Genomic DNA, 144,179 nt, shown 5'->3' with positions numbered 1-144,179 from the left:
AACAGATAGAGAAATCTAATAGCTTTGTTTCAAAGTTTGTTTCAGCGTCACACGATATTCCGTTCTTGAGATATTTCAATTTTGACATTCACCGTGCAAGTCAATGCATGAGCTTAATAGACACCGGGTACCAAAATCGAGCAAATTACGGCATGTCTTGCGACATTTTCTTTCTTTAAAAAATCACGGTTAAATTCGTGTTTTTACTATCTTCTGTATTTTAAATTAAATTGATATGGTGTAATTTTGGTCTCCGATTGTGCTATCTGCTGGAGATCATGTAAACATTCAAGCAGTTAGGCTTGCGGAGTGTTTTGACATTATTTTGAAAAAGATGTAGGCCTAGTCCGTACGTCATATAAAGCGTAAAACGGATGCGCGCATAATGCGTGGCCCCAAAGTCGCGCATTTTTTACGCAATCGCTCTCGCCATTCGATCAATCTGCAGTAAATAGCAAAACCAGCATGAGAAACAAAACAGCAGCATTGACTAAATAAAATGACAATACTGAAAAACTTTTGTTCACAATCCTAAGTCAGAATATTATTAAATTAAAAATTGTGTACGACAACATTTTGTTTATTTCAATCAATATATTTCTGCTTCATGCGCTAAAGATAGCTCAAATTTTAATGCATTTTGTTATTTCATATAACGAAATAAATCGATGTTTTTACTGTTGTAATAGTGGCATGGTGCTATCCACTAAATATAGAGAAACAGGCAGATGCGAATTAAAAAATCGGCATTTGGCCTATATGCCAAGCCATAAGAAAAAGGGGGGAAAAGAGGTAGAAATAGAGAAACAGTCAGATGCGGAAAGTGATGAGTCTAGTCTGTAATATTGCTTTAAACTTTCAGATCGGAACTAATGTATTAGAAAGAAAAAATTCGCCGCTACATGATGAAGTAAAATGTAGAGAAAATAATGTAAAACATTACTTCTAGAGTAGAAAGATACAATGAATCGGGATGAGATTCTAAATGCCAACTTCAGTATAGAGATAGCGAAAAATCCTAAAACGCGCACGGTTACTCTGGGCGAATTTTAAAAAAATCGGCATTCGCCCTATATGCCGCGCTATTTCTAAACAAAAGGGAAAAAAGAGGTAAAAATAGAGAAATAGGCAGATGCGGAAAGTGATGAGTCTGTAATATCGCTTTAAACTTTCTAATCGGGACTGATGTATTAGAAAGAAAAAAATTCGCCGCTACATGATGAAGTAATAATTTAGAGAAAATAATGTAAAACATTACTTCTAGAGTAGAAAGATGCAATGAATCGGGATGAGATTCTAAATACTATCTTCAGTAGATATAGCGAAAAAAAATCCTGAAACGACTGCGCGAATTAAACTATTATTTTTTATGTTTTTTGCTTGCTATCTTCTGAAGATAGCAATTTTTGTCAGCTTCGTCATTTTAACATTTCTTTATAGCTTTGCATTCGGCCTAATGCCGATTTTTCTCTAAGCGAGCAGCCCCGGTCAATGCAGTTTTGCCATTTCGTGCCGTACTGAATCATCATCTACAACGCGTGTTAGGCAATTTTTTTTTTTTTTTTTTTTAATATTATTATTTTTTATGTTTTTTGCTTGCTATCTTCTGAAGATAACAATTTTTGTCAGCTTCTTCATTTTAACATTTTTTTATAGCTTTGCATTCGGCCTAATGCAGATTTTTCTCTAAGCGAGCAGCCCCCGTCAATGCAGTTTTGCCATTTCGTGCCGTACTGAATCATCATCTACAACGCGTGTTAGGCAATGTTTTTTTGTTTTGTTTTGTTTTTTAAATATTATTATTTTTCATGTTTTTTTTCTTGCTATCTTCTGAAAATAGCAATTTTGGTCAGCTTCGTCATTTTAACATTTCTTTATAGCTTTGCATTCGGCCTAATGCCGATTTTTTTCGGCCTAATTGCCGAATAAACCATAGAATTTTTGTTTTAACTTTCCTCTATTGTCAAACTTTCTTACCTTTTTGTATTTAAAAAAAAAAAACTAACAAAAGAAAAAAACGAAAAAAAACAAACAAACAAATAAACAAAACAAATCAAAGACAAACTTTCCTAACAGATGTTTTCTAAATTTGTGAAATATTTTCTGATGTTTTATTAGGCCCGCAATGCTATCTTCAGAAGATAGCCGTTTGCGGGCACGTTCCGAGAAAATGATGCAGATCGTAAATGATGCATGCCGTAAGTGGGCGCGCGCGTGTTCACAGAAGATGATGCATGTCGCAACGGGTGATTTGCAAAATCGCACCGTAAATGGTATCTTGGGTAGATAAATCAAACAAACAGACAGACAAACAAACATGAAATATGAAAAAAATATACCAAATGACCTTTCTGACTCGTCTCATGCTATAAAAGTCTTACGATTTCCTTCTTTTTTGTATTATTTCATTAGGTTTAAAAATGCTATCATCAGTAGATAGGCCTAACAAAATATACTCAACCTCTCTCAATTTCTAAAATGACAATACTGAAAAACTTTTGTTCACAATCCTAAGTCAGAATATTATTAAATTATAAATTGTGTACGACAGCATTTCGTTTATTTCAATCAATATTTTGCTCTTTTGCTATCTACTAAAGATAGCTCAAATTTAATGCATTTTGTTATTTCCTATAACGAAATAAATCGATGTTTTTACTGTTGTAATAGCGGTGCTATCTGCTAAAGATCGAATTAAAATTTCTTTAGCGTTATGATATTTTCTCTCGATAGGCCTATAATTTTGCTACATCCACGTGTTTTTGCTATCTATTGATGAGATGCCTAATTCAGATTAAATGGATGTTGTCATTTTGTTAGTGGTGCTGTCTACTGAAGACAAAGAAATTTCCAATAATTATGACGGTCAAAAATAAACGTTTTTTAAGCAAGCAGGAAATAAACAGGTTTAAAAGAAATCTTCACTGCTTGAAATTTCAATTAGAACTTCAGTAGATATAGCACCGGTAGGCCTAATTCTATTGTATAATATCAATATATCTCGATCAGGAGCACACAGTTCTATGGAATTCTGTGCTCAGCAGACAAAAATGAAAACATCATTTTATTTGATGCAATCTTCAATTTGACATTTTACCGCATCCCGTGATTTCTAAGCTGTTGAAAACTTGAGATTTTACATCGATACATGATTTGCGCGATTAGTCCGCCAGAACAGCCTGGATTGTTTTTCTGCACATAATTTCATAAAACCATCTCAGGTTTAATATAGCATCAAAGAAACGTGTCTCAGACACACATTGGCTGAAAAAATGAAACAAATAATCTCAATTTCGACGTATTACGGGGACTATTTTGCGGGTTGCACTTTTTGATTGCGAAATCTTTTAACGTCAGTGGTGTGCTTCCTTATCTCGTTCAGCAGATAAAGACGACAGCCAACTGCGCATTTAAATTTGAGCTATCGGCAGTTGATAGCAAAAACACACGAATTCAACACGCAAAATTAAAAACAACAGATAGAGAAATCTAATAGCTTTGTTTCAAAGTTTGTTTCAGCGTCACACGATATTCCGTTCTTGAGATATTTCAATTTTGACATTCACCGTGCAAGTCAATGCATGAGCTTAATAGACACCGGGTACCAAAATCGAGCAAATTACGGCATGTCTTGCGACATTTTCTTTCTTTAAAAAATCACGGTTAAATTCGTGTTTTTACTATCTTCTGTATTTTAAATTAAATTGATATGGTGTAATTTTGGTCTCCGATTGTGCTATCTGCTGGAGATCATGTAAACATTCAAGCAGTTAGGCTTGCGGAGTGTTTTGACATTATTTTGAAAAAGATGTAGGCCTAGTCCGTACGTCATATAAAGCGTAAAACGGATGCGCGCATAATGCGTGGCCCCAAAGTCGCGCATTTTTACGCAATCGCTCTCGCCATTCGATCAATCTGCAGTAAATAGCAAAACCAGCATGAGAAACAAAACAGCAGCATTGACTAAATAAAATGACAATACTGAAAAACTTTTGTTCACAATCCTAAGTCAGAATATTATTAAATTAAAAATTGTGTACGACAACATTTTGTTTATTTCAATCAATATATTTCTGCTTCATGCGCTAAAGATAGCTCAAATTTTAATGCATTTTGTTATTTCATATAACGAAATAAATCGATGTTTTTACTGTTGTAATAGTGGCATGGTGCTATCCACTAAATATAGAGAAACAGGCAGATGCGAATTAAAAAATCGGCATTTGGCCTATATGCCAAGCCATAAGAAAAAAGGGGAAAAAGAGGTAGAAATAGAGAAACAGTCAGATGCGGAAAGTGATGAGTCTAGTCTGTAATATTGCTTTAAACTTTCAGATCGGAACTAATGTATTAGAAAGAAAAATTCGCCGCTACATGATGAAGTAAAATGTAGAGAAAATAATGTAAAACATTACTTCTAGAGTAGAAAGATACAATGAATCGGGATGAGATTCTAAATGCCAACTTCAGTATAGATATAGCGAAAAATCCTAAAACGCGCACGGTTACTCTGGGCGAATTTAAAAAATCGGCATTCGCCCTATATGCCGCGCTATTTCTAAACAAAAGGGAAAAAAGAGGTAAAAATAGAGAAATAGGCAGATGCGGAAAGTGATGAGTCTGTAATATCGCTTTAAACTTTCTAATCGGGACTGATGTATTAGAAAGAAAAAATTCGCCGCTACATGATGAAGTAATAATTTAGAGAAAATAATGTAAAACATTACTTCTAGAGTAGAAAGATGCAATGAATCGGGATGAGATTCTAAATACTATCTTCAGTAGATATAGCGAAAAAAAATCCTGAAACGACTGCGCGAATTAAACTATTATTTTTTATGTTTTTTGCTTGCTATCTTCTGAAGATAGCAATTTTTGTCAGCTTCGTCATTTTAACATTTCTTTATAGCTTTGCATTCGGCCTAATGCCGATTTTTCTCTAAGCGAGCAGCCCCGGTCAATGCAGTTTTGCCATTTCGTGCCGTACTGAATCATCATCTACAACGCGTGTTAGGCAATGTTTTTTTTTTTTTTTTTTTAATATTATTATTTTTTATGTTTTTTGCTTGCTATCTTCTGAAGATAACAATTTTTGTCAGCTTCTTCATTTTAACATTTTTTTATAGCTTTGCATTCGGCCTAATGCAGATTTTTCTCTAAGCGAGCAGCCCCGTCAATGCAGTTTTGCCATTTCGTGCCGTACTGAATCATCATCTACAACGCGTGTTAGGCAATGTTTTTTTTGTTTTGTTTTGTTTTTTGAATATTATTATTTTTCATGTTTTTTTCTTGCTATCTTCTGAAAATAGCAATTTTGGTCAGCTTCGTCATTTTAACATTTCTTTATAGCTTTGCATTCGGCCTAATGCCGATTTTTTTCGGCCTAATTGCCGAATAAACCATAAGAATTTTTGTTTTAACTTTCCTCTATTGTCAAACTTTCTTACCTTTTTGTATTTAAAAAAAAAAAAAAATTAAATCTTGAGTAGATAGCGGAAAAACAAACAAACAAATAAACAAAACAAATCAAAGACAAACTTTCCTAACAGATGTTTTCTAAATTTGTGAAATATTTTCTGATGTTTATTAGGTCCGCAATGCTATCTTCAGAAGATAGCCGTTTGCGGGCACGTTCCGAGAAAATGATGCAGATCGTAAATGATGCATGCCGTAAGTGGGCGCGCGCGTGTTCACAGAAGATGATGCATGTCGCAACGGGTGATTTGCAAAATCGCACCGTAAATGGTATCTTGGGTAGATAAATCAAACAAACAGACAGACAAACAAACATGAAATATGAAAAAATATACCAAATGACCTTTCTGACTCGTCTCATGCTATAAAGTCTTACGATTTCCTTCTTTTTTTGTATTATTTCATTAGGTTTAAAAATGCTATCATCAGTAGATAGGCCTAACAAAATATACTCAACCTCTCTCAATTTCTAAAATGACAATACTGAAAAACTTTTGTTCACAATCCTAAGTCAGAATATTATTAAATTATAAATTGTGTACGACAGCATTTCGTTTATTTCAATCAATATTTTGCTCTTTGCTATCTACTAAAGATAGCTCAAATTTAATGCATTTTGTTATTTCCTATAACGAAATAAATCGATGTTTTTACTGTTGTAATAGCGGTGCTATCTGCTAAAGATCGAATTAAAATTTCTTTAGCGTTATGATATTTTCTCTCGATAGGCCTATAATTTTGCTACATCCACGTGTTTTTGCTATCTATTGATGAGATGCCTAATTCAGATTAAATGGATGTTGTCATTTTGTTAGTGGTGCTGTCTACTGAAGACAAAGAAATTTCCAATAATTATGACGGTCAAAAATAAACGATTTTTAAGCAAGCAGGAAATAAACAGGTTTAAAAGAAATCTTCACTGCTTGAAATTTCAATTAGAACTTCAGTAGATATAGCACCGGTAGGCCTAATTCTATTGTATAATATCAATATATCTCGATCAGGAGCACACAGTTCTATGGAATTCTGTGCTCAGCAGACAAAAATGAAAACATCATTTTATTTGATGCAATCTTCAATTTGACATTTTACCGCATCCCGTGATTTCTAAGCTGTTGAAAACTTGAGATTTTACATCGATACATGATTTGCGCGATTAGTCCGCCAGAACAGCCTGGATTGTTTTTCTGCACATAATTTCATAAAACCATCTCAGGTTTAATATAGCATCAAAGAAACGTGTCTCAGACACACATTGGCTGAAAAAATGAAACAAATAATCTCAATTTCGACGTATTACGGGGACTATTTTGCGGGTTGCACTTTTTGATTGCGAAATCTTTTAACGTCAGTGGTGTGCTTCCTTATCTCGTTCAGCAGATAAAGACGACAGCCAACTGCGCATTTAAATTTGAGCTATCGGCAGTTGATAGCAAAAACACACGAATTCAACACGCAAAATTAAAAACAACAGATAGAGAAATCTAATAGCTTTGTTTCAAAGTTTGTTTCAGCGTCACACGATATTCCGTTCTTGAGATATTTCAATTTTGACATTCACCGTGCAAGTCAATGCATGAGCTTAATAGACACCGGGTACCAAAATCGAGCAAATTACGGCATGTCTTGCGACATTTTCTTTCTTTAAAAATCACGGTTAAATTCGTGTTTTTACTATCTTCTGTATTTTAAATTAAATTGATATGGTGTAATTTTGGTCTCCGATTGTGCTATCTGCTGGAGATCATGTAAACATTCAAGCAGTTAGGCTTGCGGAGTGTTTTGACATTATTTTGAAAAAGATGTAGGCCTAGTCCGTACGTCATATAAAGCGTAAAACGGATGCGCGCATAATGCGTGGCCCCAAAGTCGCGCATTTTTACGCAATCGCTCTCGCCATTCGATCAATCTGCAGTAAATAGCAAAACCAGCATGAGAAACAAAACAGCAGCATTGACTAAATAAAATGACAATACTGAAAAACTTTTGTTCACAATCCTAAGTCAGAATATTATTAAATTAAAAATTGTGTACGACAACATTACCCTCAGACCGAGAAAGCCAAAAAGGACAAGGACACAAAGATTTTGCTAATCATGGATGGCACTCCATCAAGTTGCCTTTTATTGAGCGTTTGAATTTGTTTCAGAATTCACACCAATTACCTTTGATCTCAGCCGAAATAAAATTAACAAAATATATAATATTCTCATAGAGAAAACGTTATTGGACACATTTGGAACACGACAGCCGCCATCGAATTCCCCTTACCCCAGTGACCGCGACTGGAGTAAAGTGTTACACTTTGTACTATTGAAATCAGATCAAAACCTATCCTAGGGTAGACCTACCCCCCTAGAATTAAATTCCCGAGTGTACAACTCTGAAACCGTTGATTAACATAACATATCATGGCTGAGACCCACACAAGGTATATATACTACTGGTGCATACAATACAAGATCTCCGAGGGTGGCTGTTCCCTGGGATTCCACCAACAGGTGTGTAATTGACCTGAAGGTTACAATGGATAAAAGGATTATTGTGACTTACTCGTCTACCTGTGCATGTGTATCATTATAATTTACAAAAGAATATCTAAAAATCCCAATCTTCAACAATTACTAATGTACTATACTCGAGCAACAACCAAATTTTTGCACATATAACTCTTTTAACATGTACTGATTAATGACAGCTCTCCATTTTCTAGAACTGATATATATATAATTTATAGAAGGGGAACAATATTATATTGTGACCCTTATCTTTGAAGATCTTGTGCTTATTTGAAGATCTCTGAAAGCCTTTCTCTCTGTTACCTATGGCATCTGTGATAAACACATTTGGAACTTACAGGCTGGTTAATTTAAAATAACATTCTGAAAATTTGTACCATTTTGCTTGTACTCCTGATCTATTGAGACTTTCTGCTTATCCAGTATTTCTCTATATTGCAATAACATAATTTATATAACATTTAACGATAATGTCCTCACTACTTTACTTGCAGCTATTTCTGTAAAGGATTCCCTCTTCGCATGTGCTGATTTAAGCCCTTATATCACCTAAGGACAATTATAAATAATCATACTAATGCAACATAATTGACATATCATAATACATTTCCTTTGTTTGTTATTGAGCTGTTACCTTCTCTCTATTCCCTTTACTTCATGAGAGTGAATTATCACTCTTAATTATGTGTTCACTAATATATACTTTTCATTGCCCCCATACCCTTATTGGGAGTGGTGGGTGGGGAAATTTCTTTCCGATGTTTACTTGATGGAGAGACATTCATAAATGACTCACAAACTCGATCGCGCACTACATGTAGATGTTTACAAAATCGATGTCACCTATTGATCCCCATGCCAACACCACAACACACAGCATGGAGCTAGCATGACCATACCCGGATCGACAAACACAATAGGGATCGTCCATTTCTCGCCATGGGTAAATTTGTTTTCCTTTCGCTTTGCTCGTAAAACATTATTACCCTCAGACCGAGAAAGAAAAAAAGGACAAGGACACAAAGATTTTGCTAATCATGGATGGCACTCCATCAAGTTGCCTTTTATTGAGCGTTTGAATTTGTTTCAGAATTCACACCAATTACCTTTGATCTCAGCCGAAATAAAATTAACAAAATATATAATATTCTCATAGAGAAAACGTTATTGGACACATTTGGAACACGACAGCCGCCATCGAATTCCCCTTACCCCAGTGACCGCGACTGGAGTAAAGTGTTACACTTTGTACTATTGAAATCAGATCAAAACCTATCCTAGGGTAGACCTACCCCCCTAGAATTAAATTCCCGAGTGTACAACTCTGAAACCGTTGATTAACATAACATATCATGGCTGAGACCCACACAAGGTATATATACTACTGGTGCATACAATACAAGATCTCCGAGGGTGGCTGTTCCCTGGGATTCCACCAACAGGTGTGTAATTGACCTGAAGGTTACAATGGATAAAAGGATTATTGTGACTTACTCGTCTACCTGTGCATGTGTATCATTATAATTTACAAAAAGAATATCTAAAAATCCCACACAAGTTTCTATCTGGATTAGAAACTTGCGAACCACCCCCCTCCCTTTTTTTTGTAATTTTGAGTAAAAGTTTTTTATTCACCATTATTGGATGGGGCAATCATGCATGAATAGCGCTCTCCCATCTTCCATGAATTTCTTAATACACGATAATGTGAGCACTCCCCCATTTCTTTCCACTTTTAATCCTGCATTTTTATACAAAAGGAAAAAGGGGTTAATTGACCATAAGTAATTGCACGTAAACATATCTTCATGTTTGATAACGCTACTGATATCTAAATGGGGGCTCATGAAGGATATTGTCTAAATGTTATTGTTGACCCATTGAAATATATATCACAGTTTGCCCATAATTGGCTCAGTGCCACTAATCGCTCATTAGCATAAAATAACACTAACATTCTTACTGGATTTTGACTGAAATACATGTAATTCTCTACAATAACAATACTAATTGTGCTGGCCCTATATGTTACGGGATACATTGATCTCTATATTGTATATTCACAATTGGACATTGGCCGAAATCAACGCGATAACTAGCCGACTGCGCAACCTCACAAAAATCTTGAAAAATTGAGGGCATAGTACTTGGCCCCAAAGTCTAGCTATCCCATGCCAACCTGGAGTTGATTCCTACTTCCCGTTAAAACAGACTTAATCGCCCCAATACCAGCACAATTGACTATTTGTTATTAATGCCTCTGATATATTCATTCTTCTGAACACTCTTTAATAATAATAATAATAATAATATTTATTTCTCATATAGCGCAATTACATCAAAAGAACTCAAGGCGCTTTAAAAAACATGACATTAAAAGCACATACATATGTAAAATATGAGAACAATGTTTGAATTTACAATTTTAAAACACACAAATAGTTTGAGGAAACCAAATATTAAAAACCAGTTTGAAAAAGACAGGTAAGATATTGCACAGCATGAGCCTAAAAAGGCAAGATCGAACAAAATGCAATTGACTGTGAAATATACATTATAAAACGACAAATAGCAAACAATGCACACAATACATACTGCCCAACATAAATGCAACAGCAATTTTAACATGAGAATACACTACGCCACAGAATAACGTGTTGCTGAGATAGAACCCGCACGTGATGTGATCTACTCAAATACCTCCACCCCCGAATAGTCATACTATTACGTAACGCAAAGCACGTCAATATATCTAACTCAGGGTGCTCACCACCGTATAGATTATTACATCTTGTAACATTTTACTCAGAACGCATATATGCAATTCAATTTTTAGAAACATAGGTATTAATGATATTCCGAGTCCCATATTCATTAGTCCAATGAAACTTTCCCATGTGGTCCCCTAAAGTTTTCGTCCAACTCTTATCAAATTTTTATACCTGATGTCTTTTCACTCCACTTCAAAAGTCCATTATCCATGCAAAGTTGGATGCTCTCTAAGTTAATTCTTCTTTCTTCAGTTATCCGAAGAAGTTGATTTGTGCTTAAGCTATTTCATAATCAACATCGCACTGGTTACTTGCTTTAGTACTTTTCGTCAACAATTGGAAAATCGCAATCATAAGAAAACTTTTCGCATATCTCAGGCAGATAATCAGGTTATTCTGAAGTTGATTTGTGCTTAAGCTATTTCATGATCAACATCGCACTGGTTACTTGCTTTAGTACTTTTAGTCAACAATTGGAGAATCGCAATCATCAGAAAACTTTTCAGGCAGATAATCAGGTTATTCGTGCGAGTAGTGGATAGAGACCTTGTAATCTGAGTAGGTACACACATTGCACTGGACAGTACACTGAAGCACAACCGCACATACGGAACCCAGTGATTGGGTTAATTCCATTCATTTGCGTCGGAAACATTGGACAAATGTGGATAACAGCATTCTGCCTGATGTCTTGCTTTATTTTCAGCATTCTCGAAGTTTATTTTCAGCATTATTTTCAGCTTTCAGCATTCGCGAAGTTCATGCGACCTTTAGTTCATATGTTGTGCCTTACAACAGGGCCGGTCATTGCAAAATCATGCCCAACACATCTTGCACTGGACAGTACACTGTAGCACAACCGCACATACGGAACAGTGATTGGGTTATTTAATTCCATTTGCCTCGGAGACATTGGACAAATGTGGATAACGGCATTCTACCTGATGTCTTGATTTATTTTCAGCATTCTCGAAGTTTATTTTTAGCATTAATTTTCAGCTTTATTTTCAGCACTCTCGAAGTTCATGCGACCTTTAGTTCATATGTAGTGCCTTACAAAAGCACCGGTCTTGGTAAAATCATTCCCAACACATCTTTCCAATTTCCAATACTTGAAGGAATGCACAAATTAATATTTTCCGTGCCATGTTCAACTGTGGTTGATCAATTGATGCGATTTTATACAACAAGAGAAGCCCTAAAGTATAATTTCCATTGGCTGGACTCCGACTTCGTAACTTATTTGGTTCAATAGTTCTGACTTCTGACAGTCTCTTTGTGAAATGCATGCTCTCCCATGTATAAGTGCTCGTGCGTAAGTTCAGTTTCGCAGATAACACCAATTTTCAATATGCTTCGCTTTGCATCTGACAGTCTACTTTCGGCTCACACAAAGTCTAGTAGTCACTAGCAATTATGGGTGTCCAGGTGTACATGTACATAAAGGTCAGGCTTCCTTATTGCCACCAGCATCAAAGTGTCATTGGTATTGTCTGCAATAAATAAAAGACAGAAAAATGGGAAACAACCTGCCAGCACATCTAATTACCATGTAACTTGAGATTATATTTGCGATCCCAACCAAGTACTTGGTCTCATATCAATCAAGACATGTGATTTTTGATTTTTTATCAATTTCTTTCCCTGATTCGCCAACACTTTCCTGTTCCCTCTTGTTATGCAGATAATTATTTGTGCGAACTTCTTCCTGATGCAATTTTAACCATTTCAAATTATGAACTTAAAGGACTTACATGTTTATGCTTGCATCATTCTTTCTGCTTCCACCCGACAACTAAGTTGCAACTATCAATTATTGCTCCTCACTAAATGACCAAGACCTGACTGTCACAATCTTTGCCTTAATAACCCTTATCCCACAGTAAAATGCTTAGACACAATAATACTTGATATTTGTATCGCAAACGGCCGCGCTGAAGGGACACATTTTCTCCCATTTTCACAAAATCTTATTGACTTGAGCAATTTTTATCCCCATATTCCATGAAATTCAGACCTCTTTTTATTGAATTTCCTGATTCGATTCACTTATGACTAGTGGTTACACTTCCACGAGGAGGTCTACGGGGAGAATTTCTACAAGGTACCGGGTCAAAGGGGAGTATAAATGTATTTGGGCACTCATAAATTACTCCTTTAAAAAATACAGACCAATTCGATGTCATTTGATGCCCTAAGAATGATCACAAAATTATCAAACTATCTGTAGACCCTTCTTCACCCAGTTATCGTGAAATAATCTTCCGTTGAAATTCTGAACCTCACATTACGTATACCATCGAGTTCTATAAATACTTTAAGTTTATACATATTATTCCTGTCGAGCACCTGATCAAAGCCTAACAAGGGCATGTACGTTCACATCACTTCCTCCCTACTTAAAAGGTATGCCGTATGATCAAGCTCCACTCACCTAACCGAAAGCACAAACCTCATAAACCCTGGCCTTTTATATAATTTTTTCAATCCAATCAAATCCAAATATCGATTTTTTCCGTGTATTTTGACATGAAAGTGACAAAAAATAGATCTCCCTCTTGATGAACAATCCAAAGAGCATTGCATGAGTCAGTCTTCTTCTCAATTTTTTTTTTTTTTTTTTTTTTTTTTTCGATGTATTTTGTTCTTTTTTTTGACTAAAATTAGATCGCCATTTTTTTTTTTTCAAAAGAGCATTGCATTTTGTTTTTTTTTTTTTTTTTTTTTTTTTTTTCCCAATCCAAATATCCATTTTTTTTTTTTTTTTTTTCGATGTATTTTGTCACGAAAATTGACTAAAATTAGATCGCCATTTAGACAACCAATCCAAAGAGCATAGCAGGGGTCCAATGTTTTTTTTTTTTTTTTCAAATAACAATTCTAGTCGACTATATTGGCCCGTGCCAGTTTATCGATGCATTCTGACTGACATTAGCCCTACACTACCGACCACTTTTAGATGAAATCGACTAGGTTACCTTATAAATATGGCATTATGCCCCAAGTAACCATTAATCCACACAAGCAGTAATGCATAGTAATAACCCATGTGACCTGCATGCATTGAATAGGCCCTATACATTTTATGCAAAACAAGCTTAGACATAATCGTCAATTATGACGGTAAATCATGGTAAGGTAAAAAAAAAAGTAAATCACACAACCAGACATGTATTAATTAAATACACCTTTTATGCAGAGTAAGTAAGTCTTAGACATTTTGAAGAAATTATGAAGGTAAAATAAACCCATGAGTCACGGTAAGTCCATGTTATGCTAACTCCCACAATTTGCTTGCATTAACTTTAAAAAGCAAGCCTGGAAAATGTCCAAAATATGACCAAAACAAGTTGAAATTCGCCAAGTTTCTAAGGGAGACGGGCTGTCCCTAGTACCGCCACCTTGATGCATGAAATGGGAAAATGGACCCGGAAATTTTAGAAAATCATGGCATTTTCAGATTTTCTACAGATAATTTTAAATTTGTCACAATGACTTGCCTTTGCGAAATATTTTGCCAATCAGTGGCGATATATATTATGATCTGCACTTCATATTAAAGCTAATTATCTTCTTATCATGCATATTATTTGTTAGGGATTCCCCCGATCACGTGACCGTTGGCCGACCGCATTTTCACCCATGTGTAATTAATCTCGCCACGCACACAGCGAAATTGGTCAATGACTTTTTAATACTCATTTTCCCAAACTCGAACATAATTTTTATTAATGAACAAAATAATTCAATCGTTCTACAATCTAAATAAGTACATATTCAGTGTTATTTTTGTGACTTTCGAATATTATTTTGATGTATATGAAGCGGGAAATCGCGAACTAAATGCCCCGGGAGAGATCGAATTGTGCGTAAACTTGTGTAAATAATTGTTATTCAAAATAATGATGCTTTCATACTACCAGACAACGGACGCAACCAACTTGTTTGATAGGCCTACGTCATGCAGGGGCATAACTTGTTCATGATGCTTGAATGCCCCTATTGTTATTATTATTAATTTTGTTATTTATTACAACTCTGAACATAATTTGACATCAATCCTCTATTTGACTTTCCAACTTTTAATACGTAAACCTAGGCTACATGATCCCCACATGTTTGTGATTTAAACTAAACGGGTCCTTCGAACCTCCAATTTCATGAAAACCGACAATGTTTCCTTTGCACACAATTATCCTTTTTACCAATATCTTTTTCCGGCCCCTCGCTAAAAGCTTCTAAAAGTAAAATACGACCCGAGAATACGACTCTCAACCTTGCCCTAAAAACATACCAGATTGCTGAAAACCTAACTAAATGAATACGAAGCAATCAAATGCGACAGTTTAATTTGCTTAAATTTTGCAAACCCCAATTCCGCACTGCAAAACTTGACTCGCCGGGGAATAAACATTATCTCAATCAAACCATCGTTGATCGTCATTGGTTTTCAATGGGAAGTCAATGTTTGCTTTATCGTGATATCGATTGATTCGCCCAGAGCTCAGATTTCCTGAACTGAACCGTCTCATGAACCCTGACCTATGCCCTGACGTCATGAGCGCGCCGTTTAATTACGTCTTGCCTTATTTGGATCTTGAGCTACCATATTTGGGTGCGACTGATAATTTACGTTGTTGACAATCCATCCCCAGTTTTGTATGTGGGGCCATAATTGGGTCATAACCGCACCTCATATGAATTATTCATAGGATCACGCTCGATAAACAAACGATATTAATGCGCAAAAGCCACAGGAAATAATGCCACGTTTTGGAGCGTTTTTCGTGTGCCAGAACCTAATAAATATAATTGTTATTTTGACGCCTTCAAATGCAGAATCAAGTCCACAATTATACATAAAATCATTCTCACCCGATTATGTTATCCGTCTACATGTCCACGGAACAAAAATACTCGATCCAGAATCTGATGGCTGCTTGCTTGAATAGTGTTGACAATTAGATTCGACCCGGTCCATGAGACCGTGAAACTACCAGCAGATACAAATCATACCTGAGACCATTATGGTCTCAGAATCATACAATCAATTTCCACGATTGTATACGGATATTATAGCTACCGAGACGTCCTCAGAAATATTGATATTATTATCCATATTTTTTACATCAAAGTTTTAGCATTGCGTTGATGCCTGGCCTCTGCGTATTTGTGCTTGAAATCGACATTTTGTATAAACAGCAACCGATCCAATGCAATTGTACATATCTTAGCGTGTGATTTCGGAAAATTAAATTTGATTTTCCGGTACTTCAATTCGAGTTTTGAGATGAACATGAACCAGCCAGGCATCCTTTTTAGACGTAATACAAACACAATATTGTTGTGCAGTAAGCAGAGAAATTTCTTTCCGATGTTTACTTGATGGAGAGACATTCATAAATGACTCACAAACTCGATCGCGCACTACATGTAGATGTTTACAAAATCGATGTCACCTATTGATCCCCATGCCAACACCACAACACACAGCATGGAGCTAGCATGACCATACCCGGATCGACAAACACAATAGGGATCGTCCATTTCTCGCCATGGGTAAATTTGTTTTCCTTTCGCTTTGCTCGTAAAACATTATTTTGTTTATTTCAATCAATATATTTCTGCTTCATGCGCTAAAGATAGCTCAAATTTTAATGCATTTTGTTATTTCATATAACGAAATAAATCGATGTTTTTACTGTTGTAATAGTGGCATGGTGCTATCCATTAAATATAGAGAAACAGGCAGATGCGAATTAAAAAATCGGCATTTGGCCTATATGCCAAGCCATAAGAAAAAAGGGGGGAAAAAGAGGTAGAAATAGAGAAACAGTCAGATGCGGAAAGTGATGAGTCTAGTCTGTAATATTGCTTTAAACTTTCAGATCGGAACTAATGTATTAGAAAGAAAAAATTCGCCACTACATGATGAAGTAAAAAGTAGAAAGATACAATGAATCGGGATGAGATTCTAAATGCCAACTTCAGTATAGATATAGCGAAAAATCCTAAAACGCGCACGGTTACTCTGGGCGAATTTAAAAAAATCGGCATTCGCCCTATATGCCGCGCTATTTCTAAACAAAAGGGAAAAAGAGGTAAAAATAGAGAAATAGGCAGATGCGGAAAGTGATGAGTCTGTAATATCGCTTTAAACTTTCTAATCGGGACTGATGTATTAGAAAGAAAAAATTCGCCGCTACATGATGAAGTAATAATTTAGAGAAAATAATGTAAAACATTACTTCTAGAGTAGAAAGATGCAATGAATCGGGATGAGATTCTAAATACTATCTTCAGTAGATATAGCGAAAAAAATCCTGAAACGACTGCGCGAATTAAACTATTATTTTTTATGTTTTTGCTTGCTATCTTCTGAAGATAGCAATTTTTGTCAGCTTCGTCATTTTAACATTTCTTTATAGCTTTGCATTCGGCCTAATGCCGATTTTTCTCTAAGCGAGCAGCCCCGGTCAATGCAGTTTTGCCATTTCGTGCCGTACTGAATCATCATCTACAACGCGTGTTAGGCAATGTTTTTTTTTTTTTTTTTTTTTTTAATATTATTATTTTTTATGTTTTTTGCTTGCTATCTTCTGAAGATAACAATTTTTGTCAGCTTCTTCATTTTAACATTTTTTTATAGCTTTGCATTCGGCCTAATGCAGATTTTTCTCTAAGCGAGCAGCCCCCGTCAATGCAGTTTTGCCATTTCGTGCCGTACTGAATCATCATCTACAACGCGTGTTAGGCAATGTTTTTTTTTTTTGTTTTTTTGTTTTTTGAATATTATTATTTTTCATGTTTTTTTCTTGCTATCTTCTGAAGATAGCAATTTTGGTCAGCTTCGTCATTTTAACATTTCTTTATAGCTTTGCATTCGGCCTAATGCCGATTTTTTTTTTTTTTTTTGCCGAATAAACCATAAGAATTTTTGTTTTAACTTTCCTCTATTGTCAAACTTTCTTACTTTTTTGTATTTAAAAAAAAAAAAAAAAATTAAATCTTGAGTAGAAAAAAAAAAAAAAAACAAACAAATAAACAAAACAAATCAAAGACAAACTTTCCTAACAGATGTTTTCTAAATTTGTGAAATATTTTCTGATGTTTTATTAGGCCCGCAATGCTATCTTCAGAAGATAGCCGTTTGCGGGCACGTTCGAGAAAATGATGCAGATCGTAAATGATGCATGCCGTAAGTGGGCGCGCGCGTGTTCACAGAAGATGATGCATGTCGCAACGGGTGATTTGCAAAATCGCACCGTAAATGGTATCTTGGGTAGATAAATCAAACAAACAGACAGACAAACAAACATGAAATATGAAAAAATATACCAAATGACCTTTCTGACTCGTCTCATGCTATAAAGTCTTACGATTTCCTTCTTTTTTGTATTATTTCATTAGGTTTAAAAATGCTATCATCAGTAGATAGGCCTAACAAAATATACTCAACCTCTCTCAATTTCTAAAATGACAATACTGAAAAACTTTTGTTCACAATCCTAAGTCAGAATATTATTAAATTATAAATTGTGTACGACAGCATTTCGTTTATTTCAATCAATATTTTGCTCTTTGCTATCTACTAAAGATAGCTCAAATTTAATGCATTTTGTTATTTCCTATAACGAAATAAATCGATGTTTTTACTGTTGTAATAGCGGTGCTATCTGCTAAAGATCGAATTAAAATTTCTTTAGCGTTATGATATTTTCTCTCGATAGGCCTATAATTTTGCTACATCCACGTGTTTTTGCTATCTATTGATGAGATGCCTAATTCAGATTAAATGGATGTTGTCATTTTGTTAGTGGTGCTGTCTACTGAAGACAAAGAAATTTCCAATAATTATGACGGTCAAAAATAAACGTTTTTTAAGCAAGCAGGAAATAAACAGGTTTAAAAGAAATCTTCACTGCTTGAAATTTCAATTAGAACTTCAGTAGATATAGCACCGGTAGGCCTAATTCTATTGTATAATATCAATATATCTCGATCAGGAGCACACAGTTCTATGGAATTCTGTGCTCAGCAGACAAAAATGAAAACATCATTTTATTTGATGCAATCTTCAATTTGACATTTTTACAGCATCCCGTGATTTCTAAGCTGTTGAAAACTTGAGATTTTACATCGATACATGATTTGCGCGATTAGTCCGCCAGAACAGCCTGGATTGTTTTTCTGCACATAATTTCATAAAACCATCTCAGGTTTAATATAGCATCAAAGAAACGTGTCTCAGACACACATTGGCTGAAAAAATGAAACAAATAATCTCAATTTCGACGTATTACGGGGACTATTTTGCGGGTTGCACTTTTTGATTGCGAAATCTTTTAACGTCAGTGGTGTGCTTCCTTATCTCGTTCAGCAGATAAAGACGACAGCCAACTGCGCATTTAAATTTGAGCTATCGGCAGTTGATAGCAAAACACACGAATTCAACACGCAAAATTAAAAACAACAGATAGAGAAATCTAATAGCTTTGTTTCAAAGTTTGTTTCAGCGTCACACGATATTCCGTTCTTGAGATATTTCAATTTTGACATTCACCGTGCAAGTCAATGCATGAGCTTAATAGACACCGGGTACCAAAATCGAGCAAATTACGGCATGTCTTGCGACATTTTCTTTCTTTAAAAATCACGGTTAAATTCGTGTTTTTACTATCTTCTGTATTTTAAATTAAATTGATATGGTGTAATTTTGGTCTCCGATTGTGCTATCTGCTGGAGATCATGTAAACATTCAAGCAGTTAGGCTTGCGGAGTGTTTTGACATTATTTTGAAAAAGATGTAGGCCTAGTCCGTACGTCATATAAAGCGTAAAACGGATGCGCGCATAATGCGTGGCCCCAAAGTCGCGCATTTTTACGCAATCGCTCTCGCCATTCGATCAATCTGCAGTAAATAGCAAAACCAGCATGAGAAACAAAACAGCAGCATTGACTAAATAAAATGACAATACTGAAAAACTTTTGTTCACAATCCTAAGTCAGAATATTATTAAATTAAAAATTGTGTACGACAACATTTTGTTTATTTCAATCAATATATTTCTGCTTCATGCGCTAAAGATAGCTCAAATTTTAATGCATTTTGTTATTTCATATAACGAAATAAATCGATGTTTATACTGTTGTAATAGTGGCATGGTGCTATCCACTAAATATAGAGAAACAGGCAGATGCAAATTAAAAAATCGGCATTTGGCCTATATGCCAAGCCATAAGAAAAAAGGGGGGAAAAAGAGGTAGAAATAGAGAAACAGTCAGATGCGGAAAGTGATGAGTCTAGTCTGTAATATTGCTTTAAACTTTCAGATCGGAACTAATGTATTAGAAAAAAAAAAATTCGCCGCTACATGATGAAGTAAAAATTTCGAGAAAATAATGTAAAACATTACTTCTAGAGTAGAAAGATACAATGAATCGGGATGAGATTCTAAATGCCAACTTCAGTATAGATATAGCGAAAAATCCTAAAACGCGCACGGTTACTCTGGGCGAATTTAAAAAAATCGGCATTCGCCCTATATGCCGCGCTATTTCTAAACAAAAGGGAAAAAGAGGTAAAAATAGAGAAATAGGCAGATGCGGAAAGTGATGAGTCTGTAATAGCGCTTTAAACTTTCTAATCGGGACTGATGTATTAGAAAGAAAAAATTCGCCGCTACATGATGAAGTAATAATTTAGAGAAAATAATGTAAAACATTACTTCTAGAGTAGAAAGATGCAATGAATCGGGATGAGATTCTAAATACTATCTTCAGTAGATATAGCGAAAAAAATCCTGAAACGACTGCGCGAATTAAATTATTATTTTTTATGTTTTTTGCTTGCTATCTTCTGAAGATAGCAATTTTGTCAGCTTCGTCATTTTAACATTTCTTTATAGCTTTGCATTCGGCCTAATGCCGATTTTTCTCTAAGCGAGCAGCCCCGGTCAATGCAGTTTTGCCATTTCGTGCCGTACTGAATCATCATCTACAACGCGTGTTAGGCAATGTTTTTTTTTTAATTTTTTTTTTAATATTATTATTTTTATGTTTTTTGCTTGCTATCTTCTGAAGATAACAATTTTTGTCAGCTTCTTCATTTTAACATTTTTTTATAGCTTTGCATTCGGCCTAATGCAGATTTTTCTCTAAGCGAGCAGCCCCCGTCAATGCAGTTTTGCCATTTCGTGCCGTACTGAATCATCATCTACAACGCGTGTTAGGCAATGTTTTTTTTTTTTTTGTTTTGTTTTTTGAATATTATTATTTTTCATGTTTTTTCTTGCTATCTTCTGAAGATAGCAATTTTGGTCAGCTTCGTCATTTTAACATTTCTTTATAGCTTTGCATTCGGCCTAATGCCGATTTTTTTCGGCCTAATTGCCGAATAAACCATAAGAATTTTTGTTTTAACTTTCCTCTATTGTCAAACTTTCTTACCTTTTTGTATTTAAAAAAAAAAAAAAAAAATTAAATCTTGAGTAGATAGCGGAAAACAAACAAACAAATAAACAAAACAAATCAAAGACAAACTTTCCTAACAGATGTTTTCTAAATTTGTGAAATATTTTCTGATGTTTTATTAGGCCCGCAATGCTATCTTCAGAAGATAGCCGTTTGCGGGCACGTTCCGAGAAAATGATGCAGATCGTAAATGATGCATGCCGTAAGTGGGCGCGCGCGTGTTCACAGAAGATGATGCATGTCGCAACGGGTGATTTGCAAAATCGCACCGTAAATGGTATCTTGGGTAGATAAATCAAACAAACAGACAGACAAACAAACATGAAATATGAAAAAATATACCAAATGACCTTTCTGACTCGTCTCATGCTATAAAGTCTTACGATTTCCTTCTTTTTTTTGTATTATTTCATTAGGTTTAAAAATGCTATCATCAGTAGATAGGCCTAACAAAATATACTCAACCTCTCTCAATTTCTAAAATGACAATACTGAAAAACTTTTGTTCACAATCCTAAGTCAGAATATTATTAAATTATAAATTGTGTACGACAGCATTTCGTTTATTTCAATCAATATTTTGCTCTTTGCTATCTACTAAAGATAGCTCAAATTTAATGCATTTTGTTATTTCCTATAACGAAATAAATCGATGTTTTTACTGTTGTAATAGCGGTGCTATCTGCTAAAGATCGAATTAAAATTTCTTTAGCGTTATGATATTTTCTCTCGATAGGCCTATAATTTTGCTACATCCACGTGTTTTTGCTATCTATTGATGAGATGCCTAATTCAGATTAAATGGATGTTGTCATTTTGTTAGTGGTGCTGTCTACTGAAGACAAAGAAATTTCCAATAATTATGACGGTCAAAAATAAACGTTTTTTAAGCAAGCAGGAAATAAACAGGTTTAAAAGAAATCTTCACTGCTTGAAATTTCAATTAGAACTTCAGTAGATATAGCACCGGTAGGCCTAATTCTATTGTATAATATCAATATATCTCGATCAGGAGCACACAGTTCTATGGAATTCTGTGCTCAGCAGACAAAAATGAAAACATCATTTTATTTGATGCAATCTTCAATTTGACATTTTTACCGCATCCCGTGATTTCTAAGCTGTTGAAAACTTAATTTGAGATTTTACATCGATACATGATTTGCGCGATTAGTCCGCCAGAACAGCCTGGATTGTTTTTCTGCACATAATTTCATAAAACCATCTCAGGTTTAATATAGCATCAAAGAAACGTATCTCAGACACACATTGGCTGAAAAAATGAAACAAATAATCTCAATTTCGACGTATTACGGGGACTATTTTGCGGGTTGCACTTTTTGATTGCGAAATCTTTTAACGTCAGTGGTGTGCTTCCTTATCTCGTTCAGCAGATAAAGACGACAGCCAACTGCGCATTTAAATTTGAGCTATCGGCAGTTGATAGCAAAAACACACGAATTCAACACGCAAAATTAAAAACAACAGATAGAGAAATCTAATAGCTTTGTTTCAAAGTTTGTTTCAGCGTCACACGATATTCCGTTCTTGAGATATTTCAATTTTGACATTCACCGTGCAAGTCAATGCATGAGCTTAATAGACACCGGGTACCAAAATCGAGCAAATTACGGCATGTCTTGCGACATTTTCTTTCTTTAAAAATCACGGTTAAATTCGTGTTTTTACTATCTTCTGTATTTTAAATTAAATTGATATGGTGTAATTTTGGTCTCCGATTGTGCTATCTGCTGGAGATCATGTAAACATTCAAGCAGTTAGGCTTGCGGAGTGTTTTGACATTATTTTGAAAAAGATGTAGGCCTAGTCCGTACGTCATATAAAGCGTAAAACGGATGCGCGCATAATGCGTGGCACCAAAGTCGCGCATTTTTACGCAATCGCTCTCGCCATTCGATCAATCTGCAGTAAATAGCAAAACCAGCATGAGAAACAAAACAGCAGCATTGACTAAATAAAATGACAATACTGAAAAACTTTTGTTCACAATCCTAAGTCAGAATATTATTAAATTAAAAATTGTGTACGACAACATTTTGTTTATTTCAATCAATATATTTCTGCTTCATGCGCTAAAGATAGCTCAAATTTTAATGCATTTTGTTATTTCATATAACGAAATAAATCGATGTTTTTACTGTTGTAATAGTGGCATGGTGCTATCCACTAAATATAGAGAAACAGGCAGATGCGAATTAAAAAATCGGCATTTGGCCTATATGCCAAGCCATAAGAAAAAAGGGGGAAAAAGAGGTAGAAATAGAGAAACAGTCAGATGCGGAAAGTGATGAGTCTAGTCTGTAATATTGCTTTAAACTTTCAGATCGGAACTAATGTATTAGAAAGAAAAAATTCGCCGCTACATGATGAAGTAAAATGTAGAGAAAATAATGTAAAACATTACTTCTAGAGTAGAAAGATACAATGAATCGGGATGAGATTCTAAATGCCAACTTCAGTATAGATATAGCGAAAAATCCTAAAACGCGCACGGTTACTCTGGGCGAATTTAAAAAAAATCGGCATTCGCCCTATATGCCGCGCTATTTCTAAACAAAAGGGAAAAAAGAGGTAAAAATAGAGAAATAGGCAGATGCGGAAAGTGATGAGTCTGTAATATCGCTTTAAACTTTCTAATCGGGACTGATGTATTAGAAAGAAAAATTCGCCGCTACATGATGAAGTAAAATTTAGAGAAAATAATGTAAAACATTACTTCTAGAGTAGAAAGATGCAATGAATCGGGATGAGATTCTAAATACTATCTTCAGTAGATATAGCGAAAAAAAATCCTGAAACGACTGCGCGAATTAAATTATTATTTTTTATGTTTTTTGCTTGCTATCTTCTGAAGATAGCAATTTTTGTCAGCTTCGTCATTTTAACATTTCTTTATAGCTTTGCATTCGGCCTAATGCCGATTTTTCTCTAAGCGAGCAGCCCCGGTCAATGCAGTTTTGCCATTTCGTGCCGTACTGAATCATCATCTACAACGCGTGTTAGGCAATGTTTTTTTTATTTTTTTTTTAATATTATTATTTTTTATGTTTTTTGCTTGCTATCTTCTGAAGATAACAATTTTTGTCAGCTTCTTCATTTTAACATTTTTTTATAGCTTTGCATTCGGCCTAATGCAGATTTTTCTCTAAGCGAGCAGCCCCCGTCAATGCAGTTTTGCCATTTCGTGCCGTACTGAATCATCATCTACAACGCGTGTTAGGCAATGTTTTTTTTTTTTGTTTTGTTTTGTTTTTTGAATATTATTATTTTTCATGTTTTTTTCTTGCTATCTTCTGAAGATAGCAATTTTGGTCAGCTTCGTCATTTTAACATTTCTTTATAGCTTTGCATTCGGCCTAATGCCGATTTTTTTCGGCCTAATTGCCGAATAAACCATAAGAATTTTTGTTTTAACTTTCCTCTATTGTCAAACTTTCTTACCTTTTTGTATTTAAAAAAAAAAAAAAAAAAAAATCTTGAGTAGATAGCGGAAAAACAAACAAACAAATAAACAAAAACAAATCAAAGACAAACTTTCCTAACAGATGTTTTCTAAATTTGTGAAATATTTTCTGATGTTTTATTAGGCCCGCAATGCTATCTTCAGAAGATAGCCGTTTGCGGGCACGTTCCGAGAAAATGATGCAGATCGTAAATGATGCATGCCGTAAGTGGGCGCGCGCGTGTTCACAGAAGATGATGCATGTCGCAACGGGTGATTTGCAAAATCGCACCGTAAATGGTATCTTGGGTAGATAAATCAAACAAACAGACAGACAAACAAACATGAAATATGAAAAATATACCAAATGACCTTTCTGACTCGTCTCATGCTATAAAGTCTTACGATTTCCTTCTTTTTTTGTATTATTTCATTAGGTTTAAAAATGCTATCATCAGTAGATAGGCCTAACAAAATATACTCAACCTCTCTCAATTTCTAAAATGACAATACTGAAAAACTTTTGTTCACAATCCTAAGTCAGAATATTATTAAATTATAAATTGTGTACGACAGCATTTCGTTTATTTCAATCAATATTTTGCTCTTTGCTATCTACTAAAGATAGCTCAAATTTAATGCATTTTGTTATTTCCTATAACGAAATAAATCGATGTTTTTACTGTTGTAATAGCGGTGCTATCTGCTAAAGATCGAATTAAAATTTCTTTAGCGTTATGATATTTTCTCTCGATAGGCCTATAATTTTGCTACATCCACGTGTTTTTGCTATCTATTGATGAGATGCCTAATTCAGATTAAATGGATGTTGTCATTTTGTTAGTGGTGCTGTCTACTGAAGACAAAGAAATTTCCAATAATTATGACGGTCAAAAATAAACGTTTTTAAGCAAGCAGGAAATAAACAGGTTTAAAAGAAATCTTCACTGCTTGAAATTTCAATTAGAACTTCAGTAGATATAGCACCGGTAGGCCTAATTCTATTGTATAATATCAATATATCTCGATCAGGAGCACACAGTTCTATGGAATTCTGTGCTCAGCAGACCAAAATGAAAACATCATTTTATTTGATGCAATCTTCAATTTGACATTTTTACCGCATCCCGTGATTTCTAAGCTGTTGAAAACTTAATTTGAGATTTTACATCGATACATGATTTGCGCGATTAGTCCGCCAGAACAGCCTGGATTGTTTTTCTGCACATAATTTCATAAAACCATCTCAGGTTTAATATAGCATCAAAGAAACGTATCTCAGACACACATTGGCTGAAAAAATGAAACAAATAATCTCAATTTCGACGTATTACGGGGACTATTTTGCGGGTTGCACTTTTTGATTGCGAAATCTTTTAACGTCAGTGGTGTGCTTCCTTATCTCGTTCAGCAGATAAAGACGACAGCCAACTGCGCATTTAAATTTGAGCTATCGGCAGTTGATAGCAAAAACACACGAATTCAACACGCAAAATTAAAAACAACAGATAGAGAAATCTAATAGCTTTGTTTCAAAGTTTGTTTCAGCGTCACACGATATTCCGTTCTTGAGATATTTCAATTTTGACATTCACCGTGCAAGTCAATGCATGAGCTTAATAGACACCGGGTACCAAAATCGAGCAAATTACGGCATGTCTTGCGACATTTTCTTTCTTTAAAAAATCACGGTTAAATTCGTGTTTTTACTATCTTCTGTATTTTAAATTAAATTGATATGGTGTAATTTTGGTCTCCGATTGTGCTATCTGCTGGAGATCATGTAAACATTCAAGCAGTTAGGCTTGCGGAGTGTTTTGACATTATTTTGAAAAAGATGTAGGCCTAGTCCGTACGTCATATAAAGCGTAAAACGGATGCGCGCATAATGCGTGGCACCAAAGTCGCGCATTTTTTACGCAATCGCTCTCGCCATTCGATCAATCTGCAGTAAATAGCAAAACCAGCATGAGAAACAAAACAGCAGCATTGACTAAATAAAATGACAATACTGAAAAACTTTTGTTCACAATCCTAAGTCAGAATATTATTAAATTAAAAATTGTGTACGACAACATTTTGTTTATTTCAATCAATATATTTCTGCTTCATGCGCTAAAGATAGCTCAAATTTTAATGCATTTTGTTATTTCATATAACGAAATAAATCGATGTTTTTACTGTTGTAATAGTGGCATGGTGCTATCCACTAAATATAGAGAAACAGGCAGATGCGAATTAAAAAATCGGCATTTGGCCTATATGCCAAGCCATAAGAAAAAAGGGGAAAAAGAGGTAGAAATAGAGAAACAGTCAGATGCGGAAAGTGATGAGTCTAGTCTGTAATATCGCTTTAAACTTTCAGATCGGAACTAATGTATTAGAAAGAAAAAATTCGCCGCTACATGATGAAGTAAAATGTAGAGAAAATAATGTAAAACATTACTTCTAGAGTAGAAAGATACAATGAATCGGGATGAGATTCTAAATGCCAACTTCAGTATAGATATAGCGAAAAATCCTAAAACGCGCACGGTTACTCTGGGCGAAGTTTAAAAAAATCGGCATTCGCCCTATATGCCGCGCTATTTCTAAACAAAAGGGAAAAAAGAGGTAAAAATAGAGAAATAGGCAGATGCGGAAAGTGATGAGTCTGTAATATCGCTTTAAACTTTCTAATCGGGACTGATGTATTAGAAAGAAAAAATTCGCCGCTACATGATGAAGTAAAATTTAGAGAAAATAATGTAAAACATTACTTCTAGAGTAGAAAGATGCAATGAATCGGGATGAGATTCTAAATACTATCTTCAGTAGATATAGCGAAAAAAATCCTGAAACGACTGCGCGAATTAAATTATTATTTTTATGTTTTTTGCTTGCTATCTTCTGGAGATAGCAATTTTTGTCAGCTTCTTCTTTTTAACATTTCTTTATAGCTTTGCATTCGGCCTAATGCCGATTTTTTTTTTTTTTTTTCCAGTCACGGTCAATCCAGTTTTGCGTTTCGTGCCGTACTGAATCATCATCTACAACGCGTGTTAGGCAATGTTTTTTTTTTTTTTTTTTTAATATTATTATTTTTATGTTTTTTGCTTGCTATCTTCTGAAGATAACAATTTTTGTCAGCTTCTTCATTTTAACATTTCTTTATAGCTTTGCATTCGGCCTAATGCAGATTTTTCTCTAAGCGAGCAGCCCCGTCAATGCAGTTTTGCCATTTCGTGCCGTACTGAATCATCATCTACAACGCGTGTTAGGCAATGTTTTTTTTTTGTTTTGTTTTGTTTTTTTGAATATTATTATTTTTCATGTTTTTTTCTTGCTATCTTCTGAAGATAGCAATTTTGGTCAGCTTCGTCATTTTAACATTTCTTTATAGCTTTGCATTCGGCCTAATGCCGATTTTTTTCGGCCTAATTGCCGAATAAACCATAAGAATTTTTGTTTTAACTTTCCTCTATTGTCAAACTTTCTTACCTTTTTGTATTTAAAAAAAAAAAAAAAAAAATAAAATCTTGAGTAGATAGCGGAAAAACAAACAAACAAATAAACAAAACAAATCAAAGACAAACTTTCCTAACAGATGTTTTCTAAATTTGTGAAATATTTTCTGATGTTTTATTAGGCCCGCAATGCTATCTTCAGAAGATAGCCGTTTGCGGGCACGTTCCGAGAAAATGATGCAGATCGTAAATGATGCATGCCGTAAGTGGGCGCGCGCGTGTTCACAGAAGATGATGCATGTCGCAACGGGTGATTTGCAAAATCGCACCGTAAATGGTATCTTGGGTAGATAAATCAAACAAACAGACAGACAAACAAACATGAAATATGAAAAAATATACCAAATGACCTTTCTGACTCGTCTCATGCTATAAAGTCTTACGATTTCCTTCTTTTTTGTATTATTTCATTAGGTTTAAAAATGCTATCATCAGTAGATAGGCCTAACAAAATATACTCAACCTCTCTCAATTTCTAAAATGACAATACTGAAAAACTTTTGTTCACAATCCTAAGTCAGAATATTATTAAATTATAAATTGTGTACGACAGCATTTCGTTTATTTCAATCAATATTTTGCTCTTTGCTATCTACTAAAGATAGCTCAAATTTAATGCATTTTGTTATTTCCTATAACGAAATAAATCGATGTTTTTACTGTTGTAATAGCGGTGCTATCTGCTAAAGATCGAATTAAAATTTCTTTAGCGTTATGATATTTTCTCTCGATAGGCCTATAATTTTGCTACATCCACGTGTTTTTGCTATCTATTGATGAGATGCCTAATTCAGATTAAATGGATGTTGTCATTTTGTTAGTGGTGCTGTCTACTGAAGACAAAGAAATTTCCAATAATTATGACGGTCAAAAATAAACGTTTTTTTTTTTAGCAGGAAATAAACAGGTTTAAAAGAAATCTTCACTGCTTGAAATTTCAATTAGAACTTCAGTAGATATAGCACCGGTAGGCCTAATTCTATTGTATAATATCAATATATCTCGATCAGGAGCACACAGTTCTATGGAATTCTGTGCTCAGCAGACAAAAAATGAAAACATCATTTTATTTGATGCAATCTTCAATTTGACATTTTTTACCGCATCCCGTGATTTCTAAGCTGTTGAAAACTTAATTTGAGATTTTACATCGATACATGATTTGCGCGATTAGTCCGCCAGAACAGCCTGGATTGTTTTTCTGCACATAATTTCATAAAACCATCTCAGGTTTAATATAGCATCAAAGAAACGTATCTCAGACACACATTGGCTGAAAAAATGAAACAAATAATCTCAATTTCGACGTATTACGGGGACTATTTTGCGGGTTGCACTTTTTGATTGCGAAATCTTTTAACGTCAGTGGTGTGCTTCCTTATCTCGTTCAGCAGATAAAGACGACAGCCAACTGCGCATTTAAATTTGAGCTATCGGCAGTTGATAGCAAAAACACACGAATTCAACACGCAAAATTAAAAACAACAGATAGAGAAATCTAATAGCTTTGTTTCAAAGTTTGTTTCAGCGTCACACGATATTCCGTTCTTGAGATATTTCAATTTTGACATTCACCGTGCAAAGTCAATGCATGAGCTTAATAGACACCGGGTACCAAAATCGAGCAAATTACGGCATGTCTTGCGACATTTTCTTTCTTTAAAAATCACGGTTAAATTCGTGTTTTTACTATCTTCTGTATTTTAAATTAAATTGATATGGTGTAATTTTGGTCTCCGATTGTGCTATCTGCTGGAGATCATGTAAACATTCAAGCAGTTAGGCTTGCGGAGTGTTTTGACATTATTTTGAAAAAGATGTAGGCCTAGTCCGTACGTCATATAAAGCGTAAAACGGATGCGCGCATAATGCGTGGCACCAAAGTCGCGCATTTTTTACGCAATCGCTCTCGCCATTCGATCAATCTGCAGTAAATAGCAAAACCAGCATGAGAAACAAAACAGCAGCATTGACTAAATAAAATGACAATACTGAAAAACTTTTGTTCACAATCCTAAGTCAGAATATTATTAAATTAAAAATTGTGTACGACAACATTTTGTTTTTTTCAATCAATATAATTCTGCTTCATGCGCTAAAGATAGCTCAAATTTTAATGCATTTTGTTATTTCATATAACGAAATAAATCGATGTTTTTACTGTTGTAATAGTGGCATGGTGCTATCCACTAAATATAGAGAAACAGGCAGATGCGAATTAAAAAATCGGCATTTGGCCTATATGCCAAGCCATAAGAAAAAAAGGGGGAAAAAGAGGTAGAAATAGAGAAACAGTCAGATGCGGAAAGTGATGAGTCTAGTCTGTAATATCGCTTTAAACTTTCAGATCGGAACTAATGTATTAGAAAGAAAAAATTCGCCGCTACATGATGAAGTAAAATGTAGAGAAAATAATGTAAAACATTACTTCTAGAGTAGAAAGATACAATGAATCGGGATGAGATTCTAAATGCCAACTTCAGTATAGATATAGCGAAAAATCCTAAAACGCGCACGGTTACTCTGGGCGAATTTAAAAAATCGGCATTCGCCCTATATGCCGCGCTATTTCTAAACAAAAGGGAAAAAAAGAGGTAAAAATAGAGAAATAGGCAGATGCGGAAAGTGATGAGTCTGTAATATCGCTTTAAACTTTCTAATCGGGACTGATGTATTAGAAAGAAAAAATTCGCCGCTACATGATGAAGTAAAATTTAGAGAAAATAATGTAAAACATTACTTCTAGAGTAGAAAGATGCAATGAATCGGGATGAGATTCTAAATACTATCTTCAGTAGATATAGAAAAAAAAAATCCTGAAACGACTGCGCGAATTAAATTATTATTTTTTATGTTTTTTGCTTGCTATCTTCTGAAGATAGCAATTTTTGTTATCTTCGTCATTTTAACATTTCTTTATAGCTTTGCATTCGGCCTAATGCCGATTTTTCTCTAAGCGAGCAGCCCCGGTCAATGCAGTTTTGCCATTTCGTGCCGTACTGAATCATCATCTACAACGCGTGTTAGGCAATGTTTATTTTTATTTTTTTTTTTAATATTATTATTTTTTATGTTTTTTGCTTGCTATCTTCTGAAGATAACAATTTTTGTCAGCTTCTTCATTTTAACATTTTTTTATAGCTTTGCATTCGGCCTAATGCAGATTTTTCTCTAAGCGAGCAGCCCCCGTCAATGCAGTTTTGCCATTTCGTGCCGTACTGAATCATCATCTACAACGCGTGTTAGGCAATGTTTTTTTTTGTTTTGTTTTGTTTTTTTGAATATTATTATTTTTCATGTTTTTTTCTTGCTATCTTCTGAAGATAGCAATTTTGGTCAGCTTCGTCATTTTAACATTTCTTTATAGCTTTGCATTCGGCCTAATGCCGATTTTTTTTCGGCCTAATTGCCGAATAAACCATAAGAATTTTTGTTTTAACTTTCCTCTATTGTCAAACTATAAAACCTTATTGAATATTAAAAAAAAAAAAAAAAATTAAATCTTGAGTAGATAGCGGAAAAACAAACAAACAAATAAACAAAACAAATCAAAGACAAACTTTCCTAACAGATGTTTTCTAAATTTGTGAAATCTGATGTTTTATTAGGCCCGCAATGCTATCTTCAGAAGATAGCCGTTTGCGGGCACGTTCCGAGAAAATGATGCAGATCGTAAATGATGCATGCCGTAAGTTCAGAAGATGATGCATGTCGCAACGGGTGATTTGCAAAATCGCACCGTAAATGGTATCTTGGGTAGATAAATCAAACAAACAGACAGACAAACAAACATGAAATATGAAAAATATACCAAATGACCTTTCTGACTCGTCTCATGCTATAAAGTTTACGATTTTTTTTTTTTGTATTATTTCATTAGGTTTAAAAATGCTATCATCAGTAGATAGGCCTAACAAATTATATTCAACCTCTCTCAATTTCTAAAATGACAATACTGAAAAACTTTTGTTCACAATCCTAAGTCAGAATATTATTAAATTAAAAATTGTGTACGACAACATTTTGTTTATTTCAATCAATATATTTCTGCTTCATGCGCTAAAGATAGCTCAATTTAATGCATTTTGTTATTTCATATAACGAAATAAATCGATGTTTTACTGTTGTAATAGTGGCATGGTGCTATCCACTAAATATAGAGAAACAGGCAGATGCGGATTAAAAAATCGGCGTTTGGCCTATATGCCAAGCAGTATGAAGAAAGGGGGAGAAAAGAGGTAGAGATAGAGAAACAGTCAGATGCGGAAAGTGATGAGTCTAGTCTGTAATATCGCTTTAAACTTTCAGATCGGAACTAATGTTACATGATGAAGTAAAATGTAGAGAAAATAATGTAAAACATTACTTCTAGAGTAGAAAGATACAATGAATCGGGATGAGATTCTAAATGCCAACTTCAGTATAGATATAGCGAAAAATCCTAAAACGCGCACGGTTACTCTGGGCGAATTTTAAAAAAATCGGCATTCGCCCTATATGCCGCGCTATTTCTAAACAAAAGGGAAAAAAGAGGTAAAAATAGAGAAATACAGATGCGGAAAGTGATGAGTCTTTATCGCTTTAAACTTTCTAATCGGGACTGATGTATTAGAAAGAAAAAAATTCGCCGCTACATGATGAAGTAAAATTTAGAGAAAATAATGTAAAACATTACTTCTAGAGTAGAAAGATGCAATGAATCGGGATGATATTTAAATACTATCTTCAGTAGATATAGCGAAAAAAATCCTGAAACGACTGCGCGAATTAAATTATTATTTTTATGTTTTTTTGCTTGCTATCTTCTGAAGATAGCAATTTTGTCAGCTTCGTCATTTTAACATTTCTTTATAGCTTTGCATTCGGCCTAATGCCGATTTTTCTCTAAGCGAGCAGCCCCGGTCAATGCAGTTTTGCCATTTCGTGCCGTACTGAATCATCATCTACAACGCGTGTTAGGCAATGTTTTTTTTTTTTTTTTTTAATATTATTATTTTTTATGTTTTTTTTGCTATCTTCTGAAGATAACAATTTTTGTCAGCTTCTTCATTTTAACATTTTTTTATAGCTTTGCATTCGGCCTAATGCAGATTTTTTTCTAAGCGAGCAGCGCCCGTCAATGCAGTTTTGCCATTTCGTGCCGTACTGAATCATCATCTACAACGCGTGTTAGGCAATGTTTTTTTTTGTTTTGTTTTGTTTTTTTGAATATTATTATTTTTCATGTTTTTTTTTTTCTATTGCTATCTTCTGAAGATAGCAATTTTGGTCAGCTTCGTCATTTTAACATTTCTTTATAGCTTTGCATTCGGCCTAATGCCGATTTTTTTTTCGGCTTAATTGCCGAATAAACCATAAGAATTTTTGTTTTAACTTTCCTCTATTGTCAAACTTTCTTACCTTTTTTTGTATAAAAAAAAAAAAAAAAAAAATTAAATCTTGAGTAGATAGCGGAAAAACAAACAAACAAATAAACAAAACAAATCAAAGACAAACTTTCCTAACAGATGTTTTCTAAATTTGTGAAATATTTTCTGATGTTTTATTAGGCCCGCAATGCTATCTTCAGAAGATAGCCGTTTGCGGGCACGTTCCGAGAAAATGATGCAGATCGTAAATGATGCATGCCGTAAGTGGGCGCGCGCGTGTTCACAGAAGATGATGCATGTCGCAACGGGTGATTTGCAAAATCGCACCGTAAATGGTATCTTGGGTAGATAAATCAAACAAACAGACAGACAAACAAACATGAAATATGAAAAAATATACCAAATGACCTTTCTGACTCGTCTCATGCTATAAAGTCTTACGATTTCCTTCTTTTTTTGTATTATTTCATTAGGTTTAAAAATGCTATCATCAGTAGATAGGCCTAACAAAATATACTCAACCTCTCTCAATTTCTAAAATGACAATACTGAAAAACTTTTGTTCACAATCCTAAGTCAGAATATTATTAAATTATAAATTGTGTACGACAGCATTTCGTTTATTTCAATCAATATTTTGCTCTTTGCTATCTACTAAAGATAGCTCAAATTTAATGCATTTTGTTATTTCCTATAACGAAATAAATCGATGTTTTTACTGTTGTAATAGCGGTGCTATCTGCTAAAGATCGAATTAAAATTTCTTTAGCGTTATGATATTTTCTCTCGATAGGCCTATAATTTTGCTACATCCACGTGTTTTTGCTATCTATTGATGAGATGCCTAATTCAGATTAAATGGATGTTGTCATTTTGTTAGTGGTGCTGTCTACTGAAGACAAAGAAATTTCCAATAATTATGACGGTCAAAATAAACGTTTTTTAAGCAAGCAGGAAATAAACAGGTTTAAAAGAAATCTTCACTGCTTGAAATTTCAATTAGAACTTCAGTAGATATAGCACCGGTAGGCCTAATTCTATTGTATAATATCAATATATCTCGATCAGGAGCACACAGTTCTATGGAATTCTGTGCTCAGCAGACAAAAATGAAAACATCATTTTATTTGATGCAATCTTCAATTTGACATTTTACCGCATCCCGTGATTTCTAAGCTGTTGAAAACTTAATTTGAGATTTTACATCGATACATGATTTGCGCGATTAGTCCGCCAGAACAGCCTGGATTGTTTTTCTGCACATAATTTCATAAAACCATCTCAGGTTTAATATAGCATCAAAGAAACGTATCTCAGACACACATTGGCTGAAAAATGAAACAAATAATCTCAATTTCGACGTATTACGGGGACTATTTTGCGGGTTGCACTTTTTGATTGCGAAATCTTTTAACGTCAGTGGTGTGCTTCCTTATCTCGTTCAGCAGATAAAGACGACAGCCAACTGCGCATTTAAATTTGAGCTATCGGCAGTTGATAGCAAAAACACACGAATTCAACACGCAAAATTAAAAACAACAGATAGAGAAATCTAATAGCTTTGTTTCAAAGTTTGTTTCAGCGTCACACGATATTCCGTTCTTGAGATATTTCAATTTTGACATTCACCGTGCAAGTCAATGCATGAGCTTAATAGACACCGGGTACCAAAATCGAGCAAATTACGGCATGTCTGACATTTTCTTTCTTTAAAAAATCACGGTTAAATTCGTGTTTTTACTATCTTCTGTATTTTAAATTAAATTGATATGGTGTAATTTTGGTCTCCGATTGTGCTATCTGCTGGAGATCATGTAAACATTCAAGCAGTTAGGCTTGCGGAGTGTTTTGACATTATTTTGAAAAAGATGTAGGCCTAGTCCGTACGTCATATAAAGCGTAAAACGGATGCGCGCATAATGCGTGGCACCAAAGTCGCGCATTTTTTTACGCAATCGCTCTCGCCATTCGATCAATCTGCAGTAAATAGCAAAACCAGCATGAGAAACAAAACAGCAGCATTGACTAAATAAAATGACAATACTGAAAAACTTTTGTTCACAATCCTAAGTCAGAATATTATTAAATTAAAAATTGTGTACGACAACATTTTGTTTATTTCAATCAATATATTTCTGCTTCATGCGCTAAAGATAGCTCAAATTTTAATGCATTTTGTTATTTCATATAACGAAATAAATCGATGTTTTTACTGTTGTAATAGTGGCATGGTGCTATCCACTAAATATAGAGAAACAGGCAGATGCGAATTAAAAAATCGGCATTTGGCCTATATGCCAAGCCATAAGAAAAAAGGGGGAAAAAAGAGGTAGAAATAGAGAAACAGTCAGATGCGGAAAGTGATGAGTCTAGTCTGTAATATCGCTTTAAACTTTCAGATCGGAACTAATGTATTAGAAAGAAAAAATTCGCCGCTACATGATGAAGTAAAATGTAGAGAAAATAATGTAAAACATTACTTCTAGAGTAGAAAGATACAATGAATCGGGATGAGATTCTAAATGCCAACTTCAGTATAGATATAGCGAAAAATCCTAAAACGCGCACGGTTACTCTGGGCGAATTTAAAAAAATCGGCATTCGCCCTATATGCCGCGCTATTTCTAAACAAAAGGGAAAAAGAGGTAAAAATAGAGAAATAGGCAGATGCGGAAAGTGATGAGTCTGTAATATCGCTAAACTTTCTAATCGGGACTGATGTATTAGAAAGAAAAAATTCGCCGCTACATGATGAAGTAAAATTTAGAGAAAATAATGTAAAACATTACTTCTAGAGTAGAAAGATGCAATGAATCGGGATGAGATTCTAAATACTATCTTCAGTAGATATAGCGAAAAAAATCCTGAAACGACTGCGCGAATTAAATTATTATTTTTATGTTTTTTGCTTGCTATCTTCTGAAGATAGCAATTTTGTCAGCTTCGTCATTTTAACATTTCTTTATAGCTTTGCATTCGGCCTAATGCCGATTTTTCTCTAAGCGAGCAGCCCCGGTCAATGCAGTTTTGCCATTTCGTGCCGTACTGAATCATCATCTACAACGCGTGTTAGGCAATGTTTTTTTTTTTTTTTTTAATATTATTATTTTTATGTTTTTGCTTGCTATCTTCTGAAGATAACAATTTTGTCAGCTTCTTCATTTTAACATTTTTTATAGCTTTGCATTCGGCCTAATGCAGCATTTTCTCTAAGCGAGCAGCCCCGTCAATGCAGTTTTGCCATTTCGTGCCGTACTGAATCATCATCTACAACGCGTGTTAGGCAATGTTTTTTTTTGTTTTGTTTTGTTTTTTTGAATATTATTATTTTTCATGTTTTTTTCTTGCTATCTTCTGAAGATAGCAATTTTGGTCAGCTTCGTCATTTTAACATTTCTTTATAGCTTTGCATTCGGCCTAATGCCGATTTTTTTTCGGCCTAATTGCCGAATAAACCATAAGAATTTTTGTTTTAACTTTCCTCTATTGTCAAACTTTCTTACCTTTTTGTATTTAAAAAAAAAAAAAAAAAAATTAAATCTTGAGTAGATAGCGGAAAAACAAACAAACAAATAAACAAAACAAATCAAAGACAAACTTTCCTAACAGATGTTTTCTAAATTTGTGAAATATTTTCTGATGTTTTATTAGGCCCGCAATGCTATCTTCAGAAGATAGCCGTTTGCGGGCACGTTCCGAGAAAATGATGCAGATCGTAAATGATGCATGCCGTAAGTGGGCGCGCGCGTGTTCACAGAAGATGATGCATGTCGCAACGGGTGATTTGCAAAATCGCACCGTAAATGGTATCTTGGGTAGATAAATCAAACAAACAGACAGACAAACAAACATGAAATATGAAAAATATACCAAATGACCTTTCTGACTCGTCTCATGCTATAAAGTCTTACGATTTCCTTCTTATTTTGTATTATTTCATTAGGTTTAAAAATGCTATCATCAGTAGATAGGCCTAACAAAATATACTCAACCTCTCTCAATTTCTAAAATGACAATACTGAAAAACTTTTGTTCACAATCCTAAGTCAGAATATTATTAAATTATAAATTGTGTACGACAGCATTTCGTTTATTTCAATCAATATTTTGCTCTTTGCTATCTACTAAAGATAGCTCAAATTTAATGCATTTTGTTATTTCCTATAACGAAATAAATCGATGTTTTTACTGTTGTAATAGCGGTGCTATCTGCTAAAGATCGAATTAAAATTTCTTTAGCGTTATGATATTTTCTCTCGATAGGCCTATAATTTTGCTACATCCACGTGTTTTTGCTATCTATTGATGAGATGCCTAATTCAGATTAAATGGATGTTGTCATTTTGTTAGTGGTGCTGTCTACTGAAGACAAAGAAATTTCCAATAATTATGACGGTCAAAATAAACGTTTTTAAGCAAGCAGGAAATAAACAGGTTTAAAAGAAATCTTCACTGCTTGAAATTTCAATTAGAACTTCAGTAGATATAGCACCGGTAGGCCTAATTCTATTGTATAATATCAATATATCTCGATCAGGAGCACACAGTTCTATGGAATTCTGTGCTCAGCAGACAAAAATGAAAACATCATTTTATTTGATGCAATCTTCAATTTGACATTTTTACCGCATCCCGTGATTTCTAAGCTGTTGAAAACTTAATTTGAGATTTTACATCGATACATGATTTGCGCGATTAGTCCGCCAGAACAGCCTGGATTGTTTTTCTGCACATAATTTCATAAAACCATCTCAGGTTTAATATAGCATCAAAGAAACGTATCTCAGACACACATTGGCTGAAAAAATGAAACAAATAATCTCAATTTCGACGTATTACGGGGACTATTTTGCGGGTTGCACTTTTTGATTGCGAAATCTTTTAACGTCAGTGGTGTGCTTCCTTATCTCGTTCAGCAGATAAAGACGACAGCCAACTGCGCATTTAAATTTGAGCTATCGGCAGTTGATAGCAAAAACACACGAATTCAACACGCAAAATTAAAAACAACAGATAGAGAAATCTAATAGCTTTGTTTCAAAGTTTGTTTCAGCGTCACACGATATTCCGTTCTTGAGATATTTCAATTTTGACATTCACCGTGCAAGTCAATGCATGAGCTTAATAGACACCGGGTACCAAAATCGAGCAAATTACGGCATGTCTTGCGACATTTTCTTTCTTTAAAAAATCACGGTTAAATTCGTGTTTTTACTATCTTCTGTATTTTAAATTAAATTGATATGGTGTAATTTTGGTCTCCGATTGTGCTATCTGCTGGAGATCAAGTAAACATTCAAGCAGTTAGGCTTGCGGAGTGTTTTGACATTATTTTGAAAAAGATGTAGGCCTAGTCCGTACGTCATATAAAGCGTAAAACGGATGCGCGCATAATGCGTGGCACCAAAGTCGCGCATTTTTACGCAATCGCTCTCGCCATTCGATCAATCTGCAGTAAATAGCAAAACCAGCATGAGAAACAAAACAGCAGCATTGACTAAATAAAATGACAATACTGAAAAACTTTTGTTCACAATCCTAAGTCAGAATATTATTAAATTAAAAATTGTGTACGACAACATTTTGTTTATTTCAATCAATATATTTCTGCTTCATGCGCTAAAGATAGCTCAAATTTTAATGCATTTTGTTATTTCATATAACGAAATAAATCGATGTTTTTACTGTTGTAATAGTGGCATGGTGCTATCCACTAAATATAGAGAAACAGGCAGATGCGAATTAAAAAATCGGCATTTGGCCTATATGCCAAGCCATAAGAAAAAAGGGGGAAAAAAGAGGTAGAAATAGAGAAACAGTCAGATGCGGAAAGTGATGAGTCTAGTCTGTAATATCGCTTTAAACTTTCAGATCGGAACTAATGTATTAGAAAGAAAAAATTCGCCACTACATGATGAAGTACAAATGTAGAGAAAATAATGTAAAACATGACTTCTAGAGTAGAAAGATACAATGAATCGGGATGAGATTCTAAATGCCAACTTCAGTATAGATATAGCGAAAAATCCTAAAACGCGCACGGTTACTCTGGGCGAATTAAAAAAAATCGGCATTCGCCCTATATGCCGCGCTATTTCTAAACAAAAGGGAAAAAAGAGGTAAAAATAGAGAAATAGGCAGATGCGGAAAGTGATGAGTCTGTAATATCGCTTTAAACTTTCTAATCGGGACTGATGTATTAGAAAGAAAAAATTCGCCGCTACATGATGAAGTAAAATTTAGAGAAAATAATGTAAAACATTACTTCTAGAGTAGAAAGATGCAATGAATCGGGATGAGATTCTAAATACTATCTTCAGTAGATATAGCGAAAAAAATCCTGAAACGACTGCGCGAATTAAATTATTATTTTTATGTTTTTTGCTTGCTATCTTCTGAAGATAGCAATTTTTGTCAGCTTCGTCATTTTAACATTTCTTTATAGCTTTTTTTTTTTTTGTTTTGTTTTGTTTTTTTGAATATTATTATTTTTCATGTTTTTTTCTTGCTATCTTCTGAAGATAGCAATTTTGGTCAGCTTCGTCATTTTAACATTTCTTTATAGCTTTGCATTCGGCCTAATGCCGATTTTTTTCGGCCTAATTGCCGAATAAACCATAAGAATTTTTGTTTTAACTTTCCTCTATTGTCAAACTTTCTTACCTTTTTGTATTAAAAAAAAAAAAAAAAATTAAATCTTGAGTAGATAGCGGAAAAACAAACAAACAAATAAACAAAACAAATCAAAGACAAACTTTCCTAACAGATGTTTTCTAAATTTGTGAAATATTTTCTGATGTTTTATTAGGCCCGCAATGCTATCTTCAGAAGATAGCCGTTTGCGGGCGCGTTCGAGAAAATGATGCAGATCGTAAATGATGCATGCCGTAAGTGGGCTCGCGCGTGTTCACAGAAGATGATGCATGTCGCAACGGGTGATTTGCAAAATCGCACCGTAAATGGTATCTTGGGTAGATAAATCAAACAAACAGACAGACAAACAAACATGAAAAAAGAAAAAATATACCAAATGACCTTTCTGACTCGTCTCATGCTATAAAGTCTTACGATTTCCTTTTTTTTGTATTATTTCATTAGGTTTAAAAATGCTATCATCAGTAGATAGGCCTAACAAAATATACTCAACCTCTCTCAATTTCTAAAATGACAATACTGAAAAACTTTTGTTCACAATCCTAAGTCAGAATATTATTAAATTATAAATTGTGTACGACAGCATTTCGTTTATTTCAATCAATATTTTGCTCTTTGCTATCTACTAAAGATAGCTCAAATTTAATGCATTTTGTTATTTCCTATAACGAAATAAATCGATGTTTTTACTGTTGTAATAGCGGTGCTATCTGCTAAAGATCGAATTAAAATTTCTTTAGCGTTATGATATTTTCTCTCGATAGGCCTATAATTTTGCTACATCCACGTGTTTTTGCTATCTATTGATGAGATGCCTAATTCAGATTAAATGGATGTTGTCATTTTGTTAGTGGTGCTGTCTACTGAAGACAAAGAAATTTCCAATAATTATGACGGTCAAAAATAAACGTTTTTTAAGCAAGCAGGAAATAAACAGGTTTAAAAGAAATCTTCACTGCTTGAAATTTCAATTAGAACTTCAGTAGATATAGCACCGGTAGGCCTAATTCTATTGTATAATATCAATATATCTCGATCAGGAGCACACAGTTCTATGGAATTCTGTGCTCAGCAGACAAAAATGAAAACATCATTTTATTTGATGCAATCTTCAATTTGACATTTTACCGCATCCCGTGATTTCTAAGCTGTTGAAAACTTAATTTGAGATTTTACATCGATACATGATTTGCGCGATTAGTCCGCCAGAACAGCCTGGATTGTTTTTCTGCACATAATTTCATAAAACCATCTCAGGTTTAATATAGCATCAAAGAAACGTATCTCAGACACACATTGGCTGAAAAATGAAACAAATAATCTCAATTTCGACGTATTACGGGGACTATTTTGCGGGTTGCACTTTTTGATTGCGAAATCTTTTAACGTCAGTGGTGTGCTTCCTTATCTCGTTCAGCAGATAAAGACGACAGCCAACTGCGCATTTAAATTTGAGCTATCGGCAGTTGATAGCAAAAACACACGAATTCAACACGCAAAATTAAAAACAACAGATAGAGAAATCTAATAGCTTGTGTTTCAAAGTTTGTTTCAGCGTCACACGATATTCCGTTCTTGAGATATTTCAAGTTTGACATTCACCGTGCAAGTCAATGCATGAGCTTAATAGACACCGGGTACCAAAATCGAGCAATTACGGCATGTCTTGCGACATTTTCTTTCTTTAAAAATCACGGTTAAATTCGTGTTTTTACTATCTTCTGTATTTTAAATTAAATTGATATGGTGTAATTTTGGTCTCCGATTGTGCTATCTGCTGGAGATCAAGTAAACATTCAAGCAGTTAGGCTTGCGGAGTGTTTTGACATTATTTTGAAAAAGATGTAGGCCTAGTCCGTACGTCATATAAAGCGTAAAACGGATGCGCGCATAATGCGTGGCACCAAAGTCGCGCATTTTTACGCAATCGCTCTCGCCATTCGATCAATCTGCAGTAAATAGCAAAACCAGCATGAGAAAACAAAACAGCAGCATTGACTAAATAAAATGACAATACTGAAAAACTTTTGTTCACAATCCTAAGTCAGAATATTATTAAATTAAAATTGTGTACGACAACATTTTGTTTATTTCAATCAATATATTTCTGCTTCATGCGCTAAAGATAGCTCAAATTTTAATGCATTTTGTTATTTCATATAACGAAATAAATCGATGTTTTTACTGTTGTAATAGTGGCATGGTGCTATCCACTAAATATAGAGAAACAGGCAGATGCGAATTAAAAATCGGCATTTGGCCTATATGCCAAGCCATAAGAAAAAGGGGGAAAAAGAGGTAGAAATAGAGAAACAGTCAGATGCGGAAAGTGATGAGTCTAGTCTGTAATATCGCTTTAAACTTTCAGATCGGAACTAATGTATTAGAAAGAAAAAATTCGCCGCTACATGATGAAGTAAAATGTAGAGAAAATAATGTAAAACATTACTTCTAGAGTAGAAAGATACAATGAATCGGGATGAGATTCTAAATGCCATCTTCAGTATAGATATAGCGAAAAATCCTAAAACGCGTACGGTTACTCTGGGCGAATTAAAAAAATCGGCATTCGCCCTATATGCCGCGCTATTTCTAAAAAAAAGAAAAAAAGAGGTAAAAATAGAGAAATAGGCAGATGCGGAAAGTGATGAGTCTGTAATATCGCTTTAAACTTCTAATCGGGACTGATGTATTAGAAAGAAAAAATTCGCCGCTACATGATGAAGTAAAATTTAGAGAAAATAATGTAAAACATTACTTCTAGAGTAGAAAGATGCAATGAATCGGGATGAGATTCTAAATACTATCTTCAGTAGATATAGCGAAAAAAAATCCTGAAACGACTGCGCGAATTAAATTATTATTTTTTATGTTTTTTTGCTTGCTATCTTCTGAAGATAGCAATTTTTGTCAGCTTCGTCATTTTAACATTTCTTTATAGCTTTGCATTCGGCCTAATGCCGATTTTTCTCTAAGCGAGCAGCCCCGGTCAATGCAGTTTTGCCATTTCGTGCCGTACTGAATCATCATCTACAACGCGTGTTAGGCAATGTTTTTTTTTTTTTTTTTAATATTATTATTTTTTATGTTTTTGCTTGCTATCTTCTGAAGATAACAATTTTTGTCAGCTTCTTCATTTTAACATTTTTTTATAGCTTTGCATTCGGCCTAATGCAGATTTTTCTCTAAGCGAGCAGCCCCTGTCAATGCAGTTTTGCCATTTCGTGCCGTACTGAATCATCATCTACAACGCGTGTTAGGCAATGTTTTTTTTTTTTTTTGTTTGTTTTTTTGAATATTATTATTTTTCATGTTTTTTCTTGCTATCTTCTGAAGATAGCAATTTTGGTCAGCTTCGTCATTTTAACATTTCTTTATAGCTTTGCATTCGGCCTAATGCCGATTTTTTTCGGCCTAATTGCCGAATAAACCATAAGAATTTTTGTTTTAACTTTCCTCTATTGTCAAACTTTCTTACCTTTTTGTATTTAAAAAAAAAAAAAAAAAATTAAATCTTGAGTAGATAGCGGAAAAAACAAACAAACAAATAAACAAAACAAATCAAAGACAAACTTTCCTAACAGATGTTTTCTAAATTTGTGAAATATTTTCTGATGTTTTATTTGGCCTGCAATGCTATCTTCAGAAGATAGCCGTTTGCGGGCGCGTTCCGAGAAAATGATGCAGATCGTAAATGATGCATGCCGTATGTGGGCTCGCGCGTGTTCACAGAAGATGATGCATGTCGCAACGGGTGATTTGCAAAATCGCACCGTAAATGGTATCTTGGGTAGATAAATCAAACAAACAGACAGACAAACAAACATGAAATATGAAAAATATACCAAATGACCTTTCTGACTCGTCTCATGCTATAAAGTCTTACGATTTCCTTCTTTTTTGTATTATTTCATTAGGTTTAAAAATGCTATCATCAGTAGATAGGCCTAACAAAATATACTCAACCTCTCTCAATTTCTAAAATGACAATACTGAAAAACTTTTGTTCACAATCCAAGTCAGAATATTATTAAATTATAAATTGTGTACGACAGCATTTCGTTTATTTCAATCAATATTTTGCTCTTTGCTATCTACTAAAGATAGCTCAAATTTAATGCATTTTGTTATTTCCTATAACGAAATAAATCGATGTTTTTACTGTTGTAATAGCGGTGCTATCTGCTAAAGATCGAATTAAAATTTCTTTAGCGTTATGATATTTTCTCTCGATAGGCTTATAATTTTGCTACATCCACGTGTTTTTGCTATCTATTGATGAGATGCCTAATTCAGATTAAATGGATGTTGTCATTTTGTTAGTGGTGCTGTCTACTGAAGACAAAGAAATTTCCAATAATTATGACGGTCAAAATAAACGTTTTTAAGCAAGCAGGAAATAAACAGGTTTAAAAGAAATCTTCACTGCTTGAAATTTCAATTAGAACTTCAGTAGATATAGCACCGGTAGGCCTAATTCTATTGTATAATATCAATATATCTCGATCAGGAGCACACAGTTCTATGGAATTCTGTGCTCAGCAGACAAAAATGAAAACATCATTTTATTTGATGCAATCTTCAATTTGACATTTTTACCGCATCCCGTGATTTCTAAGCTGTTGAAAACTTAATTTGAGATTTTACATCGATACATGATTTGCGCGATTAGTCCGCCAGAACAGCCTGGATTGTTTTTCTGCACATAATTTCATAAAACCATCTCAGGTTTAATATAGCATCAAAGAAACGTATCTCAGACACACATTGGCTGAAAAAATGAAACAAATAATCTCAATTTCGACGTATTACGGGGACTATTTTGCGGGTTGCACTTTTTGATTGCGAAATCTTTTAACGTCAGTGGTGTGCCTCCTTATCGCGTTCAGCAGATAAAGACGACAGCCAACTACGCATTTAAATTTGAGCTATCGGCAGTTGATAGCAAAAACACACGAATTCAACACGCAAAATTAAAAACAACAGATAGAGAAATCTAATAGCTTTGTTTCAAAGTTTGTTTCAGCGTCACACGATATTCCGTTCTTGAGATATTTCAATTTTGACATTCACCGTGCAAGTCAATGCATGAGCTTAATAGACACCGGGTACCAAAATCGAGCAATTACGGCATGTCTTGCGACATTTTCTTTCTTTAAAAAATCACGGTTAAATTCGTGTTTTTACTATCTTCTGTATTTTAAATTAAATTGATATGGTGTAATTTTGGTCTCCGATTGTGCTATCTGCTGGAGATCAAGTAAACATTCAAGCAGTTAGGCTTGCGGAGTGTTTTGACATTATTTTGAAAAAGATGTAGGCCTAGTCCGTACGTCATATAAAGCGTAAAACGGATGCTCGCATAATGCGTGGCACCAAAGTCGCGCATTTTTTACGCAATCGCTCTCGCCATTCGATCAATCTGCAGTGAATAGCAAAACCAGCATGAGAAACAAAACAGCAGCATTGACTAAATAAAATGACAATACTGAAAAACTTTTGTTCACAATCCTAAGTCAGAATATTATTAAATTAAAATTGTGTACGACAACATTTTGTTTATTTCAATCAATATATTTCTGCTTCATGCGCTAAAGATAGCTCAAATTTTAATGCATTTTGTTATTTCATATAACGAAATAAATCGATGTTTTTACTGTTGTAATAGTGGCATGGTGCTATCCACTAAATATAGAGAAACAGGCAGATGCGAATTAAAAAATCGGCATTTGGCCTATATGCTGTAATATCGCTTTTTAAGCCATAAGAAAAAAGAGGGGAAAAAAAAGAGGTAGAAATAGAGAAACAGTCAGATGCTAAATGCCAACTTCAGAAAGTGATGAGTCTAGTCTGTAATATCGCTTTAAACTTTCAGATCGGAACTAATGTATTAGAAAGAAAAAATTCGCCGCTACATGATGAAGTAAAATTTAGAGAAAATAATGTAAAACATTACTTCTAGAGTAGAAAGATACAATGAATCGGGATGAGATTCTAAATACTATCTTCAGTAGATATAGCGAAAAAAAATCCTGAAACGACTGCGCGAATTAAATTATTATTTTTTATGTTTTTTGCTTGCTATCTTCTGAAGATAGCAATTTTTGTCAGCTTCGTCATTTTAACATTTCTTTATAGCTTTGCATTCGGCCTAATGCCGATTTTTCTCTAAGCGAGCAGCCCCGGTCAATGCAGTTTTGCCATTTCGTGCCGTACTGAATCATCATCTACAACGCGTGTTAGGCAATGTTTTTTTTTGTTTTTGTTTTTTTAATATTATTATTTTTTATGTTTTTTGCTTGCTATCTTCTGAAGATAACAATTTTTGTCAGCTTCTTCATTTTAACATTTTTTTATAGCTTTGCATTCGGCCTAATGCAGATTTTTTCTCTAAGCGAGCAGCCCCGTCAATGCAGTTTTGCCATTTCGTGCCGTACTGAATCATCATCTACAACGCGTGTTAGGCAATGTTTTTTTTTTTTTTTTTTTTTTTTTTGAATATTATTATTTTTCATGTTTTTTTTTTTGCTATCTTCTGAAGATAGCAATTTTGGTCAGCTTCGTCATTTTAACATTTCTTTATAGCTTTGCATTCGGCCTAATGCCGATTTTTTTCGGCTTAATTGCCGAATAAACCATAAGAATTTTTGTTTTAACTTTCCTCTATTGTCAAACTTTCTTACCTTTTTGTATTAAAAAAAAATAAAAAATTAAATCTTGAGTAGATAGCGGAAAAAACAAACAAACAAATAAACAAAACAAATCAAAGACAAACTTTCCTAACAGATGTTTTCTAAATTTGTGAAATATTTTCTGATGTTTTATTTGGCCTGCAATGCTATCTTCAGAAGATAGCCGTTTGCGGGCGCGTTCCGAGAAAATGATGCAGATCGTAAATGATGCATGCCGTATGTGGGCTCGCGCGTGTTCACAGAAGATGATGCATGTCGCAACGGGTGATTTGCAAAATCGCACCGTAAATGGTATCTTGGGTAGATAAATCAAACAAACAGACAGACAAACAAACATGAAATATGAAAAAATATACCAAATGACCTTTCTGACTCGTCTCATGCTATAAAGTCTTACGATTTCCTTCTTTTTTGTATTATTTCATTAGGTTTAAAAATGCTATCATCAGTAGATAGGCCTAACAAAATATACTCAACCTCTCTCAATTTCTAAAATGACAATACTGAAAAACTTTTGTTCACAATCCTAAGTCAGAATATTATTAAATTATAAATTGTGTACGACAGCATTTCGTTTATTTCAATCAATATTTTGCTCTTTGCTATCTACTAAAGATAGCTCAAATTTAATGCATTTTGTTATTTCCTATAACGAAATAAATCGATGTTTTACTGTTGTAATAGCGGTGCTATCTGCTAAAGATCGAATTAAAATTTCTTTAGCGTTATGATATTTTCTCTCGATAGGCTTATAATTTTGCTACATCCACGTGTTTTTGCTATCTATTGATGAGATGCCTAATTCAGATTAAATGGATGTTGTCATTTTGTTAGTGGTGCTGTCTACTGAAGACAAAGAAATTTCCAATAATTATGACGGTCAAAAATAAACGTTTTTTAAGCAAGCAGGAAATAAACAGGTGTAAAAGAAATCTTCACTGCTTGAAATTTCAATTAGAACTTCAGTAGATATAACACCGGTAGGCCTAATTCTATTGTATAATATCAATATATCTCGATCAGGAGCACACAGTTCTATGGAATTCTGTGCTCAGCAGACAAAAATGAAAACATCATTTTATTTGATGCAATCTTCAATTTGACATTTTTACCGCATCCCGTGATTTCTAAGCTGTTGAAAACTTAATTTGAGATTTTACATCGATACATGATTTGTGCGATTAGTCCGCCAGAACAGCCTGGATTGTTTTTCTGCACATAATTTCATAAAACCATCTCAGGTTTAATATAGCATCAAAGAAACGTATCTCAGACACACATTGGCTGAAAAATGAAACAAATAATCTCAATTTCGACGTATTACGGGGACTATTTTGCGGGTTGCACTTTTTGATTGCGAAATCTTTTAACGTCAGTGGTGTGCCTCCTTATCGCGTTCAGCAGATAAAGACGACAGCCAACTACGCATTTAAATTTGAGCTATCGGCAGTTGATAAAAAAACACACGAATTCAACACGCAAAATTAAAAACAACAGATAGAGAAATCTAATAGCTTTGTTTCAAAGTTTGTTTCAGCGTCACACGATATTCCGTTCTTGAGATATTTCAATTTTGACATTCACCGTGCAAGTCAATGCATGAGCTTAATAGACACCGGGTACCAAAATCGAGCAAATTACGGCATGTCTTGCGACATTTTCTATCTTTAAAAAATCACGGTTAAATTCGTGTTTTTACTATCTTCTGTATTTTAAATTAAATTGATATGGTGTAATTTTGGTCTCCGATTGTGCTATCTGCTGGAGATCAAGTAAACATTCAAGCAGTTAGGCTTGCGGAGTGTTTTGACATTATTTTGAAAAAGATGTAGGCCTAGTCCGTACGTCATATAAAGCGTAAAACGGATGCTCGCATAATGCGTGGCACCAAAGTCGCGCATTTTTTACGCAATCGCTCTCGCCATTCGATCAATCTGCAGTGAATAGCAAAACCAGCATGAGAAACAAAACAGCAGCATTGACTAAATAAAATGACAATACTGAAAAACTTTTGTTCACAATCCTAAGTCAGAATATTATTAAATTAAAAATTGTGTACGACAACATTTTGTTTATTTCAATCAATATATTTCTGCTTCATGCGCTAAAGATAGCTCAAATTTTAATGCATTTTGTTATTTCATATAACGAAATAAATCGATGTTTTTACTGTTGTAATAGTGGCATGGTGCTATCCACTAAATATAGAGAAACAGGCAGATGCGAATTAAAAATCGGCATTTGGCCTATATGCCAAGCCATAAGAAAAAGGGGAAAAAAGAGGTAGAAATAGAGAAACAGTCAGATGCGGAAAGTGATGAGTCTAGTCTGTAATATCGCTTTAAACTTTCAGATCGGAACTAATGTATTAGAAAGAAAAAATTCGCCGCTACATGATGAAGTAAAAATTTAGAGAAAATAATGTAAAACATTACTTCTAGAGTAGAAAGATGCAATGAATCGGGATGAGATTCTAAATACTATCTTCAGTAGATATAGCGAAAAAAAATCCTGAAACGACTGCGCGAATTAAATTATTATTTTTTTATGTTTTTTGCTTGCTATCTTCTGAAGATAGCAATTTTGTCAGCTTCTGTCATTTTAACATTTCTTTATAGCTTTGCATTCGGCCTAATGCCGATTTTTCTCTAAGCGAGCAGCCCCGGTCAATGCAGTTTTGCCATTTCGTGCCGTACTGAATCATCATCTACAACGCGTGTTAGGCAATGTTTTTTTTTTTTGTTTTTTAATATTATTATTTTTATGTTTTTTTGCTTGATATCTTCTGAAGATAACAATTTTTGTCAGCTTCTTCATTTTAACATTTTTTATAGCTTTGCATTCGGCCTAATGCAGATTTTTCTCTAAGCGAGCAGCCCCTGTCAATGCAGTTTTGCCATTTCGTGCCGTACTGAATCATCATCTACAACGCGTGTTAGGCAATGTTTTTGTTTTTTTTTTGTTTTTTTTTGAATATTATTATTTTTCATGTTTTTTTTCTTGCTATCTTCTGAAGATAGCAATTTTGGTCAGCTTCGTCATTTTAACATTTCTTTATAGCTTTGCATTCGGCCTAATGCCGATTTTTTTCGGCTTAATTGCCGAATAAACCATAAGAATTTTTGTTTTAACTTTCCTCTATTGTCAAACTTTCTTACCTTTTTGTATTAAAAAAAAAAAAAAAAAAATTAAATCTTGAGTAGATAGCGAGAAAACAAACAAACAAATAAACAAAACAAATCAAAGACAAACTTTCCTAACAGATGTTTTCTAAATTTGTGAAATATTTTCTGATGTTTTATTTGGCCCGCAATGCTATCTTCAGAAGATAGCCGTTTGCGGGCGCGTTCCGAGAAAATGATGCAGATCGTAAATGATGCATGCCGTATGTGGGCTCGCGCGTGTTCACAGAAGATGATGCATGTCGCAACGGGTGATTTGCAAAATCGCACCGTAAATGGTATCTTGGGTAGATAAATCAAACAAACAGACAGACAAACAAACATGAAATATGAAAAAAAATATACCAAATGACCTTTCTGACTCGTCTCATGCTATAAAGTCTTACGATTTCCTTCTTTTTTTGTATTATTTCATTAGGTTTAAAAATGCTATCATCAGTAGATAGGCCTAACAAAATATACTCAACCTCTCTCAATTTCTAAAATGACAATACTGAAAAACTTTTTGTTCACAATCCTAAGTCAGAATATTATTAAATTATAAATTGTGTACGACAGCATTTCGTTTATTTCAATCAATATTTTGCTCTTTGCTATCTACTAAAGATAGCTCAAATTTAATGCATTTTGTTATTTCCTATAACGAAATAAATCGATGTTTTTACTGTTGTAATAGCGGTGCTATCTGCTAAAGATCGAATTAAAATTTCTTTAGCGTTATGATATTTTCTCTCGATAGGCTTATAATTTTGCTACATCCACGTGTTTTTGCTATCTATTGATGAGATGCCTAATTCAGATTAAATGGATGTTGTCATTTTTTTAGTGGTGCTGTCTACTGAAGACAAAGAAATTTCCAATAATTATGACGGTCAAAAATAAACGTTTTTTAAGCAAGCAGGAAATAAACAGGTGTAAAAGAAATCTTCACTGCTTGAAATTTCAATTAGAACTTCAGTAGATATAACACCGGTAGGCCTAATTCTATTGTATAATATCAATATATCTCGATCAGGAGCACACAGTTCTATGGAATTCTGTGCTCAGCAGACAAAAATGAAAACATCATTTTATTTGATGCAATCTTCAATTTGACATTTTTACCGCATCCCGTGATTTCTAAGCTGTTGAAAACTTAATTTGAGATTTTACATCGATACATGATTTGTGCGATTAGTCCGCCAGAACAGCCTGGATTGTTTTTCTGCACATAATTTCATAAAACCATCTCAGGTTTAATATAGCATCAAAGAAACGTATCTCAGACACACATTGGCTGAAAAAATGAAACAAATAATCTCAATTTCGACGTATTACGGGGACTATTTTGCGGGTTGCACTTTTTGATTGCGAAATCTTTTAACGTCAGTGGTGTGCCTCCTTATCGCGTTCAGCAGATAAAGACGACAGCCAACTACGCATTTAAATTTGAGCTATCGGCAGTTGATAGCAAAAACACACGAATTCAACACGCAAAATTAAAAACAACAGATAGAGAAATCTAATAGCTTTGTTTCAAAGTTTGTTTCAGCGTCACACGATATTCCGTTCTTGAGATATTTCAATTTTGACATTCACCGTGCAAGTCAATGCATGAGCTTAATAGACACCGGGTACCAAAATCGAGCAAATTACGGCATGTCTTGCGACATTTTCTTTCTTTAAAAAATCACGGTTAAATTCGTGTTTTTACTATCTTCTGTATTTTAAATTAAATTGATATGGTGTAATTTTGGTCTCCGATTGTGCTATCTGCTGGAGATCAAGTAAACATTCAAGCAGTTAGGCTTGCGGAGTGTTTTGACATTATTTTGAAAAAGATGTAGGCCTAGTCCGTACGTCATATAAAGCGTAAAACGGATGCTCGCATAATGCGTGGCACCAAAGTCGCGCATTTTTTACGCAATCGCTCTCGCCATTCGATCAATCTGCAGTGAATAGCAAAACCAGCATGAGAAACAAAACAGCAGCATTGACTAAATAAAATGACAATACTGAAAAACTTTTGTTCACAATCCTAAGTCAGAATATTATTAAATTAAAATTGTGTACGACAACATTTTGTTTATTTCAATCAATATATTTCTGCTTCATGCGCTAAAGATAGCTCAAATTTTAATGCATTTTGTTATTTCATATAACGAAATAAATCGATGTTTTTACTGTTGTAATAGTGGCATGGTGCTATCCACTAAATATAGAGAAACAGGCAGATGCGAATTAAAAATCGGCATTTGGCCTATATGCCAAGCCATAAGAAAAAGGGGGAAAAAGAGGTAGAAATAGAGAAACAGTCAGATGCGGAAAGTGATGAGTCTAGTCTGTAATATCGCTTTAAACTTTCAGATCGGAACTAATGTATTAGAAAGAAAGAATTCGCCGCTACATGATGAAGTAAAAATGTAGAGAAAATAATGTAAAACATTACTTCTAGAGTAGAAAGATACAATGAATCGGGATGAGATTCTAAATGCCAACTTCAGTATAGATATAGCGAAAATCCTAAAACGCGCACGGTTACTCTGGGCGAATTAAAAAAAATCGGCATTCGCCCTATATGCCGCGCTATTTCTAAACAAAAGGGAAAAAAGAGGTAAAATTAGAGAAATAGGCAGATGCGGAAAGTGATGAGTCTGTAATATCGCTTTAAACTTTCTAATCGGGACTGATGTATTAGAAAGAAAAATTCGCCGCACATGATGAAGTAAAAATTTAGAGAAAATAATGTAAAACATTACTTCTAGAGTAGAAAGATGCAATGAATCGGGATGAGATTCTAAATACTATCTTCAGTAGATATAGCGAAAAAAAATCCTGAAACGACTGCGCGAATTAAATTATTATTTTTTATGTTTTTGCTTGCTATCTTCTGAAGATAGCAATTTTGTCAGCTTCGTCATTTTAACATTTCTTTATAGCTTTGCATTCGGCCTAATGCAGATTTTTCTCTAAGCGAGCAGCCCCGGTCAATGCAGTTTTGCCATTTCGTGCCGTACTGAATCATCATCTACAACGCGTGTTAGGCAATGTTTTTTTTTGTTTTTGTTTTTTAATATTATTATTTTTATGTTTTTGCTTGATATCTTCTGAAGATAACAATTTTGTCAGCTTCTTCATTTTAACATTTTTTATAGCTTTGCATTCGGCCTAATGCAGATTTTTCTCTAAGCGAGCAGCCACCGTCAATGCAGTTTTGCCATTTCGTGCCGTACTGAATCATCATCTACAACGCGTGTTAGGCAATGTTTTTTTTTTTTTTTTTTTGTTTGTTTTTTTGAATATTATTATTTTTCATGTTTTTTTCTTGCTATCTTCTGAAGATAGCAATTTTGGTCAGCTTCGTCATTTTAACATTTCTTTATAGCTGTGCATTCGGCCTAATGCCGATTTTTTTCGGCTTAATTGCCGAATAAACCATAAGAATTTTTGTTTTAACTTTCCTCTATTGTCAAACTTTCTTACCTTTTGTATAAAAAAAAAAAAAAAAAAATTAAATCTTGAGTAGATAGCGGAAAAAACAAACAAACAAATAAACAAAACAAATCAAAGACAAACTTTCCTAACATTTTGTTTATTTCAATCAATATATTTCTGCTTCATGCGCTAAAGATAGCTCAAATTTTAATGCATTTTGTTATTTCATATAACGAAATAAATCGATGTTTTTACTGTTGTAATAGTGGCATGGTGCTATCCACTAAATATAGAGAAACAGGCAGATGCGAATTAAAAAATCGGCATTTGGCCTATATGCCAAGCCATAAGAAAAAAGGGGGAAAAAAGATGTAGAAATAGAGAAACAGTCAGATGCGGAAAGTGATGCGTCTAGTCTGTAATATCGCTTTAAACTTTCAGATCGGAACTAATGTATTAGAAAGAAAAAATTCGCCGCTACATGATGAAGTAAAATGTAGAGAAAATAATGTAAAACATTACTTCTAGAGTAGAAAGATACAATGAATCGGGATGAGATTCGAAATGCCAACTTCAGTATAGATATAGCGAAAAATCCTAAAACGCGCACGGTTACTCTGGGCGAATAAAAAAAAATCGGCATTCGCCCTATATGCCGCGCTATTTCTAAACAAAAGGAAAAAAAGAGGTAAAATTAGAGAAATAGGCAGATGCGGAAAGTGATGAGTCTGTAATATCGCTTTAAACTTTCTAATCGGGACTGATGTATTAGAAAGAAAAAAATTCGCCGCTACATGATGAAGTAAAAATTTAGAGAAAATAATGTAAAACATTACTTCTAGAGTAGAAAGATGCAATGAATCGGGATGAGATTCTAAATACTATCTTCAGTAGATATAAAGAAAAAAAATCCTGAAACGACTGCGCGAATTAAATTATTATTTTTTATGTTTTTTGCTTGCTATCTTCTGAAGATAGCAATTTTGTCAGCTTCGTCATTTTAACATTTCTTTATAGCTTTGCATTCGGCCTAATGCCGATTTTTCTCTAAGCGAGCAGCCCCGGTCAATGCAGTTTTGCCATTTCGTGCCGTACTGAATCATCATCTACAACGCGTGTTAGGCAATGTTTTTGTTTTTTTTTGTTTTTTTAATATTATTATTTTTTATGTTTTTTGCTTGATATCTTCTGAAGATAACAATTTTTGTCAGCTTCTTCATTTTAACATTTTTTATAGCTTTGCATTCGGCCTAATGCAGATTTTTCTCTAAGCGAGCAGCCCCTGTCAATGCAGTTTTGCCATTTCGTGCCGTACTGAATCATCATCTACAACGCGTGTTAGGCAATGTTTTTTTTTTGTTTTTGTTTTGTTTTTTGAATATTATTATTTTTCATGTTTTTTTTCTTGCTATCTTCTGAAGATAGCAATTTTGGTCAGCTTCGTCATTTTAACATTTCTTTATAGCTTTGCATTCGGCCTAATGCCGATTTTTTTTCGGCTTAATTGCCGAATAAACCATAAGAATTTTTGTTTTAACTTTCCTCTATTGTCAAACTTTCTTACCTTTTTGTATTAAAAAAAAAAAAATAAATAAATCTTGAGTAGATAGCGGAAAAAACAAACAAACAAATAAACAAAACAAATCAAAGACAAACTTTCCTAACAGATGTTTTCTAAATTTGTGAAATATTTTCTGATGTTTTATTTGGCCGCAATGCTATCTTCAGAAGATAGCCGTTTGCGGGCGCGTTCCGAGAAAATGATGCAGATCGTAAATGATGCATGCCGTATGTGGGCTCGCGCGTGTTCACAGAAGATGATGCATGTCGCAACGGGTGATTTGCAAAATCGCACCGTAAATGGTATCTTGGGTAGATAAATCAAACAAACAGACAGACAAACAAACATGAAATATGAAAAAATATACCAAATGACCTTTCTGACTCGTCTCATGCTATAAAGTCTTACGATTTCCTTCTTTTTTTTGTATTATTTCATTAGGTTTAAAAATGCTATCATCAGTAGATAGGCCTAACAAAATATACTCAACCTCTCTCAATTTCTAAAATGACAATACTGAAAAACTTTTGTTCACAATCCTAAGTCAGAATATTATTAAATTATAAATTGTGTACGACAGCATTTCGTTTATTTCAATCAATATTTTGCTCTTTGCTATCTACTAAAGATAGCTCAAATTTAATGCATTTTGTTATTTCCTATAACGAAATAAATCGATGTTTTTACTGTTGTAATAGCGGTGCTATCTGCTAAAGATCGAATTAAAATTTCTTTAGCGTTATGATATTTTCTCTCGATAGGCCTATAATTTTGCTACATCCACGTGTTTTTGCTATCTATTGATGAGATGCCTAATTCAGATTAAATGGATGTTGTCATTTTGTTAGTGGTGCTGTCTACTGAAGACAAAGAAATTTCCAATAATTATGACGGTCAAAATAAACGTTTTTAAGCAAGCAGGAAATAAACAGGTTTAAAAGAAATCTTCACTGCTTGAAATTTCAATTAGAACTTCAGTAGATATAGCACCGGTAGGCCTAATTCTATTGTATAATATCAATATATCTCGATCAGGAGCACACAGTTCTATGGAATTCTGTGCTCAGCAGACAAAAATGAAAACATCATTTTATTTGATGCAATCTTCAATTTGACATTTTTACCGCATCCCGTGATTTCTAAGCTGTTGAAAACTTAATTTGAGATTTTACATCGATACATGATTTGCGCGATTAGTCCGCCAGAACAGCCTGGATTGTTTTTCTGCACATAATTTCATAAAACCATCTCAGGTTTAATATAGCATCAAAGAAACGTATCTCAGACACACATTGGCTGAAAAATGAAACAAATAATCTCAATTTCGACGTATTACGGGGACTATTTTGCGGGTTGCACTTTTTGATTGCGAAATCTTTTAACGTCAGTGGTGTGCTTCCTTATCTCGTTCAGCAGATAAAGACGACAGCCAACTGCGCATTTAAATTTGAGCTATCGGCAGTTGATAGCAAACACACACGAATTCAACACGCAAAATTAAAAACAACAGATAGAGAAATCTAATAGCTTTGTTTCAAAGTTTGTTTCAGCGTCACACGATATTCCGTTCTTGAGATATTTCAATTTTGCCATTCACCGTGCAAGTCAATGCATGAGCTTCATAGACACCGGGTACCAAAATCGAGCAATTACGGCATGTCTTGCGACATTTTCTTTCTTTAAAAAATCACGGTTAAATTCGTGTTTTTACTATCTTCTGTATTTTAAATTAAATTGATATGGTGTAATTTTGGTCTCCGATTGTGCTATCTGCTGGAGATCAAGTAAACATTCAAGCAGTTAGGCTTGCGGAGTGTTTTGACATTATTTTGAAAAAGATGTAGGCCTAGTCCGTACGTCATATAAAGCGTAAAACGGATGCGCGCATAATGCGTGGCACCAAAGTCGCGCATTTTTTACGCAATCGCTCTCGCCATTCGATCAATCTGCAGTAAATAGCAAAACCAGCATGAGAAACAAAACAGCAGCATTGACTAAATAAAATGACAATACTGAAAAACTTTTGTTCACAATCCTAAGTCAGAATATTATTAAAATTGTGTACGACAACATTTTGTTTATTTCAATCAATATATTTCTGCTTCATGCGCTAAAGATAGCTCAAATTTTAATGCATTTTGTTATTTCATATAACGAAATAAATCGATGTTTTTACTGTTGTAATAGTGGCATGGTGCTATCCACTAAATATAGAGAAACAGGCAGATGCGAATTAAAATATCGGCATTTGGCCTATATGCCAAGCCATAAGAAAAAGGGGGAAAAAGAGGTAGAAATAGAGAAACAGTCAGATGCGGAAAGTGATGAGTCTAGTCTGTAATATCGCTTTAAACTTTCAGATCGGAACTAATGTATTAGAAAGAAAAAATTCGACGCTAGATGAGGAGGTAAAGATGTAGAGAAAATAATGTAAAACATTACTTCTAGAGTAGAAAGATACAATGAATCGGGATGAGATTCTAAATGCCAACTTCAGTATAGATATAGCGAAAAATCCTAAAACGCGCACGGTTACTCTGGGCGAATTAAAAAAAATCGGCATTCGCCCTATATGCCGCGCTATTTCTAAACAAAAGGGAAAAAAGAGGTAAAATTAGAGAAATAGGCAGATGCGGAAAGTGATGAGTCTGTAATATCGCTTTAAACTTTCTAATCGGGACTGATGTATTAGAAAGAAAAAATTCGCCGCTACATGATGAAGTAAAATTTAGAGAAAATAATGTAAAACATTACTTCTAGAGTAGAAAGATGCAATGAATCGGGATGAGATTCTAAATACTATCTTCAGTAGATATAGCGAAAAAAATCCTGAAACGACTGCGCGAATTAAATTATTATTTTTTATGTTTTTGCTTGCTATCTTCTGAAGATAGCAATTTTTGTCAGCTTCGTCATTTTAACATTTCTTTATAGCTTTGCATTCGGCCTAATGCCGATTTTTCTCTAAGCGAGCAGCCCCGGTCAATGCAGTTTTGCCATTTCGTGCCGTACTGAATCATCATCTACAACGCGTGTTAGGCAATGTTTTTTTTGTTTTTGTTTTTTAATATTATTATTTTTATGTTTTTTGCTTGATATCTTCTGAAGATAACAATTTTTGTCAGCTTCTTCATTTTAACATTTTTTATAGCTTTGCATTCGGCCTAATGCAGATTTTTCTCTAAGCGAGCAGCCCCCGTCAATGCAGTTTTGCCATTTCGTGCCGTACTGAATCATCATCTACAACGCGTGTTAGGCAATGGTTTTTTGTTTTTGTTTTTGTTTTTTTGAATATTATTATTTTTCATGTTTTTTTCTTGCTATCTTCTGAAGATAGCAATTTTGGTCAGCTTCGTCATTTTAACATTTCTTTATAGCTTTGCATTCGGCCTAATGCCGATTTTTTTCGGCTTAATTGCCGAATAAACCATAAGAATTTTGTTTTAACTTTCCTCTATTGTCAAACTATCTTACCTATTTGTATTAAAAAAAAAAAAAAAAAATTAAATCTTGAGTAGATAGCGGAAAAAACAAACAAACAAATAAACAAAACAAATCAAAGACAAACTTTCCTAACAGATGTTTTCTAAATTTGTGAAATATTTTCTGATGTTTTATTTGGCCCGCAATGCTATCTTCAGAAGATAGCCGTTTGCGGGCGCGTTCTGAGAAAATGATGCAGATCGTAAATGATGCATGCCGTATGTGGGCTCGCGCGTGTTCACAGAAGATGATGCATGTCGCAACGGGTGATTTGCAAAATCGCACCGTAAATGGTATCTTGGGTAGATAAATCAAACAAACAGACAGACAAACAAACATGAAATATGAAAAATATACCAAATGACCTTTCTGACTCGTCTCATGCTATAAAGTCTTACGATTTCCTTCTTTTTTTGTATTATTTCATTAGGTTTAAAAATGCTATCATCAGTAGATAGGCCTAACAAAATATACTCAACCTCTCTCAATTTCTAAAATGACAATACTGAAAAACTTTTGTTCACAATCCTAAGTCAGAATATTATTAAATTATAAATTGTGTACGACAGCATTTCGTTTATTTCAATCAATATTTTGCTCTTTGCTATCTACTAAAGATAGCTCAAATTTAATGCATTTTGTTATTTCCTATAACGAAATAAATCGATGTTTTTACTGTTGTAATAGCGGTGCTATCTGCTAAAGATCGAATTAAAATTTCTTTAGCGTTATGATATTTTCTCTCGATAGGCCTATAATTTTGCTACATCCACGTGTTTTTGCTATCTATTGATGAGATGCCTAATTCAGATTAAATGGATGTTGTCATTTTGTTAGTGGTGCTGTCTACTGAAGACAAAGAAATTTCCAATAATTATGACGCCGGTCAAAAATAAACGTTTTTTAAGCAAGCAGGAAATAAACAGGTTTAAAAGAAATCTTCACTGCTTGAAATTTCAATTAGAACTTCAGTAGATATAGCACCGGTAGGCCTAATTCTATTGTATAATATCAATATATCTCGATCAGGAGCACACAGTTCTATGGAATTCTGTGCTCAGCAGACAAAAATGAAAACATCATTTTATTTGATGCAATCTTCAATTTGACATTTTTACCGCATCCTGTGATTTCTAAGCTGTTGAAAACTTAATTTGAGATTTTACATCGATACATGATTTGCGCGATTAGTCCGCCAGAACAGCCTGGATTGTTTTTCTGCACATAATTTCATAAAACCATCTCAGGTTTAATATAGCATCAAAGAAACGTATCTCAGACACACATTGGCTGAAAAAATGAAACAAATAATCTCAATTTCGACGTATTACGGGGACTATTTTGCGGGTTGCACTTTTTGATTGCGAAATCTTTTAACGTCAGTGGTGTGCCTCCTTATCGCGTTCAGCAGATAAAGACGACAGCCAACTACGCATTTAAATTTGAGCTATCGGCAGTTGATAGCAAAAACACACGAATTCAACACGCAAAATTAAAAACAACAGATAGAGAAATCTAATAGCTTTGTTTCAAAGTTTGTTTCAGCGTCACACGATATTCCGTTCTTGAGATATTTCAATTTTGACATTCACCGTGCAAGTCAATGCATGAGCTTAATAGACACCGGGTACCAAAATCGAGCAAATTACGGCATGTCTTGCGACATTTTCTTTCTTTAAAAAATCACGGTTAAATTCGTGTTTTTACTATCTTCTGTATTTTAAATTAAATTGATATGGTGTAATTTTGGTCTCCGATTGTGCTATCTGCTGGAGATCAAGTAAACATTCAAGCAGTTAGGCTTGCGGAGTGTTTTGACATTATTTTGAAAAAGATGTCAAAGTCGCGCATTTTTTACGCAATCGCTCTCGCCATTCGATCAATCTGCAGTGAATAGCAAAACCAGCATGAGAAACAAAACAGCAGCATTGACTAAATAAAATGACAATACTGAAAAACTTTTGTTCACAATCCTAAGTCAGAATATTATTAAATTAAAAATTGTGTACGACAACATTTTGTTTATTTCAATCAATATATTTCTGCTTCATGCGCTAAAGATAGCTCAAATTTTAATGCATTTTGTTATTTCATATAACGAAATAAATCGATGTTTTTACTGTTGTAATAGTGGCATGGTGCTATCCACTAAATATAGAGAAACAGGCAGATGCGAATTAAAAATCGGCATTTGGCCTATATGCCAAGCCATAAGAAAAAGGGGGAAAAAGAGGTAGAAATAGAGAAACAGTCAGATGTGGAAAGTGATGAGTCTAGTCTGTAATATCGCTTTAAACTTTCAGATCGGAACTAATGTATTAGAAAAAAAAAATTCGCCGCTACATGATGAAGTAAAATGTAGAGAAAATAATGTAAAACATTACTTCTAGAGTAGAAAGATACAATGAATCGGGATGAGATTCTAAATGCCAACTTCAGTATAGATATAGCGAAAAATCCTAAAACGCGCACTGTTACTCTGGGCGAATTAAAAAAAAATCGGCATTCGCCCTATATGCCGCGCTATTTCTAAACAAAAGGGAAAAAAGAGGTAAAATTAGAGAAATAGGCAGATGCGGAAAGTGATGAGTCTGTAATATCGCTTTAAACTTTCTAATCGGGACTGATGTATTAGAAAGAAAAATTCGCCGCTACATGATGAAGTAAAATTTAGAGAAAATAATGTAAAACATTACTTCTAGAGTAGAAAGATGCAATGAATCGGGATGAGATTCTAAATACTATCTTTAGTAGATATAGCGAAAAAAATCCTGAAACGACTGCGCGAATTAAATTATTATTTTTTATGTTTTTTGCTTTCTATTTTCTGAAGATAGCAATTTTTGTCAGCTTCGTCATTTTAACATTTCTTTATAGCTTTGCATTCGGCCTAATGCCGATTTTTCTCTAAGCGAGCAGCCCCGGTCAATGCAGTTTTGCCATTTCGTGCCGTACTGAATCATCATCTACAACGCGTGTTAGGCAATGTTTTTTTTGTTTTTGTTTTTTAATATTATTATTTTTGTGTTTTTTGCTTGCTATCTTCTGAAGATAACAATTTTGTCAGCTTCTTCATTTTAACATTTTTTTATAGCTTTGCATTCGGCCTAATGCAGATTTTTCTCTAAGCGAGCAGCCCCGGTCAATGCAGTTTTGCCATTTCGTGCCGTACTGAATCATCATCTACAACGCGTGTTGGGCAATGTTTTTTTTTTTTTTGAATATTATTATTTTTTATGTTTTTTGCTTGCTATCTTCTGGAGATAGCAATTTTTGTCAGCTTCTTCATTTTAACATTTCTTTATAGCTTTGCATTCGGCCTAATGCCGATTTTTCTCTAAGCGAGCAGCCCCTGGTCAATGCAGTTTTGCCATTTCGTGCCGTACTGAATCATCATCTACAACGCGTGTTAGGCAATGTTTTTTGTTTTGTTTTTTGTTTGTTTTTTGGAATATTATTATTTTTCATGTTTTTTTCTTGCTATCTTCTGAAGATAGCAATTTTGGTCAGCTTCGTCATTTTAACATTTCTTTATAGCTTTGCATTCGGCCTAATGCCGATTTTTTCGGCCTAATTGCCGAATAAACCATAGGAATTTTTGTTTTGACTCAATCCTCTATTGTCAAACTTTTTTACCGTTTTGTATTTGAAAAAAATAAAATAAAAAGATAAAATCATGAGTAGATAGCGGAAAAAAGAAACAAACAAATTAACGAAACAAATCAAAGACAAACTTTCCTAACAGATGTTTTCTAAATTTGTGAAATATTTTCTGATGTTTTATTAGGCCCGCAATGCTATCTTCAGAAGATAGCCGTTTGCGGGTGCGTTCCGAGAAAATGATGCAGATCGTAAATGATGCATGACGTAAGTGGGCTAGCGCGTGTTCACAGAAGATGATGCATGTCGCAACGGGTGATTTGCAAAATCGCACCGTAAATGGTATCTTGGGTAGATAAATCAAACAAACAGACAGACAAACAAACATGAAATATAAAAAAAATACCAAATGATCTTTCTGACTCGTCTCATGCTAAGTCTTACGATTTCCTTCTTTTTTTTGTATTATTTCATTAGGTTTAAAAATGCTATCATCAGTAGATAGGCCTATCGGCCTATTCTGTGAGAATCCCCCCAATCAGGCCCAAAGACTTGAAAAAAGTCTAATTTCAAGTTATAGGCCTATGCATTCTATTTTTTGGAAAACACATTTTTCCACATTTTCCAATCTTTTTCATACCAATTAGCAAAAATAACATATAACATTAATTATGAGCTAACTCTTAGCTTATACTCAAGATTGTTGATGAATCCAAAATAAATAGTAGGGCCTATTTTGTTTTTCTGAAATGGGGAGTAGGGGGAAGTGGGGCAAATTGGTCCACCTAATGTCCCATTTTGCCCCACCAGATTTTACTCGGCTATAATACTAATACCCGACAACTTCCGACAAGTGACCACTACAAAACAAAAGGTACATCACCAAGTGTCTAGTAGACTTACGTTTCACAAAAATTGGTGCCGGTCGGCCTCCGGCTTCATTATTTTATTAAGGTGTCTTTAAGGCGTCCCATTTTACCCCACTGCAAGATTTTTCTGTAACAGAGGCTGGGGTAAAATGGGACAGCTGGGGTAAAATGGGACGCCATTGATTTACTATGGGACTTTTTTTGTTGGGGCAAAATGGGACAGTTTGAGTTAGCACACAGTAAATCAATGGCGTCCCATTTTACCCCAATTTGGCATATTTCTAAAAGAAAGCTTTTCTTATAATTTTCGAAGAAAAAAGTTACAATTGTTGTCTTATTTAATTGAAAGGGTAGCTTAGAAGTTATTTGTTAATTTGAGAAACACTAATCCGGACCATTGATTCAGATATTGAGCCACAAGTCGTGACCTCTGCTTAGACATGACAAAAAAATGGAATACTTATTTTGATGTGTTAAGCTTACGGCCCTCAGAAGTTCCTGTTTAATGAAGAATGGTACTTTTAAACGGTTTGAAATATAAATAGACATTATATCAAAGTTATTTTGTTGCAAAATGGGCAAATGTGACTATTTTAAGGTATAAATGTATTTCCGAAATCACTGTCCCAAATTACCCTGTGTCCCAATTTGCCCCAAGTTACCCTAGGCCTAAAGCCTGGCCTAAAGCCAGAGGCGCTGTAGGCCTACATACTGAACCTGCTACTGAAGACTATGCTGAAGACGAAACAAAATATTTGTCTGGCAACACTGTGCTCACGCAATGACCCCTACCGAAATTACCAGGGAAATGCCCCCCCCCCATGCTATAGATCTACTGAAGACGAAACAAAATAGCATGCAAAATAATAGGCTGGCAACACCGTGCTGAAGCAATGACCCCGGAAATGTATGACCTCTCGATTCTTGATTGTAAACAAATGGAAAGTCTTGTATACTGTATGCCACGATTTTTATTTATGCATTTATGCTTAAATATTTGAACTACTAAGATAACTTTGTTTTCAACTGATTCACAGATCTTTTGAGATCTATCAGTCAGTCTGTGTAACCATTGATCATCCATAAGCATTAAATAAGCTTAAAAGATGGGAGCTAGTTCAAGTCAACATGCACCGGGTACACTCCCTGCTCATCAGCAAATTGCCATTCCACAAGACCCTGTACCGTACACAGGTCCTCAAATTCAGTATTGTTTGGTTGATGTACTTGCACAACTTTCAACACAAGGTAAGTTCAGCAGGATAGTACATGTAAACTCCAAGATCATGAAGACAGGGCCGTAGCAAGCGGGTCGGCCGGGGATGCCATGGCCGCCTAGTACGAGGAACCCATACCGTACTTAGCTCTGCTGGTACGGTATGGGTTGATCTGTATGCAGAAAGCGAGTGCAACGTAATTTCAATTAGAGCAATTAATAAACAGTACAAGGCTCCAGAAGCTTAAATATCTGCATGTTTGTCATAATATTAATTACACGGGTTGTTGTACTTCTTACCTAAACGTGCATGGCTGAAATTGTAATTAATACTCCATTATGAATCCAGAAAAAAATAAGTTTTCCAGAGCACACAATCCCAATGTAACTTCAACTTTTAGTGCCGTAAATATGAAATATCACATGATCAGGTGTCACGTGTTACATTCAGGTCTGTGGCAAGGCGATGACGTCACTCTGTTTAGCTGCTTTATGACTTTGATTTTAGTGCCGTAAGCTTGCACGCATCGAATTTTTTCGATGCGTTTTCATCTTTTTTTTTGGGATTGTACATACAATGCAGCATATGGTTCTTTTCATAAGGAACGCAGGATTAGTTTGATGAACAATTTAGAGTGAGTATATGTGCAATTTACTGACAATCGACGCACTCAAACTGAGATGCCTCTTCTGTGCAAACTTAAAATAGGGCAGCGTCAATAACGAAAATGTCATACCGATAAATGACACGTCTGTTTTGCCCGGTTTATTTAAGTTTGCCTTGCGAACTAATGGCCGCCCCATTTTTGTGCAATTTGGTATGTTTTCTTTATTCTCTCGGTTGGGCCACGTCACATCCATTCATGCATTGCGGTGAAAACAACTTATCGCATATTTTTATTTGCAGAGAGTCGAACCTGGCACAATAGTGTTATAGCTTGTGATACACTCCAGAGTTCAGTAAATCATGCGACTGTTGTTTTCACTCCAGTGCTATTGTCAGCCGGTTCGGCCTGGATGTCTGACTGACAGAATATCTTTATTTTAATGTGGGCAATTTGGCCGCCCCACATTTTTCAACCTTGCTACGGCCCTGCATGAAGATGTATTGTAAAGTAAAGCAAAGGATATTAGAAAAGAAGGAGAACAGCAACGTCAATATTTCATATATCATTCAAAGCGCTCTCTTTTAGGCCTAGGGGAAAAGGGGTCCCAAATGTACAAAAAGTCAGCGTCAGTATTGAACATTATCCCCCCCCCCCCAATATTTTGGCAACAAAAATTTTATGACCCCCAACTACTTAAATAGGCTATCAAAATATTAAGTCTTTTTGAATAAAATAAACACACTATCTGTGGTCATCCTACATTGGTAATCAAAAATATACCCCCTATTTTTCTTTCCAAAAATTTATGACCCCCCCATATATTTGGGACCCACCCATTCCGAAGAAAATGCATGAATGCCAGTCCAGCAAACCCTGGAATTTAATGCTATGAGAATACTTTCGCCAAGAAAAAATAATTGTTTGCTTGGCCTCAATTGAATTCTAACAATTGGGTCGGTCGGTCGGGATTTCTTTTTTTTTTTCTCTCTACTTTTTTTAATTACTAGCAAACTCTACTGATGAAAAATCAGACAATTTTGGTGTCAAAATGAATCAACTAACACTACAAAACAACTAAAATGTTGAACACAAGCTCTAAAATACATTTTTTTTACATCTTCAGAATGTAAAAATTTGAAAAAAAAACCTTTTTCAGGAATTTCCAAATATAGGGTCGTTATTCTTTTGTACAGTTGTTATGACCAACGTATACACCAACCTTACTGATGGCCTAGGGACAGAATACCCTTTACTACCAGGTTCACACAAAGTAAACACAGTACACTGTAGTTACTATTTCAGAACAATAAAACACTAGTAACATTTATTTTGGGGTTAATTACATCATCAGGTGGGGCTTTAACCATGTTAACCTGCTTCACAAGTTATAATACACATACACAATCATATAATGTATAGCATACTAGCATAGAGTAAGAATATTAATATGTTATCATTGGCAGTGCCATCACTGTGGCATGAGATGATCTAGAGTCATTTGTTATCCATATCATGTCTTGATCTGTAGTTGGGAGTTTCCATGAAGACTAGTCTGTACTCTGTAGCCAGTTAATGCATGCTCGCAGATCGCATTTTCGTGTACCCTACTCAAAGTCATGTCATGACAGAATCAAATAACACAGCACAGCTAGCTTAAGCTTAACAGTTCCTTGGAATGGTTTCATACCAACGTATAACTTTACCTCCACTAGGTTCTTGAATAACTGCTAAGTCTTTCTGGTGACTCCCTTGCATTTACATTGCAAATGTTAGATATAAAAATCTGCAACTATCTCAGCCCATGTGCCTTCCGTGTTGCTCAGGTAGGCAGCCATTTTGATCTCCCTGTATTTTCAGTCTGTCGGCAATTAAGCCTGTCTCCCAATTACTAGTAGCTGGCAGGGGATGTCTGAAGCTGGATGCTCAATGCCTCAATCAATCCTATGATATACCAGTGGACATCACACCTCCCCCCTTAAAAGAGAAGTTTACATGTAATGAAAACTTCACACTTTCTTTAGTGTTTTACTTCATAACTGATTACTTAGTATATTATCCCTGTAGTTGTTATACCTGAACTTTTTGTCAACAAACACCTTGACTGTATAACACTACATAAAATATATTAACATGTTGACATGGGTTCATGACCATGTCACTGCTTTTCTTTTTAAAAGCAATTTTTGTTTGATAACATAACTCAAAGGTTTATGCACACCACCACATTGGGTTCGTATATTTTAATGCACTCGGTGTTTCTACCGTCCCGACTCAAACGATTCTAGAAGTTTTTCTCACAAGCCCCGCCTACTTTCCCTGCCTTCTCGGCAACCCGGAAGTAACTTTTTCCATTGGTTTGTGTGGTGCAAAATGAGGAAAATACCAATATTTGGCAACGAATTACAGGAATTCCAGTCATAGATCTCGACTGAAAATGGATACATTAGGTAAGTAACACTTTCATTTATGTCATATCAAAAAAATTGTAGGAGATCTATGACCCGGTACTCCCCAGGTCAACATAAAAAGTGGTAACCATGTGTGTTTTTCCTTTTTTCAAAGCCCCCCTTTTCACTGATTTTTCATTGATTTTACCCCCCTTTTTTTGCCAAATCACTGACAAAATCAGGGTAAAAAATACCCCCTTTTTCAAGGTTTTCAATGAGAAGATTTCCAGACACCCCTTTTCAATGACTCCAAATATTTTAATATATTAAGTACAAAATGTGCAAGTATGAACATTACTTTGATGGAGGCTGAAGACTCGGGCTGCAGACATCGATCGAACGAACCTGTGAAATACCCTTTTTAAAAAATTTCATGGAGACAATGCTCAGAATACCCCCTTTTTTCGCGATTTCAAGGGTCCGCGATTTCAGTCAACAAAATACCCCTTTTCTGCGAAATTTAGAACACACATGGTTACCACTTTTTATGTTGACCTGGGGTACCGGGATCTATGACCAGTTTGGTAGATAATCGAGTTGAAATGTGGGCATGTTTTTGGCATGGTCTAGGTGGGAATAACAGGTTCGTACATGTAAACTCAATGGGAATCTCTTACGACTAGGCTAAAATACAACAATATTTTGTAAATTGTCCTCGTAAAGAAAAGATCGGTCAAGGAAACCTATATGAATATGTTGTCAATACTTCACTTGACCCAAATATATGATTTATTTTTGTAATGAGAGAATCGCACATGGAATTTTAGAGGGCTTTTGATAGCAGTTCCCGCACCGTAGAAAAGCTGCTCTGTCATGAGCCGGAAATTCCATCATGAGCCTAGATCCTGATTTGTTTTGCCAATTGAAGCTTCTAATGTTGGCTGAATGTTTTGATGATATCATGAAAGTCAATCTGTGACAAGATGTAATTTTGCTACGGAAAGTGCTATGACAAAACGATTTTCAGTTTTGGCTTTCTTTATAATCAAGGAGTTTAATTTGATATAAAATGATGCAGTGTTTGATGGCAAAATTTGACTGAATTCACCTTTCAGGGGATGTAATTTTCTTCGCAGGGGGTCATGAATATGTCGGTGACTGAAGTCAATTTGTTATGACCCCCCTCCATCGCGGATCAAGGGCTAAAATTTTACGACTTCTATCGTGGGTCAAAAATTTTAGGACCCCTTCTGTCAAAATTTTAGAGCGGAGTACACGTAAACGCGTTAAAATTTTTGACCATAAGCGTAAAGAAGGCGCACGGAGAGCGCAAAAATCTTGCATTGTATAAAGATTGTGTGCACATTTTGTTCAAAAAAGTGTAAGAAAAGTTACACCAGTCGCCAGCCCTTAATAATTCTATAACCCCCTATTTTGATTGCTACAAAATTATAACCCCCTATTTTTGGTCTTAAAATTCTATGACCCCCAGTATATTCATGACCCCCTTCTGAAGAAAATGATAGCCCCTTATACCTATAAGGGGCTCAGCTGTGCAATAATTATGAGCCCTGGAAGGAGGGTAAAATTGGGGGGCAAGCAAGCGATCCGAGGGGGGGGGCAAGCAACTTTTGGCACACATTCATGGGGTGCCTTTTAAATAAAATGCTCTAAAAAGGCTTAGGAAAACAGTATGGAAACGCTGAAATATGCAAATTTTCATGCTCGCTGTGCTCGCAACATATCTAGACCTTTTAAGGTTTGCAAATTGGGATCCCAAAAAATTTGGCATGTGTTGGGGGCAAAGATTTTTGGCAGGCCAAAAGAGGGAGGAAAGCGATTATTTTGCAGGCTGAGAGGGGGGGCAAGCTATTTTTGGTGGGTCGTTCGGACATTTTATTACCCGATAATTATTGCACAGCCCCTAATATGGCACATAAATGAACCCTGTGGTGTGCAACCGATGGTGGAGGGGGGATTGGGGGCACCAGTGGCAAAACTACACATTCATTGCAATCAAGGGAACAGCTAGCTGGGGTAAATCTGCCACCACCGCCAAGGGGGGGGGCTGGGGAATACAGATGCATGTGCTCATTTGGGGGAAGTGGGTGGGCAAGGATTTCAAACCAAGCCGCTGTAACAGCCCCATGGGGGGGGATTGTGCGACTGTCCCAGCTTTACCCTGACAAATTTTCTAAAATCCTCTTTTTTCTTTTTTCAGGCCTACTAAAAGGTCAGAGCTACACTGTACAAGTAACAACCAACTGCCAGACACCATTAACCAATGCCACTGTGAGCCATTTCATGTCACATTTTGCAGCGGAGGCAGATGGAAGTCATGGAACAAATGAAATATTAAAAAGGACTGAAATAATGACCGGATTCAGAAACGCACTTCAATCTCACTAATTGAAGAACAATACTTGTGTTGAAAGTCGGGACTCATAAATTAGGTGTAACAGAATGTGTGAAAATTTATTAAGATCTATTAGAAATATGCAATCCAATAGATTAGAATTTAATCTAATTCAATTTTAATATATGGGATTAAATTGCTTAGATTGATTTTTAACCCCTTAGATTAAAATCAAATTAGATGTATTCAAATTAGATTTTTAAAAATCCATCCAAATGTTTTTTAGATTAAAAATCAAATAAGATTGAATTCTAGATTGAATATTTCTAATAGATTAGATCCAATTTTGGATTTGTCCCAGATCACAATCACTTAGAGGGAATATGCTGAATTGTATTATAAAAATAAAGACTGCACAAAAAGTAACGCAGCTGTTATAAACATGCCTGTAGCATTTGAACTAATAATTGTGTTCACAATATTTCAACATAGAAAGAAGGATGATTTATTTACGCGCATTTTGATACCCCATTAGTCCAATCTCGTTCAATAATAACAACACAGCAGTGTTTTTAAAGAAAAATACCAGAATTGAAAGTTGCGGTTATTTGTATTGATATGAAGTCATTGATTGAAACCATTGATTGCTGTAAATGGCAACTTTTAAATTTGTGGTTTTTCTTTAAAAGCACTATGTACTGTGTTATCAGTATTGAACGACATTTCACAAATGGGGTATCAAAATGAGCGTAAATAAATCATCCTTCTTTCTATGTAGAAATATTGTGGAAACGATTACTAGTTCTGAACTTATAGGCATATTTCAGCTGTGTTACTTTTTGTGCAGACTTTTTATTGGATATCTTCCATCACACAATAGAGGATACATGTAGTAAAAAAATCCCCATCATTTATTATCTATTAAGTAGGTGTGTTCAACTGTTTTGGTTTGTTGGACTTCCTTCTTCATACTTTTTAATGAAAAAAATAGTGCTTTTATTTTTTCACTTCCTTACAGATCTCAAAATAAATTAAAACAATGATCAAAGCTACATATGTCTTTCTAATAATTATGTACCAGAGAAATAGGTGTAAAAATACATTTAGTAATGATGTATGAGATAATGAGTGCAAAAAGACCATTTATTTACAGTCTATTGGCAGCCACTAGTCTTTTGAGAAGGCTTTTGTTCAGACCTTCATTTGGGGGGACCCTTTGTCAAGGCCATTTGGCACCACTTGTCAAGAGGAATGAAGAACACCTTGAAGTTAACAAAGATCAGGGGCACAAAGGCCAAAACTGAAAAACTGCAGGCAATGGCCCTGACTGAAATTGAGTCCAGCTTGTGTGTTAATATGGTGCCTTCACAAAAGACTACATTGTAGCATTGACTGACATCGGCTAGTCTTTCCTGAAGGCTTTGGGTGTGAATGCATTGATGCACAGTCACAGCTTTCATGAAAGAAACAGTGTCTGCCAATAATAAACTATGAACACTATCAACACTTACACTCCTTTAAAAGCATTTATAAGTCAAGGGTTTACATGTAGGACCTTCTTTTATTTTAGTTTTATGTTAAGGGTTTACATGTAGGGTCTTCTTTTATTTATTTAATAAATAACAGACATTAACGAGGTTTTATCTGCAATAGCTGCCAAGTGTCATATTTTAGATAAATTATCAAAATGTCTATGGGGCAGCTATTGCAGTTAGGCCTTCTGGTCCTAAACCCTTGATTAGTGGACTGGATACTCATCATATTTACGGGATGAAGGTAAACCAGTAGCAGCTACTAAAACAATTTGGTCTACAATTACTCTATCCTGCATCCGCTAATCCTAAGGTGCGCTAGGCATAAATGTCACTAGTCCAAGAAAAAAATGGTCGCTAGTCCTAATGGCTGCAGATTTTCCATTGCTAAGGTCTTGTAAACCTTATTTATTTTTGGACTTGTGAACCATTTCCTATTTTTTCGGACTAGCGATCCGTATTTTTGGACTAGGGAACCTTGGCTATACATTGGTTCCCTCAAGTTCAGTAGTGACGAGGTGCATATTTTAGTGGGCTACCGATTGAATCGCAGCGATAGTTAATTGTGTAGCAAAAAGGGTGGTCGTGTGTGGCGCAGCCATGAAAAGACATTGACGTCACTGCTGAATTTGAGGCAAACCAAAGAAAAGTGCCTAGAACATTTCCAATAATTCCATGCAACTTTTACAGCCTGTAAGGAACTATGCATTACGATTACATCACATGATGTCAGAGTCATTTGTTGAGGTCCTTATTATTTTAATAATTGGAGCAAACATTTACTAGTTAGTTTATGCACCACATAAATTACTATGCAAGTATTTAAGTTCTCATCAAATGTTCACCCTCCAGAAAAGAAAAAAAAAAAAAATTTAATTGTTGACATAATGTTGGGAAAGTTTTCAATGCATGCGAAAGTGATAGCCCTACTACGGCCTTTTGACTGTGGTGGTCCAAAACCATGCTATATCAAAACCTGGCTATATCCAGAGAACTGCTAAACCCAGACTGCTAATTCCCCCTTTTGGGTGGAGCGGTTAGTGGGTTTTAGCAGTTCTCGGATATAGTGTGTTTAAAAAGCCCTATAGTACGGCTAGCGAAAGTGATGCGACAGATAACAGATGCCAGCTGTTGACTTCCAAACCATCATCCTCTTTGTCTTTCACTTAAACCAGTATCCTCAGTAGTACTGCTGCACCTGGAAATTGGAATAAAATAAAATAATAGCCAATGATTAATTATTACACATTATTATTATCAGGATTATGGTATCTAGGCTGTTTGTGTGTTTTATAGTACTACACCCTGCCCAATTTTGTGCCTATTTGTGCATTTTTCTCAAAATTATAGGGCATTGGGGACAAGTAAGATATGTATATTATAGGGGCAAGGACTACAACTACTGCACTGGAAATTTTATATCAGCACAGACAACAGTTGTGGAGTTACAGTCAAAAATGAGGGAAAACCAATATTTGATCAAAAAATCAATAACTACTTGCTTTGAGTTGCTGAATTTTCAGTACAGTAGTTGGGAGTCCTTGCCCTATACATATCTTACTTGTCACCAATGTGCTATAATTTTTATGTAAAAAATGCAAAAAATAAGCACAAAATTGGCCAGGGGTGTAGTACTCCTTAAAGCCTTAACCCTAACACCAGTAAAAACCACAAAATACCACGATGAAAAATTCATAACATGCATGCATCCCAGGGTCTGCGATGACACAATCAACCGAAGTGTGATATGCTCACAGAATTGCTGGCCGGGCAGCAATAACCCGAGCAGCTACCGGTCCGCGATCGTTCGCTTGGCATGCGAGGGGTCAAAGGTTCGAATACCGGGGGTGCCAAGTCAAAAATTCTTCTTCTTCTTGAAAAATTCGGATCTTCTCTGACTTCCGATACCAAAAAGCATGGGTCAGTGTTAGGGTTAATGTACTATCTTTTTAAATTTTTAGATTTTCCTTCCAAAATGATAAATTATTGTAGCAGAGTCATGATATGCTATTTCAATAGGTGTGAGGTCAAAGGTCATAAAGTCAAAAGTAGTCACTTGCAATCATTTTGCAATTTTAATTTTTTTTATGAACTGTGAGAGCGGAGACAGATTTAAAGCACTAATCTGTAATTTACTAAGTCTACATAGTTTCATGGGCATAGCCATCTTTTTTAGTAAGGAGGGCAAAATAAAACTTAGGTGGTACACAAAAAAACTCTGCATTGCAAAAAAAGTTGCATCATACAATTATACATAGAGAGGTTGTATGTCTTTGAGCTTCTAAAAAGGCTTTATTGGGACGTAGTACGCACAATTTTCAGTATTTTACACTATTTTCGGTCATGATCAGGTTAATTTCGGTAGAAAAGGGTTCCTTGTCCCTTTTCTTTTCTTTTGCACTTCTGATTTTCTCTTTTATTTTTTGTCAGAGGGCACTTTCATTTCATATATACCTGTCGTGCCTGAGAATTAAATATAGGAACACATAGGAATAAGGTATTGGCATTTTGTGTGGTGTGCTGCACCCCTTGGCTACAACTTTGTAAATGAAATTACTTACATCCTCCTCAATAAGGAAAGCTGTGCTGTTAGGTTGCAGGTGCTTTGCTTCAGCGTGTGTTTATAGTTCAGATTTTTTTTTTTTTTTCCTTGCAGAATGGACCTTTCGTGTGCCAGTTTCTGGAAAGACAATACAGTATGACATTGTAATTAAAGCCATTGTAACATTTGCTAAGGGGAAAGCCCTGAATATTTTTCAAAATTCTGTTTTTACACGATTGCTTTGTAAACATATAGTAGGCCTACATACCGGGCTACATACTCTGCAAAAATCAAGACTTTATGTTTGCTCACTTGCTGTGGGTTGGGATTGAGACTGAAGATGAAGTCAAAATCATATTTTCCTATAGACGAATCAAATTTCACGCATTCCTGCACCTTAATGGCGGCCATAGCCGCTGACGGGGACCAAACTATCTCACCTAAAATGTGAAATGATGCGCTCTTTTTGAAGGATATTTTAAACTGCATTCTACCACCCGTGTTACACGCAGACAAAAGAATGATGACAGTTTACAACACAAAAGAATCTCACATCAAATTTTAAGCGGGTTTAATCCACCCAATTGGGCACTCACAACACCTGTTTGGTGCATGCAGGGACCCTAATAAGGCCAAAAAAAAAAAATAAACATGTTTCACGTCCCCTCCCGCTTCCTTTTTTGAGGTTTCTTCAAATATATTTTTATTTTTTGAAATTCGGTTATAACTTTTCAAAATATATGTCTAGGGAGTTAGGATGCTTTCTATAGCCTTGTTAAGATACAAGAAACACGTTAGGAAGGTTTTGTGATCATTTGAGGGGTGTAACTCTCCTCCTTTTTCCAGGCATTATTGTATACGCTAAAACACTGAGCTCTAAGTATGGCTATTTACACCAATTTTGTGATAAAAAATAGAAAATAAAAAGACCCCTCTTCCTCCTTTTTTTCGAAAACCCGGACGTGAAACATGTTTTTTATTTTACTTGGCCTAATGGCCGACCAAATCCTGACCATGACTTGGCTCGTTGGATTCGTCTATACTATAGCTTAATCCTCACTGCCAGTTAAAATTAATGTTGTGTCGTTTAGTTTTACTTGTGCATTAAAAAAATTAATGAGTTATAAAAAGAAACTCGCCTTGCAGAGTCGAGGTACAAACAACACACCCAACATACTCAGCCAGGAGAACGGTATACACATACACGACATACACTGTATTGCAATGATCATGAATGTACAGTCATGACAGTGCATGAACAACAGATCTGTGTGATGCAGTGGTGAATGGGACAAATCTCGGCATGTTCTCGCGTAGTCCGAGGTGCTCTGACGATAACATTCCGATCGCCAGGCAATCCACGGTAGTAGGCCAGTGGGACAACGAAAACGCTACGTGAATGAGCTAGTTTTCGTGGTATATTCGATGTCCGTGGCCTTAAACTAGGTATCCTAGGTGAATTCAAATTTGCCATCAAATTGCATCGTTTTATATATCAAATTAAAGCCCTTGAGTAAACTAAGCCAAAACTGAAAACCTTTTTTTCATAGCACTTTCCGTAGCAAAGTTACATCTTGTCCAAGATTGACTTTCATCAAAAAGATTCAGCTAGCAAAATTCCCCAAAACGGCATTTCGGGGGTGTTTCTAGATCTTAGTCTCATGGCGATAGCAGCTTTTTTTAATGGAACTGCTATCAAAATCCTCTAAAATTCCATGTGCGACTTGATTATCACCATAAAAATCATATATTTGGGTCAAGTGAAGTATAGAAAACATATTTATGTAGGTTTCCTTCACCCGCCTATTCTCGAAAAAAAATTCAAATTTCTATGTAAATATGCAAATCTGACTAGTAAATGTGTTAACTAAGGTTTGCCTAGGTTACCTACTTAAACTGTCCTTATCCATCATGTCATTTGCTTCTCTAAATATTCAGTGAATTGAATACTAATATTACTATTGCAAACTAGTCCAAGCACGTCGCTAAAATGAGGCAAATAATTCGATTTTCAGAACTGGATACTTCTGTCAGTGTTATGACTGTCGCAAAAACAGCTGATCGAGGTCAGAGGTGAAATCTGTCAATCAAACTACTTTCGCGCATGCGCAAATGGCACACCTGAACTTAGGGAAATATTTTGCCGAAGGCATTGAGGTGGTGTGAGGTTTATGCAGCACAATTAATAGAAAAATTTGAATGCCATGAAAACTTAACTTTGAACATGTTCCATACATGTGATCTACTTGAAAAGTACACTGCTTTCCTTTTTAAAAGGAATTCTTGTTTCACACACTGTTTATGGCATTTGGCAATGTTAATTTAATTGTGTGCTCTTGATAGGGCATCTGCCACCACATTGTCCTTTCCTTTGATGTGCTTAATATCCAAACTGTATCCTTGTAAAGTCAGACTCCACCTCACAAGTCTCTGATTCTTATTTTTCATCCTGTGGATGAAGGTGAGGGGGTTATGATCAGTGAATATCAATACTGGATACACTGTTGTACACAAGTACACCTCAAAATGTTGTAAGGCAAGGAGGAGGGCAAGACATTCCTTTTCTATGGTGGAATAGTTCTTCTGATGTTTATTGAACTTCTTAGAGAAGTAACATAAAGGATGGTCTATGCCCTTTTCATCTTCTTGCATGAGCACTGCCCCACAACCAATATCGCTTGCATCCACCGTCAACTTAAACTGCTTGAGAAAATCTGGAGCGGACAAAATTGGCGCATTTATCAGGATGGCTTTGATTTTGGAAAACGCGCTTTGACACTGATCAGTCCAAATAAACTTCTCATCCTTTCTGAGCAAATTGGTCAAAGGGTAGGCTATTTCTGAGAAGTTGGCGCAGAACTTCCGGTAATATCCGCCATGCCAAGAAATCTCATCAATTCTTTCTTGGACATTGGTGGGGAATTGCTCAATAACTTCTATCTTGGCTTTAATTGGTTTGACCTGTCCCTGTCCCACTACATGACCTAAGTAAGTCACTGTGGTATGACAAAAAAAAAAAAAAAAAAAAAAAAAAAAAAAAAAAAAAGTTCAGGTATAACAACTACAGGGATAATATACTAAGTAATCAGTTATGAAGTAAAACACTAAAGAAAGTGTGAAGTTTTCATTACATGTAAACTTCTCTTTCAAGGGGGGAGGTGTGATGTCCACTGGTATATCATAGGATTGATTGAGGCATTGAGCATCCAGCTTCAGACATCCCCTGCCAGCTACTAGTAATTGGGAGACAGGCTTAATTGCCGACAGACTGAAAATACAGGGAGATCAAAATGGCTGCCTACCTGAGCAACACGGAAGGCACATGGGCTGAGATAGTTGCAGATTTTTATATCTAACATTTGCAATGTAAATGCAAGGGAGTCACCAGAAAGACTTAGCAGTTATTCAAGAACCTAGTGGAGGTAAAGTTATACGTTGGTATGAAACCATTCCAAGGAACTGTTAAGCTTAAGCTAGCTGTGCTGTGTTATTTGATTCTGTCATGACATGACTTTGAGTAGTGTACACGAAAAACGCGAACTGAGCATGCATTAACTGGCTACAGAGTACAGACTAGTCTTCATGGAAACTCCCAACTACAGATCAAGACATGATATGGATAACAAATGACTCTAGATCATCTCATGCCACAGTGATGGCACTGCCAATGATAACATATTAATATTCTTACTCTATGCTAGTATGCTATACATTATATGATTGTGTAGGGGTAATATAATCAGGGAAAGGCGAGTTGCGCGGAAAAAAATAGCAAATTGCGCGGAATTGCGCGGAACTTTTTTTTTCAGTGCAAATCATGTATCCCTAAATTGCGCGGAATTGCGCGGAAAGAAAGTTCCGCGCAAATCGCCTGTCCCTGATTATAACTTGTGAAGCAGGTTAACATGGTTAAAGCCCCACCTGATGATGTAATTAACCCCAAAATAAATGTTACTAGTGTTTTATTGTTCTGAAATAGTAACTACAGTGTACTGTGTTTACTTTGTGTGAACCTGGTAGTAAAGGGTATTCTGTCCCTAGGCCATCCGTGTTGCTCAGGTAGGCAGCCATTTTGATCTCCCTACTATCACCAACCTGTAGGCAATTAAGCCTGTCTCCCAATTACTAGTAGCTGGCAGGGGATGTCTGAAGCTGGATGCTCAATGCCTCAATCAATCCTATGATATACCAGTGGACATCACACAGTAAATTTTAAAAAAGAAGCTTTTTTCTGATTTCCAAAATTAGGGTCGGTCGGTTGAGGGCAAGCAAACATCTTTTTTTTTTGCATAAGCATAAGCATTTTATTAAGCAAACAAATCTTTGGCAAATAATTTACTATTTAAAAATAAAGGGGGCATTGCTTATTATTTTGACGCTAGTACCGTAATTGGTCCGAGTATAGTCCCACCTGTTTTTTAGGTGAAATTTTTTCACAATTGGGGGTGGGATTATACTCAATTAAAAAAAAAAAAAAGGTTTTTTTTTGGAGTGTCCCTGGACCTAGACCTAAATGCTAGGATCATTCATGGTTGAACTAAAAAAAAAGAAAATTTTGCACAATGTTTTGTGTTTTTAATATGAAAATTGATAATTTATTTTCATGTCATACTCTATTAAGGGGGTACTACACCCCTGCCCAATTTTATGCCTATTTTTGCATTTTTCTTAAAAATTATAGCGCATTGGGGAGAAGTAAGATATGTATGTTATGGGACTACAACTACTGCACTGTAAATTTTATTTCAGCACAGACAACAGTTGTGGAGTTAGTCAAAAATGAGGGAAAACCAATATTTGATCAATAAATCAATAACTACTTGCTGAATTTTCAGCACAGTAGTTGTATAGTCCTTGCCCCTATAATATACATATTTTACTTGTCACCAATGTGCTATAATTTTTGAGAAAAATGCAAAAATAGACATAAAATTGGCCAGGGGTGTAGTACCCCCTTAATGATATCAAAATGCATTCAAATTCAATGCATTTTGATATCATTTTTTTTTCAACCATGAATGATCCTAGCATTTAGGTCTAGGTCCAGGGACACTTTTTTTTTTTTTTTTACAATTTCTGATAATTTATTTTCATGTCATACTCTATTAAGGGGTACTACACCCCTGCCCAATTTTATGCCTATTTTTGCATTTTTCTTAAAAATTATAGCGCATTGGGGAGAAGTAAGATATGTATGTTATAGGGGCAAGGACTACAACTACTGCACTGTAAATTTTATTTCAGCACAGACAACAGTTGTGGAGTTAGTCAAAATGAGGGAAAACCAATATTTGATCAATAAATCAATAACTACTTGCTGAATTTTCAGCACAGTAGTTGTAGTCCTTGCCCCTATAATATACATATTTTACTTGTCACCAATGTGCTATAATTTTTGAGAAAATGCAAAAATAGACATAAAATTGGCCAGGGTGTAGTATTTTTAATGATATCAAAATGCATTCAAATTCAATGCATTTTGATATCATTTTTTTTCAACCATGAATGATCCTAGCATTTAGGTCTAGGTCCAGGGACACTTTTTTTTTTTTTTTACAATTTCTGGAATTTTTCAAAAATGGGGGTGGGGGGACTATACTCAGACGTGGGAATATACTCGGACGAATACGGTAGTAGTAGTAGTAGTACATGTATGAGTTTCCCATTAAATGATATTAAATTTGAAAAATGATGTAAGGATCATCTGTCAAATCGACTCCGTCATTTTGGTCAAAAATCGTGCATTGATTAGACCTCTTACGGGATACGTGTGATCCAATCATGTTTTTCTTATTTGTAAAAACGTGAATGCAAATCAAGGTCATTAATATCTCACAATTGACCACAAAATGCGTAATTGTTCCAGCATTTAGTAACCTCCTCGCTTGCCATGTTGTGCGTCGAACAAACTGCGCAAGCACTGGCCACCGTATTTGGATTGCACGCAACCATATTTGCACAGATGGTGGTATGCACTTTTGTTATTGGTCATCCTGTTTTAGCCTGTTCGTATTTTGGAAAACTTTTGACTGAGGAAAATGTTGTGTTATTTTGTAAAGTGAAGAGATCAAAGTGAGGGTTCTGAATAAGGTTAAGGGGGTACTACACCCCTCGATAAATTTGTGTCTATTTTTGCATTTTTCTCATAAACTAATCACACACTGGTAACAAAAGTTAGTATATTATTGGGGTAAGAATCCAATTACTACACTGGAATTTCAGTGACCCAAGGCAAGCTGTTCGTCATTTATGATACGAAATAAGGTACCGCTAGGATGTACCTCATTTCCTATCATATATACGGAACTGCTTGTCTTGAGTCTCTGAAATTTCAGTGTAGTAATTGGATCACTTGCCCCAATAATATACATAGCTTTTGTTACCAATGTGTTATTATTTTTGAGAAAAATGCATAAATAGTCACAAATTTACCACAGGGGTGTAGTACCCCCTTAATAACTTTGCATTGATCAGGTATTGTGAAAAATCTAAACATTTTGCTTTGGACCTCGGAATATCCTTCAGGGCGTACCCCACAACCACTCATAAACTTGCAAACCATAAACCATAGCAAAAATCAAGGACTTGCCTTGGGGCACTTCCACTTTGAAGGTGATGTGTATGAAGGTCTAGCTGTTAAGATCCCCCTTTTCAGCATCGCTGTCACTCAAAGACCCCCATATTTTTTTCGAATAAATTGGTCACAGTCTTTTTTCCTTGCAAAGACCCCTTATTTTTCCATTCAGTCTCACACTTGAAGGCCCTTACTGTTCAATTTGAACCGCACCTTTTATTTATCTCTGACTTTGTTGCAAAATTTTGAAAAAACAAATTTAGCCATTTGAAGACACTAATGTTCAAGGCTTAGGCTAGTCTGACGAGTAGGACCTGTTTTTTTCTCATTAGTTACCAACTATATTCTGACTCTGATCGCTCAAGAAAGATTACAACAAAAATCCACTAACCGCCCCTCCAAAAAAAAAAAAAGCGGGCAGCGCAGTCACTGGACTTTCGCGTTTCGTCTTTCTTGCACCATGTGAGATAGTGATCATAGTGTGAAATATGAGTATAGTCTGGTAACTTAGAAAAAAAGGTCCTACTCGTCAGACTAGCTTAGACCTATGTAATGAAATTATTAGTTTCCCGTCACCCGCCCGCATCAGCTTTTTAATTTGACCAAAAGTTTCATTATTTTCATAATTTAAGTCAATCTGAAAATTGAGATGGAAATAATCAAAATTGAAACTCTAAAAATGTCCGACATCCCCTGCTGATCATAATCAGCAGTTTTTCTTAGTTGTAGGGGTAGAAGATGTAGCAAATAATGGAAATTTAAGGATTACCTCATCATCTTTCTAGTGATTACAGAAATTGCAAATTTCTTTTCATTTTAATAAAAACAAATTCAAATCTTTTCTCAATCTGTTGCAATATGTCTGTAATGATGATCCAAGTATTAATACCTGTTTTTTTGGGTTAACAATAGACTATTTTTAACAATAGACTTTTTTACCCAGAGTGACAGAAAAAAGGGGAGAATACTGCCTATTAATAATAGTATCTACTATATTATCCCTCATGTGGCAGCTTTCTTTTTCTTTTTGAATCAGCCCACCTGCAGTTTATGTGATCGTATCATGTTATAGGCTATTGTGGCAAAATACTGGTAATCATGGTTAACTAAGTACTAATTTTTGATTTTCAACATTCACAGTGAAATTGTTCAGCACAACCCAAATGATTACAACCAATGTTGACCAGTATTACCAGGTGATCAGTCAGCCTTATGAACAGGGTTTTGTGATGCAACAGTTTCAAAAGATACCTGGTGTACAGAGCCAAGCTGGGTTTTCATCAGTTGCTGTGCCTTACCAGGCTATTCTACAAAGACCTGTTAATGTGTAAGTAGGAACTAATGTGTAATGCTACACAGGGGCATAGCCAGCAGTTGGGGGGTGGTAAGATAACTTTCAGGGGTGAAATTGAATGAAAATGGTCAAAAAAAGGCGTACAAATCTTTTAACATTTAAAAATATTACAGGGTGGATAGCATGGGGGCCACAGAAGCTATGGAGATCAGAGTTGTTCAGTTCAGTTCAGTTCAGTTTTATTTCATCAAATTCCATCCATTAAATAATTACAATATAAAAAAGCTTTTACAAACATCGTATAATATGGTGAAATGATGAGGATGCCACTGAACGCAGAGCGTGTTGTTGTGGCACCCTTTACAAAAGTTAGTATTAAATAATTACGATAAACAAAATTTTAAAATAATAATAAATACAATAGCAAGATATATGCCTTGTGGGTTAGGTATATTAAACTTATTATCACAAGAGCTAAGCTTTCAATTATAAATCAATGAGTAATGATGGTGAAAATAACAACCAAACCTACACAGTAGGTGTAAGGCACCAGAAACAAATATGTTCGATCTTTGGATCGACCGTCGATGCTGCTTCGATGCTTGTTATTAATGAACTGTCAACTAATTAATCGGAATTAACGCTAAATTCATATTGGTCAATATCGCTACAGGCACAGATTACTATTTTATTACAATTAGCAATAGTAAATTAATTTATTTCATAAAGAATAAGGATCGACCAAACATCGATGGTCGATCGAAAGACCGAACTAATTTGTTTCTATTGCCTAAAGGGGTTGTAAAATCCTGTTATAATATAAAACAGTTCAGGCATGGCATAAGTATTACGGTACAATAATAACAAAAATGTATTTAGCTCGGGTGAGAGCATAAGCACATGATTGCACGTGCACTTGCAACGAGTCTATATAATGAATAACAATCTACTTTCATATAATTAATTCAGTATAATATGTTCCACATCAAATCGGACCCGTTTGTCTGTCTGTTTGTATTGTTCTGTAGTTGTTATTCATCATGGCAACCATAATTACAGGGAGCTTTGCATAGCCGTGTTTGTAATGCTACATCTGATTGGATCACAGAATTAAAACCAGAGAACCAGGACTCGACCGCCATCTTGATACAGGCATGGAGCAAAAATTGGGGTATTCGGTTTCCCTCGAAGGCGCCGAGGCATTCGTTGTCATGCAAGCGACATGGATGATGAACGATTTGAGAGACGACTTGATGCGACCTGCACGCGAAAGTACCAAGATGCTTCAGATGAGACGCAGAATTGTTTTCGTTCGTCTCCGTGCACCGTCGGCAAGGACCCGAATACCCCCAATTTTCTCCCCATAGCTGACGGCGCGATTGTATGTGCCGGTATAGGGAGTCCCGGTTCTCCTTCTCTAATTCTGTGGATTGGATATTGTTGCTGAAATGTCTGAGTAAAATAGAGTAATAGGCCTAATTATTATAAGTTTGTATTTATATATGAATTTCAGATCAACACATGAAAGATGGCAGCTGAAAATAGAGAAAAGCCACCTGCAAACTCAGGCATTTGTTAATTGGGGACCAACTCAACAAGTAGCGGCAAATACTACAGAAATACAGCAAAAGGTACATGGTTGCCTATAATGAATTAAACACTGGGATCCACAACATGCTCATCTATCAGGGACACAGTTCTTTAACCCCAATACATTTGTACATTCATTGAATGACCTTTGAAATTTGGGTACTAAAACTCATACTCTGCAACTTGAGGTCAAATTTTGCATTGTGATTGTTTAATTGAGGTTATTGAACTATGACATTGGGATGAGGTCATAGTGGTCCATAAGTTAGTGGAGAACACACAGTGCTATCTGTCATTGTTTTACATTAATTAATGTTATGTACTTGATTCAATTGGTAATAGACAAAACTCATATTAAACATGAATTTGATATAATATATAGAATTGCGTACAACAATTGGTTGCAGCACATACTCTTATTTCAAAATTGCATGATTATATTGCATGGCTGGTGTACATGCTTTTGTCATTTATGCAAGAAGTTAGGACTTACAACAAAGTCCAATTCATGACTACTGCCAGTTGTATAGAGAGTAGTGTGTACATTGTTTCAGTGGCGTATCATGGGTCAGATAAAGCAAAAGATAAAAATGTTCCACTTGTGCATCATTTTAATATTATATGTTAGGACCGCCGATGTCAGGATTTAAAAATATTTATATATATTCGCCACTCAATATCGATAAAATCCCAATTTAACTTACATCTTCTACATTTATCCAAACATGATAACTATCTCCTATGAATTCATCCCTCAGTTTTTTTCATTTGTTGCTGGCTTGTAGAGCCTTTCTACTTGGAACCCCAGTATAGTACAATATCATCACATGACCTACATGTATGAAAAATTGCTTTATGAGTGAATGTTCTTAGTCATCCAGTAGTTTCAAACAGAGTTTTGGAATTAAATCTATAATACTGGAACTTACTTTATCACGTGACCAGTCCAATGGGTCAGTTGCCTGATGAAGTCTGGTGGTTCCAGACGCAACATAGCAATAGTTGCAAAAAGTAAGTTCCAGTATTAGATTTAATTCCCCAAAATTGCTTTAATTTCGGTCCTTTTCCCCATATTTTTCGATACTTGTTTTTCATTATTGTCAACTTGTATCAATTTTCTTCGGAAAGAGGTATCAGTGATATCAAAATTATTGGATAGTCAATTTATTGATAATTATTATTGACAGTCCTTATAATTATACAGAGCAAAATATTTAGATGGACTGCTCCAAATATTACATTACTGGGACAATTTCACATTTCTAAATAATGCACTACCTTGGCCCATAATCCAGTTGAAATTTGGTATTACCAATTGCTATGATTAATTTGTATCTTTGTCTGATACACGTACAGATTATGGAGGTTGCTGCCCAAAATGGAAGGCTTATCTGCATAGAAGTTACAGGTTTCCAGCGAAATCAACAAAGACTCTTTAGTGGGGTCAATGGAAGTAAGATTGGTTCATAAATTTACTAATTCTAAAATATTTTTGGCAAAAAAAAATCTCTCTCTCTCTAAGGTCACATTGCATACACGTGTGCAGGTGTGGTTCGTATGAGAGTATGCCATCGAATGCGGTCAGCGGCAGCCCTGGTAGCCTCAGTGATGCTCAGGCCTGTGATAGGCTGAGCAGGTTGTACTGAGCAGGTTGTACTGGATACAGGTTTCCAGACCTGACCTGACAGATGGAGCACCCATTGGGAAAAACACCCATGGAAACCCAGCACCAAAAGGTGCTGGTATAAGGGTAACTTTCAGCTCCTCGGCAGTGCTAGGCACTGCCTCCCCTTGGAGTAATGAATGCACCCCTGAGTGCAATATAATGACTAAAAGTACACACAATATAGAAAAAATAAACACAATATTGTAAAACTGGATTTTACACTAAAAGAGACATATCTCATTAATCAACATTTGACAAAATACTCTTGGGTTATGTTGAGGAGCTTTTCCTCTAAAAACAAGGTCAGTCAATTTACACCAAACAAATTGGTTTTATGAATAAGTAATGAGATTAATTACTAATAAGTAATAGTTACATTAACTAATTGACAACTAGTTCAAATAATTCACTTTACCAATAATCATTTAATTTGACAAAGAGTAATGAGTGCTGTGGTTTCTATGGATACGAACCAATCATGCATGTCAAATTACTCCATCTGTTAATGGTATATTTATAATGTAAAATTTGATGGCAAAAAAAGAATAGCACTTAATATCCTATATTTAAAATGTAAACATTCATTACTCAATACTCATACTACAGTAAATAAAGCAGTTAAAAAAGTGGAAAAAAAGAACAGGCCTTAAACATACCCTTTAAATTTGGCAATCATGGTTATGTGCCGTGCCATATGGAACACAATACGTTAAGGGCCACAATCCCCATGCATGGCTTGCACTGATTGAGATGTCTTGCATATTCTTGAGGGACAATCAAATTAGACACAGCATTTACATGAAAGTTATTAGGCCTCGATCTGCTTAAATTATGCTGTGACCACAAAATTAAAACCAGAGAACCTGGACTCCAACACTAGACCACCATGTGCAATAGCACCGTCAGTTATGGGAAAACATTGGGGGTATTGGGGTCATTGCTGACGGTATGTGGAAAAAAATTATATAATAATTTTGCATGATTGAACAGATTCATCAGGATCAGTATAGTAACCGCAGTAGACATATATATGATCCAGAAATTGCACTTAATTACTTGTGTATGTTTCACAACTGTTGCCTTGCCTACTGAACAAGTATGCATGAATGATGATGATAATCACACTATCACGTGCCTCCTTAGATGTAGTCAGTGCATCGCACCATGAAGCAAAATACATGCAAATACCCACAACTTTTCCCCATGCCTGTATCAAGATGGAAGTTGAGCCCTGGCTCTCTGTGACAGACAAATGTGGAGTGAGCACAGCAATTGTCTCACACATTGAATGATTGGTCCATATTAACAGATGAGTCTAGACTTTGCACATTATTATATGATCTGTTCCTTCTTTATCTTTAATTTGAGCAGATCATTGATATTAGGCCCCCAAAAAACATTTTGCTTGTCCTCATACCCGAGGCTAGTATACCTGGTATATTCGACTCAACCTCATACCTCTCTGCAAGACAGGGTCAGTCTGTCAGAATTTTGTTTAAATTTCTTTCCAAAACATGTATGGTATGGGCCTAATAATAGGACAGCTCACTCATTTGGACATCTTTTGTGTTTACCATGCAGCATTGAACACACACACAATCTCAATGGGGTTATCTCACTGCATTGACCAATGGATCTACAATCAACGAATGCTTGCATGTAAATAACGGAAAACTGTCACCCCCTCTCCCCGTGCAATGTTGAGAAATGCCAATGTCTTCAGCGCTTCCCCAATGTGTTCCAACATTGCTCGATGGGGAGAGGGGAAGGGTAAATTATTGTTGTAGATGTCATGTTTCTTCCCAAACACAATATACGTCATTTCCATGAACATAAGAAATTCTGCACGGAATTTCGACAGAGTCCAATCTTCTCCAAACTCCAAGATATACATTCACAAAATACTCATTAAAAAAAAGCAGCATGAGACTGCAATTCAAAATATTCATCGATTCATTGATGTGCACTTGCCTCTCACCTCTGTCACTGGTTTGATTCCCCACAGTACCATAAGGCCAAGGGAATGAAAGTTTAAGATTTGTGTCTGTCACTTTTTCAAATCACATGCGGCCATTTTTCATCATTCATTATTACTTGTTAAAGTGAATGCATTGAACGGAGGTATTGTTCATGAGTGCACAGATTGAAGCTATTATAGAGGCCATAGGTGCCGATTCTTGCGTAAATGAAGCGTTCACAGGCAGCTTGTTGATTCAAAACCTAAAAACTGTGTTTCATCTGTAGAGCCTTGTTTTGTGGAAACAATGAGTTTTTTTTAATAATGAAAATTTCATGTGGTAGGTTTCGAAGCATGCGGGCGGTGGACGCAAATCTAAAACTTTCATTCTCATGGCCTAATTGAGAGGTGTGTATAAAACTAAGACCTAATAAGACATACAAAACTAAGTCAGGTCTGCAAAACAGACCTACAAAATTAAGACCTACAAAACTTCTTGACTTATGACTGTCCTTGCGTGTTGTTATTTGGATATGGATATGCCAGGTTTACCTCCTGCATTGTAAAATTAAAGCTCTTTTCCTATCCCATGATCTTTACCAGTTCTCCTCATTGTGCTGTAGCTGCACATTAAATTATGCTTCACTAGAGCCCCTTACATTCCTTTTGGAAGAGGATCTTAAATTCTCATATTGCCAGAATCCAAATGGATTCTCGCAATTTGTAACCAGGGATGTATAAATCTTCAGGAAATTTCCTGATTTCAGGAAATTTTGCTTGGATCTTCCCTGTACAAAGTATAGGGAAACATGCATTTTTTGGAAATGATAAAGCAGTTTCAGGAAATAATGTCAGTGCCTGTTTTCATCCCTGGGTGTAACCAAATTCTTCCTCAGGAGTCATCCATGATTTTACTCACACATTTCCAATAATGATTAAGGTGCAACACCACTCACAATATTTTTCCTCATCATTTTCCATGCAGTTTCCGGTGTGGACCTGTTTTTCAACATGCCCCTTCATCCCAACCCTACCAGATATGTGTACCAAGCTGTCAATGTTCCCATATCATTTAAGATGAAGTCGAGTTTCCCCTCACCAGTCATTCAAATGGAAACAGATGTAATAGGACAGTTCTCTGCATTCCTAAACCAAGGTTGGAAACTTGTGGAGATCAACTTTGATATGAGTCAACACATGACACAAAGTAAGTGAGATAGTCAACACATGTACCCCTATTAAATTACACATATTTTTTATGTGCTAAATTAGGCCTATTAAAACAATTCTGCATTGTGCCAATAAGTATAGACAACTTGACATCATTGTTTATCAACAAAGGTGAGGAACTGGTCTATCGATATGCTTGAACGAACCACTACACTGTTCAATGGCTTGCTTGTACTGTATGAAAGGTGGTGGGAGATTTAAAATGCATGTGCCCTGAGTAAACTACTATGCTTCCGCACATCGCAGGGCAAAGAACAATGGAAATTGCCATAATTTGCACGCATACTGCTGGGCAATGACGTCACATGTCAAGTGGTCTATACTGTCATGCCTCATATCCACTTCTACCATCAATTATTGTAGTAATATTTATATATTGGGGTAGTGGAGATGTGCCCTACACTCACAGTTCACATGCCTGTGCAAACCTGGAATACTTACCCCTCCTCAGTTTTGTTCTTTTTCATACCATCCTTTTTCCTTTTCTTCTGTATCTTTTCTCCTTTGTTTCCTAACCAGTACAAACTAAGTCAGTCTGTTTGTGGGTATGTGTACGTGGTGGTGGTGGTGGGGCGGGTTTGGGCGTGGAGATGTCTGTGTGTGTCGGGGGGGGTGTGTGGGGAGTACATGTACATGTAGGGGGTGTGTATGTTAAGGTTCAATTAAGGTTTCTGAAATGGCTCCCACTTCCAAAATATAATGCTCCTGTCAACGTAGCAAACTAATGTCCATGGGTAGTGAGGTATTATGTAAGTTATGTTCTAGGTCAAAGGTCATAGATCAAAGGTCATTTTCCCCCATAATTGTTTGAAATCCTTTGCCCACAAAATTTGATGGATTTTGATACAGCATGAGGGTTGTACAGAGATATTCAGAGAAACTCTCAAATTTTTAGCCTCAGATCATTTAAGGATCATTTGGTGTCATTGTGTACAATCATGAATTGTTTTTGGTTTAAAACACATTAGAAAAATAACATGAATACAAGTATAACAGTCAAAATGATTCAAAAGCAGGGGACACTTGCCTTTTATGTCTTCTTTCTTTCTCTCTTCCCCCAAGTTTTTGATCGACCAGGGTAAAAAAGAATCTACATTCTACCTTTTATTCTCTGTGGGAAGCCCAATATTAATTCTCCAATCGCTGTTTAAAACAAACTTATTTGTTCTATTTTCCCAATGCCTTTCAGCTGGATTTACAACAGTACGTGGTGCACAGAATTCCATCTGGTTCTTTGAGAAAGAAGCTAATAGACTAAATGATATCATACCGGTGTGGCAAGGCTGTGTAGTAGAATATATGCATAAAGTAACAGTAAGTGTAGTAATGCCTAGTGTAGAAGTGATGTGTGGGGGTGGGGGAGGTGCACTCGGTTTCATAGTAGATACCGGGGACAGTGATTTCATTGAAAATAGCAAGATGTACGTTTTGTTATTTTAAATTAGTCTCATACAATTTAAAAAAATTAAGCACCTGCAAGTGCTTGGCTTTTAGTCTGATGGCTTGCAGTAAAGTGTAAAAAGAACATGGATTGCTTTTGAAAAGTCATAACCCCAGGGGCGTAGCAGGCGGGGGGACAGGGTGGACGAAGTCCATGGGCCCCCAAGGGTTCAGGGGCCCCGAGCACTAATGCGAAAATTAAATAAGGGCTGATAATGGAGATGTTAAAAGCAGGGCCGGATTTTCCATTGGGCCAGATGGGCCCGGGTCCAGGGCCCCAAAAATTTGGGGGCCCCAAAATTACCCTATGCATTTTTCTTGACCAAAATAGGGCAAAGTTGTAAATTTTCCCGCGCGTGCTTTGGGCGCAAATGTCTTAACATCGGAACAAAATAGGTTAGTCCCCCTCTGTATTTTAATACATCCGCATTATACGTAAACCAAAACTTGGTCACTTGAGTGCACATGTCTTCCTCAGCACGTGAGTTTGAGGCCTTTAAATTTTGGCCTGTCCCAGGGCCCCAACCCACCCTGGTTAAAAGGGCCTGTACTGCTCCTTGTCCATGGGCCCCTGATGCTCTTGCTATGCCCCTGCATAACCCATTGCTTTTCAAAAGCAAAAAATCTCTTTTGCAAAGCAATCAAGTATTTTGATCTATACTCTGTTAGCAGTATAAGATCTATTTGCAATATGATCTATTTTCATACTCGAAAGACATATGACCCAACATGATTACATAAGGCTCATGTCACTAGAGACAACAATTAAGAGTTTATTATCATCTTATTCTACATGAATCAAGGAATATTTTAACAGCAACAACAAGTTAGTGCAAAAACAATGAAACCCAGGAATTAAATAATGACCAAAGAGTGTTCTGTTTTCTATCTTACATTGAGGCATTTTGAGCTGTATTGCTCGAGCGGTTTTGATGTGAGAAGCAAAACTCTGTATAACAATGCCTCATAGGATAGTTGTGGTTACCACAATTCACCACATTCTTGTTCACACCATCTAAACAAAGGTAATGAGAACAATAAGAGCATTTTTCTGATTCCAAAGTCTCAGTTTTGATGAAGGAAAATGGGGGGTGAGGCTCTCGATCCGGTCACACCCCTTTAAAAATGTCATTTTAGTAACAAGTCAAAGGTCAAAATATAAGACAATGCATAGGCACCTCCTCCAATACCTCCAAGGCAGTGAAATACAAGGTTTTGAATTAAATCAAATACTGGAACTTACATTTTTTTATGCAACTTGCTACGTTGTGTCTGAAACCATCAGATTTCATCAAGCAACTGACCTGCTGGGCTGGTGACACTTTGAGACGGCTAGGGATCGTAAGTTCCAGTATTTGATTTAATTCAAAACCTTGTGATTCTAATGACTGGATGACTGAGAATATTCACTATTTTGCAGTGAAATACAATTTACTTTAGGGCTCATATTGAAATACCCAACCACGTTTTCACACAGAAAGAAGGCAGGATTCCCCTCGCTAAGCGCGCCTCTCAGGAAAGCTCGGTTATAAAACGGATGGATTATATGCATCAGTGATACACCCTGCCCAGGATTTTAACAAAGAAGGCTAGCACAGGAAAGCTGCAGGATGGCGCACACCTTCCTGTGTAAGGGAATTTCAATATGAGCCCTTAATATTTTCTGATAACAAGAGTTATTGGTTTGAAAGAGGAGTTTTCAAAGATTGTCCGAGTGCATTATTTATACAAATTTGACAAAAATTGACCTTGTTGTCATTTTGTTCCCAGAAGTATGATCAGTATGACCTTCAGTAATCAATTAAAATCATATATTGTTGTGAAAGTCTCCAAATTACAGAGTGGGTTACATTTCTTATGTACCACCTTCACTCAACATTTTAACCTGATTTTGCAGCGCTTTCATAAATAAGTTCTCGTATCTATATGTCTGTAAGGACTATCCCATCAATGAAATTGAAATAATGATTAAAATAAGCAGAATAAAACTATTCTACATTATGACATATTTTCCTGTCTCTACTGTTGTCATATTATTACATATTTTTCATTTGTCCAACAGGCATCATTTGGTGGAACCTATGCTAAAACAGGTTGGAATGAAGTTCTCACACAGATGGGTCAGAGAGGCTGGGAGTTGGCATGTATCTTGGAGACCCCAGAACAGATTGTGTCATTTGGTTCAGTAACACAGAAACTCCTGATGTTCTTTCAGAGACGCATACTTTCCCAACCACAAGGAGCTCCTGCAGGGTATCCCCCTTCTGGCACTCCTGCATATCCTCCTGCTGGACCTGGTGGTAATCCTCCTGGTGGTGCTGGTTATCCCCCTCCTGGTGGTGCTAGTTACCCCCCCCTACCAGTGGTGCTGGTTATCCCCCGCCTGGCACAGCCAGTTACCCTCCACCTGGACCTGGTGCTGCTGCAGAACCCCCTCCCCCATCATATAATCAGGCTACTAATCCATCAGCCCCAAGTTCAGAGAAAGGGGAACCCGCACCGCCAGGATTTAAGTAGGTACAGTGTAGCTTAGTACAGCATATTTTGTTAAATGGACATAAATATAATGATAATATGTGTACACTACATTTGCCAGCAAAATGTAATGTACACATTGCATGGTCTAATTTATTTCATGAGTGCACATTATTCATGTCAGAAATGTGCATATGTAATATGCATGAATATGCATCAGAAATGTGCATATGTAATATGCATGAATATGCATCAGAAATGTGCAAATGTAATAGGCATGAATACACATCAGAAATATGCATATGTAATATGCATAAATACATGTCAGAAATGTGCATTATGTAATATGCATAAATATACGTCAGAAATGTGCATTATGTAATATGTATGAATATGTACCCGCTAATATGAATAAATATGCATCAGAAATGTGCATATGTATTATGCATGAATCTGCATCAGAAATGTGCATTATGTAATATGCATGAATATGTGTCATGCATCAGAAATGTGCATATATGTAATATGCATGAATATGTGTCAGAATTTGCATATGAAATATGTACTCTTGAAATCAATAATGTTGAATAAATTTTTTTTTGTGGAACCATACATTCTAAAAATTTCAGATAGAGGTATATCACATGGGTTTGAATTTGGTGGAGCATCTAGCGAATCAATTTTAACAAAGATTTTCTTCAAAAATTATGCTGTGTGGAGACACACTTAGGTCCTGATTGGACCAGGATCTTGCTCAAGCATGGCTTGGTTTTTGAATACCTACATGAAACAAACTTGTAATTTTTTTAGCCTTAGCTGAATTATTTATTTATATAAATGTAAAATAATCTTATACCATACTTGACAGAATACCTAGGAGGTCTTTCTCTACATGTGTACATGAGAAAGCTTGTGTAGCATAAATTGAATATTTTTGTAAATGAGGTAGACCAAGGTTGTTACCTTTACAGTGGCGTAGCTAGGTTTTTGGAACCGTGGGAACTTTTGGAAAAGTTGTACATTGTTGACCTCAATTTTTGTTGTTCTGTGTGCACAGCAAAATTGCCAACAAAATGTTTTCAATGTACGTTTTGGCAATGTAAACAGGCAAATTGGGTCAACATGTACTTTGTTTCTTCACCATGTACGAGCAGTGCATGCAAAATTGGCAATTGTTGACCCCAATTTATTTTTGCCAGGGCCTAAGATGTACCACACACCTCCCCACTGGCTACACCACTGTACATTTGTATATATAACAAGACACTCCATGTATTATGTAATTTACATCTACTGCCTGTACTGTAAATATAATTCTGTAAATATAAATATAATGTCTGTTGACAAGGGGCAGTCTTCAGTGAACGACTCTTGTCAGAGTCATCAGTAGACAAGGGCAGTCTACATGTCTCATTCTTAGGTACTTTGTCCTGAAGAAGTCAGAGCTACTCCTGACGAAAGCTTGACAGTTCTAAACTTGTCCGACGGCGAACCCGCTAAAAACCCACTAATTGTCTAGGTTTTATGTAATAAAAAAATAACACATCAAATAAACAAATGCAACAACTGGATTTCAGCATAATATGTCACATATTTAATTTTCAGTGTAGTACGACTTTCTTAAATCTTTTAAAGAGGATAATGTTAGTTACCTCCTGCTTGAACAGGAAATATTATTAGTTACCCCCTGTTTGTTCTTACGAAATACGGGAAAATATCTACGGTCTGGTGCCGTATTCCATTAAGCTGAAGGCTGAATGTAATACGGCACCAGACCGTTGATATTTTCCCGTATTTCGTAAGAACAAATAGGGGGTAACGATTTTATCCTTTAGTGAACATGAATTTTATTATCTTCCGACTTGTTTGTAAACTTTGTTAAAGGAATTTAATTTGATTTATAACTTACTGAAAAGTAGGCCAGTTTCTTCTTTGCTTAAACAGTGCAGCCATTCCGCGCGTGAAGTATGCGCGCGAGGCGTATGATATCGCGCGAGTCATTTAACGCAGACGTGCGCGTGTTAGGATTACGCAGGTAGTGCAGGAAATATTACCTGCCTGTATATTAATTAGGAGTACGCAGGTAATATGGATTTTTATCCAAGTGGTGTTTGACCAATGAGATTGCAGAATTCTTGTCAACTAAAGGATAAGTGAAGATATTCATGGTCTGGTGCAGTATTCCATGGAGTTGGAAGAGATTTTTTTATCGTATTTTGCACCTCATATCAAAAGTGCTGGAGCTTTTCAACTCAAAATTTTGAGACAATTTTTTAATGGTAGGCTTCAATGTAAGATAGCAAACAGAATGTTAAAATCAGATCGCACCCCTTTAAGGATGTGAAGCTACTATTAGTGAAATCAACCTCAGGTATGATGGTTAATTTTTGGAAAGATGGGTCCGTATGCACAAAAGAATTATACTGGGTCTAAAGTTAGACCTAGTCTAAGTGGAATTCAGTCTCAGGAGAAAGGACATTTTCCTTTACATTTGCTTGAGTTATTTTGTATTATTTTTGAACTTTGCATTAACATCTTTAGGATTTTCTAGCTGTTATTGGAAGGAAATTATAATAAAGGACCATTCCTGATGGAACTAAATTGCACTTAGACCAGGTCTAACTTTAGACCCGGTCTAACTCTTTTGTGCATACGGACATAAGTTTTTATATCCCACATTTTTGTTTTAATCTGGACAAGTATTTGGTGGTGAGTGGAAGAAAGTTGTAGCTACATGTATTAGAGAAACATCTTGCAACTCAAAGTAACAAAATATATTGTGTATGTATCAACTTTATATAAATTTATATTATTAAAAGCTAGCAATATTGTTTCCAAAGTTTTTTAATATAGTATTATATTTATTCTGTTGTATATATGAATTACTATTAAAATGCATATTTTACCAGTACCATATTCAATCTGAATTTGTATTTTCATGTCATCTTGAAAGAGACTGAACCTCTGGTGCTAATTAGGTGTATCTGTAGTTTCTATATTATGTTCCTATCTATGCATCTTTATGTGTCTTCAAAATAGGTTTTTAAAACATGGCATGACTGTTTTTATTATTAAAGGTTTTCTTTTCGTATACCTGCAGTGCTGGCCATAAGTGTTGGGACGGTTTGATAGGGTAATGTAAATAAACCCTCCACTCCCCGATCAATGTTGAATCCTACTTTTTTGGTCATACGCGTCTAGTGGCACCCAACATTGATTGGTGGGGAAGGGGGAGGGTTGGGGTGTTAGGAAAGGTTTTAGGCTTGTCACCAAAGAAACCTCCACTTTATCACGTTAACAATAACGGAAATAAGGCGATAATATAGTGTACGTTTTCCATAAGTGTCCCAACACATTTTGGCCATGGTTGTATTTGAAAAGTTGAAAAAAAAAAAATCTAATTTCAGTTTTTTGCTTATAACTCAAAAAAGTAATTATGATATTGACACCAAATTTGGAGCAGTAAGAGCTCCTATCATTATGCTTGACCACAAAAAATATAAATGGCTACATTTTAGATTTAGGGACTGGTCACTTAAAAAGTCTTAAAGCCATATTTTTGGCCATGTTTAAGTTCCATATTCGTCAACTTATTTAGCTTAATATTGTCAATTTAAATATCATGATTAATTTGACACTTGTCAATAAACAAAACCATACGAAAACCAGTGGTCTCCGATAGTTCAATTGGTTAGCGCGCTGGTCATCTCCAGTAGACAGCGCGGGTTCGACTTTTAGCTTTTTTTAAATTTAAGTATTAATTTTTTTTCCAAAGTCACTCCTGTCAACAAATACCATGTATTTCTGGCGACTAAATCACTACTCTTTCAAAATAAAATGTCATTTTAAGCAAAATACGTAGTTCGCATTGGCTAATAATGTACAGCACGCACTGTAAAATACATGATATTGCGTGTAAAAAGTGACCGTATCGTTATATCACGTGAGGAAAATCCAATAATTTTATATAAGTGAAAAGATAAATTGTTTCTCCATTTTGGGTAATGTAAATAAACCCCCACTGGGTAATGTAAATAAATAAACCCCCACTCCCCCCGATCAATGTTGAATCCTACTTTTTTGGTCACACGCGTCTAGTGGCACCCAACATTGATTGGTGGGGAAGGGGGAGGGTTGGGGTGTTAGGAAAGGGTTTAGGCTTGTCACCAAAGAAACCTCCACTTTATCACGTTAACAATAATGGAAATAAGGCGATAATATAGTGTACGTTTTCCATAAGTGTCCCAACGCATTTTGGCCATGGTTGTGGATTCAAAGGTACTGTGAATAATATGTATTTTAAACTATAACCCTAACACTAAATTGTAACCCTAATTCTAAAACACTTGGTGCTCAGCTTATACCAAAATAATTTAAATGTTGGGATGTTTTGAGTTCAAGGTCATTGGATATTTTCAAACGTTGTTGAGCTCAAGTCTGCTAAATTTCTTTGACTGTTTTCTTTGCAAACAAGTCACATTTTAGAAGTATTTAAAGAATATTTTCGTAAGATAAGTTCGAATTTACTTCCATGATGTAACATTTAGAGAAAAGAGGTATTATTTTCAGCCGCTGTCTGCATCTACTCATATAACACAGGTGACATCATTATTTTAAGTATAACAATGAGGTGAAGCCGAGTAGTTTTACGCCAAAAATAATGATTTTGCCCCTGTTATATAAGAAGATGGATGTACGACAGTTGCTAAAAACAATACATTTATTTTCATTCTTGCTATGTGCCTCCGATTATTTCAAATAGCGAGTGTATGTATCGCGTAGATGCACACTCGCTTGACCATGTTATACCGTAAAACCCCATCTACAAGCATATATAGTGTTTTTTATAAAAGCTTAATTAATTCCAAGCAAGCGTTAATATACCAATACAATAGATCGGTCTTAAAATAATACTTGTTTGTATATGCTTGGATCCGTAATTTATTTTCTCAAACTCCATAATGGCGACTGGATTAATGTAGCTTTCATCAGAAGCACACTATATGCTTGTAGACAGGGTTTTACGGTATCGTGTCATATAAAATTCCAAAACGGCTAAGAACCAATAAGGTTACAGGAGCTTTAAGTGTTTAAGAATATGACCTATATACCCAGCAAACAGAAAACATTTTACATAAAACCTTTAAATATTGGGTCATGTGAAGGGTCTATAAAGCTTATAAAGGTTATAAACATTTTATTTAACATAAAAAACATGTTTGAAAACTTGCTTCAAATATTCTCACATAATGTTATATAAGTGTTGACAAAATATTTTGAAAAAAGTTTACCAAAAATATTTTGCAATAACATTTTGACAACATTAAAAAAAATATATTGTACTGTTTTTTATATAAACGTTTTAAAATCATTTTCATGACCTTTATATAACCCGAGATTTAAATGTTATTAAATTGTTTTGACCAAAACACTTTTACGCTTTAAAAACACTCTTGTGTTTTCTGGGTAAGCATGATACCGTAAAACCCTGTCTATAAGCATATAAAGTGCCTCTGATGAAAGCTACATTAATCCAGGCTCCATTATGGAATTTGAACAAATAAATTACGGATCTAAGCATATACAAACAAGTATTATTTTAAGACCAATCTATTATATTGGTATATTAACGCTTGCATCGAATTAATTTAGCTTTCGTAAAAAACACTATATATGCTTGTAGACGGGGTTTTACGGTATGAAAATATCCAACACATTTACATGGTTAAAGACTTCAGAGCATGTTTTAGTTGACAGTTTCTTATTTGGTTCCCATTATTGAACAAATATTTTTGGAAAAATTTAACATTAAAACCAAAATATTTGTTCAAATTAAATAATGCAGATACACTTAAAGGAGGATTTCGTGATCCTAGCATCATCTTTTTATGAAATTTTTCAGTACATTTCCACGAAAAAAGCATATTCCCAAAATTTCAGTTGATTCTGATTTTGCGTTTGCGAGTTATGCATGATTATGTCTATTACACTGCTCCATATACATTGCGTTGTAATTTCGTTCTGGTGCACCAGAACGAAATTCAAATTGCACGATATCTTTGCAAAACGAATTAATCTGCAAGAAATATTTTGTATATAAACATTATGTAGCCAGAGGTTTCCAGTGATATAAAATCTCAACTTTTTTGAGAAAAGTTGGGGATGAGGCTGTGGATCACGAAATGCCCCTTTAAAGGGGCATTTCATAATTTTAGCATTCACTCTATGGTATGGTTCAATAGATTTTCATAAAAAAAGCTTCATTCCAAAATTTCAGTTGCTGTAATTTCGGACAAGTATCGTAACGACTGAAGCTGTATTAAACTTATGCATATGATGTAGTCCCAGGTGTCTGACGGTATAAAAACATCTACTGGTGGTTTTAAAAACTTTCTAGAGTAATTTGGGGATGAGGTTATGGATCACAAAGTTCCCCTTTAAGTGGTAATTGTAGATATGCTAATATTTAAGTCTTGAATGTATATTTTATTAAGGTCTGGAATATATTATGTATTAATTAATATTCAAAATTAATTACCAAAAGTAATAAATGTTAACTAATAAATGTTACAATGGTATTGTCTTTATTTTCTTGATAAGAAAGATAACTTCTGTTCAGTTTAGGGAGTTATGTTAATTTCTGACATGAAAAAGTGAATTGAGAGGGTTGATGCTAATCTAGACAAAAGAAATGTCTAAATTTTACGGTCGTAAATTCGCGATAAATTGTACGGCTTCAATTGACTTGCGTTGGGTGTATAGGTACTTCCGCCTAGGCGGGAGTGGCTCATGAAAATAGCCCAGCGTAGAAATATACACTAATCAGTGTTGCCAAGAATTACGTATACTTGTTCCTGCAATCGCGCAAAAATCGGTCATATGATTATGTAGAGATGAAACGGGGAATTATTTTCGTCCCAAATACACCTTAAAACTTGCAACACCAAAGAAGTGCGTTGAAGTGAAACTAATTGGATTTCTTTCGTTGGAATTGGTAATCTGATAATTGCTTCAGGCAAAATTGCCAGACTCAAATCTATTTTAAATGTATAAATAGTACATTATTTGTCATTCACTGACCAGGCTGTAAAGATTGCAAATTGCGAAGTAGGGGAAATGAGAGAGTGGGGATGATGAGACGAGGAGACCGGTTGGAGAGTAGAGGGGAGGAGAGGAGAAGAGAGGAGAGCGAGTAGAGCAGGGAGGAGTTTATTCCGTTTATTTTATTTTTTCCACGTTGATCATAGGCATACTGCTAAAACAGTGAGAGGGGGAGAAGGGTAAAGGAAATACAACATCCAATAAAATTCAGATATCTACGTAATTCAAAAGATGACACAGGTGAGAGTTAGGAAGGCGGAGAGACAGACAGACTAGAAAGAGAAGAAAGCGAGAGGAGAAGAGGGAGGGTCTTTTTTAAATGTCACATTAGACCAGAATGACATCAAATTTGTGTTCGGACCTGATGTAGGCCTATCCTGCCTAGGTAAATGAGAGACAGGCCTAAGTAAGATTGCCCACTTGAAGCACCAGTGTTGTATAATTGACTTATCCAACCTTTATTGACAGACATAAGTGTGATTGACAGCACCCATTATTACCTCTTGAAATGAGAAGCATGATGCGCCAAACGTAACAATGAAGTCAAATTACACACCAACTCACTTAATCCCTTGCGTTTTCGTTTCTGAACAATAGAGCTGTAGAAACAGAAAAGATAAAACGACAGTATATATGTTCAAAATTAATTACCAAAAGTAAAGGAACCCAAAAGTTAGATGATATGAAGGATTTATTTCTTAAGTTCTTATCGCCCGGGGCACAGTGTTATCACCCCGATATCTTCATGGCAGAAATCGCCATGGTAGGTTGAATCCACAGCCACGCATGGCCATATTGTTCCGACCTGTTTAATAGTTTTGAGACGCATATATAATGAGCCGAAGGACATCCGACTAAGGCTACTGACAATTCGCCTGGTAACGGACCTCTCTGTGTGTGAGTGAGCATGCTTTTAGACTGCCTCCACGAGTGCGTGCAGCTAGCCTACGCTGCGCTATAGTTCGTAATTTTTCTGAAGTAATCGCCATTTAGGGGTCCTTTTTCGGCCAAATCATTAGACGTTTAGGGTTAGTAATATTATTGTTTGAGTGAGTTTGCACTAATTTGATAAAAATCACCACTTCTTAATTGATTCTTGTTACCTTTGTGCATGTTTTCTTTAGTATCTATATGTCTGCAACATCAAAAAGACAACTGGATATCAAATTAGCTCATTTTCCTGTTTACGCCACTTAGGGCATAAATTTGATATTTCTCAGTAGACGCCATGTAGGATATGGATTTTGCATGTGCTACGCCATTTAGGGTAGGATTTTGCAGGTGCAATTTGGTTATGTGAAAATTCGCTATTAAGGGTGCATGTCCGAGGTGGTCGGACGCGGGTGGGTAGCACTTTTGTGTAAGAGTGACTTCCCCGGGCAAAATCGACGCTCCACAATGGTTGCTTCAAAATGATTTTAAATCAAATCAATATTATTATAATAATATTTCAAATATAGGCCTATATAACACAGGGCGGAATCAGTTAAGGCAGAGGCGAATGTGCGGACACGAGTGGTTAGAAATGCATCACTATCTAATGTCAATAAATCGGCTATAACAGACCACGTACAGGAGAATGATAGACAGGAAAGAAGCTCAGGTAGTAGGCAAAGAGGCAGATGGGTACACATAGTGGATACAAACAGGCAATAGAGCTCCGGAATCAAAACACCAGCATGAACAGAGACGAAGGGCAATACAATCTTAGTCATGTTTTGACGATCTTCTTGTGGCAACCACGTTGTCGAGCAAGCAGCTTCAGTGGTAAACAGAAGATCGTCACAACAGCAATAGTGTAAACATGGTAAAAGGAGTCTGATAGACTTCGAAACGTGTCACAGCGACTGTTTTACTGGACTAGAAAAAAAAGCTTTTGAATTCAACTTGTTTTTAATCAATTTTGTACTCAACATAAAATGCAAGGTGATGCATTTAATCGGTACTTGCGTGTTAAACCCTAACGCCACAGGTCTATTTTGACGAGAGGGAAGAAAAGAAGGAAGGAAGGAAGGAAGGAAGAAAGAACAAGAAGAAACAAATTTTTGTCTTTGGTGTGGTTTTGAACCAGGGACTTTTCGGGTGCCAGACACACGCACGGCCATACTTTACCACGGGATTCTACCTTAGCCAGTCAAGTTTCCGTGCCCACACTGTAATAAATATATTGTTTTTTATGGTAAAATACCGGAATCCCTGCTGCCAGTAAATTACCAGTAAAAACAGTAACCCTAAATACCATTGCACCGTTAAATCAATGCAATGAACCGTTTTTAACAATGTAGGCACAAAAACAAGCAAAGTTCGATGGCCAAAAATGGTCAATTCCAGAGGCCACATAAGTCAGGAAAACAGTAGAAAAGTATACTGTAGGTGATGAAAATCACTGTGCACGTAGCAGACAAACAAAACCAAACAGACAAAAAAAACACCACGACGTTTCGAGCAGATAAACTGCTCTTCTTCAGGGACAGACAACAAAATATAAAAGCAAACAACGAAAACTACATGCTGTAGTTTAAAACAAATTCAACTAACCACTGAAGGCAAGTTCAAATTGAACTAGGTAGCAAACAAGACAACAGACTCGGAGCAAAATAAGCAGTGTCTAAACCTAATGTAAGCCAGTTCACCAGCTTTAACAGTTAAAAAGATATTGTTTTATTACGGTAAAATACGGAATCTTACTTTCAAATCAAAATAGGTTCTTGCCTTTGCTGTTAAAAGACGGACCACATTGTTTGATATTAATTTAAATAATGGTTAAATGTGATTTTCCCTTTATTTTACCGGAATTGTTAAAGAACGACGTAAACTGTATTTTTTTTACCTGTAAATTTATAGTTATTTTTTACAGTGCATATATGACTGTTCGCATCACGTGGGATACCTGCGCTTGAAGATGTATTGTGAATTGAGGTTTTTTGATGTTTGGTAGTTGGTACGGTTACTAATGTTACTAAAGATAAAGAACAAAGATTTACATTAGCCCAACAATTGGTCCAATATAGCTGTTTACAGGGTCGTTTCAAGTTGTACGGGGCTGTTAAAGGCTCAATAATGGGTCGGTTCGGGCAAATGTATTGGGCCTTAAGTCTTCCAACATGTGTCCAATGTGCAAACGGTACTAAACCCAATACGGTCCCATTACCGGGTAAGCTGTGGAAAGGTACTATTATTAAAACGCGAAAGTACATGGTAAAAGGAGTTCTGGACGTATGTGTGTATACGTTGCGTGTAATCGCAATGATTGTTTTCCAATTGTTTCCATGTCGAAAATTTTCTACAGAAAATTAAACGGACTACGGCCCAGAACAGGCAAAATCTGAATTTCACTGCAATCCATTGACAAATAATATTGACAATGATTGTTATCATTAAAGTTCATCTGTGTTGGTAATCAAATACATGAAGAATTGAACACCACAAAAAGTTTATCACCTGAAATTTTCGGTTGTTTACACTACAACCTTCGTCAGCACACTCATAGAAATGACTTGTTCGCCTTGTTGGCGCAATTCAAAAGGAGTAAGTTTGGAAAACTCAAAAATAGTGTAAAAGTTGCCAAAACAAAATTCATTTTAGTTATCCGAAATTAAAAATGCTAAAAGCGCTCACAAAGTTCCGTCGACTAATCAACTTTGTTGGCATTACTTAAAAAGTTGATGTAAGTCGTTGCGTCAACTTTTTAAGTAATGCCAACTTCTGAATTCAAGAATTTGGTACTTTGTTACTTAATTCACATAATTGGAACATTTTTGCTGCACAATAGCAGTATTCAAATATTTATTTTTGTAATCAGTGCACAATTTTGTATACTATAGCACACCTCTAGAAAATTATGCTAACCTAGTTTCATTTTCTGAGTTGTAACAAGTCAATAAAGTAAGTGCAAATGAGTGCGACCAACATAATGATATCGAGTCAGCGTTACTCAAAATTGTACGCGTTGGCATTACTCGGAAAGTTGACGCAACGACTTACATCAACTTACTGAGTAATGCCAACCAACAATTTCTATGAGTGCAGCATGATCCAGTTCGTTGATCGATTTGACGACGAAGGTTGTAGTGAACAACCGAAAACTCAGGTGAGCAATTTTATATGTTGTGAACAAAAGTTCAATTCTTTAAGTATATGACAATAATTGTTGTCAACAGGAAATGATTTATATCTCGGGAATTATGTATACAATATTTTGAAAGGTTTCCATGGATACTTGGTTCATGAGTTTTCATGAGAAGAAACATGAATAATTTCCTTTGTATTTTTGCAATTTTTCCATTGACTCGTGAACATATGGTGAATGAGTTCTGTAGTTCATTACAGGTAGGTAAATTTAGGACTATTAACTTTCAAAATATCCAGGTTAAATCCTATTGTTGAACGTCGTGTGTCTCAATGTCTGTATAAAATAGAACACTCAGTGACAATCAGGGTACATTCCTAAAGGACGGCATCGTTGCAAATTGAGATGACAGCCACTTGAAATCATTTCTGGTATTTATTCCTATAATGAAAAAAGACTACATGCGGTGGTGCATATTCTTTTGATATTTAATATATGAGTATCCCAAACCCTTGAATATATCGCGTCATTTTTGGTATTTGTAAAAACCTATTGCTTGACTTGCAGTTGAATATATGTATTGATAGAATATGGTAAGTTCCTGACTGCGCTTTGAACTTCCAGTCTGCGTTTTGAAATCCAAAACTGACAAAAATCGATTTTTCTTTACTTCGTAACGTTGAAGATGCGTAATTAGCTTAGGCAGATCGTAAAAATGAGTCTTTTTTACCATACAGGTGAAGTGCTTAGCCTGAATCGCTCGGCCTATCTTGAAACTATTAAACACGGCGGAACAAAACGCCATGCGTGGGTGTTGAAGAACTAGTGGATTCGCCCTACTATCATGGTAATTTCTGACACGAAGCACTCGACCAGAAGAGTCTCTCAGTCGGGACTGTTCCATCTACTGCACTTTCCCACTTCTCACGTCTGTCAAAAGGGACACCCTCGCGAAATCCCTATTGGTTATTTATTGGCCTTTCGGTTCAAGTCAATTTTCCTTGCACAGAAAATACTTGTCTTTGGTAATTATTTAAAGTTGATATCCCTGATAAGAAATCGAACTTTTGGAATTGTTTCATCAACATGTATTATTTTATGGCATGTTTTTTTATTTCCCCTATTGAGTGCAATTATAGTCACCTTCGTGTCCGAGGGGGCGAAATGGAACAGCCAAATATCGGCAAAAGCAACCAATGGGAAGAAGCGATCCATCGCAAGTGACGTCATGCCGACCGACAGAATATAGGGATGATGCCGCTGTGCGGGGGCTTTGAACTACAGAGATAAGTTTGTTTTCAACTGATTCACACATCTATTTGTCAGTCTGTTTAACCATTGATCATAAGCAATCAATAAGCTAAGTAAGATGGGAGCCTCTTCAAGTAATCAGGCAGGTGAAGCTGAAATTGCCCTTCCACACGACGATGTACCGTACCCAGGTCCTCAAATTCAATATTGTTTGGTTGATGTGCAGGCACAACTTTCAACACAAGGTAAGTTCAGCAGGATAGTACATGTAAACTTTACAATGGAAATTAGAAACGAGAGATAACATCAAAGTCAGTATTCCGGCCGGTTTGTCATGTTCATGGTGTTTGTACTTCCGTCTGGCGAGAAGCTAAAATTCTGTACAATTTTCCTGGTTGGCCCAAACCTGCCCCAAAATTTATTTGGGTTGAATCGGCTGCATTCGCCTGTAATCAGCAACTGTTATTTTGAAACCTGATAATGTCAGACGTGATATTTTTGTGTGGTAGATTTGGAAAAAATAAAACATCGGAAGAAACTGTTATTTACCAATGCAGCGGGAATAACGCGCAAAAAGTGGCCGATTATACTAATGCGCGCGAGGGCTTTGAGACGAACTCTTAAATTAAGATGGCTTAACACTACTATACAGTTAGCATACGAATACGCACTGCGGCTTCTCTGGCATAGTAGGATAATTTTCTTGGAATCCGTAACCATTTTATTCCTACCTTTTTTTTGATGGATTTGACAACCGGAACAAATTTTGAGAAAAATTAACTACTATGTACATTTCTGAAAAGGATGGGAACTCTTGCTATGGCGCAATATTCAAAATGGCCGCCGCCCCCCATTTAAAAAAAAAAAGAACACCACCAAAAACATAAAATTAAATAGATGAGCTAAAAGTGTCATTTCCTACTAATGCTGGCATTCCCAATCAACTGGAATGGTTTTGGTAGAGTTTTGAGATCATCCTGACCTGTAAATCCAGCCACTCTCCGCCATCTTGAAAAACATAAAATGTAATATATCTGGCACTAGCTTAAGTAAAAGAACAAATGAGTTGTCATTTCCCACTAATGCTGGCATTACTAACCCGCACTGGAATGATTTTTGTATAGTTTTGGGATCACTCTGACCTCTAAAAATCCAAGATGGCCGGCGTCCTTCATCTTGAAAAACATAAAATGGAAAGTACCATTGCAACGCAGTTTAAAAGCCTTTTTTTTAGATATGAGGTATTCTGAGTATATTTATTTGATAATAATTGTGAAAGGAATGTGTGTAAGGGATGTGTGTTTTGGAATTGTTATTAGGCCTACGTAGGCCTACTGTAAATAAATGTTAGGCCTACTTGAATCACGTATGACTGGGGATACATAATGGTTGCGGATATAAAACAACCATTCACTTTCTTAAGTTCGTAATGGAAGAAATATAATAACCTGGTAAATGATAGATTTTTACAGGCTCGTGAAATTTAAAAATCCATCTTTCACCTCGTGAAAGCTTATATTTAATACTCTTCATACTGAAACGAAATGCAAGGACTATCTCGGGATTTCCCCATTTGAACAGAAATTTGAAGCTAATGAAAAGAAAAATGGTCAAACAAAGAGACAAATAAACCAGAACAATAACATCAGTGTAACATAACGATAGTAACCTTGACCTGGGCAAAATAAAACTTCCCTATCTAAATTTGTCATGCACAGAAACATGATTCAATACAATATAATGATATCGTATTAAAGGAGTATTTCGTGATCCTAGCATCCTCTATTAGTCTTCTATTTATGTAATTTTTCATTAGATATCCACGAAAAAAACCTATTCCCAAAATTTCAGCTGATTCCGATTTTGCGTTCGTTATGCATGATTATGTGTATTATACTGCTCCATAGACAATGCGTTGTAATTTCGTTCTGGTGCACCAGAACGAAATTCAAATTTCACGATATCTTTGCTAAACGAACTAATCTGCAAGAAATATTTTGTACATAAACATTATGCAGCCAGAGGTTTCCAGTGATATAAAAATCTCAATTTTTTTGGAGAAAAGTGGGGGGGATGAGGCTGTGGATCACGAAATGCCCTTTTAATTATCTTGAAATGTTGAAATGTAGGCATTTTCCCTTCGACCAGAAACGGGAAGTTGAAGGAAAACAATTTAAACAAAAGGATTGTGTCAGACACGTGCACGGGCCTACCTTGCCACCAGGTGGTGTATGACGTGCAGTCCCTAAATTCAGTAAATTTTCATCGTCAACCGTGTAATTGAATGGGATTATTTTGAAATTTTAAAACGCTTGAAATATCACAAACAAATAGGCCTATGTTGATAAATAATATAAATACAAGCTAAAGCCGTTGGGGTTCGATAATGAACCCCACAAAACTAACCGAGTATATGGAAAATGCCATACGGCCGGGCGGTTTCACGAGTTGCCGGCTCGATCATGTCATCCGCCGCCTGCTTGCCACGGAGGTGTAGCTTGCCCGACCATATGACTATTCGCATGATGACGCAATCGCATCACGTGGGATACCTGCCCGTGCCTATGCTTTGTGAACTGTGGTTTTGTGTTGTTTAGTACGGTTAGGGTAAAACCAGCACAGGCAGGATAAGCTTTCAGTGTTCTTGTACGTTTGACTGTGATCAGTCCCAGAACAACGCCAAATATGAATTAAAAGACCTTTGACCTTGGATGTACAACAGCATGTTATGATCTAATGGGAAAGTGCACATCAACAAACACCATTTCTATCAAAAAGGCAACAGCCGATATAATTTGAAACCACATAAATTACTAGAGTTGGTTCTTGGATTTGGACCAAGCTTTAGAATATCGACTGTTGCGTTTTGAAATAAAACAAACCAGAAATTTATCACCAATTGTAAAAGATATGGCACATGTACCGAATACATGTACTTACATTGGCTGACCTTGTGGATTTCCTGGCCCAGCCATGCTAACCACATAAGGAGATTATACGATTAACCTAGTGCAGCTATTGTCATAGCAGGGTATTATTATGAGATTGAGATTATGGGTTGAGTTGCCCGCGAACAATTACTATACCAGCTCTGCGGGCCTTGTCGGACACGTAATTTTTTTCTGCAACCATAACGGGACGCAAAATTGTATTAAACCCTAACTCTAATCCTAACACTTACCCTAACCCTAACCCTTTCTTATGTGTTGCTATGGGTTATAAAATTTTTGCGTCCCGTTATGGTTGCAGAAATAAATTAAGCTTGGTTATTAATTATTTTAAACTGTTGTGATTTGGTAGTTCACAGCATCTTACGAATGGTAGTGAACTTTGGCAAAAACTGGATTGCTCAATTCATAGCGAGCGTATAGAAGAATTAAAATATCACAGATATACTTTAATAGGTACTGCGGTTCTTGAGTTACGTTGTAAAGAGGGCTGAAACAACAACACTTTTGTAAAACGTACATAATTCATTAACAACAATAAATTAAGCAAGTTTGCAAAGTATACGATTTGTAGAATGAACTTTTGCAAAACATCAAGGTATTAATTTTCAATAATATATAGATCTAGATAATGAAAATCGATTTTTAGGATGCTTAGACCAACAATACCTCGTCTACCCTTAATACATTCTGATGTGTAATCGATCAGCAATCGCATTCAATTTATTCAAATGAAGCGCTTAAAGTCAGATGGGTGATAAAGAAGATTACATCGACCAAAGAGCTTTTATAAAAAAAAGACCTAATTTTTTTTTTTGTGTTTTGGGAAAAAAATCCATATCTTCAATGCGAAAGGTCAAAATTTTCAATTGATCGTCGGCTTTTCATCCCACCTACATACACATTAAGTATAAATCATCAGATTTATAAAGTTTACTTCGAGTACTGTTAAATATCAAAAATATCAATTTTTAATGATTTGCTATAAAATGTGTATTACATTGCAAATTTCAAAAAATCAAAATTACTTGATATCAGAATGACATTCTTCGTATTCAGAATGCAATTCGATATGTCTGATCAGAGAAGATGATAAAAGAGGAGGTCGCTCGCTGCCCACATCAAATAAATTACGGTGTGCATCCGCCTATTGATGGAAACAATGATCTGATCCGATTGATCAACTAATACGATAAGTGGCTTTGCGAGTCACGACTGTCTAGCTCTAAACGACGCATGCCCAGATATCAATTTGTTACGTCAGTTGACCGCGAATATAATTTCTGTATTGTTTGGCATGACTGGCTGCTAAGTTTGACCCGAGATCCCTGTGAAAAAGACTCGCATTTTGGATCCAAATAGCATTTTTGGACACGTTTGGACACAAAACGGGAGTATATGGAGAAACTGACACGAGTTTGAATTACTGATTACACTGGTTTTAAGTTTCCGTAAACTGCCGCAAATATTCAAATAGTTATCATTTAAATTTCTTTTCCTTTGACCTTATATTAATTTGACTGGAAAATTAATTATGCTTGACTTTCCATAACTTCACAATTTTTTGATTTTTTTTAATGGCAGTTGCGATATATATAATGCTTTTTCACTCGTTTAAAAATCATGGTCACCCTGGTTAGCATTGTTTTTTTTAAAGAAAAAAAAGCATGATTTGACTGCAAAATTGGGACTATAACGATGTACTTCCGTGTGTGGAATATTTTCTCCACTCGAGAGAACTACCAAATCAGACGAGCGTGTGGCGGATGAACAGATTACCACAAAGGAAGTTTCAAGTGGTGTTTTAAGTACCCCAAACAAAGAAAAGTGAATAGAGGTTAACTGTGGGTAATCGGATTATATGTTCGAGCGATCTCCTCTTTTCTCATCTTCTCTGGTCTGATGTGCTCTAATGTCCCACAATAAATACTGTCCAAACGTTCATACCCCTTCCCTTAAGATAACCTTGAGTTGGAGCAAATTTCTCACAATTGGTAGTGATTAAGGGATCTGGAATGAGCGTTTCGACAGTATTTTTGTGGGACATATCGAATTGCATTCTGAATACGAAGAATGTCTTTCTGATATCAAATAATTTTCATTTTTGAAATTCACGATATAATACAAATTTTATGACAAATGATTAAAATGTGATATTTTTCACATTTTTGATATATAACAGTCCTCGAAGTAAATTTTATAAATCTAATGATATATTTTTAAAGTGTATGTAGCTGGGAGGAAAAGCCGACGATCAATTGGAAGTTTTGACCTTTTATATTGAAGATATGGATTTTTTCCCCAAAAGACCTAATTTTTTTGTGTTTTGGGGAAAAAAAATCCATATCTTCAATACGAAAGGTCAAAATTTTTAATTGATCGTCGGCTTTTCATCCCACCTATATACACTTTAAGTATAAATCATCAGATTTATAAAGTTTACTTCGAGTACTGTTAAATATCAAAAATATCCATTTTTAATAATTTGCCATAAAATGTGTATTACATTGCGAATTTTTAAAAAATTGATAGATTTGATTTTCCGTTTGTTTTATGATAGAATCCGTTCCCATTTTTCGGAAACAATCGGAACAACTTGTTTAATACCATTACATTTTAATTAAATTTGGGTTCAGCGAAAATACGATTATCCCTAAAAATGTAAAACTTTGTTTAAAGTGCCTTTAGTCGAAAATACAACATATTTTGATAAAATTTCCCAATATTTGTATTGTTTTGACTTCTCTGCATCTGAAAATGCAGAAACTTGTGCGCTTTAAAAGTGCGCTTTATCAACCAAGGTCACAACAACCGGTTAAAAATTTGCTTGTTTGCAAATATTTATCGCCATGAATTTCCAGTTATGCTACCAAATCACGCTGATGGCGGCAATATGAGTGTCCTCAAAAGGGAATTTGTTGACTCCACTTCCTTTGTAATGAACAATAGAGGGATTAGTCACAGGCGATCGATTTCGTTGTAATTCCTTCTCATCTACTATTTCCATGATGGAAGTTATCTTTTTTGGATCGTGGCAAATAACATAATCGCATAACAATAACTAATCCGTTGTAATCGGGGGATACCTTTATTCCTCTAGTATACCTTGATCATTTGTTATGCATCACATGTTTTAAAAAAGAGTTTAAATATCCCGTGTGTCATCTGTTGCTATGGTGGTCGTCAATGACTGACGTCATTAGCTAATTAAGCACAGCGCCGCCACTTTTGCTATGGGGATTTTGTGCAGGTTTTTCATGAGATCATAAGAAAGGTTTTTTTCGTTATTTTCCTGCAATGTTCTGATGTTGAAAAGTTGATTATGAATTTGATGCCGGATCAGTGACCAATTTAATGGCGGAACCCCTTTGTTCGAAATAATGGTACCACTTTTATGAATAGCCTGTCGGAAAATCAAATCGGCATCAAAGGAACAAAGCATTACGTAATCTATTGCCGCTCCTTTTTATTTCTGGTGGAAGCTCTATAGTCCGAAGGTTCTTTATTCCGACGGTTCTTTAGTCCGAAGGTTCTTTAATCCGACGGTTCTTTATTACGAAAGCAATCCCAGGGCCAGCCGCCATCACTGCCAATTGCATGCATGTTACCCGCTCGCAGCATTGATAAAAGCCAGCCAGGATATTTTACACCGCTTTCAAATCGCAAGATAAAATCATACTATTCTGTAAACAAACTAGAGCTCAAATACACCGTAGAGTGTTGAGTCTCTTACTAGTATATACGGAATGAATAACAGATAAAAATGATGAAAATACCATCAGAATAAAGATAAACGTAAATGTATGCTACGGAAAATATCCAGAAAAAGCAACCATGTTGAACTTCATCGGATATGTATTTAACAATTGATGATTTGACACTGAAACAAATGATGAAAATAAAATTCGGACTATAGAACCCGTTTACCAATTCGGACTAAAGAACACGGTATCTGTTTCGGACTATAGAACCGTTTTGTAATTTCGGACTATAGAAGCTTTTTTAAAATTCGGACTATAGAGCCTATTTCCATATTCGGACTATAGAACCCTTTTTAAAATTCGGACTATAGATCCTATTTTCATATTCGGACTAGAGAACCGTTTTTAAAATTCGGATTAAAGAACCTCTTTTAATATTCGGATTAGGGAACCTTTTTTAAAATTCGGACTATAGAACCTTCGAAATAAAGAAGCGTCGGAATAAAGAACTTTTTAAATTTTTTCGGACTAAAGAACCTCTTTTAAAATTCGGACTAGCGAATGCTATGAACACATGTTCGGACTAGCGAACCTTCGGACTAAAGAACCTTCGGATTATAGAAGCGTCGGATTATAGAGCAGTCCCCCTATCTCTAACCTCCTTGGTTCAATGCATAGGTACCGCGTGAACGTTGTATACAGTGCAGGGCGATCTATTCAAAAATTGTAGTTAATCCGATTATTACGTCACTTCGACAGCGAATTGACTGGCTGTTTTTAGACTTCTGCCCAGTGGTAGCTTCATTTTTATTTTTATTTTTGAATAGGCCTAACAGCAGTTTATGTGATCTTACATGGTAGCATAAAAGAACTCCTGGAAGTGGCAACTTTAATTAGTACGAGGCGCATTGATATGTAAATAGCGTGTTGTTATTAAAATTTGCGCCCTGACTTATGCGGAAATCATATTATGAAGATGGAGGCTGGCTCCATGCGCCGGGCATGTCAAATCACCGCGGTGAGTGTGTATAATCACCTTTCTGTATTATAGGTATAAGCTAGTGTATTTTGCACAGTGTCGACGACCTGTAAATAAATATTGTTTTCCCTGCAATGAATTACGTGTTAATACTCCGTTGGTGAGCGACGGGCGATTGGTATTTCACCGAACGCAAGAAAAGGAGTCCTATCTGATTGGCTAGAAACTGATCGCTAGATTGCTCAATGATAAAGTACAAACTCTGATATAGGAGATGTATTCAATTCCATTTAAATCAATATTCTATTATTGACACAGATAAAGAAAGTTGTATAATGTCTCACTATGGTGCATTGTATTATAGACCTGTGCTTTAATATTCTATATAGCGCGTGGATCTGAGCTGAATGGACTTGGCTTGTTCTTTTCATATGATTATATTTCTCAAACAGTTGAATATATCACATCATTATCGTTGAAAATGCAGTAAACTATGTGTTTAAAGAAAACAGCAATCGCAGCTGAGTGTATTTAATTTCCAGTAAGTGTATTGAAAACAAAACCTGGGTCGAATTTTCTTGTAATGACAACATCATATGGGGTACTGAGCATGTGCAGATCGTAAAAACATGTATGAATGGAAACGCTGCGGTATCTCATATTGTGTAAGTGATATGCTTAGCCTGAGTCGCTCGGCTATCTCGAACAAACACACCATGCGTAGCTGTTGAAGAACGAGTGGATTCGTCGTACTATCACGGCAGTTTTTGACACGAAGATATAGGGATGATGACGCTGTGTTTCGTATACCATTTTGTTATTTAAAAAAAATGGTATGGTATTATATGTACTAGGTGTATAAAATTTGCAATTTACGTGACTTTGAAGTACAGAGCTCTCCGAAATCTAGCACAAGTTGGTGTTGTAACATTCTGATGTGTGACCCCATCTGCGTGGTAGAATTATATTTATATTAACATTGAATTCTAACGGATCAAGTGTAGCAACCCCGATTTATCAGCATTTAAAAGATATGTTAATTAATAAAGATAAATAATCGAGAATACGAATGACAAGTTAACTGTGTAAGCAAGCCTTAAGGGATCCAAAATGAGCGTTTATTGCGTTTCGACAGTATTTTTTGTGGGACATGAGAGCACCTCAGACCTATCGAATTACATTCTGAATACGAAGCATGTCTTTCTGATATCAAATAATTTTCATTTAAAAAAATCACAATATAATACAAATTTTATGACAAATTATAAAAATTTGATATTTTTCAAATTTTGATATATAACAGTCCTCGAAGTAAATTATATAAATCTAATGATATATTCTTAAAGTGTATGTAGCAGGGAGGAAAAGCCGACGGTCAATTGAAAATTTTGACCTTTCATATTGAAGATATGGATTTTTTCCCAAAAAGACCTAATTTTTTGGGGTGTTTTGGGAAAAAAAATCCATATCTTCAATACGAAAGGTCAAAATTTTCAATTGATCGTCGGCTTTTCATCCCACCTACATACACTTTAAGTATAAATCATCAGATTTATAAAGTTTACTTCTAGTACTGTTAAATATCAAAATATCAATTTTTAATGATTTGCCATAAAATGTGTATTAAATTGCGAATTTCAAAAAATCAAAATTATTTGATATCAGAATGACATTCTTCATATTCAGAATGCAATTCGATATGTCTGATGTGCTCTAATGTCCCAAAATAAATACTGTCCAAACGTTCATACCCTAGCCCTTAAGTCTTTAAATATTGCCATGTGATTTCCTAACACGTGATATGTGAACATGTGACCATCAGTCAGCCTTTCCAATATTTGGAAATATTGGTACATGGCTATCACACAGTCGTAGTCAACTGTGCATTTCTTTACCTATTTATAAAATCAATACTTCATGCTGGGAGCCAAGTTATATGTGACCGTACAGCACGAATGAGCCGTAAATGTCCTCAATTGTATTCTGAGTTACAGTGTAAAATGGGCATGAAGGTCATATTCATAGGTATTTCAATTTGGTGCTACGTGTATCTCATTAAATGAGGTACACGTAGCACCAAATTGAGGTACCTATGAATACGACCTTCATGCCCATTTTACACTGTAACTCAGAATACAATTGAGGACATTTACGGCTCATTCGTGCTGTACGGTCACATATTCTGTCTGATCAGTGAATATTGATGTTTTTTTCACGTGAGACATGAATTACAAACACACAGACGAATACGGCGCCATGATGGAAGGTCAGGTGAGATGTCAAAGGTTTTTGTGAATTCAGATATACTTGATGATTTCGTACCTTGCATCTGTCAGGCATCGTATTATTGACAACAAGTCCTAATTTCGACATTTTTATTGCAAAAAGTCATTCCCATATAGTAGACTTTCTTTGAAAAACATATCACTGATGCCTGATGGGAAATACCTGTCCGCCATTTTCATAAACCGGGTCGTTTGCGCCCTGATGAATTGCCAGCGCGCTATACTCTCTTTGAACAGGAAGAGTTCGCAAAACTAATGGCGTCGTTATTTGCCAACCTTAATTAAAATAATCAGGGGTCGAATATGAATTATTCTTCCATACTGCAGTTACTGTCCGTTTTCCTATACACAATACACAGTGCTCTTTCTCATTGACGCGTGACCTTTACAAATAGCCCTACGTTAACAGTATGGGGATATGACTAGTTAACGTCGCTGTGTGAAAAATAACCGGCCAATATTAAAAGTACTCTTCTAAAGTTCTAGAAAATATAGTTTTTAACATGTCCTAAATTTTAGCTAATTTAGATGTTTGGAAATATTCGTACTTTGGTGTTTTAGTTAATGTTATAGGTAATAGTACATTGCCTAGTTAACGTCGCTGTGTGAAAAATAACCGGCCAATATTAAAAGTACTCTTCTAAAATTCTAGACAATATAGTTTTGTAACATGTCCTAAATTTTTAGCTAATTTAGGTGTTTGGAGAGGGTCGTACTTTTGTGTTTTAGGAAGGACATGTAAACGACAGATAACACCAAAAATATGAAGAAATTATTTCCAAACCGTGTTAAGTCAAAAATCATTATGTTGCTCATTTTCAAGAATGCTGGTTTACAAAAAGCACGGCATTGTCTGATTTCGTGAACAAAGCCACACATAACATTGTTTCCTTTCGTTTCCTTTATACGATTATAAAGGAAACGAAAGGAAACAATGTTATGTGTGGCTTTGTTCACGAAATCAGACAATGTCGTGCTTTTTTGTGAATACCAGCTTTATTGCGATATCGCACATGAAAACAGTCACTTGTGCACAACCAGAGAAGATCCGAATTAATCAGTTGAGCTGTTTCAATGAGTGTTATCTTTGGTTTAATAGCTTTTAATGGGGTTAAGTCCTGCAAAGGTCGAGATGAATTCTACTGTAGACATGACTGCATCATGCACGGATCGACAATCTGGTCTCATTTTCTAACTAGCAAACCAGCCGGATTTGCCATTCGGGTTGCGTGCTTAATAGAACAACCGTGAATTTAGTGTCACCCCCTTGATGGTAGGCTAGGCTACCCAGCAAACACAAAAACGTTTTAAAAACGTTTTAAATAAGTTATATTTTGGCTTTTGGTTTAGGTAAAAACGTTTTAATAACATTAAAATGTCGGGTTGTATAAAGGTCATGATAACATTTTAAAACGTTTTGTATGAAAACACACTACAACAATATTTTTTAAATGTTTTCAAAAAATGTTATTGTAAACTATTTTTGCAAACATTTTTACCAAATATTTTGTCAATACTTAAATAACGTTATGTTAAAATATTTGAACCCTGCAAACACAAAAATGTTCTTAAAATGTTTTTTTTAATAACATTTAAATGTCGGGTTGTATAAAGGTCATGAAAACGTTTTTAAAACGTTATTGCAAATATTTTGGGCAAACATTTTTCACAAAATATTTTTCAACCCCAAAATAACATTCTGTTTAGAATGTTTTGTATCAAGTTTTCAAGAATGTTTTTGGAAAGTTATTAAAACGATTTTATACCCTTTATATAACCCGACATTTAAACGTTTTCTGTAAAACATTTTTTGTTTGCTGAGCAGTAGATTATCAAAAATGTTTTTTAAGGTTATGAAAACGTTTTATACTCTTAATATACCCTTTATATAACCCGACATTTAAACGTTTTCTGACAACCTTTTTAACCTTTTGCGAATGATGTCGAAAACGTTTTGTGTTTGCTGGGTATTGTGACAAAATACTAGTAGGCCTACTCATAATTTTTTTATTTTCGACTTTCCCAGTGAAAGTGGGGTTTAACACAACCACGATGAAAACTACCAATGTTGACCAGTACTACCAGGAGATCAGTCGGCCTTATGAGCAGGGTTTTGTGATGCAACAGTTTCAAAAGATACCTGGTGTACAGAGCCAAGCTGGGTTTACATCAGTTGCTGTGCCTTACCAGGCTATTCTACAAAGACCTGTCAATGTGTAAGTAGGAACTAATGACATGTGTAATGCGTCAGGGGCATAGCCAGCAGTTTGGAGTATTTTTTTTTTGGGGGGGGGGGATAATTTCAGGGGTGAAATTGGATATAGTCAAAAATTGTCTTAAATATCACAGGGTGGAGAGGTAGCATCATGAGCATGGGGATGTTCAACCGAGAGTGGGGCATCTGCTTCCTTGCTATGCCAATGAAGCTATATGGAGATCAGATTGGGTTGTTATTCATGGCAACCATAATAGTGTACAGGGAGCCTCGCATAGCTCTGTTTGTAATGGTATACCAGATTGGATATTGTTGCTGAAATGTCTGAGTGAAATAGAGCAATAATTATTATAAATTTGCATTTTTATGTAAATTTCAGATCAACACATGAACGATGGCAGCTGAAAATAGAGAAAAGTTCCCTGGAGTTTCAGACATTTGTTAATTGGGAACCAACTCAAGAACTAGCAGATAATACTACAGAAATACAGCAAAAGGTATGGTTAGACATTAAATTTAAGTGGAGAACACTTAGTGCTATATGCCATTAATATACATCATTCATGTTATATACTTGATTTAATTGGTAATAAGCAAAACTCATAACATCATGTATTTGATAATATATATTTAATAATATATAAAATTGAATACATGAATACAAAAGCCACCTAAGTCCATAGGAAGTGATTTTGAGAGAAAAACCTGTGCATCATTTTAATTCCTTCAGTTAGATTTACCTGGTCAATATGGTAAGTTTTACGTGCAAATGAGTGGATTAACCTGTATTAGGTATGACGATTAGCATTTCAGGGACTTCGTGGGGTTCATTTTAAATTTTGGACATAGGTGGTTTTTGAATCATATACAAAGACAACAATGTTAGAATGAGATTACCACTAGTAAGATAATACAAAATAAAGCACACAGGTATGTATAATGTTGATAAGCATTCTGCCATGTAATATAAACCACACACTTTCCTTTATTAAACCCATTTTTTGTTCAAAAGTCACTCTCTAGCAATGAATGTGTTACAAGTGGACTTTTATACATAATGGATTTCAATCAATGTGTTACAAGACTCAAATCATGGAATTGGGTGATTCTTTCATACATGCTATTTTTCACATGCTTTTAAATAGACACAGAGAATGAATTTGAGTTGTTCTTTCATACATATGACAGGCCTATGTATAGCAACAATTTCCCATGCTTAACTCAATTTGGCCAAAGTATGGACTTAGGTGGCCTTTGTATTCATATATTCAATTGTTTGTATCTTTGTCTAATACACGTACAGATTATGGAGATTGCTGCCCAAAATGGAAGGCTAATATGCATAGAAGCTACAGGTTCCGAGCAAAATCAACAAAAATTCTTAGGTGGAGGCAATGGAAGTAAGATTGATTCATAAATTTAATCTAGTTCTCTAAAATATATTCGTGAACTACCCATTGCATTTTTTAAAGCAGCATAATGAGGCCTTAATTCAAAATATTCATCAATTGATTCATGTGCACTTGCCTCTCACACTGGTTTGATTCCCAGAGGTGTGTATAAAACTAAGACCTAAGATGTGCAAAGCTAAGACTTACAAAACTAAGTCAGGTCTGCAAAACAGACCTGCAAAATTAAGACTTACAAAACTTCCCTATTTATGACTGTCATTGCGTGTTGTTCCCTGGATATGCATAATGCTAGGTTTTCCTTCTTACTTTTTACTCTTCCATGATCTTTTCCAGTTCTCCTCATTGTGCTGTAGCTACATTAAATTATGCTTCACAAGAGCTCTTTGAGGTATTTTCCTCTTGATCTAAAACTCTCATAAAATGAATTGCCAGAATCCAAAATGGATTCTTGCAAGGTGTAACAAAATTTTTCCCCTGGAATCATCCATTATTTTACTCACACATTGCCAATAATCTTAAAAGTTGCCTAACCTCACTCATGATACTTTTCCCTCCTCGTCTGCCATTACAGTTGCTGGTGTGGACCTGTTTTTCAACATGCCCCTTCATCCCAACCCTACCAGATATGCGTACCAAGCTATCAATGTTCCCGTAACATTCAAGACGAAGACTTTCCCCTCACCAATCACTAAAATGGAAACAGATGTAATAGGACAATTCACTACATTCCTAAACCAAGGTTGGAAACTTGTGGAGATCAATTTTGATGTGACCCAAGTGATAAAAGGTAAGTGTGAAGACACGTACCCCCAGCTCTGCGTACCCCCAATTAAGTTACATTCTGCGTTGTCCACCAACCGGTGATCCTATACCTTGGTCAAACAATGAACAACTCACTTTGTATTTGGTATCCTTGGTGTACTTCAGTAATGTCCTAATTTTCTAATTAGAGCATTGTAAATAAATTCTGAGGCTACTTTTGCACAAGTTGCCAATAAATATATACTGTCATGCTTTATTATGTCTTTTCCACTTCTACCATCAATCATTGTAGTAATATTTATATATTGGGGTAGTGGAGATGTGCTCTAAACTCACAATTCACATGCCTGTGCAAACTTGGTAAACTTACCCCTTATTGTGTTCTTTTCCATACCATCATTTTTCCTTTTCTTCGATATATATCTTTCCTCCTTCCTAACCAGTCCAAGCTATATGCTTTTGTATTTAGTCAAACATATTAGAAAAATAACATAAATACAAGTATATATAACAGTCAAAATAGACAATGATTCGAAAGCAGGTGATATTCTTACTTTCTCTCTTCCCCCATGTTGTTTTTCATTGACCAGGGTAAAAAATAACTCCACATTCTACCTTTTATTCTTTGTGGGAAGCCCTATATAGATTTTCCAAACGCAGTTAAACAAACGTATAGCCTATGTTTTATTTTCCCATTAACTTTCAGCTGGATTTACAACAGTACGTGGTGCACATAATTCCATCTGGTTCTTTGAGAAAGAAGCTAGTAGACTTAATGATAACATACCAGTGTGGCAAGGCTGTGTAGTGGAATATATGCATAAAATAACAGTAAGTGTAGTAATGCTTAGTGGTGTGTAGGGGTGTGGGAGGTGCAGTTTCATAGTAGATACCAGGGACAGTTATTTCATTGAAAATAACAAGATGTAGGTTTTGTTATTTTAGATTAGTCTAATACCATTTAAAAAAATTAGGCAACTGCAAGTGCTTGGCTTTTAGTGTGATGGCTTGTAGTAAAGTGTAAAAAGACCATGGATTGCTTTTGAAAAGTCCTAAATCCATTGCTTAAAAAAACCTCTTTTGCAAAGCAATCAAGTATTTTGGTTTAAGCTCCCTTAGTAAGTATAAGATCCATTGAAAACAAACATGTAATGTGTCCGTAATCAAGTAATTTTTGCTTTCATACTCTAAAAAACCCGTGACCCAACATGATTAAATCAGGCTCATGTACAACAATTGAGAGTTAATTATCATCTTACTCTACATGAATCAAGGAACATTTTAATATTCTGTGCATGAGATATTGGCCATTTGACCTTATTTACTCTATTATTCTAACTAACTTACTTACTTGCTTGCTTGCTTGCTTGCTTACTTACTTACTACTTACTTACTTACTTACTTACTTACTTACTTACTTATTTACTTACTTACTTTTTTCTTCTTTATGGTCGGGCCTAATTTTAGGCTAGGCTGGGGTACACCAATCAAACAATTTTTTAGGTCTTACTTACTTACTTATGACCCCCTGAGTGGTGTCAAATGAAAGAACAAACAGTCAAAAAATAAGAAAAAGATAATTTTCTAACCGGGGTGACACTATTCATAAGACCCGGGTCAATGTTCATATTTTGGGTCCCTTTCATATCTCAAAATGCCAAGAAGGTATGACCCCCGAGTAGTGTCAAATGAAAGTGAAAAAGTAAAGAATATGATAAAATATTTTCCTCACCGGGGGTGAGACTCCTCATAAGACCCGGCTCAATAGTCCTGTTTTGGGTCCTTTTCATAGACATCGAAATGCTAAGAAGATATGACCCCGGGTGGTGCCAAATGAAAGAGAAAACAGGACAGAATGTAATTATTCCCGACCGCGGTGACACTCCTGATGTCCCAAATAGGTAACAGTGGTATACTCATGGTTCAGTTATATGGTGCAGTAACCGCTCTAGTTAAGTTTTGGCCCGACTGTGACCTTTGACCCCTCATTGGAACCACAGGAGGCATAGAAAAAAATAGAACCAATCAAATTCTTATCATCTATTAGGTTGAGGATGCTTAAAAAATTTGGTTCCACTAATGTAGGAAAATAAAATCCCAAACCCATAGCGCCATGCACTATTGCATTAATGTAATTATTGAAATAATGTTTAAAACAAGCAAAATAAAACTATTCTACATTATGACGAATTTGCCTGTCTCTACTGTTGACATATTATGGTATATTTTTCATTTGCTCAACAGGCATCATTTGGGGGTACCTATGCTAAAACAGGTTGGAATGAAGTTCTCACACAGATGGGTCAGAAAGGCTGGGAGTTGGCATGTATCATGGAGACCCCAGAAAAGATTGTGTCATCATTTGGTTCAACCACAGTGAAACTCCTGCTGTTCTTTCAGAGACACATACTTTCCCAACCACAGGGAGTTGGAGCTTCTGCAGGGTATCCCCCTTCTGGCACTCCTCCTGCTGGACCTGGTACAGCTGGTTATCCCCCTTCTGGTGGTGCATCCAATTATCCTCCAACTGGACCTGGTGCTGCCACAGAACCCCATCCCCCATCATATAATTAGGCCGTTAATCTATCAGCCTTAAGTTCAGAGAGAGGGGAACCCACACCGCCAGGATTTAAGTAGGTACAAAATTAGTCCATCAGATTTGGTTAAATATACATAAATATAATGTACATATTGCATGGTATATATTATATCATGAGTGCACATTATGTAATATATGAATGAATACATGTCAGAAATGTGCATATGTAATATGCATCTTGATATTACATCATGATAGCACTTTAAATATACAATCTTGATATCAATAATGTTGAATACAAATTTCTCTTAGAACCTGTACATTTTAAAAATTTCAGATAGAGGTATATCACATGGGTTTGAATTTGATGGAGTTTCTTCAAAATACCATAGATAATTATGCAACGTAATGTTAAATTCTAATTAAGAAATAAAGGGTAATGTATTATCCTTTACCATGTTTACATCCAAATAATGTGTCCGAGGCATTAAAAACGTAAATAATGAGTGAGGCGCAGCCGAACCCATTATTTAAACGTTTTTACTGCCGAGGACACATTATTTGCGTGTAAAGGCTAATGCTGCACCCTTTATTTCTATTCTATTACCAGAAAATAGTGCGATTTAAAGAGAAAATATCATTTTTTGGCACAAATATTTTAAGTTGTTTACTTCAAGGTGGAGCGCGTACGCGTAAGTGATAGCGAGTATCGCGGAAATATTGCACGCGTAACCAAGCGTAATGCTGTGCGTAGAATGTTTTACGGCGCTTGACCCAATATTGCAGAATAATGGGCTCTCACGTGACGTGTTTTAACAAATCACAGTGCGCGATTTTGAATAATGGGTCGTAAGAGTAATATAATCTATAATGCAATGCTGATGTATTAAAAGTCTTTAGACGCATGAATTGGCTAGTTTTCAGCTTTACGCCAAAAATAATGATGTCGCCCATGTTATATGAGAAGATAGATGTACGACATTATTCTCATTCTTAAACACTTCAATTCAAATAAAGATATTAATCATAAGTATACCAAATTTTAAACAAATTAAATCGTACCTTTTACAAAGGAAATGCCTAGGGCTTACAAAGCGAACTGTCCTGTTGTTGCTATGTGCCTCCGATTGGTTCAAATAGTGAATACATTTATCGCATATATGCGCATGCCTGGAACTGTGTTATATCGTTATAAGACATTTTAAGAGACCTTGTGTATAAAAATCAAAGATGTGGTGGCAGACTTCAAAAATCGATTTTCTTTATACATTGCACATGGTTAGACATTGAGTCAACATGTATAAATTTGGTTACAATTTTACCTCTTCATCTATGGTTACCATGGTAACGGCCAAAATATGAATTGACCCAATTTTCACTATTTTTACCCTTTTCACAACTGGAAAAATGCTTAAATATTAGGTCATATTTCTGTATGAAGAACGTGAATTAAAATAATCTTCTCCCATACAATGAAGTATCCATCCTTGTCCTTTCCAAAAATGAAGTTAATTAATTAATTAATTAATTAAACAATTAATTATTTCAATATGGTAGATACCATTTTGTAAAATAGGGTGTTTTTCATTAATTTAATTATGAAAAAATGATCTTTTAAAAATGACGTAACCTCCAAAGTGGTGCTTTTTTAAATTATTTTTTGCAGGGTAGGTAGATAAGGTATTGGTCTACCTATCTATAGAAAAAAAGTTCTGGTAATTGTTTTACTGGAGAGCAGTGTTGCCAGAAACTTTGAACTTTTAGGATTGTTGACATTATAAGGTAGTGTGGAAAAATATGGATTTTGAGCATTTACTTTCACTGAAAATCCTGATTAGAGTTGATAATGTACCAAAAGAAATTGGCATCAATACACCGTAAAGTGAGACACGATTTGATAATATTTTAATGACAGTGTTGCCAGAAAAACGTCTCTCAGTGAAGCTGTTGCTCATCTTGTTATTTCCTATCATACAGCTATGCTGAAAAACGGCCAAATAGACCAGGTTAAAAATGAGCTAGGTCCCACACATGAAAGGAGAAACTGAGGAACAAGAATGTATAAGGTAAAAATCCTGTATCCTGAAAACTTTCCTGTGAGGGCGCTTTTTTTCAAAATGGCTGCCAAAATCCAATGAAAAGCAATTATGCTCTTAAAATAGGCGGATAAAAGATAGAATTTGTTAGATTATGGATTTGTATTTATGAAAGTAATGTATAAATAAGTCGGTATATTAATAAGAAGGTACCAGGAGGTCACAGTTGGGGACGCTTTTCAAAATGGCCACCAAAATTCAAAGAAAAGCATTATACGGTTACCATAGTCAATTATGAGGTATAATTGACCAGATTTTAGTTTAAGTATTGATGACAGTAATGTAACGCTAAATTAAGATTTCAATAGGTAGCTACCAGGAGGTCACAGTTGAGGACGCTTTCAAAATGGCTGCCAAATCCAATGAAAAGCTTATATATATGGTACACCGTCACTTAAAGGGGTACTACACCCCTGGCCAATTTTGTGCCTATTTTTGCATTTTTCTCAAAAATTATAGCGCATTTGTGACAGGTAAGATATGTATATTATATGGGCAAAGACTACAACTACTGCACTGAAAATTCAGCAACTCAAGGCAAGTACTTATTGATTTATTGATCAAATATTGGTTTTCCCTCATTTTTGACTGTAACTCCACAACTGTTGTCTGTGCTGAAATAAAATTTCCAGTGTAGTAGTTGTAGTCCTTGCCCCTATAATATACATATCTTACTTGTCACCAATGCGCTATAATTTTTGAGAAAAAGGCAAAAATAGGCACAAAATTGAGCAGGGGTGTAGTACCCCCTTAAGGTTGGTCTGAACCCTGGAATTATGAAAACTTTCGGGCCTCATAACTGCTAAATTATTAGTCTAAAGAATATAAAAGTATACATTTTAGAATGGAAATGACTTGATGAATTCATCTGTGAGGTCCAATTTGGGCCAAAATGCTCATTTTTGGAGAAAATCCCGAAAAACGGTTTTTTTGGCCCAAATTTTTTCGTGCAACGTAACAAAAAAGTTGTTTGGCCAAAAAAATTTATATCTAGGGACCGTTTTTTTATTTTTTTGAATTTTGACCAACTTTGAGAAATTTGCTCCAAAAATGGTCAAAAAATGCAAAATTTTCAAAAAAATCATAAAAAAGCCTGATTTTCGCCCAAATTTCAAATATTTTTGGTGAAGTTGGTCAAAATTCAAAAAAATGAAAAAACGGTCCCTAGATATTTTTATCTAGTTTTCAAAAATTAATAAAAATTTTTTTTTGGCCAAACAATTTTTTTGTTACGTTGCACAAAAATTTGGGCCAAAAACCCGTTTTTGGGATTTTCTCCAAAATGAGCATTTTGGCCCAAATTGGACCTCACAGATGAATTCATCAAGTCATTTCCATTCTAAAAATGTATACTTTTATATTCTTTAGACTAGTAATTTAGCAGTTATGAGGTCCGAAAGTTGTCATAATTCCAGGGTTCAGACCAACCTTAAGAGGCATAATTGAACTGAATTTGGATTAATATTTATCAAAGTACAGTATAATCAGCCACAAAGCCTCAGATAATGTTATTGAAAAAATATTTGAAACATTGAAATAGTTGTCTTTGATGTAATCGTAGTCTTCAATCATTGTCACCTCTAAGTTATCGTTTTGAGGGTGCAAAAGAACGAGTCACCAAGTCAAGATGACCACTAAAATGTCCACAGGAATAATTTATGTTCACAAAGGGCAACATATTAACTAAATATACTGCACTAAGAAAGTATCCTTACCCCAGGGGGCCACTCAACTTTGGAAGCGACGGTATGTGCCTGTCAACCCTCTTTTAAAGTCGACTAATACCCGATGACCCCCTTTTTTTTAAAGTCATACCCAATGCCCCCCCTTTTTTTAAAAGTCATACCCGATGACCCCCCTTTTTGGTTGCGGCTACCCAATGCCCCCCTTTTTTCTAGAAGAACGTCATCAAAATGCAACAAAATAATGTCAAAACTTTCAAATTTTGCTCCATTTTTTTCAAACATTTCTACCCGATGACCCATTTTTTGAAATCTTATACTCAATGACCCCCTTTTTTCAAAATATTATACCCAATGACCTCAATTGAATAGACGAAGGTCCAGTTTTAAAAGTGACAAATTAATTTGCCTATACGATGTGCAAAAAGATTCCAACAAGCGCAACAAAGAGACTACACAGTTTCTTCGATGAAGCTTTATTTTAAAGCAATATTTATTTCAGTTTTTACTTCTCTGTACTTTTCATAACTTGTTTCAGTTTTCTTTTGTTCCTTTTCTTTTAAATCAAAGGCACACACAAATTAGCCATTTACCACTCTCAAACCAGATGTCTAGTCCGTGTTGTTTTGAATAGGCCAGTGTGTCACTTTTTAACTTTGCTGAAGTCACAGCAGAGGCAACTGGCATTGCATGTGCGGTTGACCCGATGACTTTAGTCAGGACATTTACACCTACCAGTCATGTATGAGGATTTCGCTTTTGCCAGTAGGCCTATATGCAAGACAATTGATCATTGTTGCATTTTTCCTTGACATAAAGCATCAAGTATGTTGAGAGACAAACAAGAGGTATGACAATAATGACATCCAAAGTTATCGCCATGTAGGTAATCACAGTTGTCTTGTGATTTCAACAGTTTCTTTACCAACATCGAGAACAAAGCAGTGTATTGGTGTCAAAGAAGGAAAAGGTTTTAGCAGACTCAAAGTGCAGCTATCTTCTTTTCAGAGAATGCAACGTTTTCACAAAAGAAGATATATATGACCTATATGCCGCTTTGATTTCAGATAGGCTAGATAATGAAGAATAATTTTCTTAATGTAGTGATATCGATGTGAGTGATCTTGAAGATAAACACACAATATCAAAGACAACTATTGAATGATTCATCAAAGACAACTATTACATTCTCTTATCAAAGACAACTTTCTTTCTTAACACTTTTATCTGTGGCTTTGTGGCTGATATCATGCAGCTCTTTTTGGTGGCCATTTTGAAAGGCAACCTCAACTGTGACCCCCGGTATCTTCCTATTATTACATTGACTTAATTTTACTGTACTGGGATCAATATTAATTCAAGATCTGGTCAATTATACCTCTTTTTAAGTAACTATTTTAAGTTTAACTGTGTACTATGTTGGTCCGACATTTTGAAAAGTGCCCTCAGCTGTGACCTCCTGGCACCTTCCTATTAATATCTTGACGTATATTTACATTACTGCTATCAATGCTTAACCAAAATCTGGTCAAGCATATACAGTGGCGTAGCACCAGTTATCATATGGGAGGCACCAACCAATATGGGTGGCAGTCCGTTTTTTGGATTCTTAAAATTCAGATCGATTGGGGGCCATGTAACCCCGTGCCCCTATGACGTTACGCCACTGCAATCATACCTCATAAGTGACTATTTTAACCATATATATGCTTTTCATTGGATTTTGGCGGCCATTTTGAAAAGCGTTCCCAACTGTGACCTGTTGGTACCATTCTATTAATACCTTGACATAGTTAGACATTACTTTCATCAATACAAATCCGAAATCTAGTCACTTTTATCTTTTATGCGACCTTTTTAAACGTATAGTAGCTTTTCATTGGATTTTGGCAGCCATTTTGAATAAAGCGCCCTCACAGGAAGTTCTCAGGATACATGGTTTTTATTTTTACCTCATAAATTCTTGTTGCTCATGAAAAACTGGTCCAGAAAAACTATGTGAGAATGTTTCCTTTCATGTGTGGTAACATTTTTAACCTGGTCTAACTCTTATTTTATGGAAAAATACCTATCTTTATGGCAACACTGTTTGTCTATATTAAAATTACCATAACTTTTTTTTATTTATTTGGGTACAGTACTATCTAGTCCAGCCACACTGAAAAATATAACATATAAAAAGCACCACTTTGGGGTTACAGCTCATTGAATATTGCTATATTTCAGAAAGTCAAAAATTACGAAAAACACCCCTATTTGAAACAATGGAATATCCCAAGTAGGACAGACTGTTTGTTAAAACAACTGTATTTTTTGAAAGCTTAGATGTTGCCAATTATGTCGCGGAACTCTCAAGGTTTACTTCTATTTTTCCTTTATATGGTGAATCCTGAAACTTGGTATTTTTTTAGCCTTGTAAAAGTGCCAAAATAGTCCAAAACCGGTCATTTTGATGTTTTGGCCGTTGCTATGGTAACGAAGGTGCAGTGATGAAATAATTTTGATTTTTGTAGACTTTGACCAAAGTTGCATCCTGATATAAAGTAAGAAGAAATTCCATTTTTTGAAGTCTGCCAACTATTTTTTATTTTCTTTGATTGGTACGCAATACTACTCTTAAATGAACCAATAGATTGCAGGAACTTCTCAAGTGTTTAAGATTAAGACCTATATACCTAGCAAACAGAAAAAACACTTTGCACAGTATTTTTGTGGGACGTGAGAGCATATCAGACACACCAAATTGCATCCTGAATACGAGGAATGTCCTTCTGAATTTTAATTTTTTTCGCGAGAACCAAATTTTATGGGAAATTATTCAATATTAATATTTATGACATTTAACAGTCCTCGAAGTAAACTTTATAAATCTAATGATATGTACTTAAAGTATATGTAGCTGGGAGGAAAAGCCATCCATCATTTCAAAATTGTGACCATTAGTATTGCAGATAATACATTTCCCCAAAGACCTAAAAATATTAGGTTTTTTTGAGGAAAAAATATTTTCAATTTGAAAAGATTAACATTTTGAAATGAAGGACGGCTTTTCTCCCCAGCTATATACATTTTAAGTACATATTTACTTCAAGGACTAAATATCAATGATAATAATAATTTTAATAATTTGCCATAAAATTTGTATTATATTGCGAATTAAAAAAAATCCAAATTATTTGATATCAGAAGAACATTCCTCGTATTCAGGATGCAATATTTGATATATCTGATGTGCTCTCACGTCCCACAAAATACTGTGCAAACGGTTGCGACCTGGTTCCTTATATTTTATATTGAACTGAAATACACTAAATATTATGTTCAAAATTAATTACCAAAATTAATAAATGTGAACTTATAAATATATAGATGTTACAATGGTATTGTCTTTATTTCTTGATGAGAACATTTATTATTACTTAAATATATATGATACAAAAGATATTTCTTTCTATGAATGAGAAGTGACTAATATTTTGACAGGGACAATCACTATACAAAATTCTCAAACCATACGGAATAATAGATTCCAAAAGTCTGAGGTAATTGGCATTGGGCCTCGAACGTTGCCCGAAGGAACAGAAAGCAGATAATTCCTAACAACACAAAAGAAGTACAACACGTGTGACTCCAAATGTTTGTGGAACAATAGGAGCTGATAGAATGAAAAGCTGAAACACGGGGCGGGGGACTAAAGAAAGGAAAACCCACACAATTTAGAATACAATACTCAAAACAAATGTAGCGTAGTCATAAACTAGTACATTTTAGCTATTGGATTGATCATGATAATGTCATAATAAATGCGTTTCCATTTAAGGGCTCTGGTAATAACGTTTTCACGTATTTTTTGTGGGACATGAGAGCACATCAGACATATCAAATTGCATTCTGAATACGAGGAATGCCCTTCTGATATCAAATAATTTAGATTTTTTGAAATTGGCGATATAATACAAATTATTAAAGATTGATATTTTGCGATGATCATTTGAAAATGTTGACATTTCGTATTGAAGATACACATTTTTTAGGTATTGAATGCCAAAAATATCAATTTTCAATAATTTGCCATAAAATTTGTATTATATCGGGAATAAAAAAAAAATCAAAATTATTTGATATCAGAAGGACATTCCTCGTATTCAGAATGTAATTCGACATGTCTGATGTGTTCTCATGTTCCACAAATGCAAACGTTGCTATCAGAGCCCTTGATGCAAACTAGCCTCGCCAAAACTTGATCAACTATTTATGTTGTTGATTAAAGGCCCATTCATCCGGACGATCGCACCAGATTTTGGTACCTTTGTCATTGTCATAGATCTGCTAACATAGCCTGCTAGTGATTCAGCCGAAACCCATCTATTTAAGACAAAATAAGGCATTTACACGAATTTGTAATTATTATACTGACAGTATATAAATTAGCTACATGTATTTGAATGGGAATTCAACTTCATTTGAATGGGGCAACAACTTTCTGTTGTTTTCTTCGTTTTGTGCCAAATTTATTTTTTTACACTTGCGCTGCGATCACTGAGTGAATGGGACTTTTAAATGATATTAAAAGCAGGAAGCGTAAAATGGGACTCTTGCCAATTAATTATGCTAGGTCCTCTCCAATATTCCACTAGCTCACTCTTGTGCAACAATGTTTAGCACATTACTCATTATCACCATTTTATTACGTGGCTGTAATACTAATCAGCATTCAGCGTGACCGATTTTCAAGCAATTAGTAAAGTGCGCTCGTGATATTACGCCCTGACCCAAATCTAGTTTTCATGCGTCCTTCTGAACTCTGAATTGGATTCAATTACCTGATCAGTCAAGTATCAAAATGCGTTACTATTCGGTCACTAGTTACGTTGTTGGCACATTGGCGAAACATGCAATTTTATTGATGTTTCTAAACGCAACTCCAAGTCGTCAATTTTCGGTATGAAAAAGAAATTGAAACCGAGGGTTGAGAACCAAAAAGCCTTTTTCACTTTTCGAGGTTTGGTACCAAAATAATCACCAACACCATGAACACCCACAGATACTTTAAAACCATCAAGCTTTAACCCAATCAAACTTCATATTGCAGATATGCGGTTGAGAGCCAGAATGCTTTTTACAGTTTAGCCAGAAAACCTCAACTCTGAGTTAACGCTTCGCTTTCGGGCCTGAACTCAATTTGGTAAAACAGTGAGAGAAGGCTTTGTGACATACACACTCCCTCATTTCGAATTATACGTTTTTTTATTTGGTTTCTCTTTTATTCAGTAACCGAAAATCAAGGGATTAAAAAGTGGAGATGAATTGGACTGAAATCATAACACTATTGTGCTGGGAGGACACAGTATGGTATATAACCATAGGTATATAATGGCATATTGTACTAAGCATAATTATGTAGTAGATAAAGGGTGAGAAACAGACCATTACCATAGATAATCGGTGTCTTGGTGAGGTATGGTGAGCATGTTAGTCGCTCGGAAGGCGAGACCCCGAACAACAAGACACCGATTATATATGGTAATGGTCTGTTTTGAACCATTTATCGTACATATACGGTGAGCCAAAATTAACGAATTTGTTGTTATGGTTTATTCATTTTCCAAAAGACAAACTGGAAAAGCTGATATGATTATCTTGTGTAAGTTTAGGGTTTTCCAAATATAAAAACACACCGAGACAGTGTAATATTCTTCCCGTATTCTTCCTGCGTTCGAGTCTATGAGTCTTATCTAGTGTCAATTGCAAGTGATTTAATCAAATCAATACAGCATTGATTTTAACGGGAGATTCTATTCAATTCACTTGTGGTCCTGTCCCACTCGATAGCCTTATTAATTCTTTATACATATTCGTAATATTAATAATGAATATGTAAATAGTTCAATGGTCAAATTACCAAAGTGGGTGTGTTTTACCTAGACATGACGGTAACTCATTTAACACCATAGAATTTATATTTATCTTTAATATATTCATATCTTTTATTGCATATAAACCACAGTAAAATACAATATATATAATACGAGCGGAGCATAGTAATGCAATAAATACGCAACAATGAAAAAGACGAATAAAATGATGAGAAACCAATATTAATATGGTTGGGACAATTGCCAGATACCTCAGCAAATCGGCAAGCCATTATCGCTGCAAAATAGTGCGAGCGCGCTGCTTCCAGATAATATTTGAGCCAATGGCTGCGCTAATTATCCCGGGATAACATGTTTATCTCGGGATAATTTTCAAAAAAAATGTTACCTGTCACCCATGAGGCTTCGTAGTTAAAAATTACTTCACCGAAATTTGTGACAACCCCAATTACCCAGCCCCCCTTAATATTTAATGGTGCGTCCCTAAGATTTCCATTTCATTAACTTTTAACCCTTCATAACTCAAGTCACAATGCGTAACTTACGAATACCCAATACTAGACAAAACTTTACAAACGGGGTCCTTGTAGTAAAATAATGAATGGTACCGTTCATAAGTAAGTTTAGTGATATGGAACCTAGGGAGCGATCGTTATTTACGACAGAGGGGATGGGCATTTTGAGGGGGGAACCCGATTTTTTGGGGGGGTCTTGAGGGAACGCAAATTTTTTAGAAGTTTTAGAAGTTTTAAATGGAGAAATTCTGGAAAACAAGGGGTTAATCCGAAAATTTTGAGCAGACGCGAGGGGGGAACGCGATTTTTTTGTCGATATTTTTTCTAAAATGCCCATTCCCCCCTTCCGTAAATAACGATCTGTCCCTTACGACTCGTCGTAGGTTACGAACGATTTAGAGACTTACGAAGCTTCGTAAAGTTGAGTGAAATGGACCCCATATTTGTCAAATAGTCCGGCCCGGGGAAGTTTGTGATCCATAATGGGTATGACTTACACTACTTTTACAGTCCTGATTGATAGGTGTGTGTTAAATTTGTTATTCATTGCAAGAATGTGATATTCGCGTTAGACAAAAGGTGATATGGTGTTTACACACAGTAACTCGTGTAATGCTAGGGGCACTATGCCGGGTCTGGAATGAGGAATGAGTTAGCAAGTCAGAATTCGAACTGATCGATATCCAATTAATTTAACACGATCGCAGCACAAATGATAGTGTCAAACGATATGGGTTCTGCTTGAAGTATAGACTTTGTCAAAAAGACCAAGTTTAAGATGGCAATAATTTCCAGGGTAGAAGTATTTCGGCTATTGTTTGTTTTAATCTATTCTGGAATACATTCCAATCACGCTGATAAACAAATACAAACATCATTTTGACGAATGCTTGTGGGCGATGCCACAGTGAAAGCTAGTGAAAGTGCGTCTATGTGTACATGGACATGCACCTGTCAAAAGCTTCAACAGGAGATTCAACCAATATAGGGTTATAACTGAAGATGAATATACGTTGTAGAATCTACAATCGGTTCATTTACACACAGTTTTAAATTGTTTTATTGAAAACTAGTGTATTGTTATCCTAAAATATTTTGATTTGGTCCAGCCTAAAGAACTTAAAAAATGTTGGCGCTTCGTGATTAACAGCCCCAGTGACGTAGCCAGGGGGAGCTGGGGAATCCCCCAGAAATGATCAGGGATGAAAATAGGGACGGTAAATCGTAAAGTGAAAATGGGACAAGAATGGGACAAGAAAGTGGCAAATGGGGACAGAAATCGGATTCGCCCCTCACACTAAAAGGCTCAGCTTCATTTCCCCAACTTACTCCAAAAAGTTGAGATTTTTATACCATAAACCTATGTTTCTGTGCATACATTTTTTTGCAGGTTCGAACATCATTTTGACAAAGACAACGTCCAATTTGTATTTTCTGCCTCTCGACAGACACAGATTAAAACACAGTTGCTGGGAAGAGGGGACACCGTAATGCAAGTATTTATGCGTATTCAACTCGCAAATTCAATGTTCCAACCTACTGAAATGTTGTGGATATCTATTGAACATACCTGAAATGAGGATGCTAAAATTATCACAAAAATACACCGACGTTCAGCGACATTTAAAACGAACACATTGTAGAACCCATTTTTATTATCGAACACATGATATAAGGAACATGTTTTCTTTAATGACACTCTAAAACAATTATGTTTTCAGTAACACTATTAAACCGGTTTTTTTAATTGGACGCATCAAACTTTGAAGTACATCACGTAAATCTTCGCCCCCTTTGTGGATGCGGTTTTAAAATTTGGGTCGTCCAGCACCCACCAACAATGTCAGAAGTGGATGGAGTAGGCTTAGGATTTAAGGAAGTGGAAAGAAAGGGGTATACTTCACATCAAACAGCTACGTGAATTACATATAACAATTTGACAGTGCGATATCAAGAAATTAATATGTGTCAACTATATTTTCTTGATTCGAATCACAGGGCCAGAAATCACAAACAGGCAATCATTTTAAGGAATCGGATAGTAACGTTTACACCGTATTTTTATGGGGCCTGAGAGCACATCAGACACACCAAATTGCATCCTGAAGACGAAGAATGTCCTTCTTATATCAAATAATTTTGGATTTTTTTAAAATTCGCGATATAATATAAATTTTATGGCAAATTATTAAAAATTGATATTTTAGAATATTTATTTAACAGTGGATTGTTCACAAATGTATAGAAGACCGATGAAAAGACTCCTAAGAGTATCCGCGCTATATATTTCTCAAGACAGTTGTCCACACGCGCGATCAAAGGGGTGTATCTGCAGTGTAGAGTGTACTCAGTGTAGTCACTTCGCGAAGTTCGCGCCTGCAGATACAACATTTCATTGAGCGCGGGCGTATCACACGTAGACGCAAAGCCAAATAGATTTAATATTATAATAGCGTAACGAATACCCAATTTTGGATTACCGAAGCCTTTCACAAGCAAAAATACCGGGCAACAGACACAACAATGACCAGGGCAATGTGGTTCAAGTCACTGTGAACATGGTCAAGTATTTAACAATTATTCTTTGAAGATAATCTTGTACAGCACTTAGTGGTCAATTTTGAATCTCATTTTATACTTAAAGCCATATTATAACATTTCTTTAAAAATAGATTAGTATTTATTTTCCATAAAAGGGTAGCTTTTACTGTCAGATATGTTCCTTTTAATTTTGAGCCGAACAAGTGAGGTAAAGCAAAGAAAATTGGAATTTACTACTAGCGCCAATGCATGTTACTCCGGCGGTTGTAATATGGTACGATCCTCTGCCATGTGTGTGTGTGTGTGTGTGTCACGCACGCCGTGTACGTAGGGGTGTGTTGACATCGAATACGCGTTCGACTAATATTTCCATCGTAATAATAAAACGCTGATTCAGGCGGTTTATTCAAAATCCGAGATTTTGACAAAACTATAGCACCTGAAGTCTTGATTTTTGCAGAGAATCTTTGTTTACTAAAGTACATTACAATCGTGCAAAAACCTGAATTTAAATTTTTTTTGAGGGCGTTCTCCTCCGCAAATGTTATAATATGGCTTTAAGTTCGTAAATTTGTTTGAATCTACAATCATGGCAAATGAACAATGACCTAAAAGTATCATTTTTAGCAAACGTTTATAATAAAAGTCATAATAGCTTTGTCCGTAAAACAATATTTTACATGTATACGATTATCTTTAAGAGTCAATTGACATCATCTCCTATCTGCCCATCAATAAATAATTATCAGGATATCACAATATATAGTTTGTAAAACAAACTAAACCTTCGGTATCTTATGGTTTAATGTTATTTACCGTATTGTGCTTTAAATGCTACAAACATCTCAAAGTGTTGCTGTTTATAGTAGACATATCAGAATCAATTCACTTCCTTCACGAGTGCAGCCTTAGGTTGACGCAGCTTTTGTCTATACTTACATGTTATATAAATTTTTATTTAAGCAACTTCAAACCATGCAGCACCGTTACTGATTTGGACAGATCGGGGTTAATACATTAATCTATTCGAAACCGACAACTATAGTAATAATTGACAGGCATGATTCTGTACACTTCATGGTTAAATTAATATCCCTTCCGAAGGACATATCATTCATGGTTCATTTACCCAACACTATATACCAACATCATGCTGTAGTCCGATTTGCATATGCATGTAGACATAATAGATGATGCCATTCGGGCTGTTTTCAAGCCAAATAATACAGCAAGGCTAAATAATACCACCAGCACTAGTAGACTTGTAATTAAACGAGTCATGACTCGAGACTCGACTTGGCAAAAATGAAATGACTCGCTCGCCCGGATGACTCGACCTAGATTTTCAAATGATTGAGATTGTACACAGTAACTCGAATCATTTGACTCGACTCGAGATATTGCTAGAAATGACTTGATTCCACTATGAAATTACTCGACTCGGTCATAGTGCAGTTATGTCCACGGGAAATTCACCGTGACCTTTCCAGCCAAAAACCCGCTTAGTGAAGATTAAACCGATATATGCAGTACTAAACCATTATAGTAATCTATTGTCCAATGCAAATTTATTACCACGTGATAATATTAATCCAATGAGCGATCGAATTGTCCGCTACGGTCGACTAATCCAATCGATAATGACGCTATTGACATGTACGAGCGGAGCTCCACTGACCGAGTCTTGGGGTATTTTCACTGGTTTGCTGTCATTTACTCATCAAGGCGGTCCCCCGTTATTATAAGGACTATGCAAATTATTTAAAGATTAATATGTAGAGAATAAACCATACTTGATTGACAGAAAGTACTAAATTTGTACCTATTACGGTTTCGTGACACCAATTTTCCAAATACGACCAAGCCAGGGCTGCCCGGTGAAGCAAAATGTGCATTGGAATAACACGGGAGTTTGGATAGATGGTAGGATTTCTTTCTCATAAAAATGTATGGTCCCCCGTTATCTTGTACCGGGCTGAAAATTCAGATATTTTGAAAAGAATAAGTAATTGAAACATAGACCAAGTACTAAAATCATAGCTGTTATACTTTTTGATATATGACGCTAACTAGTTCGTTCATCTCCTATATCTACAACACAGCGCTACCAGTAGGGTTCAATTGCCTATTGTGAGTGCCCCTGTGTTGTGTGCATACATGTAGGTAACAATAACTGCATGATGTCGGATTTGTTACAACTCTGACCAGCAGAGTCAGCAGTCACCTCAGTAGATTGAACCCGGGACCTCATCCACCAGAGACGAATATCATACGCACTGCACAACGCTGTTCATTGATGTGAATAAAAAATCATAACTACCTTGTGTATGCACAAAGAATAGGAGCGGAATCTGATTATGAATTATGTTTTAGCGTCATCACTCACAAAGGTTAATTTTATCACATATAGGTACATGCAGTAAAAATTAAAGCTACATTAAGCTCAAATAGCAAGTCATTTTCGAAGTTTCTTTTTTTTTTATATTATAGCTTTAATATTATTGGTGTCGCGCACATTTCTCAGCATGTCAAAATCTCAAGTCTCAATTGTGGCTTTCCAGCCACCAGGTCGTGGTGGTTTAATAGTTGCATGTCCTACAATATGTCAAACGATTGTTTAAACACCCTGTTTCTTGCTATGTTAAATATGACATCTCAGAATAACTGTTTGTCCACAGGTGACAAGTACTTTTGATAGCGTGTTTAAATTCATATCATAGCCTCACAACTCACCCAAACAACAAATAAACTCAAAATGTATGGCATTATTCCCTGGGGATGAAAATTGGTATTTAAAGAATGTGATGAAATCAGGTTGTCATCAAAGTGAGTGGAGAAACACTATTCCCATTGCTGCTGCTCATGTTCTTCATCCTCCTCTTCTTCCTCTTATACCTCTTCTGTATAGTCCTCACACTTCATACCCACATTGGACATGTTAGACCATCGTAATTCTCCTCTTTCTCCTCCTCCTCTTTCTCTATACCATCATCCCTTCTTCTTTATCATCACCATCACCTTCGCCAGCACAACAAGACATTATTACAATCATCGATCTCACTATCATATCATAGCGACAAAAAATATTTATATTTTCCCTTTTATCTTTATTCTTATGTTGATATTTTGCCGCTGTACAGTTGTTTTATTATTATTTATTTGCCATAATTTATTTGCTTCTGCGGTATAAAATGCTTCACACGCCCTCTCTAAAGCATTTATCAATGCTGCTATGTGGAAATAGATCCAGAGAGGAATACGGGAGGAGATACCATACCTTCAGGCTCAAAACACGAGATGGCAAATCATCAATGGATTACCCTTAGTGGTCTATCTACATGAATGAGTCTTATTTCACGTATATTATTCATTTATTCAGACAAAATGATAAAGAATATGTGGGTTGCAACAGCAAACCATTTACATGAACTTTCTTTGAACTACAAGCATTAGATATTAGTTATTATATATGTTGTCTTTATAAAACACTCCGTAGCTCTAGTTTAAAAATACTCATAAGATAAGGTGATATCTTATATGGAGGAATTGGTGCTGCACTCCTGCCCCGCGATATTGAGGTATAATTTGGTCAAATATTTTTGGGAAAGGGGATAGTACTTCTCCATTTATAGAAAACTCTTTGGATATGCCCCAAACCCTAAAAACACAAGGTTGGTTAAATCTCAATGGAGACTTATCATGAATATAGCCCAGTTTTTCGGTGATTGCCCGGCTTCGGTTTGGGCAAGAGTTTCGTTTGCCAAATGATCCTCCTGAATCCTCCTCGGTACTATGTAGGCTACATGTCTATAGCCACGCTTAATAAGCTATACTATGCCATGGTCGTTTTTTGATAAATAAAAAAGTGTGCTATTAATCATGATGAACGCTTTCGGTTCTTGTAGCCATGGATGTCAAAACGTTTGGTAAAATAATTATCAAATGAAGAGGCCAGCTCATTTATGGAGTGCCTGTACATGAATGATCTAATTCCAGTAAGTGTGTGCATTTTCCTCAACATTTAAAACGTTATAATTAGCAAACAATGGCGCTGTGTGATCTTTATAGTGACCCAAAATAGTGACTGCTAGCAACCCTTCCTATAGCTATTATTTGAAGTTTTACAATTTCATTTGAATAAGTTTTACATGTTTTCAACATAAAAGTATTTCTTAATTCTCGCTATTCGCAATAAGGGCGCCGCCAGCGGTTTGCGATGTAATCGTGATGTATCATGGGAAAATCGTGATGTATCATGGAAAAGGTCGACATCAAGTCCGCGCAATACGAATATTACCATGCTATTACATAGGAACACGTGACAATATTTTTAGTTTGTCAATATAACGGTATTACACGCAAATCGATAGAGAAAAAATTAATTGTGCACATTTCAAATCACATTATTAAGTATTATTGAGTATCGATTCGCGTGTAACACCTTTATTTTGACAAACTAAAAAATATTGTCACGTGTTCCTATGTAATAGCATGGTAATATTCGTATTGCGCGGACTTGGATGTCGACCTTTTCCCATGATACATCACGATTACATCGCAAACCGCTGGCGGCGCCCTTATTGCGAATAGCGAGAATTCAGGTAAGGCAATATTAAATAAATTTATGTAACATTTCCAAGTGAAGCATCCGTCTATGATTTGATGTACATTAGGTTTTGAGACTCGTTTGATACACTCTTTGTAAAGTCGTAAGATGTAGCGTGATTTGCAGGTCTCGATTCATCGATTATGTTGGGTGGGTCTCAACTAAGAACTATATTCTTTGTATGATTACTTCATACAATGTAGCATCAATTTCATTCACCTGGACATCCTCGCATTAGACAGCTAAAAAACAACACGCTACGACCACTTAATAAACTTGTTGAACACGTGAACATTGTTAAAAAGAACAGATATTTGACATGTGGTCGGATGCGGAAAATCAATAAAAATGCCATTTCTAACCACTACTACCAGTGACTACATAAACCATGTAAATGATCTCAAGAGAGATATTGATAACTACATAATGTTGTTTTTGTCAAGATTGTTAATCTGGGGCATGTGTAGGAGGCTTTTTGTCTGTTTTGTGCATTTTTCGTTGCAAAATTCCATAGCGTAATTATTGTTTTTGGTTATGGTGTTTATAGCAAATAAATTAATAAAGGACAGATAGTGGTGGGTGTATGCGATGTTAATGTATTATATATTTTTCAACTACGAAAATCATTCATCAACACCTGTAGACCTAAATTTTAACTACAAGAAATAAAGAGTAATGCACTTATCATTTACACACAAATAATGTGCCCGAGGCAGTAAAAACGTAAATAATGACATTTTATTAAACGTTTTTATTGCCGAGGACGCATTATTTGGGTGTAAAGGCTGCACCCTTTCTATTTTATTACCATAAATGCGATTTAAAGGGAAAATATCACATTTTTGCCCAAATATTGTAAGATATTTACTTCAAGGTGGAGCGCGTAACCAAAGCGTAATCGCGTATTGCGGAAATATTTGTACGTGTAACCAAGCGTGATGCTTTGCGTAGAATGTGATACGGCCTCTAAATGTATAGAACATAAAGTTCATTGCCCTTGGCACTTTATTGTAATTTAAGGTATTTCACGTGACGCATTTCAACAAAAGCTAACAAATCACAGTGCGCGATTTTGAATAATGCGTCTTGGAGGTACGTACTAACATTACATAATGGGAATTTACGAGCTTCCACACTGCTGTAGAAATGTCAACGGAATGAACACAGCCTGACATAGCGTGACGATTTTATCGCGTACACTGCACGATGTTCGCGCAACGATCGCGGTTGGATCGAGTACAGCTGCTGTGCTCATTCAATTGAAATTCCTACTGTAGTTTTGTTATTCAAATTTGTTAATGTACATTTACACTGCATTCTCATAAAAAACATAGCCTAATATTATTGACAAACGGTAGCGCGTGAATCTTTTAGCACATTATTCTATCTCTTGTTAAATAGTTTCAACACACATACTCCCTGGGCAGGCATCGTTTTTCTTGGTAAAACAACATCACACAGGGTAGACGTTTATAAGACTCTAGGGAAAATTGTATACAAATCATATTTGGCTTGCATTCCTAGATCTATTAACATTGTTAACACGGTTAACATACTAACCAGGGAGTCATTCATAAACAACCTTGTTCTTGAGTATAGTGCAAACAGTTATTTTATTCGTATGGATAGAGGTACAATAACTACAATTTTGTCAATTATTTTTTTAATCTATTTCGTTGTGCACGCCAAATGTAATGTGTAGCTGGTTTATGTATTTTCAATGACATATACCCATCACAAATGGCCTTTATTCCACAGTTGACCACAAAATGTCTTCAAACATTGTATTTTCTATCACCATCATGCTTTAATACAAGCAGTCTTTACTTGACAGATAGTGCAAACTATTCTCGCTGTCTAAATGGTATTGTTAGACGAACAATTAAATTCAGTACGAGAAAGCTCTTACATCACAACATTTCCATGTGTTGATAAGCTTTAATAAACCTTCTCAACTCTTATATTATTACCTCTATACAGAAAGGTGCTGGATCTAAATCGTTTGTGCACAATCTGAAGTCTTATTATCCTTTGGACTAAACAAACATAACTTGAAAAAAGGGGAAAACAAAAGAATGTTTTAAAAGTTCAATAGTATCCATCAAAACACGCTCTATACCATTTCCATTCAATACATTCCCTGCTTGGTAAACAGTTTCCATAGTTACATTGCAACCCTTTCTCTACTATCACATCATCAATAGCATGTCCATTTAGTGAATGGATCCAATCCAGTAGCTTCAATTTGCTTGTATTACCCTACGAAATCAGACAACTGCAAATCGTATTACTACCCATGGGATTAATATTACCGATTTGTTTCCGTTTAATAAAATACCTTGACATATCTGCTGCTCACTATACCTAACAAAGTGTCAAATGGATGAAAATTTACGCTCATCATGCTGGCATTCTGTAAAAGGTTGTGCGATTAAAAAGCCTGGTGATATTTGAACACTGGGTGTATAGTACAGGGTGTCCCTGAAAGATTTGTATCGTCGGAAACTTAATTGTTTGGGTATTTTAACGCAACAACTAAACATAACTAAATAACTGGTATTGTTGAGAAATAAATCAGATATCACATACTTTTGGAATGTTGACAGTTGACCACACCGTTTGTAAAATATAAGCATTTTACGAACTCCCCCATTTTCAACAGTCGTCTTAGGGCATTTAAATAAAGGCACTTAATTTAATGCCCACGTGACCACATGGGTGCAGACATTACAGCGTCTAGACAGGATGTCTGGAAAAGTGACCTTTGGCACAGCGGGGGTCTTCCTGTGTATTTCAATTGGAAACGCGGGATGCATGTCCAAATTTTCTAGCAAATTTGTCATTTTTTTTGTAGTATTATTGTAAGAGTTTCCGTCGATAACTTTTTTTCCGTCGACCAAAACTTTCAAAATTTAGTTCTTGAAAACATACTAAAAAACAGAATCTCCCAATTTGTAATTAAGTTGCACATTAAATTTTCAGCAATTTTGATATTTGTCTGAAAAATTCCTATCTCTTAGCATTGTAGCACATCTACTGATCACTTGGTGGTCTTGGTATGGCGGCGCCCATGGGTCACGTGGGCATTAAATTTAGTGCCTTTCGTAAAATTATTTTATTTCAAAAACGGAGCAGTCATTTGTCAAAATTCAAAAAGTATGTGACAGCTGATATATTCCTCAACCACATCGGGTTAAAATAGTAAAAAAAAAATCAGTGTCCGACAATACAGTTCTTTCAGGGACACCCTGTGTGTGTTCCTATACGTCGTTTAATCTAGGTTGGATTATCAGTTTGTTAATCCAGATGAGAAATATGGTGATTGGTGATATTGTTGTAACTTGTAGATGATTATAAAATATACCCATCGGTAGCGGTAGAAACACCTGTAAAAACACCATTTCTAAAGTATCATATCATTTTGAGATTGGATGACTCTAACAAAATAGTAGAATATTTTTGAATGCGTTTTTAATGAAGTAGATACTCTTAGTTCGATAGCAAAATGCCCTGCAATCAATGTATCGCCAAGAAAAGTCATTTGAATTAGATTGTTCTTTGGCGACTGCATGGTGGCTCTGAAAAGAGTCGTGAAAAGTACCTTGATTTTGCCTATAAATAACCGCTGAATCTGAACAAGTATAGTTCATGTTAATTTACCATGTCCTCCTACTTGAGTGGCTGTTTCAATTGACACCATGTATCTTGTTTGCATTGCCCACATTTCGAGATGTCTTTTAAAAGCAATGTAGCAATCTGATGAGCTTATGATCAGCAAAGACCAAATTTTACGATCACGACTTTAAACATGTAAAGGGGGTGTGTACACATATCTGTGGTTTGTACATAGTATAGACAGTGTACCCAGCAAACACAAAACGTTTTCGACATCATTCGCAAAAGGTTATAAAAGGTTGTAAGAAAACGTTTAAATGTCGGGTTATATAAAGGGTACATTAATGGTATAAAACGTTTTCATAACATTAAGTAACATTTGTTGGTAATTTATTGCACAGCAAACACAAATGTTTTACAGAAAACATTTAAATGTCGGGTTATATACTGAAAACGTTTTAATAACATTTTAAAAACATTTGTCAAAACTTGGTACAATTCATTCTAAACAGAATGTTATTTGGGGGTTTAAAAAATATTTTGCAAAACATGTTTGCCCAAAATATTTACAATAACGTTTTTAAAATGTTTTCAAGACCTTTATATAACCCGACATTTAAATGTTATTAAAACGTTTTGTAAACAACATTTTAAGAACATGTCTGTGTTTGCTGGGTGCAAATATTTTAACATAAATGTTATTTAAGTGTTGACAAAATATTTGGCCAAAAATGTTTGCAAAAATAGTTTACAATGACATTTCGAAAACATTTTAAAAATATTGTTATAGGCCCTAGTGTGTTTTCATACAAAACGTTTTAACACGATTTCATGACCTTTATATAACCCGACATTTTAATGTTATTAAAACGTTTTTACCTAAATCAAAACCCAAAATATAACTTATTTAAAACGTTTTAAAAACGTTTTTGTGTTTGCTGGGTAGTCACTTGCATGTGTTTACAGACAAACGAGGACACGCACATGACATTTCACATTTAAGCCGTGGACCACTCTGCAAAGGGGTACCGTCCTCGGTTTCGGAGGTCTGCAAACAACTACAATTGCATATATAATGCATTTGAGAGATATGCCCTCTATTGTGCATTAAATATACCGTCCGCAGTTACTCATACAGATACATTCAAAATATGGCGAAAAACGTCCATGGTTTGTCGATTGAATGCAGTTTCAGACGTCCGCGTTTGCATAGTCCTAAACTGTGTCCACGTTTGGAGGCGAACACCCGTAGGTGTGGTCTGGAGTTTGTATGGGTTTGGTGGGGTGTCATGATGGGTGGGGTATGTGGATTCTAGGGTCTATATGTGGATGGATAGTGGGGATTCATCATTCAGTGTAAAAGCTGTGACCACAGAATTACATCAGACAGCAGCTTTAGGGACCGTTCATTATTTGTACCAGGGAGGCCGGGAGCAGAGAGAAAAACACTGCAGAAAACTAAATGACCCCCTTTCTTATATGATGAAAACCATATGACCCCTCCACTGCAGCAATCTGAGAAGCAATTTCAACCCATTTTTACCCGTGAACTACAAACTAGAAAAGGTACCCATTTTTGATTCTACAACACAATCCATTGTATATAGCAATTTATGCAATTTTTAATTTGTCATTTTTTTTGGTAGTATTATTGTAAGAGTTTCCGTCGATAACTTTTTTTCCGTCGACCAAAACTTTCAATTTAGTTCTTGAAAACATACTAAAAAAACAGATTCTCCCAATTTGCAATTAAGTTGCACATTAAATTTTCAGCAATTTTGATATTTGTCTGAAAAATTCCTATCTCTTAGCATTGTAGCACATCTACTGATCACTTGGTGGTCTTGGTATGGCGGCGCCCATGGGTCACGTGGGCATTAAATTTAGTGCCTTTCGTAAAATTATTTTATTTCAAAAACGGAGCAGTCATTTGTCAAAATTCAAGAAGTATGTGACAGCTGATATATTCCTCAACCACATCGGGTTAAAATATTTAAAAAATCAGTGTCCGACGATACAGTTCTTTCAGGGACACCCTGTATGTGTTCCTATACGTCGTTTAATCTAGGTTGGATTATCATTTTGTTA

At 35.4% G+C, this 144,179-nt stretch overlaps 2 protein-coding genes across 2 annotated transcripts; both read left to right on the top strand.

Annotated features, from left to right (window-relative positions):
- The first annotated feature begins 64,008 nt into the window (after nucleotides 1-64,008).
- On the top strand, nucleotides 64,009-93,595 carry LOC140148824 (uncharacterized). The gene is made up of 7 exons (XM_072170899.1): nucleotides 64,009-64,279; nucleotides 81,387-81,573; nucleotides 83,054-83,171; nucleotides 84,487-84,583; nucleotides 87,739-87,960; nucleotides 89,173-89,297; nucleotides 91,486-93,595. The coding sequence occupies exons 1-7, from the start codon at nucleotides 64,138-64,140 to the stop codon at nucleotides 91,954-91,956; spliced, it is 1,362 nt and encodes a 453-aa protein (XP_072027000.1). The 5' UTR covers nucleotides 64,009-64,137; the 3' UTR covers nucleotides 91,957-93,595.
- Nucleotides 93,596-104,288: 10,693 nt separating this feature from the next.
- Nucleotides 104,289-122,359, top strand: LOC140148823 (uncharacterized). Its single transcript, XM_072170898.1, has 7 exons — nucleotides 104,289-104,564; nucleotides 116,259-116,448; nucleotides 116,827-116,944; nucleotides 117,751-117,847; nucleotides 118,431-118,646; nucleotides 119,328-119,452; nucleotides 120,866-122,359. The coding sequence occupies exons 1-7, from the start codon at nucleotides 104,438-104,440 to the stop codon at nucleotides 121,193-121,195; spliced, it is 1,203 nt and encodes a 400-aa protein (XP_072026999.1). The 5' UTR covers nucleotides 104,289-104,437; the 3' UTR covers nucleotides 121,196-122,359.
- The last annotated feature ends 21,820 nt before the right edge of the window (nucleotides 122,360-144,179 follow it).

Source organism: Amphiura filiformis, chromosome 3 (assembly GCF_039555335.1).
Source record: "Amphiura filiformis chromosome 3, Afil_fr2py, whole genome shotgun sequence".
Taxonomy (NCBI): Eukaryota; Metazoa; Echinodermata; class Ophiuroidea; order Amphilepidida; family Amphiuridae; genus Amphiura; species Amphiura filiformis.
The sequence above is the reverse complement of the archived record's forward strand: the minus strand, read 5'-3'. Positions and strand labels throughout refer to the sequence as shown.

What these genes read in the sequence shown, in the direction of transcription:
- LOC140148824 (XM_072170899.1), top strand. Translation starts at nt 64,138, where the DNA reads ATGGGAGCTAGTTCAAGTCAACATGCACCGGGTACACTCCCTGCTCAT. An exon ending in CTACAAAGACCTGTTAATGT is followed by an intron (nt 81,574 to 83,053) that starts GTAAGTAGGAAC and finishes TATGAATTTCAG; the next exon opens with ATCAACACATGAAAGATGGC. An exon ending in AATATATGCATAAAGTAACA is followed by an intron (nt 89,298 to 91,485) that starts GTAAGTGTAGTA and finishes TTTGTCCAACAG; the next exon opens with GCATCATTTGGTGGAACCTA.
- LOC140148823 (XM_072170898.1), top strand. Translation starts at nt 104,438, where the DNA reads ATGGGAGCCTCTTCAAGTAATCAGGCAGGTGAAGCTGAAATTGCCCTT. An exon ending in CTACAAAGACCTGTCAATGT is followed by an intron (nt 116,449 to 116,826) that starts GTAAGTAGGAAC and finishes TGTAAATTTCAG; the next exon opens with ATCAACACATGAACGATGGC. An exon ending in CTTAGGTGGAGGCAATGGAA is followed by an intron (nt 117,848 to 118,430) that starts GTAAGATTGATT and finishes CTGCCATTACAG; the next exon opens with TTGCTGGTGTGGACCTGTTT.